The sequence below is a fragment of the Ceratotherium simum genome, chromosome 36 (genome assembly GCF_057802395.1).
Source record: "Ceratotherium simum simum isolate JZ-2026a chromosome 36, ASM5780239v1, whole genome shotgun sequence".
Taxonomy (NCBI): Eukaryota; Metazoa; Chordata; class Mammalia; order Perissodactyla; family Rhinocerotidae; genus Ceratotherium; species Ceratotherium simum.
This window is the reverse complement of record NC_141935.1, coordinates 523,774-666,697: the sequence shown is the minus strand read 5'-3', so window position 1 is coordinate 666,697 and position 142,924 is coordinate 523,774. Positions and strand designations below refer to the sequence as shown.

At 42.7% G+C, this 142,924-nt stretch overlaps 6 protein-coding genes and 1 pseudogene across 11 annotated transcripts; all 7 read right to left on the bottom strand.

The window, feature by feature from the left end:
• Positions 1-4,927: 4,927 nt before the first annotated feature.
• Positions 4,928-13,785, bottom strand: LOC101390521 (tubulin alpha-1C chain-like; annotated as a pseudogene). The gene is made up of 5 exons (XR_015549996.1): positions 13,767-13,785; positions 9,835-10,045; positions 8,844-8,996; positions 6,734-7,399; positions 4,928-5,222 (listed from the first exon to the last, which is right to left on the bottom strand). The product of XR_015549996.1 is annotated as a tubulin alpha-1C chain-like (transcript).
• Positions 13,786-16,264: 2,479 nt separating this feature from the next.
• On the bottom strand, positions 16,265-26,982 carry RABIF (RAB interacting factor). Of its 2 annotated transcripts, XR_015550008.1 has the most exons (3): positions 26,801-26,924; positions 26,062-26,246; positions 18,791-18,924 (listed from the first exon to the last, which is right to left on the bottom strand). XR_015550008.1 is itself a non-coding variant. In XM_014794142.2 (2 exons), exons 1-2 carry the CDS (start codon positions 26,924-26,926, stop codon positions 18,679-18,681), a joined length of 372 nt encoding a protein of 123 aa, XP_014649628.1. In that variant the 5' UTR covers positions 26,927-26,982; the 3' UTR covers positions 16,265-18,678. The 2 variants fall into 2 exon arrangements, 1 of the variants encoding a protein (XP_014649628.1); XM_014794142.2 differs by lacking the exon at positions 26,062-26,246 and having other exon boundaries at positions 16,265-18,924; positions 26,801-26,982.
• A 3,047-nt stretch (positions 26,983-30,029) lies between these two features.
• KLHL12 (kelch like family member 12) lies at positions 30,030-58,195 on the bottom strand. 3 transcript variants are annotated; one of them, XM_014794130.2, is made up of 12 exons: positions 58,048-58,195; positions 56,127-56,360; positions 52,490-52,643; positions 51,192-51,409; positions 46,239-46,388; positions 44,260-44,374; positions 34,888-34,994; positions 33,842-34,037; positions 33,203-33,361; positions 32,774-32,872; positions 31,794-31,980; positions 30,030-31,613 (listed from the first exon to the last, which is right to left on the bottom strand). In XM_014794130.2, the coding sequence occupies exons 2-12, from the start codon at positions 56,319-56,321 to the stop codon at positions 31,487-31,489; spliced, it is 1,707 nt and encodes a 568-aa protein (XP_014649616.1). In that variant the 5' UTR covers positions 56,322-56,360; positions 58,048-58,195; the 3' UTR covers positions 30,030-31,486. The 3 variants fall into 3 exon arrangements, with proteins under 3 accessions (XP_014649616.1, XP_087280383.1, XP_087280385.1); XM_087424257.1 differs by lacking the exon at positions 58,048-58,195 and adding an exon at positions 57,799-57,973; XM_087424259.1 differs by lacking the exons at positions 33,842-34,037; positions 34,888-34,994 and having other exon boundaries at positions 58,048-58,174.
• Positions 58,196-64,832: 6,637 nt separating this feature from the next.
• Positions 64,833-79,462, bottom strand: ADIPOR1 (adiponectin receptor 1). 2 transcript variants are annotated; one of them, XM_004438941.3, is made up of 8 exons: positions 79,344-79,462; positions 72,580-72,814; positions 70,712-70,828; positions 69,456-69,627; positions 68,790-68,976; positions 67,628-67,815; positions 66,263-66,456; positions 64,833-65,677 (listed from the first exon to the last, which is right to left on the bottom strand). In XM_004438941.3, exons 2-8 carry the CDS (start codon positions 72,718-72,720, stop codon positions 65,549-65,551), a joined length of 1,128 nt encoding a protein of 375 aa, XP_004438998.1. In that variant the 5' UTR covers positions 72,721-72,814; positions 79,344-79,462; the 3' UTR covers positions 64,833-65,548. The 2 variants fall into 2 exon arrangements, with proteins under 2 accessions (XP_004438998.1, XP_014649599.1); XM_014794113.2 differs by lacking the exon at positions 79,344-79,462 and adding an exon at positions 79,044-79,316.
• A 2,472-nt stretch (positions 79,463-81,934) lies between these two features.
• On the bottom strand, positions 81,935-87,452 carry CYB5R1 (cytochrome b5 reductase 1). Its single transcript, XM_004438940.3, has 9 exons — positions 87,391-87,452; positions 86,952-87,101; positions 86,735-86,807; positions 86,090-86,196; positions 85,731-85,860; positions 84,609-84,692; positions 83,610-83,695; positions 83,050-83,149; positions 81,935-82,746 (listed from the first exon to the last, which is right to left on the bottom strand). Exons 1-9 carry the CDS (start codon positions 87,403-87,405, stop codon positions 82,574-82,576), a joined length of 918 nt encoding a protein of 305 aa, XP_004438997.1. The 5' UTR covers positions 87,406-87,452; the 3' UTR covers positions 81,935-82,573.
• A 2,755-nt stretch (positions 87,453-90,207) lies between these two features.
• Positions 90,208-93,370, bottom strand: LOC106803245 (alpha-1,3-mannosyl-glycoprotein 4-beta-N-acetylglucosaminyltransferase-like protein MGAT4E). Its single transcript, XM_087424225.1, has 3 exons — positions 93,263-93,370; positions 92,093-92,249; positions 90,208-91,349 (listed from the first exon to the last, which is right to left on the bottom strand). The coding sequence occupies exons 1-3, from the start codon at positions 93,368-93,370 to the stop codon at positions 90,208-90,210; spliced, it is 1,407 nt and encodes a 468-aa protein (XP_087280351.1).
• Positions 93,371-106,827: 13,457 nt separating this feature from the next.
• LOC106803261 (alpha-1,3-mannosyl-glycoprotein 4-beta-N-acetylglucosaminyltransferase C-like) lies at positions 106,828-111,849 on the bottom strand. Its single transcript, XM_014794155.2, has 3 exons — positions 111,742-111,849; positions 110,761-110,917; positions 106,828-107,960 (listed from the first exon to the last, which is right to left on the bottom strand). The coding sequence occupies exons 1-3, from the start codon at positions 111,847-111,849 to the stop codon at positions 106,828-106,830; spliced, it is 1,398 nt and encodes a 465-aa protein (XP_014649641.1).
• Positions 111,850-142,924: the final 31,075 nt, after the last annotated feature.

Genomic DNA, 142,924 nt, shown 5'->3' with positions numbered 1-142,924 from the left:
TCAGCTCTAGTCACCCCTATGCACCAGTGACCCAAGTCCTGACTTCCTGGGTTCCAGAGCAGCAGCCCTGGGTGCCCGGGTGCTCTGGCAAGCCCCTAACCACCTCAAGCTCAATATACCCGTTAAGGGCTGAACTGTGCCCCCACAAAATTCATCTGTCAAAGTCCTAACCCCTAGTATCTCAGAATGTGACTGTATTTAGAGACCTTTAAAAGGACCTTTAAAAGGGTAATTAAGATAAAATAAGGTCATATGAGCAAGTCCTATATGACTGGTGTCCTTACAAGAAGAGAAAATGAGGACATGGGCAGGCACAGAGGAAAGACCATCTACACGCCATCCTGTGAAGACAGGAGACAACGGCCATCTGTAAGCAAGGAGAGAGGCTCAGAAGAAACCGACCCTGCTGACACCTTGATCTTGGACTTTCAGCCTCCAGAACTGTGAGAAAATTAATTTCTGTTGTTTAACAAAGTCTGTGGTACTTTGTTATGGCAGCCCTAGAAGACAGACACAATGTCTGAACAGCGAGGGAGGGCGAGCACCTCATCGAGTCCAAGGCAGAGATCCAAAGTCATCTGCAAGTCTCCCCTCCACAGGCCATGTCAGCTGGTCACTGAGTGCTGCCCTGCCCCCCACTGCTCTGGATGAAGCATCAGTCATCACCCTGGTCACGACCACCGCCCGTCCCTCTACTGCACTTGGAAACACTGTGCTTGGAGGTCTACCCTTCTCACAACTGCCAAGTGATCCTTCAAGGCATGGGTTTTTCAGTCTCAGCAATATTCACATTTTGGGGCGGGATACTTGTTGTGGAGTCTGTCTTGTGCTTTGTAGGATGTTGAACAGCATCCCTGGTCTCTTCCCATGACATGCCAGAACACCCCCCTCCAGTTGTAACTACCAAAATGTCTCACAACACTGCGCCAGGTTGAGAACTACTGCTGTAAGCACAGGTTATCCCTGGATGCCGGCACTTGCAAGCCACTGACGATTTTATACAGGAGAAAGTGCAAACTCCTCTGTTCCCCATTGGTTCCCTCTAACATCCAGAGTAACCCATGGCACACAATAGGTGCTCAACAAATATTTGAGAAAGAAATGCAAAACCATGGTCAGTCAGCTCTGCACCTTTTCTCTAGCTTCCCCTTCCTCCAACTCAAGTTCCAGCTACAAATGACTCAAAATCACCTAAATACCCTGTGTCCCTCTTTCCCATCCCTTTTCTTGTACCAGTCTCTGCCCTGAACACCCTGCCCTGTACTCCAGACCATCTTCAGTATTGGCTCAGATGCCATGTGTCCCAGAAGCCTCCCCTTGGCTGGGCTGGGGCTTCCTGTGTCCTCCAGGCACACCGTCAGCATTTCTTTTTTTTTTTTTTCTCAAAGATTTATTTATTTATTTATTTTTTTCCCCAAGCCCCAGTAGATAGTTGTATGTCATAGCTGCACATCCTTCTAGTTGCTGTATGTGGGACGCGGCCTCAGCATGGCTGGAGAAGCGGTGCGTCGGTGCGCGCCCGGGATCCGAACCCGGGCCGCCAGCAGTGGAGGTGCGCACTTAACCGCTAAGCCACCGGGCCGGCCCGTCCGTGAGCATTTCTCATCCCAGTCCCACTGAGCTGTAAGGAAGAGGGAAGACAGAGAGAGAGACTGCAGAAAGACTCCTTCCTCACTGTAGGCGGGAGGACTGGTGCACAACACCCACCGCCTACCTAAGAAGCAGGATGAATCCCATCACAGATTCCAAAAGGCTGAGGAAGTTCTGAAGGCAGGAATGCAGGGAAGAGGTGAGAATAGGAAGACTGGTTGAAAATCTTCACAAAGGAACAGTTAGACCCCAGGATCCCGTCTTTCACCTTATACAGGCAGCCACCTGTTAACACATCCAATGGAAAACAAGTCTACACCCAGGAGCAGTCAAATCTAAAAGGCTCTGGGCTCAGAGACCTCAGGCACAGATCCGGGTGCAGGAGAGGAAGCAGCCTGAAAACCAGGAGTTAGTGGGAATCTGCACCACAGAGAAAGAAAGAGTGAAGGCCTCCGGTCCCATCTGGACATTCTCAGAGGGCAGAAACCTTTTCTTGGTCAACTTCTAATACTCTGGAGGTGCTCCAGTCCTCCTTCCTTCCCTCTAGTCCTCTGTCCCGATCACCAGCAGGATGACCACCCAGCTCTCCAAGGACTCCACAGAAGCTTCCCCCAGGGCTCCTGGGTCAGCTACAAATGGAAGGTGGTGGTGCCTGCAGGGAGTCATATAGGTTTAGACCTTGCTCCAGCCAGGACCAGAGTCCATCTGCGGCAGCTCCAGTACAACATCTCTGAGTAAATCCCCGCCCAGCAGGGGGCACTCACTTTGTGCTCATGCTTAAGTAGAGTACTTGTTAAGACTCTAAATGTCTCATGTTTCAGACCACAGCTCCCAAGGCAAGAATTTCTCCTCTTCTCTGTCCTCACCCCACCAAGGGCTCCAGAGTTTGAAAGGCTCTCCCTGGGGACCCAGGGACTTGGTGCTGTCTGGGGCTTGGAGGTGGGTGTCGGGGGTGTTGAGTCCAGGCACAAATTTAACAAAGATCCTTCCTGCTTATTTCAAAAATACAAAAAAAAAAGGGATGAGAGGTGGGAAAAAAGAACATGACTCACACCTATTCCAGTTTGGGGCCATGAGAGAAGGTAATGGTAGCTGCGAGTTTATCCAAATAAATGATCCTGCTTGCTCCGCCCACTTATAACTGACTCACCCTACCTGGTCTCTAACCACAGCTGTCTAACCCTCAGTAGCCATTCTCCTTCCCGTCATCTGGGCACCTGTAGGGGAGGGGTGGTCTCTCTACTTGTGGCTGGGACTAACAGAAGAACTGCTAACATGCATGAATTCATGCGGCCAGTAAGGGAGAAAGCAGGGAGACGAAGAGAGGAAAGACAGCGTCAGCACTCGTTTCTGGGTGAAGATACCAGCAGAGCAGGCTGGATGTACTTGCTGAACACCGTCAGATCCGGATCCTTGAATAGGCACCGGGCAGGTTTTTCTAACCTCCTTTCCTTCCTACTCTGCTTTTACTGCACTCTAAACCGAGTCCTAGAGGAACCAGGAACAGCTTTGGAGAACAAGATTCTGAAGTAGCAAGTCAACAGCTGTAACAAGAGAAACTTCTGTTGCTTAAGATGGAAGAAAGGGGTACAGGTAAGGAAGACACACACCAGTGTTAGAACTGGACTTCTAAGGAATTAAGACAAACCAATAAAGTAGGCTGAGGGCCTTGTCTTCTTGGGACTATGAGGACTGAGGGAAGGGGAAGAAAGCCAAGCCGGACTGTCAGACCTCTCCACTCAGAACGGCAGTGGTAGAGGAAGACGGGCAAGCAGAGCGAGACCGGTCACCTGGGGACTGACACGGCATAGGCCCACAGCCCCTGTTAAATACAGGTAGCTCCATGGTGGGGCCAAAGTCTGTGGGCCTGGGCAGCGTGCTCATGGGCTCTAGGAGACCACGCTGTCAGCAAACCCCTCCCTGGGATCAGTCAAGCAGGGCTCACAGGGCAGGCCCAGTGGCGTAGAGGTTAAGTTCATGCGCTCCACTTCGGCGGCCGGGGTTCACAGGTTCGGATCCTGGGTGCAGACCCATGCACTGCTGATCAAGCCATGCTGTGGCAGCGTCCCACATATAAAGTAGAGGAAGATGGGCACAGATGTTAGCCCAGGCCCACTCTTCCTCAGCAAAAAGAGGAGGATTGGCATCGGACGTTAGCTCAGGGCTAATCTTCTTCACACACACACACAAAAAAAGCAGGGCTCACGGATGTTGGGGATCATTTCCCAGGTTTATGCTAATAACTAGTCCCCTAAACCCAAAGCAAGGCCACTGGTGACATTTCCAGACAGTCCCAAATCTCATCGTGCCTAAAAAGAGCAGAGGGCCTACCCTCTGGGAGGTGCTGGGCTGGGTTCTGCTCAAGGGTCTTGCCAGGGGCAGAGTGTGGCACTTGGAGCTCTCTCACCTCCTCAGAGAGCACAAGCCTGCCACTCCCACCTGGCTGAGGGGGCTTTTCAAGCACCTTGAAGAGGAGCCTCCTTGGACCGGGCGGTGCTGGAAGGGGCTATCCAGTTCAGCCCTTAGCTGCTGCCACGCCCTTTTACTGACTATTGCACTGATCTCAGACCGTGTGACCAGACCCTGGAAAACTAGTTCCTTTCTCAATAGGGATCCCTTTGAGAATAAAAGATATAGATCTTCTTGCCTAAAAGGCTCATAGGCACTTTAAAAATTATTTCAAATGTTCATAGCCCCAGGCTAAAGACCCTTGTCTTTTGGAATCCTAGTTCTTGGACCCTGTGCCTTTACAAGGCCTCAGGGTAGAGCCCTAAATTGTTAAGATGGCAGTGGCTGACTGGCTTGTGAATTCATGTGGATCCAACCCACACTGCCCTCTGTTGGCCGAGAGGAGGGGGGATAGGTAAAAATGCCTGATTCCTTCCTGGCCTTGAAATTGCGACAACCTGTATTCCCAGAACCCCAGGGACAGACAGACTTCCCGCAGCGTTGATGGAACCTCTAGAAGGCCCACCTTTCCTGGAGATGCGCTGGGGAAAAGGGGGTACATACGGAACTCCACAGGAATGCAAAGCCCCTCAGCCTGGGTCCTAAGTCCCTGAATATTTGTCAGGGTGGTCTGCTCACACAGGACAGTAGTGTCAATCCCCTCTCATCCCCTGCTGGAATCACTGGAGGCAGAGGCCACCCTACCCTTTAACTGAGAAGGACGACTGGGCAGCTGGCTGGGTTAGAGAAGGCCGGCTGGCTGGGCAGAGTTCTACGTCACAGACAGTAGAACTTGCGAAACGAACTGTATTTGCAGGGTTAGGGAAACAGTGGAATGAGAGATACAAAACTGAGGAGAGAGACTGGGCATTGCAGGGGCCAGGACCCCCTAGAACTCCTCACTCTCATCCTCGCTGTGTATATACTCTGCATCCACTTTTTCATAATCCTTTTCCAAAACAGCCAGGTCCTCTCGGGCCTTGGAGAACTCCGCCTCCCCCATGCTCTTGCCTACATACCAGTGCAAGAATGCCTGCTTGGTGTACATCAGGTCAAACTTGTGGTTGAGGCGGGTCCCGGCCTCAGCAACGGCCGTTGAGTTACTTACCATGCAGACTGCCTGCCGCACCTTGGCCAGGTCTCCCTCCGGACACCACTGTAGGGGGCTGGGAGTTGATGCCAACCTAAGAAGCAATGGCAAGTAGTATAAGCACATGGTTCTGTGTTCCCTGGAAGGATCTGTACAAGGCTTCCCATAACTGGGGAGGGGTGGTCACTTGTGTTTGGCATTTGCCAGTCTTCCAGAAACACAGAGATCAAGGAACAAGTTCACCACCACAAGGAAACAGACAAATTCAGAAGGTGGGACATTCAAGACAATGAGACCAGTCCCTTCAAAGTCACAATCCAACAAAAGGGTGGGTGAACTGTTTTACATTAAAAGATGTAAGAGACAAATATAATGCCTCGTCCTTGATTATATCCTGATTTTGAAAAACTGACTATAAAAACATTTGTGGCAACAGGAAAAGTTTGAATACTGATTAGGTATTCTTATTTTGGGGAAGTATTATTAATTTTCCTAGGCACAAAAAGGGATTTCCGTATTATATAATAGCTATAAGTGAGTTTAAATTGGTCAGCAAAGCAAAAATAAAGGAAACGTAGAGTTAGATGTTGACTCCGGGCAGTGGATTTATGGTGATAAATAATTGTACCGGTCTCTCCACTTTCCTGTAGTTTAGAAAATTAATAGTTTAAAAAATATAAAACCTTGTGAAGATCTCCAATTGCATCTAAACTTAACCTACTTCAAACATTGTTTTATTAAGAATATATAAATACATCTCATATTCAGTGTTTAAAAAAAAAAAAAAAGTCACCTTCCCCTTGATACTTCCTGAAGGCAGCCTACTCTTCCTTTGAGTAGCTGAAGCTTTCCTAACACGGAGCCTCCCAGACAGCCTACCCTTGTGTCTAGTTCTGGGCTACAGGATAACTCTCCACTACCAGCAAGTGGCTATTATCTTGTGACCAAGGGCCCTGCCTCCCCTCCCATTGTGGTCACGTCTGCAGCAGTGTAACAGGGCACGAAAGCTGTATCTACTTCTTTAAATGCCACAGCTGTCACCTTTAATCTTTCTAGTCTCACCCTGGAACAAAACCCATAAAACTTAATGGGTTTTAGGTCATCTGCCCAGTACCCTCTGGGAATGTGAACTGATAAGAGGAGGGGGCATGAAGAACTCTTCCTCAGTACTTCAAAAGGAAGAGACTGCATTCACAGGCCTTCTTTCTGAGCCATGTTTTGCCCATTATTTGAATGGTAGGCCTTTCTGTGCTTCCAAAAGCACTCCCTTCTGAGCAGGAGCCATACTAAGTGGGTTTGTCCCTGCACATGAGAATGATGAGGGCATTGCCCCCAAATGACTGCAAGCCAAGGGAATGCCTATGTGCCAGGCTAGGAGACAGGAAACATGCTTTTCCTTTCACAAAGGAAAGCTTTCCAATAGACTCAACCTTGGCTCACAAGCCAAAAGCCTGGGGTCTAGACAGGTTGAGACCTATTAAATATTATTGGCCCAATTCGCCCCATCCCTGGCACATTTGTTTATATGCCTGCAGCTCTACAGGAGTCTCTCCTCTCAGTGGGTACAGAGGCCACATGCTAATCCCCCCTCTATCCCCAACTTGCCTTGAAACCTGTGGGACACCAGTTAGCAAACTGGATGGTGCGCTTAGTCTTGATGGTAGCAATGGTGGCATTCACATCCTTGGGCACCACACCTCTGCGGTAGAGCATGCAGCAAGCCATATTTTCACCATAGCGAGGGTCACTCTTGACCATCTGATTGCAGGGGTCAAAGCAGGCAGTGGTGATCTCCGCCAGAGAGCTGCTCGCAGTAAGCCTTCTTGGCTGAGATGATCGGTGCGTAGGTCACCAGGGGAAAGTGAATACGAGTGAAGGGCACCAGATTGGTCTGGAACTCAGTGAGGTCCACATTGAGAGCACCATGAAAACGCAGGGAGGCAGTGACGGAGGACACAACCTGGCTGATAAGCCGGTTGAGGGTGGTGTAGGTTGGGCACACAATGTCCAGGTTGCGGCAGCAGATGTCACAGATGGCCTCATTGTCCACCATGAGGACAGTTAAGAGTGCTCCATGGTGGTGTGGGTGGTCAGGATGGAGTTGTAGGGTTCTACAACCACTGTGGACACTCAGGTAGATAGGAAACTGTAATTTGGACTTCTTGCCATATTCAACAGAAAGCTGCTCCATCAGCAGGCAGTTGAAGCCGGAGCCAGTGCCACCCCCAAAGCTGTTGAAGATCAGGAAACCCTGCAGCCCTGTGCACTGGTCTGTCCAGGGTAGGAGATGACACCGCTAAGGATGCAGATGGCATATCACCTGCTCAGCCCTCTTCTGACAGCCCTTTTCTGTCAAACAGCTACTGTGACCTAACTACAGCTGTATTCACTCCTGTATTTAAAAAAAACTTTGAAGCATAATGCATACTTAAGTGTATGTTTTATTGCATGTACAATGAATGATAAGTGTATGTACCTATATAGTCATCAAACCAATCAAGATACAGAAATTTCCATCACTCCAGAAAGTTCTCTCATGATCTTTTGCTTCACCTCTGTAGAGGTGAGAAGACCATACCTACAGGGGCTTGGAGTTCTTGGGAGACAGGTGACCTAGAAAGGCAGTGCTGAGTGTGTGAAGTGGTGGGGGAGGGGGACAGTGGAGATGAAGGTCAGGGGGGACATAGGATTAGTAGTCAGGGAGCTGGGCCCTCCCAGCTTTATAGCTTTGCCACCTAGTTGCAGGAGAGTGGGAGTGGGGGCGGCAGTGGTGGTAGTATCCTGTTGAACAGGCAGATTCCCAGGCCCACCCCAGACTGGAACCCAGGAACCTGCAGGTTTAACAAGTACCCTCAATGATTCTGATATAGCTGTTCCTTGAACTAGAAAAGCCTCAATCTATGCCAGATACATGGGTAGGGACAATATAAAAGCTTTCCACTTACTCGCTATATATATATATATATATATATATATATATATATATATATATATCGAATCATGTTGTACACCTGAAACTAATATGTTGTCTGTCAATTATATCTCAATAAAAATAAATTTTAAAAAAGAAAAGCAGGCTTTATGCAAATCGATAACTTAAAAAAACCCCAAAACCTCCTTTTAAGAAAGTCGAAGCCTAGGGGGGTGGTTTGTTTTATTGTCACACAGACTCCCCTTCCTCAGGTCACTCTCAAGTCCTCAGTTCCTATTGAGCAGAGAGAGGATGTCTGGACTGTCTCTCTAGGGGACCAGTGCCCGAGTACTGGCTCCTCATTGGCCTCCCTCCTGGTTCTCAGTGCCTTGGGCACGGGCTACAAGCTAAGCAGGAGCCTCTCCCAGAACAACATGGAGCCATGGAGGCTGCTTCCTTCTACCTGCTGAGGCTAGAGGTGGATCAAGTTCAGAGAAGGCTTGGATCAGACAACCAGGCCTGGCACAGGGAGGAACCAGCAGGGCGGAAGCCTGAGTCCACAAACTCTGGGCAAAGCCGGTTACTCCAGCTTCTAACCCCAGATCCACACCCAGGGCACACAGCTCCCCCTAGGGGAAGCCGAGTGGACAGACAGGCCAGAGGAACCAAGTGGACACCGCTAGCACCAGCAACAGCCACAGGCCTGTGGTTTCCCTTTCCTCCATGAAGGCCCAGCATCCCAGGCCAGGGAGGGAGGTTAAGGACGCACTGGTCTCCTGGAGGTGCGAAAGACACTTGGTCCGCTCCCTAGTTTTCAGATTCGCTCCAGCACCATATCGATGATCTCCTTCCCCACAGTGCAGTGGCCTTGGGCATAGTTGTTGGCAGCATCTTCCTTGCCAGATATCAGCTGCTCAGGGTGGAAGGGCCTCCTGTAAGTGCCAGTTCTTATGGCATCTTGAGGGGAATGAAGAGGGCAAAGGTGAGAGGCTGGTCTCATCCCCACAAGGACACAAGCAGTAGGATCTATGCTGCTAAGCTTCCCTGGTCTAAGTGCACACAGGGCAGGAGGGTGCATGGCATTCCAGAGGCCCCCTTCTAAAGCCCAGTCCTACCCTGGGCCCTGGGGTTGGGAAAGCCAGGGGCCCCTTTAGTGGTCCTGTCCTTTCCCTCTGATCGCAGACACTCCATTCTGCTTGGTGAGGAAGCAGAGAGGTGTCTAGGGGACTCACACTTGATTTTTGATTGAGCTTAGAACATACGTTAGCGCAGAAAACCCAGTCCATAGTTTAACCTCTACAACAATGTCTTCAGAAAGACTGGGGGAGGGGCAAAGTTTTCAGGGAGCAGGAAACTGAGGAGATTCAGAGCAGAAAGGGGGAAGCAGAGAGCCCCCTGGGAGCCAGCAACAGCCAGGCTGACCTAGATCTACATCCTATTAGGGGGCCCATCGCAGGTGAGGCTGAGCAGGGGGCCATCACAAATGTTCTTAGTGTCCAGTTCCTTAGGTAATGTTATCCTCAAGAGTCCGAGGGTAGGGAAAGGAAGCGTCAAATTTCTGCTTTTATATACATTCTTTTCTGCAGTCTTTCATTCTAGGTCTGAGCCCTAGAATCTGGCAGTTTCTGGGCAGAGTTGTTTGATCTCCCCCTCAGCACAGGAAGCCCTCAGGATCCCCTCTAAAGAGAGTCTAGACAAAAGCCACAGACTTCAGGGTTGTTCTTGTCAGGGGATTGCCCGCATTCCAAGAGCTCTTGCCCTAAGCAGAGCTTCCCACTGACTGCCACCTTCTCACCTAGGACAGTTGGCTCCAGGTCCACAGACAGTCCCGGAAACGCACTTGCCAGCTGGTGTTTCGCTAAAAAAGGTGCTGAAATTACCACCACTGCCCCCCGCCCCTGGCCGCCGAACACGGTGCCATCGGGCTGGATTCTGTGCTCCAGGCAGTAGAGCTGCCAGCGGGCACTGCATCTGCACCCCGGCCTGGCCCACGTGGATGAGACACACTCACGCTGTTGGGGGAAGCAGAGCAGGGACGTAGTGTGAGGCGGGAGGTGGGGCTCTTCAAGCCGATAAAGGTCTGGGAGCACCCCTTTGTCTTTCCTCCCTGGAGGCTGAAGCCTAGCAGTGCGCGACCTGGTCTGGAACCCAAAAGACTAGGTTCCGTTTCCAGGCTCCACACTTTAAGCCAAACTACCTCCAGGCTCTTGTTTTCATTTACTCAGGGCTTGAGAACAAAGGCGCTTAGTCTTCAGCGGCAGGAACTAGAGAAAGCCAACCACGTGGAGAAACTTGCCGGATTTCCTAACCATCCCAGGTGCGGCTTCCTTGGTCCCGGACCGCAGCGCCCTGCCCAGCTGGGCCGAGGCTCTGCCTCCCAGAACGTGCCCCACGCGCCTCTGCCCAGCGCGCCCCTCTGCCCTTCGCGCGGGACTAGGAGCTCGCAACTGTTCGAGCTCGCACTCGCCTCTCGCAGGGAAGGGGCGCAGAAAAGCCGTGCTTGGACTCCCCGGGCGCCCCAAGTGCCCTCCTCACCATGGCTGCTCCGACAGGTGGAAGGCCTTCGGCAACACCAGGCCTCCCCGGGCTAGTGGGAGCTCACATACACGGACAAGCTGCCGGCCACGGCTCCCAGCGGGCCCGGCCGCAGGGACCGCCCCCCGCGTCCTCCCACTGGCCCAGGCCCCCGAGCCCCGCCCCCTCCCTGAGCTTGGGCGGCCCGCTTGTGAAATGTCGCAGCCCGTCCCTGGGCAGTAAGTAAAGCCAGAAGAAGGGAAAGCCTCTGGGGCGCGGGTCCTCCCCGCCCGCCAGATCGTCTTCTGCTCTGTCGGGGCGCGTGGTGCGTCTGAGAGGCTGAAACTTTGGGGAGACACCGCCATTCCGTTTGCCTTAGGTCTTTACACCGCCGACACCGCGGACCTGGTTCGAAAGTGCGTAAACCTGGGAATGTGGCGCAGACGAGCTCGGCAACAACCTGAAAAGGAAGGATGCTATAAGGAGAGCCAGGTGCTGGGAGGAAAGGGGCGAGAGCGCTGCAGGTGCAGGTAATTGCAATCTACCTCCCCTTTGCCTGGGGGGGCACGTCCAGTTCAGGTGACCCGGATTCCCAGAAGAGCCTGGGTCCAGGCTGGCTAAGGCAGGCTGAAGAGGACTTGTGGGTGAGGACGGAGGCGCGGCGTGGGGCCTTGAATGCTACTCTGGAGAGTTTGCACATAATTCCACTGGCTATGGGTCGCCCTTGAGGGTTTTTGTTAGAGCAGTGATGTAATCAGAGCAGCAATTTAAGCAGTATGTAGATGTTACTTGTGTATTTTTTTTTTCCAGTGGTAGTTCATATTTTTCCATGCTAAAGGGCATACGCACATTCGCCCACTCCCCAAGCTGTTTGTTAGCTGTCTAAGATAAGGTTTTACTTTTTGTGTGTGTGTGAGGAAAGTTAGCCCTGGGCTAATATCTGTGCCCATCTTCCTCTACTTCATATGGGACGCTGCCACAGCATGGCTTGACAAGCGATGCGTCGGTCTGCGACCGGGATCTGAACCTGTGAACCCAAGGCCACCGAAGGGGAGGGGTCGAACTTAACCACTACGCCACCGCCGGCCCCAAGGTTTTACTTCTAAATACCTAAGCGTAACAAATTAGCCCATTTCCTAGTTTGGGACGGTTAATTGGTGTTTGGTTTAATCAAATGATTGCATACCCCACAAAGCTTACCCTTAATATTTGCTCGGCACATTCCAGAGGAACCTAAAGCGTCTATCATCGCTTCTCACTTCCCTGTGGAAAGGTAACTGCACCTAGTTTACCCCGGTCAGACTTGGAGGATTGAATTCTTGCCTTAGGAAAGTCTGCACCTGTAATGACTTTCTGCTGATAGAACCCAGGAAGACTCAAAGTTACTGTGTGACTTGCCAGTGTGACATCAGACCAGCTGCCCCCTGGATCCCTGTATCTGTTTTTCCACAAGACTCTAGACATGTTATTTCAAAGAATCCTGAAATATTTTGAAAATAAATGCTTGTTCAGGTGGCTTAGGTGGTTTAAGTCCAGGTTGCAAAGGTTAACTTCAAATTCTGAAAAGTGTTCTTTGGTCTCAACTCTTGGGTTTTATGAGGCTGCCAGCTTTAAAGTGGATGCCTCTGGTCAAGGGATAAGGTGAGAATGTGTGGGTGAACATTCAAATAAGCACTTTGAAAACTCTTGTCTATACAAAGCTAAGACGTGGTTATTCATTGTCACTGCCCCAAGCAAAACAATTGAAATGTTACATCCTACTGAAGGTGGGCATATCAGTGATTAAAATGAAGCTACGTGGCTGTAACCTCAAAAAGTCATCAATTCAACACCGTCATCTCTTCCTTGCCTCGCCCTTGTAGGCATTCATTCCACCTGCTGGTAGAGTCTGCCGGTTAGAAACGTCCTTCCGTCCTTCTGCTGAATAGAGTGGACTCTAACCTAGGGGCTATAAATACATTTGAAACAGAGACATCTTCAGTGTTATTTGTGGAAATTACACAAACCCCCCTCTCTTGAGAATATGCTTCTTTACATCACACCAATTAAAATTAGTCCTCTTACAAGGTATTTAGATTTATTTCTATTATCTAGCTTCCAAGTTTAGATTTTTATCTTTAACTTTTCCTCCTCCTTTTCTCTCGATCTGATCTCAACTTCAGTGCCATTGCAGACACACCATTTTCACACAGCTCTTCAGGAATTTAAAATATCCCCGAGTTCAGAGGGAAAGGCCCATGGGCAACTCTAGTTTTCAAGCAATCTAAAGAATCCTGATAAGCCTGCCTCCTTTCGTATATGTACTCTCCCCCCAGCCTCGACACCACACAGCAATTAAATGACACTGAATTTAATGACAACCACAGTGACTCTGGGCAAGGGAGGGACAAAAGGAGATGGAGAGGCTTTATGGGAACAAGAATATCCTGTTTATTGAGCAGTGAAGAACCAAAGTAAACAGGGAGACATCAGGGCCATGCCTCAGCTATCCATTCTTGAGCCAGTGCCAAGGCTGTCCAGGTGGCATCTGGCTTTCAATTGACTAAATTACTTACACCTGATGGTCACCTTAGTTTAGTTGCCCAAGTAGGGTGACTACGTGAGCTTACTTTCTTATTGTCTTATCTTGAAATTCACCTCTCCTTTGACTGGGGCAACTGCTCCCTAGGATGGAACCCCCATTTCCACCCAGTCCCTATTTCATGTCTCATACCAGAGCCCATTCAGGACAAAGTGGGGGATAAATGGACAAACCCCTGGGAGTTGATCACTCTTCCCTCACCTCCTTAGGGCCACAAGTCTCCCCTGCCCACCTTCTATCTCCTCACTCGTTCCCGCAGGTCGTGGTTCATCCTGGCCCCAATCTGAAATAGACTCTGTCTGGGGTCACCAGGTCTGGAGAGTGACCTTCCTCTAATTGTAGCAGAGGACTTGTTCCTGGCATCCAAAATTAGAATCATTTGTTATAATATTATGCTTTGGGTACACATAGTTTTGTGTCATAGGCTACAAGCTACTCATCATGGATCATTGTTTCTATGAGGCAAAATGCATTCTAAGTATCAATAGACTTGAAATGAATTTGGTAGACACTTCTGCCACTTAACCCTACATTCTGACATTCAGACACATATTCCAGGAATTCAGTTCTCCAAACACAAACCTTGGTCACAATTGAAAGCCTGGCACCACTATAGTTAACATCTTTCTTACCCTCTGAAGACTCAGCCATGGTAATGGCCACGTTGATGTACTCTCTGCATGATTCTGTACCACATCTGTTTTCATTGTCTTTGTCAAAAGGCATTGGAAAAAAGTGCCATACCTAATTTCTAACCCACTATTTCTGCATCAGAAATATAATTGACTCTAATCCCTAACTCCATGAAAAAAAACTGCATGAACTACTTTAAATTAGTCCCACTAAAATGATATAGCATTCAATGGAGTTTATTTTAAATTCCTTTAACAAGTATTTGTCAAACTATTAAAATGTGGCAGACACTGGGCCAAACACGAAGGGTATAATAGTAAACAGGATATTCTTGGTCCCTATGCTTCTGGAATTTACCTTCCTTGGAGGTGAGGAAGTAGTCAAGGGTTTAATTTTTAAATGAGATAATAGAAAAGAAATGTCATCCAACTGAAGGGAAGAACTGAGGTTTAATAAACTGGGCCTTGTATAGGACCATTGGTTACATTCTTTTAAAAACCTTTTTATTATGAAAATATATATTCAGATAAGTGCACAAAAGATGTACAGCTTAACAATTTATTACATAACCACTACCTAGATTTAAAAAAAATAGAACACTACCAGTATTGCAGAAGCCCTCCTTATGCTCCCTCCAAATCATTACCCTCACCTTTGTCATAAATCAAGTATCCATATGCATGGGTCTGTTTCTGAGCTATTTTGTTCTGTTTATTTGTCAATCCTTGTGACAAACTATAATGTCTATCCAATAGAGAAATTCTCTCATCTTGTTTTTCTCGATGACTGTCTTCACTATTCTCAGTCTTCTGCATTTTCATGTAAGTTTTAGCATCAGTTTGTTGAATTTCACAAACTGCTGGGTTTTTGATTGGGATGTTATTAAATTTATACACCTTTACCATGTTAGTCAGGAGTCGGCAAACTTTTTTCTTAAAGGGCCAGATAAATACTTGAGGCTTTGTGCGCTGAGGCAAAATTGAGGATATTAGGTAGATACTTATATAACCATTAAAAAAGGTAAAAACCATTCTTAGCTCACAGGCTTCTGAATCTAAATAAATTAGATGCTGGCTTGAATGGATTTGGCCTGTGAGCTGCAGGTTTCTGGCCCTATAAATCTGTTTCCTTTTAATTTCTCTCAGTAATGTTGTATGAGGTTTTGTGCTGTCTTGCAAATCTACTGTTCAAGTTATCCCTAGCTCCCAGTTATCTAGTTTTCTCTTTAGCTGTGCCTAATCTGCTGTTAAAACCTTCCCGGAATTCTTAATTTTGGTGATTGGATTTTTTTAAACTCTAGAATTCACTTGTTTTTTCACATGTCCAGGTAGCTGCTGCATTTCCTGAAACTTGTACCTCTCCTTGAACAGAGCAAGCAGTTATTTTACAGGTTCTGTCTGACAGCTCCTGTCTCCAGCCTCTCTGGGCTTGTTTCCATTGTCTGTTGTTTTACTGGTTTTCTTATTATCTTGTCTCATTTGCTTTGTTACATTTTATTGTATTCAGGATATTGTATTAGCAAAATTGCAGAAACAATTCGAAATTGAGGATGATGGTATCTTTCTCTAGAGAGGGTTTCTGTTTGCTTATGCCAAGGGTTTGGGGAAACTACCACTTTGGGATCACCTTCATCTAATTTCAAGGATTGAGAGCATTGGAAGCTGAGCTGCGATCTCCTGAGAGAGGCTTTCCTACCTTCCTACTTCCAGTTCATCCCTGTTCCTGGGGTGCAAAGGACTGAGGGCCGCAACCCAAAGTGAGGGACATTCATCAGGTCCACCATCCTTTGACAGGCCCTGTCCCCTACTTCTGGAAGGCTGTCAAAATCACTCATCAGCAGCATTCTGAACTGCCTCCTCCAAGTTTGGTAAATGCCCCCAGAAGAAGAGTGGCCCATAACACTAAGCCCATTTCCCAGGCCTCCATCTTCTCAGTGGTCCTGGTTCAGTAATTCTTCAAAGTCACATTAGCTCTCTGATGCCTTTGGATTTTTAAAATATTTTGTCTAGCCTTTCTATTTGCTGTCAGTGGGATGGTCAGTCCAAATTGGCTATCCTCCATTACCAGGAGCAGAAGTCCTCATTAGTTATATGTTACAGTTACTTGAGTAGTCTCATACCTAGCATGGTAACAATATGTCAAATGTCAGTACATCATTGTCCATCTTTGATTCTACACTAAAAAAGAATTTTGTAGAAACAGTTAGGCCTTGGAAAAATCAATTGCTCTCAACAGGAATTTCAGGTTTCTATACTCATAGCAGCAAGCATGGGTTACCTCTGTCTACCTGTAGCAGTTAAAATAGCAGTTAACTGCTTCACAAGTCTTTACTAAGAGCCTATTGTGTGAAGGGAACGAAGAGATGACATTATCCTATTATTTTATAGGAGACACTAAGTGATTAAGTAGTTGACAGACCTCAAGATTAACCCTAAGTTTCAGCTCTCCTCTGCTTGTTCAAATTATATATTCTTCTCAAGGACATACAGGAATCTAATTTCCACTGCTTAAATGCCTTTATTTCTTTCAGATCAAGCTGAAAAGGCAGAATAACAACTCGACATTTTTGGCTACCAAGGCAACAATGTTTGTCAATTCTCAAAAAAAGAAATACAAATAACCAATAAGTATATAAAAACTTCATTAGAAATAAAATAAATGCAAATTAAAACAGAGATACTATTTTTTCTATTGAAGTGGCAAAATGTTCTTTTAATGATAATAAATACCCAGTGTCAGAAAGGGTTCAGAGAAATGAGTGCTCTTTTACACTGCTGGAGGAGGGTAAATTAGCACAGGTGTTTTTGAGGCACAGGTCTTTTTGAGTGTGTTTGCTGTATTGTTTATGTGTCAATACAGCAAAGCCTTGAAAACATGCATCTTCTGCAATTCTACTTACAATAATGTATGCCAAGAAAATAATTAAGAATGCATATACAGATTTAACTATAAGGTTGCACATTATATCACAATGTTTATAAGAAACTGGAAACAATCTAATAGTGGACTGTTTAAATAAATTATTGTACAGAAATACAATACTAAAAACAATGGTGTACACAGATGGAAATCTACTGACATGAAAAGTCAGTATTTTGTTAAATGGAAAAAGCAAGTTATAAAAGAGTACAGTATGATCTCATATTTGTTTTAAAAAACCATACATGTTTATATACATATATATATAGAAAAACACTGAGAAAGATATACACCACTTTACCATTGGCAATCTCTGGATGGTGGAAATATGAGTGATTAAAAAATTTTTTATACTCATTTTTGTATTTGCAATGAATGGGTACTATTTCTGTGATTAAAAAAGGAAAGAAAAGTAAAAGCCTAATTTTAAAAAATGCTTTGCCTAGATTTTGGCTTATATGAGGGGCCATATGCCCCTAGAGGCATCTATTTGGTTTTGTTCCTTCTGACCTGAATGAATAAATCTCACAGATGTTTTTCTGCAAATGCCATAATCATAGCATTTGACCGTTTGTCTGGAAAACAGTTTTCTCATTTTCTACTATAACTCATTGAGGCTATGACTGAGGAAGGAAGCCACCTTTCTATGGGAGTAGGTTGGTTGCAAAATTGTGCCCAAGGTCTGCACTTTAGTTGGGGAGCCCTTAGAGTAAGTTCTGGGGAGAAGGAAGGAGGAAGCAACCAGAAAACAGATGCAAAAGAATGGGCTGCAGATTGTAGGGTCTCTATTTAGTCCTTATTTCAATTCTAGGTCTCCTGAACCTTAGAGGTAGGGATGATGGAAGGATACCTGAAACCTGGTTATACAGATTCCTTTTAAGATGGTAAGTCATTTCAGAAGAGAAATGACAGAACAACTCAAGATCATATTGAATGGTTAAACAAGTTGGCTAATATCAAACAGAGCAACCCCACAGCTGTAGAAATAGAGGCATCTGGGTGGAAAGTTTGTATTCTGGATTGGTATAGAGATTCCAGTGGAACCCAAACTCTGTGAAGACCATGCCCAGTAGGTTCAGTAAATGATGACACTATCCATTAAAGATTTCTTTCCTAAGAACAAAAGAAGAGTTATTTGTCCAAATGAGACAAACCTATAAACTCATGGATAATATGGCAAGGGCCTATCTCTCCTATATCCCACATCCTCCACTCTGATTCCAAGAGATCCTGGGAAAACGGCCAGGGCTGAGTTTTCCTTGGGGTGGCTGCCAGATGGGGATGAAAATCTGATTCTCAACTTAACAGGCAATAGCGGGGACTAATATGAAGAGAAAACACATCAAGATCTGAAGGGAAGAGGGGCCACGTTCATCTTTACAATAAAAAGTCACTATCAACCTGGAGTAGAGGCTCTCAAACATGGTATTAGAGGTGTGTCCAAAGTAATGTGTTTCTGATTCGTAGTTTAAATACTGAAGTTTGTAAATGCTTTACTTTTAAAAACAATAAATTACTGTAGATAAAATTAGCCATACAACAAAGTCACTCTCGGATACCTGTATGCTTTCTTGAATGAGAGAGAAAAAGGTGGTTTCAACTATCAGCACATGAGCATCATCTGTCACGTGTCATCATGGCTAAAAGGTTGAATATTGCTCTTCTAGAGCAAGAAACTAGGGAGCCCCTGGGTAAGAGAAAGCGCAGGCAGAATGCCAGGGAAAAGATCTGTGGAAGTATCCCAGTGTCCTAAAACTGGGGGAAAGGAGAGATTAGGAAATGTTGTGATGCCAAGTGAACTAAGCAAGAGGCATTCAGTTGAGGCTTTAAGGAAGTAAGGTTAGCTCTCTGCATGTTCAACTGGACATATTGATACTCAGTTTATATTGGTACAGAGAATGTGGCAGCAGAACAGTTATACCAGGTTAAATGCCAGTTCTTGTGGGGAGTAGCTTTTACAGTTGGGGTGCAGCTGAGTCCTCCTCCCCTCAATTACTCATGGGAAACCCGTTCCAAGGCCACATAGAAACTCTTCTTGTCATCTAGGCAATGCCAGCCAATTGGTCCAATTTCACAGTCTGCGCAGACCAGAAACTTGATGTTGCCCACATCCTTGGTGAAGCCCACGTTCTCAAAGATGAACATATCATCAACCAGCCAGTGCTCCTGGAGGAGATCACCATCAGGATTGCTGCCATCAGCCAGAGCTGGCTTCTTTCTCATGGAGGGAAGAAAAAGCTGTAGTGGCAGAGAACAGAAAGAATACAAAAGCTGAACTAGCTTGGTCAGATCATCACCCCTATTCTACATATACTTACACTGTGCCCTAGCAGTTTCTTGAAATGAAAACGAAATGAGGAGCCCTATTATTAAGTTACAGACTAGGATGCTGGGTGGCTCCTCTGTTGCCTCTGACCCATGTCCTGATTCTTAAGAGACGTGAAAGAAGAACTCTGGTTGCTGTGGTAACTTGACTTCATTGCTGTCCTTAGCATGGCCTATAAGGCCCTACCTGTTCCTAATCTCCCTCATTATGTTCCTGTTCCTACCTCATTATGCTCCTCCTTCAAACAGGGTAAGGCTACTCTGCCCTCAGATCCTGGCAAGGCAAGCTCCTTGATGTTCAGCTCAACTGTAACCTCCTCAGGAGGTCTTCTCTAACCAAACAATCTCAATTAGCTTCCCATAATGCCCATTGTATTTTTATTTTTAAAACGGCTTTACAGGGGCCGGCCCGGTGGCAAAGTGGTTAAGTTCTCGCGCTCTGCTTCGGCAGCCCAGGGTTCGCAAGGTTGGATCCCGGGCGTGGACCTGCACCCCGCTTATCAAGCCATGCTGTGGTGGGATCCAACATATAAAAAAAAAGTGGAGGAAGATGGGCACAGATGTTGGCCCAAGGCCTATCTTCCTCAGCAAGAGGAGGAGGATTGGCAACAGATGTTAGGTCAGGGCTAATCTTCCTCACCAAAAAAAAAAAAAAATTAAACCGGCTTTACTGAGGTATAACTGACACACCCACTGCACATATTTAAAGTGTACAATTTGATACATTTTGGCACATGTATGCACCGATGAACCACTACCATCATCAAGATAATGAGCATATCCATCACCCCCAGAAGTTCCCTTATGCCACTCCTTCTTTATGTTTACTTACCATTCTCTGAAATTATCTTAATTTATTGGCTTATTTACCATGGGTCTCCCTCTAATCGAATGTAAGCCCCTGGAAAGCAGGGAGCTTACCTTTCTTGTTCATTACTATATCCCCAGTGCCTAGAATAGTAACTGGTATAGAGCAGGAACTCAAATATTTGTTAAAAGAATAAATACAGAATATCTGGCTGTCCTCTATTCCACCATTGTTATGAATATGCTGGATTTATCTTATAAAAAGAACATTAAAAAGGAAAATCTAGTTCTAGAATTTGGAATATTATCCTTAGGATCCTTGTACCTGCTAATTAACATGCCTTCCCAGTCTTCAGGAGAACACCCCTGGCACTGGCACACTGCTGTGCAAGCACATACACACACACATTCTCCCTTTAATTTCTTCCATATGGCTAGTTTACACACCTAGACCTGCCCCCGACTACTAAAAAAATACAATGCCAGCAAAGCTTGTTACCCCTCTGCTGTTCATCATTATGACTGCTGCCAATACACTTATTTCCCACCCCACAATAGACGTTTAATGCATCCCCAAACTCTAACAAAATAGGATGGCCTCAGTGTGCTAGTCTGGGATTGGCAATCAGAATAAAAGCAAAAATTTTTTAAAAATTGGACTGACATTAGTCCAAAAAAGGTAAATGCTTTGGTGGGGATGAGTAAGCCTCTCCCTGAATGTTACAGTTAGGAAGTCCACAAGAGCTAATAGTGTGTATTAAATACCCTGGAGTTTACACTTCTGAACTCTAGGCCATACTGTAGCCAGTAGGGAGGGTATCCCTGATAGGGAGGAAGGAGCACTGATTCAGAACACTGATTCAGAACATTTCTACTCCCCATCCTCCAAGCACTTGGCTTATTAAAACAAATATCTATGCACTACCCTTTGCTGTGTCACCTGAGACATCATCTGAGGACATCACAAAATATGACAGTCTCTCCGGGTATACTGTCATTCCAGTCACTCTTTTTGCCTCATCTGATGTTTAAATGAGTCCCTAATGCTTGGTTTTACCCTAAGGGAAAATGAGAACAGGCAGAGGCAAATGAGTTAGGAATCAAAATTCAGGAACCAGGAAACCGGGATTCCTTTCCTAACTGTAACTTTCTGTGGGCCTAAATTTCTCTAAAACTCTTTCTGGCCTATCCCCTACGTTGTAGGGGTCAAGTCACATCTTAACTAAATGGAAGAGGAGAAAATCAAAGACTACTTAAGCATTAGCCTTCAGGAGGCATTCAACAAAGAAGCACCAGCTTCCCTCGCACTGTTCCCATTTACAGAGCAAAACGCCACCTCTGCAGTCTCGTTTGATTAATGATTTAAGGGAAATACTATTATTAACTATTCATTCAAGGAGTCATTCTGAGTCCTGTTCCCTCTATTCCTCAACAATCCCATTTTTATTTAAATCCTATAAGTCAGACCCACAAGACTATACCTACATTATGTATATGTATGTGTATCTGTGCATAGATCTCAACCTATTTACTGCCACGCTGGGGACAAGTGCCAGGGTCACGTTATGGGATGTAACATTGGGGCTACAATGAGGTATTCTGGACAGACTACTGGGATAGAAATCAAGAATTAACATCTAGGGGCCGGCCCCATGGCATAGCGGTTAAGTGCACACGCTCTGCTGCTGGCAGCCCGGGTTCGGTCGGGCGTGCACCAATGCACTGCTTGTCAGGCCATGCTGTGGCGGCGTCCCATATAAAGTGGAGGAAGATAGGCACAGACGTTAGCCCAGGGCCAGTCTTCCTCAGCAAAAAGAAGAGCATTGGCATCGGATGTTACCTCAGGGCTGATCTTCCTCACACACACACAAAAAAAGTATTAACATCTAGGGGCCAGCCTGGTGGCATAGTGGTTAAGTTTGCACATTCCGCTTTGGTGGCCCAGGGTTTGCCAGGTCGGATCCTGGGCACGGACCTACTCACCACTCATCAAGCCGCGCTGAGACAGCGTCCCATATAGAAGAACGAGTAGGACCTACAACTAGGATATACAACTATGTATTGGGGCTTTGGGGAGAAAAAAGAAAAAGAGGAAGACTGGCAACAGATGTTAGCTCAGGGCCAATCTGCCTCACACACACACACAAAAAAAACCCAAAAAGAATTAATATCTAATTTGAGGCAGCTAACTCAGTTGGTTGGGGGCCAAAGTTGCCAGTTAGATCCCGGACCAGGTGGGTTAACTTTGCTGTCAGGACCCCAGCCAGTACCCCTAATCCTGGACAGGCTCGTCAGAGATACGTAGAACACCACAACTCAGTGAGATTCTATTGATGTCTCAGTGAAACTCCTTTTCCTTTTTGAAGAGCTGTTAACAGTACCCTTTAAAAAAATAAATATTTTCTTTCTCTTTGTAAAAATACATTCTCATTATGGGAAACTTGGCAAGCATGCTACAATATAGATGAGAATAAAAAATGTCAGAATACAGAGTAAACTTGTTGACTTTTTCATAATTTTCCCCCTTCTGTGAGTACTTGTGGTGGTTTAAAACAGGTCCACAAATTCTTTGACAATTCTTCCATCAAGAGGTGGAGTCCAGGGGCCGGCCCGGTGGTGCAAGCAGTTAAGTGCGCGTGCTCTGCTGCCGGCGGCCCAGGGTTCGCCGGTTCGGATCCCAGGCACGCACCGACACACCATTTGGCAGGCCATGCTGTGGCAGCGTCCCACATAAAGTGGAGGAAGATGGGCACGGCTGTTAGCCCAGGGCCAGTCTTCCTCAGCAAAAAAAGAGGAGGATTGGCAGATGTTAGTGCAGGGCTGATCTTCCTCACACACACAAAAAAAGAGGTGGAGTCCATGCCTCTCCCCTAGAACCTGGGCAGGCCACTGTGTCTGCCTCGATGAATATAATGCTAAATAAGAAGTGACAGGCTAGGTTAGAAAAGACCATGCCACTTTTGCTAGTTTCTCTTGGAACACTTTGCTCTGGGAGCCTTCAGCTTCTATGTAAGAACCCCAGCTACCCTAAGGCCACCATGTAGACAGACCATGTGGAAAGATCCAGTGAAAGACGGAGATGCCTCCAAAGCCTGTTCCAGTGCTCAGGTGTTTGGGTCTTTCCAGTCCACAGGCAGACACATGAGTGAAAAAGCTTTTGAGATGAACCTTTTGACTGCTGTCATGAAAAAGACCCTGAATGAGAACTGCCTAACTATGTCCAGTCAACCCCCAAATTTGTGAGCAAAATAAATGTTAATGTTTTAAGTCACTGTTTTCGGGTGATTTTGTTATGTAGCAATAGATAACTGAACAATACTGTCTAACATAGCTGAGATGCATGTTCCATTTTGATCCCTGATTTTTTGTGATAAAACATACTTAACATACAATTTACCATTTAAGTCATTTTTAAGTGTACAATTTAGTAGTATTAAGTGCATTCACATTGTTGTGCAACCATCACCACCATTCATCTCCAGAACTACTTCATCTTCCCAAACTGAAACTCTATACCCATTAAATAAAAACTCCCCATTTCTCTGCCCCCCAGCCTCTGGCAACCACTATTCTAACTTTATGCCTCTATGAATTTGACTACTTTAGCTACCTCATGTAAGTGGAATTATAGAGTATTTGTCTTTTTGTGACTGGCTTACAGTCACGTGTCGCTTAACGATGGGGACAGGTTCTGGGAAATGCATCCTTAGGCGATTTTGTCATTGTGTGAATATCATAGAGTGTACTTATACAAACCTAGATGGTATAGCCTACTACACACCTAGGCTCTATGGTACTAATCTTATGGGACCACCATCATATATACCCTCTGTCGTTGACCAAACCATTGTTATGCAGCATGTGACTGTATTTCACTTAGCATAATATCTTGAGTTTTTAAATTAGTTTTAAAGTTTTATTGAGATAATTATATGTTCATACATAGTGAATAAATAATACAAAAATACAGATAAATGATAATTATTTCTATATTAAGAAATAATACAGAAATTCCACGTACTCTTTACCCAGTTTCCCCTAATGGTAACATGTTGCAAAACTATAGTACATCACAACCAGGATATCGACAATGATACAATCCACTGATTTTATTCAGGTTTTCCTAGTTTACTTGTACTCATTTGCATGTGTATGTAGTTCTAGACAGTTTTATCAATTTTATCCCGTGTAAGTTCATGAATCCAACACCACAGTCAACACACTGAACAGCTCCATCACCACAAGGATCCCTCATATTACCTTTTATAACCACACTCACCAATACCCCCAGCCCCCCTATTCCTATCCCCTGGCAATTACTAATTCATTTCTAAAATTTTGTTATTTCAAAAATATCGTATAAATGGAATCATACAGTAAACCTTTCAGGACTGGCATTTTTCACTCAGCATAATTCCCTGGAGATTCATCCAAGGTGAGTGTATCAATAGTTCATTCCATGGTATGGCTGTAGCACAGTTTGTTTAATCACTCATCTGGTGAAGGACAGCTGGGCTGTTTTCAGTTTTTGGCTATTACAAATAAAGGTGCAATGAACATTCGTGTACAGGTTTTTGTGTGAATATAAGCTTTCATTTCCTCCGGGATAAAGGTCCCAGAGTGCACTTGCTGGGTCCTATGTTAAATCATATTTAGTTTTATTTATTTTTTATTTTTTTAAAGATTTTATTTATTCATTTTTTTTTTCCCCCCAAAGCCCCAGCAGATAGTTGTATGTCATAGGTTCACATCCTTCTAGTTGCTGTACGTGGGACTCGGCCTCGCGCTGGACGGAGAAGTGGTGCCTTGGGGCGCGCCCGGGATCCGAACCCGGGCCGCCAGCATCAGAGCGCGCGCACTTAACCGCTAAGCCACGGAGCCGGCCCCATATTTAGTTTTAGAAGAAACTGTTCTTGGTTACTGCCTTCAGGTCCTTTGCTCTCCTATTCTTATCCAAACACTGCTCTGTACTTTCTCTCCCATGAGCCAATCCTCCACTGCCTCCAAAAAAGATAAAAAAGCAAACAACTCCCTTTATAACATCAACTCCCTTTTCCTGCCTTCACAAACTCTGGTGTTTCCTTTTTCTTTTCGTCTTCATGGAAATAAGACTCTTGCTAGGACAAAACCACAGGCTCCTCAGTGCTGCCCATTCTCTGACATTCCACATACTTCACGATCTGGAGATGGGAACCAGTGTTCTCCTTGCTCCCAATTATTACTCCTACACCCTCACATCAACACCTGTGCTCCTTTTAGGTTTCCGCGACCCCTCATGGTCATCTAAGGTGGCTCTGGTCACTGTACCCTATCTGGCTCAGTCTCTCTTTTGATCCCACTTCCCCATAGCTTTCTCACCTCCTCTATTCCAATCACCTTAACTTTGAGTGGCCTCATTTCTTGCCACTTTCATTACATTCTATGTTCTGGCCAAGCTGAACTTTTCAGTTCTTCAAACATACCATACCTACTCTCACAACTATGAAACATCACACTGCTATTCACCACACCTCTACTCAGCTTAATTTTAATTTCCTCTGCCACAAACTTTAGGTAAGATTTTGAGAAGTACCGAGTTCAAAGGTGTGAACATTTTATATGTGAAATCATTTATATGATTTAAAAAGAACACACATCATGTGCTGCACAAATAGTGGAGTAACAGTACTAACTACACATCCTGATCCATTCCATCCATGCTAACCCATTATTTACACTGGACCAATAGCTTTTATTCATTAATTTATTTCAATCCAAATATTTACTAAGTTCTTATTTATATGCACAGTCCAGGTGTAGTGTAGGAGATACAGAAGTGCATAGGACACAAGGCCTCATACTCCAGTGGTATAAACATCAAATACAAATAATTTCATAAGGTTTATGAGATTATAGATGTACAAGTGCTTTACAGTCTTTAGGCCACGGTTTCTCAGTCCTGGTACTACTGACATTTTGGGCTGGAGAATTCTTTGTTGTCACGGGCTGTCCTGTGCATTGTAGGATGCTTGGTAGCATCCCTGGCTTCCACCCACTAGATGCCAGTAGCACCCTGCCATAGACCTAATGTTTGTGCCCCCATCCCCCCAAGTTCTTATGTTGAAACCTAATTCCCAGTGTGAAGGTCAAGAGGGCGGAGCGCATTTTTAGAAATAATTTTTAGTGACAGGGTATGCACATGGTTGAAATGAGATTACACTTTGCACTTTCCTAGAGCATGTTACACTTCAATGAAAAGCTTACCAAAATAAATTTCTTTTTCAACTTTCTCACTTGTGGTGATGGTGGTATGAAGGGTATCAAAATTCCTAAGTTGAAGAAAATAAGAAGACTTCCTTCACAATTGATTTTCAGGACTGCAGGGAGCTGTCCCACTGGAAACAGGATTCCTTTGGGCAACTCTGGATTCCAGTACCTTGGTAAGGCATCTAGGATACAGGAGTTATTCTGTCACATCCCTGCACGGAAGGTGCTGCTGCTGGGGCTCCTTGTGGAGCGGACAGCGCCCGGCAGAAAGGACTAGGGCAACAAGGACTGGTGGGTGGGCTGACGCGGGACTGGAGCGGAGCTGACAGACCTGCCGGCTTCAAGAGCTGGCCCAGGAAGCCGGCGGGCTGGGGCGCAGGCCCAGCCGCGGACCCCTCAGGGACGCGGGCTCCTCACCGGCACAGACCCCTCACGGACCCGGCCCCATCATCCGGCGCCCTCACGGGCGCGGACCCCTCAGGGATCCCAGCCCCTCACAAGCGCGGACCCCTCAGGGACCTGGCCCCTCACGGATCCGGACCCATCACGGACGCGGACCCCTGAGGGACCGGGACACCTCACGGCCCCAGACACCTCCGGAGGGCGGGCCTCTCACGGGCGCCGGCAGCTCGGGCCACGGGAGCCCCGAGCGGCGCGGGCTCCGGAAACTGAGGTGCGGGTACTCGGCCCCTCGGGAAGGCGGGCGGGCCGTCACCCGGCCCCAACCTGCCCCTACCTGCCGGCGGGAGAAGAGAGCCGTCCCCGGCTGCAACACCCGGGAGCCACAACGCCGGCATAGCACCGCCTTACGGTTTCGGCCCTCGGCGGACACCAACTCGCTCAGCTGCTCCATAGGCTCCATGGCGGCCAGCGCCTCAGCCTCTTACGCCGCAGCCGCGCAGGCGCCCTCTCGCTCGGCCTTTCTGAACTGCGCAGGCGCTCCCCACCCCCCCAGACTCTACTGCGCAGGCGCCCTCATCCTCTGCCTAACCTTGGCGTAAGCGTGGCTTTGTGACAGGGTCACTTCCTGGGACGTGACAAATCCTCTCCGTACTCACCTGGTCACTGGGCTTCCCTTACTATTGACTAAAACGCAGACAAATAAGTCATTACAATCGACCCTAACTCTTCAGTTTCCTGAGATTTGAATTCAGTTCACGAAAGAACGGGGACATTCCTAGAGGCAACGTGAAGGGGACCTGGGTTGGACTCCCATCAGCAAGTTTTAGCCACATTAGCTTCTTCTACTTAGAGGGACATGCACCTTTTTGGTGTTGGAAAAAGATGCCTGGAAGCTTTAATTGCTGGTCTCTGTTCTAATCATAGTGATTACATATTAGGTGGAAAAACATTATATGGAACACTTTAGAAACGACCCTGTTGAATCATCACAATTTCCTTATGGTGCTGTCATTCGTTATCCCCAGTGCACAACGACGAAGTTAAAGTTTAGAAAGGTTCCTTTCCCAGGGTCCATAGATCCAGGCATGGCTCTAAAGACACCTTAAACTATACTTTCTGGGCCAGCCCAGTGGCTTAGCAGTTAAGTGCGCTCGCTCCGCTGCTGGCGGCCCGGGGTTCAAATCCCAGGCGTGCACCGACACACTGCTTCTCCGGCCATGCTGAGGCCGCGTCCCACATACAGCAACTAGAAGGATGTGCAGCTATGACATACAACTATCTACTGGGGCTTTGGGGGAAAAAAATAAAATAATTAAAAAAAAATTATCCTTTCTCATTCCATCTGATTAGTCTTTAGATCTCTAGCTTATTACTGCTAGTGCAACCGGCCATGGGTTTGCTGAAATGGCAGGGAAAGCAGAATATGAAGCAGAACTAAGCCACTCGATTAGGTAATGTCTAATCTACCCACCACCCCCATCTGCATTTTTTCTTCTTCCTCTTTGTCCTTCAATAATTAAACATTTAATGAGTAATTATATAACATGCTAAACCCTGAGGATACAACGATGATAGGCACGTTGTAGTTAAGAACACAGCCTAAACAGGACGACAAACCCAAAACCAACAACACGTGATAAAGAACCACAGGAACAAAGTAAATGGAAGCATGGGTTAGGGAGTAATTCTGTCCAGGGAGTCAGAAAAGGCTTTGACCCAGGTAACACCTGAATTAGGCATTAATGGTTATTAGGATTTTGTCAGGAGAGCAAGATTATTTTGGACAGAAGAGACAGAATAATACACAAACAAGGGTGAGAACCAATTTAGGAATGATTAGTAGACTACTGTGACTGAAACACATTATACCTGAGGGAAGTGAGAGTAGTAGAGGAAGGTAAGATCAGAAAGGCAGAGTGGGCCCAGATCACCATGGGTCTAATGTCATGCTAAGGAATTTGAACTTTATAATATGGGCAATGGGAATCTATGGAATTCTAGGCCAGAAATAACTGTTTGATACTTACTGAAAATTTGCTGTATGTTAGGTACTAGAATGATCCTATCCGTACTTTAGAAAAATAACTGATGACAAGTAATGGAACGGCTTGATGGAAGACAGGAAAAGAGCAGAAGTAAGGATATTAGGAGGCTATTACTCTGAGTGTGGGCAAGAGATAAAGGCCTGAACTATGTGGCAGCAGAGGGAATAAAAATATAGGAATGGATTTGTAACAAAGATAAAATCATGTAGAACCTAGAAACTAACTGGATGTCTCTCTTGTGATGGAGGTGACAAGATAAATGATAGCTTTCTGAGGTTGGATAATTAAGTGGCTGGCTGCCAGTTAAGGGAGCTAGAAAAACAGGAGGAACCATCAAATTAGGGGTACCTCTGTTTCCATGTGCATAAAGCATGTGAAAGTATACAAAACTGGGAGAAGAGTGGAAAGGGAGCAAAGAGCTTTATGTGTTTTTTGCAGAATATTCAGTTGTGGCTCCCTTATAAGAACTATTTGGGAATCTGGTCTGAAACTCAGAAAAGTCAGCAATGGGCTGGCCCTGTGGCTTAGCGGTTAAGTGCGCGCACTCCGCTGCTGGCGGCCCGGGGTTTGATCCCGGGCTCGCACTGACACACCGCTTGTCCGGCCATGCTGAGGCCGCGTCCCACACACAGCAACTAGAAGGATGTGCAGCTATGACCTACAACTATCTGCTGGGGCTTTGGAGGGGGGAAAAAAAAAAGTCAGCAATGAGGATATCCTAGGAGCCATCAGTTCTTTACCCCCACTTCTCTGCCTCCCCTCAACCTCCCCTGGATCTCTTCCTGAGATTGGATGAGTCACACGTTTCATAGCTGTGGGTTTTTTTTTTTTTTTTTTGTGAGGAGGATCAGCCCTGAGCTAACATCCAATGCCAATCCTCCTCTTTTTGCTGAGGAAGATTGGCCCTGGGCTAACATCCGTGCCCATCTTCCTCCACTTTATATGGGACACAGCCACAGCATGGCTTGACAAGCGGTACCTCGGCGTGCACCCCGGATCCGAACCTGCGAACCACAGGCTGCCGCAGCAGCGGCGTGCGCTCACCTAACCACTGCACCACCTGGCCGGCCCCCATAGCTGTGGTTTAATGAGCAGGCACAACTCCCTCTGCTAAAGAGAGGTTGGCAGGCTCCTTCAATGAAAATAACTTCCTCTTTGGCTCCCCCTTCCCTTTGCTCTGGGAATATCAGGACTTTTGCAGGTTTGCAGGCCTTCTGCATAGCTGTTTAGATCATGGGCCATAAATTGAAGCAAATAGGAAAAGAATGGGGTGACTAAAACCCTAAAATTCCAGTGGGTACTAAATGAGCTCAAGTAAACTCCAAGCGTGAGAGTCATCAATGAATATGGCAAATTCACATTAACATTTTACTGATGAGAATCTCCATAGTGGTACAGTGGCTACCTCTTATCTGTGTCTAACAGAGACATACTAGAGTTAGTTGGCAAATACACAAGGCGAACAGGTCCCCCAAACTGTCTGCAAGGCGGTGCTGGTTAGCCACAAACTCTCTTACAGGCATTTGAGACAGGTGATTTTTAATATTTTCTTAAAAAAATACAAAGAAGATGAACTCTTCAGGTCAACACAACTCAGGGGGAAAGAGGAAAAATGGAATTTCAGAGTAAAGGGAAAGTGCATTCTTATTTAAATGTCATGTTCCCACACTCCCAATACCCATAAGGCAAGAATTTCACTCCATAACACAGGGGAGCCTTGAGTGATATCTCAGAAATGGTGATAGCAGGTACTGGAACTAACAAAAGAATTCTGGTTGTTCTTGATTATTCTGTCCTCGGATGGATAAAATCCACTTTAAGGACAGAGAAGGGAACCTTATAGTAGGAAAAAGACTAAACGTACCAAACGCAGCAGTGAAAACCCCTCCTTAGCAGAAGTGTGCCCTTAAAAGAATGGGGCAGTAATCAGGTAGCTGAACTTCTAGGCTGCTGCCATCCCCACCCCATCCCCAAATAAATAGTTTGGAAGTATAACAGCATAGCCATATTTGATTCAACAGAGAAAGACAGTCTCTCACCCACTCGAGGCAAACCTCACCACGGACAGAGAAGCCCTGGCAGGGATTAAGACAACGTACAATCACGGAACTTCTGATTCGTCCCCAGGCACACTGAACTCCCACATTTACTTCATCTCCGCTCCTCCCAACGTTTGTTCACTCTGTTATTCTCAGTCTCCAGTGCCAAGGTGCACAACACTCTAGTTCAGAAAGACCATGGAGAAATAAAAAGATCCTTCAAATGATACACCCTTCTCGGTCTTCCAGGTTATACTTAAGTGGTTTTCTAGGTTCACTCATATCTCATCAAATTCAGTTTACCTCACTTACTCTAAACTCAGTCCTGATATACCAACCCTGTCCCCTTTAAGGGAGTGTCAGACAGATCTCTCCCCAGGCCCCTAAAGTTTGACAGGGATCTTTCATTGGTTTTCCTCCAGGATGGAACTGTGCTGCCCCTAGCTACCTATAAACTAGGAAAGATATTTATCCCTGGAAAACAAGACTTGGATTTTACCAAGCTTACTCGAGTTGGTATTCTTCCAACCATCTTAGCTGAATACTGCCCACATCTAGTAGGTCAAACTCACCTTCATTCTCTGCAACACATGAGGCACAACATATATATTCATATATATATGTACATATTCTCCCAAGCATGGTAAGTTAGAAATGACAAGAAAGTGCTCCCTAGACCAGAAGAAGAGGTGACCTGGCCTCTCACATCCATTCAGTGTGCATTCTTTTCCCCCGAGTGTCTGTTACCCACCCTCCTCAGAGACAACTACCAGCGCGAGGGAAAGGTGTGTCAAATAAGTACAACTGTCACTGCACCAGTGCTTGTAATCACCCTGTGCACACAGTGAGAAGCAGACATTCTGGAAAGGATCCTTGATTCTCCCGCAAACTGTCCTTTGGACTGGTCACTAGCTCTGGATGGTGCTCCAACAATGGTCACTTCTCTCGGAGAACACACACGCCAGCGTCACAGCGCTGGGTTCCCATGGATGTCACTACTTCCCAGCTGTCGATGATAGGGTCATAGCACTCGATGCTACTCAGCAGGGAATTCCCATCATATCTGAGTGGGGAAGAAGCAAGAGAAGGAAATGAGCTTTCTATTCTTTTCCATACAAGTCCTACACTAAGATTGCTACTGGAGATGTCTCCCCAACCCAAACCCCATCTCCATCCAAAAATGTGGACTGGATCACATGGTCCTGGATGCATGATGACTCTAGCCTGGTTTCTAAATCCTCACCCTGCAATCGCATAAAGTCTCCCCCGAAGCACTGTGGCCCCTACATAGCATCGTGGAGTGGTCATACTAGTGACAGTTGTCCAGGAATCGGTGCGAATGTTGTATGCTTCAACGGAAGAAAGGTGGGCTGTACCATCAAATCCCCCCACCACATAAATATGGTCATTCAGCAGAGCTACTCCTGCACCTGGGGGAAAAAGGCACAGCAAATGAATACTCTTAAATTAGGATCTGAGTTCTAGAAACAAAACATGGTCACTGATGGCCAGGTGAAGGATGTGGACCGGGGCCAGACGGGCCTAGAAGAACCTAGTCCAGCACAAGTCATCCCATCTGTAAACCCTTTGGCTGGGACTTGAAATGAGAAAAGAAAACTGAAACGGTTGTCATCTTCATTTTCATTAATTCAGAGCCCAACCCTCTTTACCAGGAGAAAAGAAGGAAGTAGACAAAGAAGGCACTGAAAGTAGAGGGAGGAAAGGAGTTGGAAGCGTGGTTCTGGAGCAGTTTGCACCCAAAAGAAGGCAACTGGAGCAGCTTAGTGTTTCTCCTTGCTTCCATCCCAGGCTGCTCCACCTCCAGCAGCTCAGCGAAGGTAAATCGCTACTCCTCTGTACCTGTGCATTAGAGATTTTATTCAACATTCACTCAATGTATACTACACACAGAAAACTGTGTAGATATTACACAGTGCGGGGAGGGAACCAAGACATAAAAAATGAATGAAACAAGAAGGCTTTTGCCCTCAAACTTATAATCTAGTTGCAAGTTTAAGTTGTCTTTATTCTCACTACATTTAGAGAAAACAGAGGCAAAGAGGAGAACAGAATCGGACTCATGTTTTACTTTATCTCTACAGTGAAGAAGGAAACACAACTTTGATTTACTGATGCCCTGTCCTGAGACTGCACCACAGCTGCAGAGGTCAAGATTCGACAGCACTGTCTATTGTCCCCTCCCTTAGATCCAACTGGTCTTACCAGAGCGCTTGGTGGCCATTGGTGTAACATTAGTCCAGTGTCCTGTATGGGGATCATATTTCTCAACTGAATTTAAGATATTCAAGCCATCATATCCTCCTGAAAGACAAAGTAGAGACCATTTCAGAAAGAAATGCCAAATTTTTACCCGTATTCCCCGTGTGCCTTTCTCTGAAGAGATTCAACTAATTCTTTTAGTTTCAGTTCTCCCTCATGACTTCCAATAATCCAAAGAGAAATCTGTTCGTACACTATTTTCTGCTTCCACAAAAGAGATTATCCTAGTTGACAGAAAATATACTGGGTTGGACTGGGATTTTAGTTGAAGGAAGCCTACGAACTTACTTCTGGTAAAATGCAAGCCCCACCACCCAGAGGCTGCCACCCTTAATTGAGTTCTCTCCCATCCCTGCATCTCAGACCCAATACCTAGACAGTAGATCACTCCGCTAGCCACTACCAGTCCAGCGCCTTCCCGGGCTGTCTGCATATCTCCCAGCATGCTCCACTGGTCAATGTTTGGGTCATATCGCTCCATACTGGTATGACGCCTGCTTCCATCAAAGCCTCCAGAGACATAGATCATATCTGCTCAGAATGAACAAAACACAGACAATTAGAGAATGAGAGATTTCTAATAACTCTTTTCTCTACAAATTCCCCACAAGTCCTTCAAATGTCTGGGAGCAAAAAGAAACTTATCCTGTTTTTTACGGGACAAGTCAATTAAGTCTTATAGATAAGGAAAACAGCACAGTCGAGACATCTAAAAAGAATGGGGTAAGACTGAATCCTCAAAAGCATTTGAAAACTACATGAAGTTTATAGAGATACAACTATTGTCAATTCTCCACTCAGCACATTGGAACTCCATTTGCTGACTGTGATCAGTGTTTAAACATCCATGAGTATTGAATAGCTATGTAACACTGATATTTCTGAAAGCAAAAAGGATATTTGACCGTACCAATATCTCCACATGTCATGCTCCTGCCAGACCACAGGAGAGGTATGAACACTGATCCAGCCACAACAAAATGGAAACACTGCCCTGCACACCAAGCCTACCTCCTAGGGTGGTGGCTCCAGCAAGGCCTCGTCGGACATTCATTGGGGCTACAGAATACCAGACCCCATCCTCATCTGCTGTGTAGTCTAGACACTCCACTGAACTGAGGCGGGAACGGCCATCATAGCCACCAATTACGTAGACCCGGTCGTGCAGGGACACTGAGGCCACATAACGTCTCTTACGAGTGATGCTCTGTGGATTTAGGAGAGAAGCGGTGCAGACCGTGTCAGTCACACGAGTCTTAGGCCTTACCTTTTGCTGTCCTTCCTGTTTCTAGCTACACACCTCTGCTTCTTCACTTGTTACCAGGAGCCCTTCTTCAGGCAGTGGTTCACCCTCACGTGGTCTCCAGTGGCCTGCCTACTGCATGAATACCCTCTTGCCTGTTGTGATGCTCCTAAAGATGTAAGCCTTCTGTACATTTGCCTCTTTCCAAGACTTCCAAAAGATTTAATATCTTTCCTTTATCCTGTATATGATTCCCTCCTATTCCATAAGGCACTGGACTTAAGAGACTTAGACCGATTTCCTTCCTTAACGTGGAAAAGTATCCCTGCACTGCTAATCCAAAGGCCAGGATTCAAAGACCCTAAAAGTTAGGAGGACTGATCAAAAGACTTCCATGCTTTCTCAGAATTATTATTGTTCTTTCAGCACCAAAACAGACACACCAAGGGAGAAAGATACAAACTTCTGAGTTCAATCCAACTAGTGTTCAGTTGAACACCATTTAACACTGAGTTCAGTTGAACAGCGCATGGCCAATGGAGCATGCCAGGAGTTACACACACAGCTCAGGAAGGCGCTGAAATAGTAGTGGCCAGCTAAGTTTAATGTGACACAGGGCCACTGATATTTCTGAAGTCTTATTTACTGTAAACAGTCAATAACTTCTTATTGAGTCCCTACTGTACATGACAGTTGTAAGGAACATTAGGCTGTTACTAGGCTTTTCTACTTTTAGGGCTGCATTATTGTGATCTAGAGTCAGGGACTGAGGACATTAAGCTCTTTTCCCATGACTGGTTCCACCATTACTTACTGGCAAAAAGCTCCACTCCTGAGTCTTAGGGTCATATTTCTCTACCACATCGATGGGAGATTGCTGGCTTCCGAAGCCGCCAACCACCAGGAGCACTTCATTGGCTCCTGAGGACAAAAGGAGAAAAGTTACTTCACTATCCCTGGCTGGGGAACTACTCACGGGGAAGTATAAGTAGAAACAGCTCTAGGACATCTTGTTTTATGTGGCTCAGAGAAGCAATCTGAATTAGGAGAATCATCCTAAGTCCTAACAGGAAAGTATTTCTTCCTGAGGCTCTAGCTCTTGAGGACCTGAATCTCTGAAATTTGAATTTCTGGACAACATTAAAACTCCAGAAGGCAAACTTGAACATACCACAACACCCCTTCAACCTATCTAGATGACTTTGGTTGACATGATAACTGAGGTTCTAAGTGCAGGTACGAAGAGGCTAAAGAAGCTCCCTGCCCTTCTCAGCCTGTAAAACTAGAAACGGGAGTTTTCTGTAATGGGAAAAGAACACGCTCCTAACCTGGTCTCAAAAAACGTTGAGAGTTGTGGTTTAGGACCCAAGTGATAGATTTTTTATTCTTCCAATTTAGCCAACTATATGACTATGTTCCCTGCCAATACATCAAAACTGCCAGGTATTCATAAGACCAGGCTTTACAGGGAGTCTTTTTTTCTCTACTATTTTCCCAAAGAAGATACATATATATATTTTTTTTGCTGAGGGAGGTTTGCCCTGAGCTAACATCTGTTGCCAATCTTCCTCTTTTGCTTGAGGAAGATTTGCCCTGAGCTAACATCTGTGCCTATCTTCCTCTATTTTGTATGTCGGTCACTGCCACAGCATGGCTGCTGACAAGTGGTGGAGGTCTGTACCCAGGAACCGAACCCGGGCCACCAAAGGGGAGTGTGCCGAACTTAACCACTAGGCCACAGGGCCGGCCCCCCCAAAGAAAGTATTTTGATGGCCTTTATATATTCCCCTTTCTCCTAAGGCTTTATTCTGATAAAATACTCCCTACCTTGTCTCCTCCCAAAGAGCAAAGTCTTTTGAGGAACTCCCTTGTGCATCTGCTCTATTAGAGCTCATGGATAGAAAGGTTAGCTGGAACATTTTGGACAAACGCAATCACTAGGAGGGCATTTAGGAGACCCAGATGCTCTTAGAAATAAACTGGACTTGAAAGTGTAAATGTAGTACCTTCAAACTGACAAGAAACACAGAGCCCTAATGTAGTATCTGACAGACATCATCAGTGGCTGCTACAATCATTACATGAAAGCTAATATACTGCTCAATAATGCTCAAAACAAGCACACCACCAACACCTATGAAGTGTTGATCAAAGATCAACAGGTCAAAAAATTGATCCTGAATCTTGAATCTTTTCAAGTCTCTAGTCTAACCACCTGTTTACAGGAAATATAGGGGACAGAAGAGCATGTTAAATGACACTACATGGATGTAAACAGCAAAATCTAGAAATGTGGGAAATTCTACAGGTCAAACAGCCTGGTTTCTTCAATAAACAAACTGCAAGGAAAAACCAAGGCAGGAGAGAAAAACCTATGGATTAAAAGAGACTAAAGAGAGATATGAACTCAATGCAGTGTGTAGACCTGGTCTGGGTCCTGACTGGAGCAACTTTAAGTGTTCAAAAACACAAAATTATAGGGAAATTGGGGAAACATGAACATGTACTTGATATCTGAGGATAAAGAATTGGTTGTGTGTTTTTTTCAAAGAATGTTAATGGCGGGCCAGCCCGGTGGCGTAGTGGCTAAGTTTGGCGCACTCCACTTTGGCGGCCTGGGGTTCGTGGGTTCGGATCCCAGGAGCGGACCAACACCACTCATCAAGCCATGCTGTGGCGGTGTCCCACATACAAAACAGAGGAAGATGGGCACAGGTATTAGCTCAGAGCCACTCTTCCTCAAGCAAAAAGAGGAAGATTGGCAACAGGTGTTAGCGCAGGGCCAATCTTCCTCACACACAAAATAAATAAATAAAGAATGTTAATGGCATTTCGGATACGTTACAAAAAGGTTCCTTATCTTTTAGAGATACACACAAAAGCATAATATACATGGATAGAATTATATCTTGCCTGGGATTTGCTTCAAAACAGGCCATGAGTTCCTAAATGTTGAAACTGGGTGATGGGTATGGTGGACAATCATATTACTCTGTTTTTACATATGTGTGAAATTTTTTTTTTTTCCCTGAGGAAGATTTGCCCTGAGCCAGCATCTGCTGCCAATCTTCCTTTTTTTTTTGCTGCTTGAGAAAGATTAGCCCTGAGCTAACATCTGTGCCAGTTTTCCTCCATTTTGTATGTGGGTTGCTGCCATAGCATGGCTGATGAGTGGTGTAGGCCCGTGCCTGGGATCCGAACCCATGAACCCGGGCCACCAAAGTGTGGCACGCCAAACTTAAGCACCATGCCACAGGGCCGGCCCCTGTGTGAAATTTTTCTTAATAACCTAGACAGAAACCACAGAGTTTAATCTCATCTTCTAAGAGGGCACCAATCTTGTGTACTTTCTCCAAAGTGAGCCAGGAAGTGGATCTCAGCAGCCAGCTCCTTTCAGAAAAGCAGACCATTTGCAGAAGGGCCCTTTCAAATTATGCTGATTTTATTTGTGCATTAAATTCTTTCAAGTAGGGAGAGGCCAGGACCACAGTTATTTGTTTCCTCCTTGGCACCACTATTCCCCACCTCTCTGCCCTTTCTTCCCCCACCTCTTCCCTCCCTCTGATGTGAATACAGAAAGTAAGAGCAGTCCTTCTATCCAAACACATTTCCCTCTGTGGATGAATATGATGCTAGTGGATATCTGTATGGGTAAGAGAATGAAAATACTCCACAACAACTAAGAGCTTCATTCTATGCTTCACGCATTTAAAAAAAATTTCCATTGATTTTCAGATGTAATTTCTGTTGCTTTAAGAAAAAAAAAAAGTAGGGAAAAAACCCTTCCTTTTTTTTTTCCCCTCTCCAAAGCCCCAGTACATAATTGTATAAATGTACATAGTTGTAGAGTTGCAGCTCTTCTATATGGGATGCCGCCTCAGCATGGCTTGATGAGCGGTGAGCAGGTCCGAGCCCAGGATCTGAACTGGCGAACCCCAGGCTGCTGAAGCAGAGCACATGAACTTAACCACTATGCCACCAGGCCAGCCCCCAACCTCTCGTTCTTGATAATATGATTTCATTCAGGCAGCTTTTGAAGGATAGGGACATAGAAGCAGATATGAAATATTTAATTATGCTACAAAACCCAGTGAACTGACAGCACTTCCTGTTCACTGAAAGTTTCTGAATAAACCTTCCAGTAACTACATGTCTACAGCGGAACTTGGACAGAGGTGTCAGTGTGAGTTGCTCAGGGACTTTATGGTTACAAGTGCCTGGGGCCCTAGACCACTGGTTCCCAAACTTCTCTGCCATGAAATACTCGTCATTCTTTTCTCCTGACCGATGCTGTGTTTTGAAAGACTATCTGCCAAGCTGCATTTAAGTAATTAACTTCCCCATTACCGCTGGCGTTATATATAAGTGCAACAGAGCTTCTGATAAGTTTAAGGGCACCACTGTTTTCACATTGAATAGATATAATTTTAGTCAATTCTGATGTCTTTGTTCAGCCTGGGTAGCTTTTTCTAGCACAAAAATGATTTTCTTGGGGCTGCCCCGGTAGCATAGTGGCTAAGTTTGCATGCTCTGCTTCAGCGGCCCAGGGTTCACAGGTTCGGATCCCAGGTACAGACCTATACACTGCTCATCAAGCCATGCTGTGGTGGCGTCCCATATACAAAATAGAGGAAGACTGGCAGAGATGTTAGCTCAGGGACAATCTTCCTCAAGCAAAAAGAGGAGGATTGGCAACAGGTGCTAGCTCAGGGCAAATCTTCCTCTCCAAAAAAAAAAAAGATTTATTGTAAGAAAACTTAAAAAATAACTCAAGGACTAGTATAATTGCCATCCTTACTCAAATATTACCCCTCCTTGGTTAAAAAGATTTAAAATTATATTTCTTGTGATTATAAAACATATAATATATAAAATACATTTTCACTGCTAGAAATCACTTGGAAAATAGACAAGTTTTACGAAAAAGATTTTACCCTTAATTCCATAATACAAAGACACCCAAATGTAACAGATTATTTCCTTCCAGCCTTGTTTCCAAATATTTATAAAACATAAATGGGACCATATTGTATCGCATCCTACTGTTTTTATTTCATTTTCCCAAGATATTAACAAAATCTTTTAATATATGTTTTTATATCAGGGGTTCGTAATTTTGGGTTATAAACAATCACGTATAATCCTGTGATAAATATCCTTGAATATGAAACTTTTCCCCATTATTTTCTTACCATAGAAATGGGAAGGTTGCTAGAGTAAAGAACACAAACATAAAAAAAAAATCTTTTCATATATATGATAAGATTATTTTCTGCGGCTGAACCAATTTATATTCCCACCAACACTATAATGGTGCCAATTCATTCTACTCTCTGTAGCAACGGATATATATATATTTTTTTTGGTGAGGAAGATCAGCCCTGAGCTCACATCCATGCCAATCCTCCTCTTTTTGCTGAGGAAGACTGGCCCTGGGCTAACATCTGTGCCCATCTTCCTCCACTTTATATGGGACGCCACCACAGCATGGCCTGACAAGCAGTGCATCAGTGTGCGCCCGGGACCCGAATCCGGGCCGCTGGCAGCAGAGCGCCCACACTTAACCGCCATGCCATGGGGCCAGCCCCTGGATATTGTTTTTTAATCTTTGATATTCTGGTAGGGAAAAAATTGTGTTTACTGCTTTAATCCTTATTTTATTACTAATAAGACTCTTACTAACTAGGTTGAATTTTGCCCCCTTATACTTAGTAGCCAACTGGACCTCTCCTTCTGTGAACTGTACACTCAGGTCTTTTCGTGTTTCTCTCATGCATTTTTATAAGCTCTCTAAACACAAATGACGTTAACTCTTTGTTGTGGTTGTAGCAAATCTACTTTCCTAATTTGTCCTATCGTGTTGTACGTGATTTCTTTTTTTTTTTGGTGAGGAAGATTAGCCCTGAGCTAACATCTGTTGCCAAGTGTCCTCTTTTTTGCTGAGGAAGATTGGTCCTGGGCTAACATCCGTGCCTATGTTCCTCCACTTTTTATGTGGGATGCCTGCCACAGCATGGCTTGATAGGCGGTGCGTAGGTCCACGCCTGGGATCCAAACCTGCGAAGCCCTGGGCTACCAAAGCAGAGTGCACAAATTTAACCACTACGCCACTGGGCTGGCGCCTGTACATGGTTTTTATTTAGTCAAATACACTGGTCTTTTCTTTTGTGATTTCTTCTATTGCTTTGTGCCTAGAAAGTCTTCTTCCACCGCAAGAATTCCTAAGGATTTTAATGTCTTTGGAACCTAATTTGGGGACCACTCCTCTAACAAGCTGACCAATGTGAAAAAAGCTAGTGAAAGGACTGACCAGAAAGAAGCCTGTTAGTTCTGTGCCAATGAATGGGGTACTTGTTAAGTTAGATTTTTATCTTTATGATGAGGAAAGCGTGTCTAAAACATCTGGCAAGGACAGCGTGAAAAAGCACATTACTAAAACTGAGGCATCTTGACAGTGCCATGGTCATTTTTTTGCGGGAGGGGTTGGGGCGGGTAGGAATGTGTGTCTACTGTGGTGTGTTAGAGGAATACAGCAGATAGAATGCAGGCCTGCTACAATAACAGGGTTCAGAGAACTATATTTCCATACACATTGATCTTCAGCTCAGAAAAGGACACAGTGACATATTAGGAATTTATCTTCTATGAGAGAGTAATGGGTACGGTTAATAACTAAAACAAAATCCCCACACGTTACTTGGCATTCTATTTTTACTTAGCTGTAAATTTAATTTCCTTGTGCTGTATGCAGAAGAGTTATTATCCTGGTAGCTGGTTTAGCAATTTCTATGAATAGAGATGGGTAGTGGACATGATGGTAGGAACAATTTACTTCTAAGGCACTGACGAGGAGATGCTAAATTAAGAATCTAGTTGGAAATAGCTCCAGAATTTCCTTTCTAGAACTTCTGAAAAATAACCTCAAAACTATGAGGGCACGTAAAATCATATTCTAATCTCTCAAGGTCAGGGCAATAAGCAAGTTCTCTGAGCAAGCAGGAGCTTTCTGCTGCCTGTTTAGAGAAACGCAGGAAATGTACCTTCAAAAGAATCTTCTGGGTTTGCTGGTTCGCAAAAATTTTCATTGGCTTTAGTTCAATTTAACAAGCAACTAGTGAGTGCTATCATGTACTCTCTGGGACACCTTTGGCTCTGCAAAAAAGAAATATATCTTCTGTATTGGAAAGAACCTTAGTGATTGACTTTAACTCCCTTAATACAGAGAAGAAGAAATGGTAATCCAGAAAGTTAAAGAACTTGTCCAAATTCAAACAGTACATTACTAGAGTAAGTGACAGAAACAGGAGTAGAAATCAAAGCGAGCAATATATCTTATTTCCTAGTGCCAGATTCTTTCCATTAAATCACTGGCTCACATGGTATTTAAAGACTACATATTTTTTATTATTTTTTGAATAACAAAAGTAAGCACATGCTTATGGTAATAACACAGACGTATATAAATAAAACAGTCCCACCTTGTTAAAGGTTCAGTATTTATCCTTGCATACATATCGTGTTTATGCTCAGGCAAACATACACATATAGAGGAGTTTTTGCCTTTTTTTCCCCCAATGAAAAAGTTTTTTCCCCTATTTAGTATACCCAATTAGTCTTTCTTGTCCACCCAGGTATGTATATTTGACTCAATGCTTTAATAGTTTCACAAAATTCCATGGTACAGTTGTACTATAATTCCGTCAACCATTCATTCCCCTCAGATGGAATTCAGGATGTATCCCTTTTTTTCTGGCAATATTAGCAATTTATGGTAAACATTCTTATGCATATATCTTATATATGCTTATTTCTATGGTAATATATTATTTCTATAGTAGAGATTATACTATAGTGCTTCTTTCTATAGCATAGATTCCCAGAGGTGGGACACAAAGAGGGTATGTACATTTTAAACTTTAATCTTCATTTCTAGACCTGCTAGGGAAGCATATTTTTTAACGTTCAGTGTTCACTTACATTTCCTCTTCTGTGTGCAATCTATATATCTCTCATGCAATCTTCTATTGGGCTATTGTTCTTTTTCTTGTTGATTTATATGAGTTCTTTTTATACTAAAAATATTAACCTTTTGTCATACATATTGAATATATTTTCTCCCAGTCCATGTCTTTTGCCATCAATTAAAAAAAAAATTTGATGCAGTCAAGTAACCTTGAAGGGTTCTAGGTTTTTCTGTTTTAGTTAAAAAGGTTCCTACCCAACAGGATGGGGGAATGGGGAGTACTGTCTAATGGGTAGAGTTTCGATTTTTTTTTTTTTTTTTTTTTTTTTGCTGAGGAAGATTCGCCCTGAGCTAACATCTTTTGCCAATCTTCTTCTTTTTTCGCTTGAGGAAGATTCGCCCTGAGCTAACATCTGTGCCAATCTTTCTCTATTTTATATGTGGGTCACCACCACAACATGGCTGACGAGTGGTGTAGGTCTATGCCCGGGATCAGAACCTGTGAACCTGGGCCGCCGAAGCAGAGTGCGCCGAACTTAACCACTATGCCATGGGCCCTGAGTTTCAGTTTTGTAAGATGAAAAGAATTATGGAGACTGGTTGTACAAGAATGTGAATATATTTAACACTATTGAACTGTACACATAAAAATGGTTAAGATGGTAAATTTTATGCTATGTATTTTTTACCACAATTAAAAATAGAAAAAAAGGCTCCCACCCAGAAGTTATACAAATATTTTCCTATAATTTCTTCTAGTATTTTTATGGTTTTTCACACTTAGTCCTTCAATCTAGCTTGTGTTGATTATATATCTTTGTATATAGTATGAGATATAGATCATATTTTGTCATCCTCCAGGAACTAACAGAACAGTATCATCTACTATTCCTTGTCCAAGAGTTTCCCTTAAAAAAAAAAAAGCACTATCGCTGGGTGGTGGGATTATGGATGACTTTTATTTCTTTACTTTGTGCTTCTCTGTATTTCTAAAATTTTTACATATTTGACATATAGTACTTATGCCATTAAAAAAATATAGGGGATAAATCATCATTCTACTTAAATCTATCAATGAACAGGTTAATTATCAATTAACACCTTAGCACATATGAGTCCACAGTGAGATAACAGCAAGAATAGGAAATAATAAAAACAAAATACCACTCCATATACAGAGTAATCTATAATTTACAAAATGCTTTTACACATACCGTCTAGGCTCTTGGGACAGTAAAATTGGGAGGGTAAGAAACAGAAGTGAAGTAAGATCTGAGCACCTATTACTGCCACCTACCATGTTAGGCATCTTACACGCATTATCTCCTTTAATCTCCACAACAACCCAGTGAGATAAGATATTAATTAGTATCCTCAATCTAGAGGTGGAAGCATAGGCTCAGATAAATTGATACCTTGCCCCAGGTCATACAACTAGTCATTGGAGGGGCTTGGATTTGAACCTAGGCCTGCTTGCTAAAATAATAGCTAACATACATAGCACTTACTATGTGCCAAGAACTGTTCTAATCCTTTTACGTAAATTACTTTATTTACTCTTCATAACAACCTTCGAGGTAGCAGCTATGATGAACTCCCTTCTACAGATGAGGCAACTGAAGCACAGAGAAGTCAAGTTTCCTGTCAAAGATAATACACCTCGTAGTTGGTACACTGGGATGTGCACCCACACAGTCGGCTCCAGAGTGCAGGCTCTTAACTACTGCGTGTCACTGCCAAAACTTCTGTGCTTGCAACTATCCTGAACTCCTGTACTTTACACCATAATGCTGCTTTTCCTTCCTCTTTTCATTCCAGAATGGAAAAAACACATATGGAGAAGGGGAGAGGTGGGTAGGAGCACACCACCTACTACATGGCATTTGAAATAATTTCTAGTTCACAGACTCCAAACATACTGAAATAAAATTATAACTTATATTGCATAATAGCTGACACTTTATAAAGCGCTTTCACACACTTTGTCTCATTTAATCCTCCATACAGTTATGTGAAATAGGGAAGATATCCTTGGTTTATATGAAACAAAGTTCAGGGTGATACAGTGACTTGTCTGAGATGACACAACTAATACAAGATTAAAAACAGGTTTAAATACAAAGTCTTTGTATTTCTTATAGAATGTTCTTTTCAACTACATCATGCCACTTGGCAAGAGATAACTGAAAAATATCCCCTCTTTTTGCTAAGATGCCAGCTTACCTAGACGAGCCCTTGTCCTGGGTCCCTGCATCTGACTTCGCAGTTCAGGCCTCAGATGAAACTTCTTTGCTTCATCTACTAGGTCCCTGCACTGTAAACTACAGCGGATGAAAGGCTGAAACACAGCAGATAGTAGCATGAGCCACAGAGGCCACCTCTAATATAAGAGTAGAAATGGCACATATAAAGAATTAACTTAACATAGAAAACCAGTTTCCAAAGCCCCGTGGTTCCAGGAGGGCTGCTGGTAATCACTATGCTGTGGGTTTCCAGGAACAATTAAAAAAAATTTTTTTTAATAGACAATATATATTACATGGTTCAAAAATCAAATGATATAAACAAGATGTATAGGCATACCTCGTTTTATTGTGCTTCGCTTTATTGCACTTCACAGATACTGCATTTTTTTACAAATTGAAGGTTTGTGGCAACCCTGTGTCAAGCAAGTCTATTGGCACCACTTTTCCAACAGCATTTGCTCACTTCATGTCTCTGTGTCACGTTTTGGTAATTCTCACAATATTTCACCATTGGGGCAAGACTCTCCACCAGCAAAAGGATTATGACTTGCTGAAGGCTCAGGTGAGTGTTAACATTTTTTAGCAATGAAGTATTTTTAAGTTAGGTATGTACATTGTTTCTTTAGACATAATGCTATTGCATACTTAATAACTGACTACAGTACAGCGTAAACATAACTTTTATATGCATTGGGAAACCAAAAAAATGTATGTGACTCGCATTACTGCAGTGGTCTGGGACCAAACGCACAATATCTCCGAGGCATGCCTGCCTCCTCGGCACTTACAGGTAACTACTTCTATTAATTTATTTGTACATCCCTCCGGTGATTGTGCAAATACAAGTACATAATGACTAATAAAAATTTTAAGGGAAAACCAAAAGCCTTCTGTTATTTTCTGGGACGACAGGAAGAAGTACATCTTGTCTGGAATAATTTCCCCAAGGCTCACAGCACTGTGATAACGCCTATGTTTATTGCTGACAGAGCTCTGTACTGGACAGTTCTCATGTGCCTCCCCACATTCACTCTGCATCCTCCTCCATCTGCTCTCTGGCTCAGAAGACTGGCCCATATGAACTATGTCATGGGGCTCCCATGCCCTCTGGCTTCCGGTTGGGCTCTGCCATTACGAAGCCCTAGCAGGAGCTCAGAAGGAAGAAGGAAAGTGAAGTCAGGCTCCCTCACTGCAAGGTAAGTGGTGACTTTGGGATTTCAGGCCCGAGTCTGGGCTCCTAACCATGATTTAAATAAATATACATGACGGGTACATGGATGGGTTATAAGAAAGGAATTATACATGGGAGAAAAAGAGTTTGACATGTGACGACGACCAGCCTGCAACTTTTCTAATGTGAATAACTGGAAAACTGTGTCTGCAGAGGAAGGAACATGTCCATTGACCTGGGCCTTACCTACATGTTAGAAATCAGTGTTCCTCCAAAAGACGGTCCAGGTAATACAGGTGATATATATGGTAAAAATCATGAAAACATACCACAAAGAACTTAAGGTGGAGAAACACTTTTATAAGTAAACATGGTATGAGCCAACTTGATATTAAAACGCATCAAACTACTTTCATGTGGGCTTCACCAGAGGTCAAAAACAGAGAGACTTGATAAGCAAAGCATCTTTTTTGGGGCAACTTGGAACAATTTATGTTGAATAGAGAAGGGACAAAATTCATCAAGTGTTGCTTATGTAAAACACTTAGGGGTATATAAAACAGACACTAAAACACAGAATTAATTAAACCACAGATTTTCATTTGTGTCAGGAGCCTGACTTGCCAAGCAATTGCCTGGAGACTACCTAGCGCCACTCTCTCTCGCATTCCTGCAGAGGCAAACCAGGATTATTTTAATTAGGTTAAAATAACCAATTTTGAGTACACAATACGAAGCTACAAGAGATACTCAAGGTTTTGGATCCGTGTGTCTGCATGACTTACCTCAGCATCTATTACATCAGTGATGTACCTGGGGGTCAGCAGGGGCATCCGGACATACTGTAGCAGGTCAGGCAAGGATTCTTCTCGTTCCTTCTTGGCATGCTTCACCCAGTTGATGACCGCCTCAAAGACTGGCTCTTCAGAATCCACCTATAAATGTACAATTACAAATCATGAATCTCTGCTTTTCCACTTATCTCACAATCTCATAAAGGAACCATGCTTACTTTCTCCTTTCTGTTCCCCACCCCCACCACCATTATTTCCCAACTTTCAGAAACAGCGAGGCTCTTGGGAAAACAACCTTTTCAGACACAATTCACTAAGACCAGAAAAAGCATTACAGTCAAATTGGGTAAAAAATCTAAGAAAGATAGTGCCTGACAAACCATCAGTCACAAGTTGGCTTTTCCCATTCCTGAATTTTTTTCCAGTCATTTGTGAAACTTTAAGGGGAGGAGGGAAAATCTGCTGCCCTATTCAAAACTGACTCATTTTAATTAAAATAACTTTTATTCATAAGGGTTGTCTAAGGACCTCCAGGCTTGCTCCCCAACTCCTCCATCCAAGCCTGTGAAGCAGGAACCTCTCTTACATGATATATGGAATGTTGCAGTTTTCAAAGCACTGTCCATTAGCATTGGAGCAGCTACTGTGTATTAGGCACTATGCTATTTGAGATGATATATATAATCAATCATTTGGGGAACTAAGGTCTAAGCTTACATACAACAAACATAAGACACACCCTAAAAAACCTACATTATACCCCTGGAAGAGCTCTAGGTATGATCACATCTAAGACTTCCCAAAGACAGACTCCTAAGCATAGGTCCTGTGTCCCCTTCACCAGCCCCTTGAGTGTATCTGTTCTGAGAGAGACCTTTCAGAGTGTGACAGTGCCTAGATAAAGAAACCATTCTGGGAACTTTTCCCAAGAACTGAAAATGTTTCAGAATGTTCATTCATTCGATGGATTTACCGAACACCTTCTAAGTGCCAGGCATTGTGCTGGAGGCTGGTTATATAATGGTGAACAAACCAGACATAAACCTTGCTCTTAAGTGGGAGACAATTGTTAAATTGGAAAAATGAACAATCTCATTCTGTCATCATGTACTATAAAGGAAAAGTACAGTGGACAGAATAACACGAGATTTCCTAATAAAGACTGATGGGTCAGGGAAGGCCTCCCTGCATGGGTAGCCGTTAGCAGGGAGAGTAAGAGAGACCTGGAGAGACTCCAAGGCAGACGGAAGAACACATGCAAAACCCTAGAGCTGCAACATCCAACACAGCTATTTAACATTTACATTGATTAAAATTAAGTTAGGGCGGGCCCGGTGGCTTAGCGGTTAAGTGCGTGCTCCGCTACTGGCAGTCCCGGTTCGGATCCCAGGCGCACACCGACGCACCGCTTCTCTGGCCACGCTGAGGCCATGTCACACAAACAGCAACTACAAGGATGTGCAACTATGACATACAACTGTCTACTGGGGCTTTGGGGAAGGGAAAAAAAGGAGGAGGATTGGCAATAGATGTTAGCTCAGAGCCGATCTTCCTCAGCAAAAAGAGGAGGATTAGCACGGATGTTAGCTCAGGGCTGATCTCCCTCACAAAAAAATAAAATAAAATAAAATTAAGTTAAATTAAAAATTCAGCTTCTCAGTCACACCAGTCACATTTCAAGTGCTCAACAGCCACTGAATAGTGGCTAGTGAATTGGACAGCACGGATATAGATCCTTTCCATCCTCACAGATTGTTCTATTGGACAGCAATGTCCTAGAGCAAAAAAGAACTGACCACTGGGCAACGACAGAGGCTGGTGCAGTAGAGAGAGCGAGGGAGAAGAACAGTGGAAGATGGAGCTGGAGAAGCCAGCATGGGCCAGACCTCAGAGAGCATCAGAACATTGGGTTTTACTGCACGAGCAACTAGAGACCATCACAAGATTTCCAGCAGGCTGGTGACAGGGTCACACTGATGCTGTCTGAAGATCACCCTGACACTCACAAGAGGACAGCGTAGAAGGGCTGAGAGCTGGGAGGCCAGCTAGAGGCTACTCTGTACATTAGGCAAAAGGTGACGGTGAAGACATTTGTGCACCAAATCTACGGGAGGTTAAACTAACTCGGCCTACTGATGGATTAGATGTAGGGGAGGCCGCGGAAGGGGGTCCATGACTTTTTAAAAAAATTTTTGTTAAAGACAAGACAGAGAGACTAATAGTTTTAAACAGCTGCATACTAGACTCTGACACATTCTAGGTTTAAATTAGATACATCCTTTTAAAATGAGGCTTTTCAGTCATGAGCAAAGATTCCTGATCCTACTGAAGACAGAATACACTAGAATTGCAGTGAAACAGCTAAAGTGGGAGGAAAAAAACACCAACATTAATGCTTCACTAAGGAGAAAAATTTCTCCATAAGAAATTTTCACAGTGAATTCTTTTATGTATCAGGCACTGGCATTCTTATTTAATGCTCAGAACAGCCCTACGTAGTAAGTATGACTATGATCAACGTTTTATAGAAGAGGAAACTGAAGATTAGTGGTTAGGTAACAACCCCAGTCTGATTCTAAAGCTCATGTTGTTTTAACCACTGTGACACACTGCTTCCCACTGTTTAAAGTACTACTGTTTTACATCATTGAGAGGAAGGGTTAGTTAGCAATGGGGAGTCAGATATCTGGTTCCTATTTCAGCCTAGTATACGGAAGATAAAAAAATGTCTTAGGCTGTCTTTCCAGAAAAAAAGCAGAGGCCAGTCCTGATAGACACTTAAGGAAGACCATACAAAAACTTCTCAAACTGTTTTCATCTCAGCTTCTGAATAAAAGGTTAGTTAATTTTCTCTCCCTGTTCCATCTAGTTTTATTCCAAAGTCTATATAGTTCTAAAATAAATGACTTCTGTGATTGCTTCCTGATTTGGTCAATTAGAAATGAACTAACTAGGTGACCAGCTCATAGTTGAGTGGTTAAGAGAACAGACGCTGGAGCCAGATTGCTCAGATATGAGTCCTGGCTCTGCCACCTACTAGCTGTGGTACAATGGCTACCCTCACAGACTCAGTTTCCTCCTCTGACAAATGGAGATAGTTTTGAGAAGTGTATAAGATAAAAAATACCAAGAATGGTGCCATTAGAATGGAAACTCCAGGGTAGAGGGATTTTTGTCTGTTTTGTTCACAGGTGGATGCCTGGTACTTGGAACTGTTCTGGGCACAAAGTAAGTGCTCAATGACTAACTGATAAATGAACCAACAGTAAATGCTGAGTAAGTGGCAGCCATTCTACTCTCATGTGCAGTGAACTTCAAGTCTGTACTACTCACTCTATCCACTGTATTTTCTAACGTATGGACAAATCAAGAAAAATCAAGATATTCTAGCAAACTCCAGTTTCCAAGTCTGAAGAATGTCATGTGGCTACACCTGGCATTTCAGTGCAAGGACACAACATCCCACACCATGAGGGTGAGAACAAATACTTGGCTCAGCAGCATTTCTAACAGCAGCTTCTCTGGGCTGATATGCAACAGCACGTCAAATGGGAAAATAATTTCTCTTTAGTTGGTAACAATGTCACCAACGTGCCCTAATCAATTTTCCCTCAGAAAAGTCACTAGGGAAAGGCGTAAAGAAAAGGTTGGCTAAAATTTGGTAAGAAATATATTTAAGACTTGTTATTATATTACATGAAAATCTAGCTTTAACAAAATAGATCAGGGAGTAATCATTTGGTTATAAAAGTCTACTGTAAGATTTCTTTAAGTAGCAAATTCCTCCTATAGCACTTAGAATATTAATAAAACTTTGCTTCTTTCCAATGTATCTCTTGTTTAAATTGAAGTGCCACTAACTTCTCAGAATCCCCCAATTTAAAATTCATTATTATTATCTGAGGAGAGTGAGAGGAGAAAAAATGAACTCTTAGCTTTCCTAGAGAATCAAATTTCTCCTAACTGGGGGAAACAAAACACAATAGGCAGACTTTCACCCTACCACTTGGCTCTGCTAGGTATTTTCTAGAAGCTATCGACTAAAGAGTTGGACCACTGGAGATTAATGCCACTGGCTTCAGAGACATCTAATAAATAGCCCTACAGTGGACTTCTCTCTCCAATTCTTAGCCCAACTACAGACCTATATGCAATAAAAACTCTGCAAAACTACTGGTACTATGATTCAGAATTAGGACTGACAAAGATTCTTCTTGCTGGGTTAAGTTGCTGAATGCTTGCCTGGGCACAAGCGGTTTCCCCTCTGCTAGGTGAAGCACTACTCCTTCAACATCCAGTTCTCATGTCCCTTCCTCCTGCTCCCTCGTACCTCCATATGGCATTTATGATCTGGCTCCTGCTTACCATCTCCTATCTTCTGTTCCTTCCTCTTTGATCTAATTTAAACCTAGAAGGTTTACTCTTCTTTCTTCTATGTAATTTCTTCACTTTGAATAGGCTCATTATTCTCATACACTATTATAATAATATTTGTCTTTTTGCCTGTCTCTACCACTATACCGTGAATCCTCTGAAAACAAAAACTGGATCTTATTCACTTTTGGATCCATAGCACCTGGCATAATGATTGCTATATAGTAGATATTCTCAATCAATGTTTGTAAATGAGTCACTGGGTAACAGAGAAGTGTTCTACAGAAATCTACTTTACTTCCAATTTCTACTTATTCCACACTCTGTTTAGTCTGTTTGACTCTTAACCACTGGCATCATATATTTCATTGAGAAAGGTGGCGAACTGTCTCCCACAAATTGCAAATAAATTTGGCACATAATTTCAGAGGCATTTAATGAAACCTTTGGAGCCAACATGGACACTTGAGTAAGAAGCCCTGCTACAGAAACACAGTAACTCCACCCTGCTTTCTGCAAGTTTTGTAGGCCCAGTCTCGAAGAAACCATAACACCAAGCCAAATCTATACCTGAATTTCATCACACTTGATTAGCTTTTCCACCTCTCCTTGACTTAGTAGAATGAATTCTTCATGCTGCACCACTTCAGGAAAATGCTTCTGGCTAAAAACTTCAGCTGCTTGCATCAGGTCAACACAATTGTGAGTTTCAGCAAAATCCCTGATACCCAGGCAATTAGAAGGGTCCAACTGACTTTCTAAGAACTCACAGCAGGCTTGCTTCACACCTAGGACAAACACAGACAGTGAATACTTCAGGATACTTAGCCGGGTGTGAATTGGTCTATATTCCCGGATTGTGACATCTCTACACAGTATCAGAGGAACCCCAGCTCGACACCTAAGAATCAGATTAGAAATTTTAAGCCTAAGGAATTCAAGTCCCATTTCTATCTTAGGTGCTGTGTGACCTTCAGCAATGCCTTTACAACAGTCTGTACTTCAGCTGTAAAACAAGTATAGCAAGATAAATTGCTTCTATGGGCACTGGCACAACCAGACACAAATGCCTATAAAACTCTTGGGAATCAAGCTATAAAACCAATTACAATTCAGCATAATGTACCTAATTTCTACTCTACATGAAAATGTACTAAAAGACTCCAGTGAAGGAAAAACAGAAGATACTAATAACATCTCATATTTCTATAATTGAAAAGTTCAGAGTATAAACTTAATTTTATAGCTGTGCACTAATGCAAAAGCTTCACAGTGTTTCAATCACGTATTAAAAACTGAAAATGTTCAATCGTGTACAGAAAAACGAAATAATAGAAACATCACTGGAGGTTAAGAAACACAGACTGGCAACTGGAAAGGGAGACCATCTCTAATCCTGTGAAAACTTTACACTCTCATTTATGTGTGTCAATTTAAATTTTTAATAGATAATTTATATGGTTCAAAAAATTAAAGGTACAGAAGGGTTTTACCATGAATAGTCCCCCTAGCCTCCCTATCCACCTGGCCATCTAGTTTCCTTCCATGTTGGCAATGAACCGATTCAGTTTCTTGTATTTCCTTGGAGGGCTACTGTGTACATAAATGGAAGGAAATGCCCCTGTTATCCTCTCCTCCATTTTTTTAAAAACAGAAAAGGTGTAAATGCTCTCTTCTAAAGAGCCAAATACTCACATTTGAAGAGGTTCCTTTATATTGTGATTGAAATGTGATCTTCTGTGCCATGGGCAGTAAACATGAATGCCCATAGTCTGTCTCCACGATTTTCACAATTAAGTTTACATCATTAATTTTAAACATTTCCCGGGCTACCTTGGCATGAACAATAGCAACTTGAACATCTATACCTTTCAGCTGAAGCAGACAGGCTGCAGGGAGCAGTTCTTGTACATTCTCCACCGTCACATGTACTGTTTCTGTATACACAAAGTCCAACAGGATTTCCATGGTAGAGGCAGTTAAACCTTGGATATCAACATAAGGTTTCCCCTTCTCTGAAAGCTGAAAATTCAAAGGGTACGACATAATGGTGATTATAATTCCACAAGATAAAGGCGGGATCTCATATCCAAGAGCTTGAAGAGATGTTAATAATATTAATTGCACATATATCTTTAAAAAAATTATGGTGTATTTTGTTTGATTTGTATAAAGCAATTACGGCATATATTTGTAGCTTTTCAAATTGGGGGGGAGCTGTATGTAACCCAAGAGCACACAGTGAGGTGATACCTTCCTGGAATATCAATTTTACTAGTGAATAACTTAAAACATTGCTTTCATATTAAAACAAACATAGATGTACTAAAGAACAGAATGCAAAAGTTCCATGAACATACCAGTAGTGTCTGTGAGCTTTTAAGATGAAACAAAATTTCAAGGAAATCTCATCCTTGTAGAGGACCCAACGGGTTATAGCTCCAGACCCTCCAGGACTACCCAGTCCTGTCTTATCTGTCCTTAGACCACATTTAGTAATGACGAAAAGGGACATGCAGGTCATCTTAAGGGGCCTTCCGCTGTAATGTTGTCTGAATACACCTGAGGGCCTTCCACTGTAACATTGAATACAACTGAACTGTTTGATACTTTTTCAAAATATTCAGTTAACTCTATTATGGGATTACTGAATTGTTGGTGTTGTATTTAATCTAGACTATATCCTTGGAGTTACGAGTATTTATTTATTTTTTGTGAGGAAGATCGGCCCTGAGCTAACATCCATGCCTGTCTTCCTCCACTTTATATGGGACACTGCCACAGCACGGCTTGCCAAGCGGTGCGTTGGTGCGCACCCGGGATCTGAACCGGCGAACCCCGGGCCGCCGCAGCGGAGCGCGTGCACTTAACCGCTTGCGCCACCAGGCTGGCCCCCTGGAGTTATGAGTATTGATGACGCCAGACAATCACAGAAAATTGTTTAGCTAAGTATGGAAATCTTCAATTTTACAGGATAGTAAACTATCTGTAATTGATTACCTTATAAAAATTTTACTAGATCTTAACCTTAGTTTAGAAATTCAAATTGCTCACAAAACTCCAGTGCACTTCCATTATGAACTAAATGTCTTTATCATCTTTGATTCCTCTATCAGCCCTGAATAATAATCAGAAACTATTCTCTACCAAAGCCAAGAACAAAATCGATCCCTAACATTAAAAAAAAGTCACTAGTACGTTGTTTTGGAAAAACATTTTACTAATATTTAACACAGTATAAGTATTTACAAACAGAAACATCTAAGTACATTTATTCCAGAAGTTTCTTATTTAGTAAACTATATTCCCATCAGCCCAAATAGCTTAAATATGGAAATGATTTCACTATGTAATAACTTAGCACAATTACAGTATCATTTCACATTTATATTTGCTTTACAATTTTTAAGAGCGTTTCTCATTTACTATATTTCATCTGATTTTCACAGCAACCCGGTAACGTAGTTAGGTCTCACATTATTGCCATATCAGACATAGAGGATCTAAGGTTCAAAGAAGTTATGTGACTTCACCAAGGTCTCTTAACTAGCAAAACACAGATGAAACTCAGGTCCTCTTGCCTCACTCCTATGATCTTTCAATTGGACCACATTTGAGGAGCACTTCCGGGCTGGAAGAGAACAATGAAACCATCTAGTTCAATCACTGTATTTTACAGATCAAACCAGTGAAGTTAGATGGTTGCAAGGGTTCACACAGAACTGCTAAGAGAATTGAGCCTAGAATCCAGGTCTCTGGACCCTCTCCTTTCCATCAGTTTCTCTTAAAAACAAAGACAAAACCATCTGGCATTTTCTTGCCTGAATCAGTTTTTAAAGAAAGACTATAATCACTGATGAGAAAAAAATGAAAGAATTCTCTTACAGAACTCCATACCAATTTCTGAATATGTAGAAAAAGAGTGAAGACAGATTAATTTTCTTCAAGCTGACAAGGAACAGGATGCACAACATATAATTAACAGTCAGTAGTCCTAGTCCATTAGTATTTCATGCTCAGCAGCTGCTGGGTGACACTCTCCTAACCCAGTTAAATGCCAACGGCTTCTGAGGCTCTTGGGTAGATACTGTGGAGGACAGTATAGGATAGGGATCTGTACTATTACACAAGATTATTTTAAAATTAGCCTGGATTAGTTGCAATGATCTGTCAGGTTTCCATGTTTTTCCTACCAGCCATGTGACTGAGCATTGGCTCACCGCATTATAAATTACTTAGGCTTTAAAATTAGATTATAGAATATAAAAATCCTTATTTCAGAGGCTGAGGAAGCACAGTAGTTAAAAACTGTTTGGGCTTTAGAGCCAGAAAATTTAGGATTAAGTCCCACCTCTACCATTTACAAGTCATGTGACTTTGGGCAAATCATTTAATGTCTGAGACCTTGTTTCCTTTATGTAAAAGGAAATGGTAACATCAACCCCTAGGGTGAATGGAATATAACAATCACCTAACACAGCATCTGGCCCAGAAGGGTGGTTATGTCATTATTACGACACTAGCTCTTCTATTCAAATCCAGCAGCAACATCTTCACTGAGGTGTTGGGACCAACTGAAGACCATATTGGTGGTTAAAAAGAAAAAAAGTGTTACCACAATGAAATATTTCAAGCATATGTATAAATGTAGATAAATGATCTAATAAACACTGGTGTACTCACAGCTCAAGCTTAAGAAAAAATCAAGATAATTTATTTAAAATTTAAAAATCAGACTTGAGATCTTGAAAAATAAAAAAGTTGCAGTCTTCTGCTCTGTTCAGCTTTCTAGGAGCAGCTCACAATGTATTCAACAGCTTTACTCTACATTTTAAATGTTCTGCCAATTACTAAGGCAGTCTTTCTTAACGCTTTGTGAGCACTACCTTTTTTCTTGTCAAGCCAGCCTTTTCCTAATTCCTTTTGTTAATTGTATATCCTCCAGAGTCAGCATCTCTTTCCAAGTTATCCTCCATATGCCGACACAGTCATTCATCAAGTCCTCCTCCTCTCATTCGAGATAACTCTAAAACCTACACTAGTAGAGTGAATACCGATTTTCTTCAATATCGTTAGGAGGAGTGGGAAGAGCACTGAATCCCTTCTGTTCCCTTCCCTCCTCTCTATTCCCCTGGTATTCACTTTAAAATATTAAACGTTAGAAGGAGCAAAACAAGAAAACAAAATTAAAAACAGTAACTAAAATCCAATAGCTGACATTTGTGTTTTACTACATTCTAGACACTGTTCTAAGCACTTTATATGTAATGTTCTCAAATAACCGTCACAATAACCACGTTATTGTGCATTCCTACTATCCTATGTAGAGATGAGGAAACTAAGGCATGGCCAAGTGGCAGATCTTATCCAGAGCCTGCCCATTTAACCACCATACTATAGAAATTCACTACTACATCAAACTTCTACCGTTTTATTCAGTAAAATGAGGCGATTACAAGGTTACATGTGTGACTGTCATTTGTGAGGGGATAACTTACCACTTACCTCACTGGTGAACATGGCACAGAAGTAGTCACTACAGGCAGCCAGCACAATCCGATGGGCAGGGAAGTCCTTCTGCTCTACTCTCAATGTCACATCACAGAGGGTATTGCTCTTCCTGAGGGAGTTCATTGAATTGAGGATGGATTTAGCATGAGTATTTGTCATTATGTCTTTGGGGGCCATAGTGCCTCCCATCAAGCAATATGGAGAAGGAATGAAAGGTGTCCTTGGATTCTGCGAGTACAAAAAAAAAAAAATGAGCATATCTGAAGGACTGGGGAAACTGAATATATTCAATTAGCTTTACAAATTAAGGAGGCTTCCTCAGGCCCAAACACCCACCAGTAGAGAACACTGCTATTCCTGGCATTACCGCCACAATCTAGCTACTAACTATCCCAAGTAAAAAGGATCTCTTCTTCTGAATTCTGCTATTATTGAGCACACCTACCACTTGACATTTATTATAATCAATACTCAACTGTATTGCAAACAGAAAGAAACTTGACATGTCCTGCATCTTTACAAGGCTGTTGTCTCAAATGATAAAATGATGAAAAAATAAAATTTCTTAAAGGTGTGATATCACTATTATTTAACATCCATCCATAAGATTAAGTACGTACGTACGTAGAGGATGGGGATCCCGTTTTACATATTTTTTCTACGCTAGCAGGTGTACAATGAATGTCTAGTAGTTCAATGCAAGAAAAAAATTGTGTATTCAACTACGAGCAATAAAAGGTCACTGAAAATGGACTTTTTTCTGATGAAGTAGGCAAGGAATTATTTAAGATGATTTCCAACTATATCTGGATTTCTTCTTAAAATGACACTTCAAATGAAGACCCGGTACCTACACTGAGTAATGGAAACCATGCAAGCTTATCCACAGACTTTCTCTCACATTATTGAAGCTCTGCTATAGAGGGGGTCTTCCTACTCTATCTTATTAGTAAATGTCCATCAACGTTAACAAATCAACAGCTGTAGTATTTCTTCTATACTGAAACAGAGGGCCTCATTAGGATAGAAACCTATCAAAACTCCACCACTGATTTTACTACCATAGCTGGTCACTTGCAAAGTTCACTTGTATGCATCAACTAAATGAACTCAGTAAGAGATCACATATCAAAAAACCAATGTAAGAAGTATTTTCTTGATTGTTGACAGGCTTTAGACACACTATTTTTTTCTTTTTTTGCGTCAAACACAATTTCTGGGGAGTAAAATACCGTGGTTACTAAGAGTCTATCTTATCTGGAATCCAAACTTTCTTCAATGATCTAAGGGAAAAAAAAAATCAAACTACGTTCTTCAAGAGTCCACAACCCACAACGGTAATTTTTGAATAGTAAAAACGAGACCCTAAATTCTCATCTACTCCTGTTTACAGTTAGCATATTATCCTACAAGCACTCCACGTAATCCCTCCAACAACTGTGCAAGATACATTTTACAGAAAAGGATGATTCATCAAAGCAGATGACGTTTTTCAAAAAGATTTTCCTTAAGCCTACTTAGTTTCAACTCTGGAAATGTAAGAAGGTCTAAGACACGCACACTGAGGCAGTGTGAGGACTTTCTGCGGGTTATGGCAGGGCTCAGCCTATGACCCGCCTTTGCAGCCTCCAGGCTCTCCTCCCCGGGGATTCCTGCCTCGCCTCACCTTCCCGAGGCGATCTATTCTAGAACTTGCGCGAACATCCGAGGGTTCCGCCCTAGGAGACTCGGGGAGGGGAGCGGTGTCGAGCTCAGGGAAGGCTCAACCCCAGGCAGGAGGGAGGGAAAGGCGGTCTCCGCCCCGACGCCCAGGCAGAGGCCCGGGGCGCATCTCTCCCGTTCCGAGCGAGGGCGGAGCACCCATGCTGGAGTCGAGGGACGGGAGGAGGCGGCGGCCCCGGCTCCGCGCACTCACCTCCGCTCCCGGCCCACCCCGCGCCGGCCGCGCCCCGTCCGTGGGAACAGGCTGGGGGCCAGCAGGGGGCCCAAGTGGAGCCCAAGCACCGCCGCCACCGCCACCCCGGGCCCAGGCTCCGGAGCCGTCACCAGGTCCCCGCGGCCGCGCAGCTTGATGACGTACGCAGCACGAGGTCCGCCCCTTCCGTTCCCTCTGCGTCACGTGAGGGGGGCGTCGCGGTACCCGCAGGCCCGGGCTTCCAGCCTCCTAGAGTTCGGGACGGGGAGCGAACGGCAGGTGGGCGGAGGGCGGCCCGCCCGCTTGGAGAGCGGCCGAGACTGAGGTACTCTTGGGGTCACGACGGAGGCCGCTTGAGAGGATCCCACAGATTTCTAGGCTGAGGAGTTCACTGCAGGGAGTCTGTGCTACCTGCCAGGTGTTCGGGAACCTTCTCACGTCGAGAAAACCCTCGGGTCTTCAGATTGCTTCAAGTCCGTGTCTGCGTTGCTCCTTTTCAGGCGACCACCGCTGCGGTGAGAATCCTCCGAGCCCTGCGCTCCGCTCACCTCAGCCTTCTCCACATCGCGAGGGGCCGGTCGTCACTCCTGAGGTCATGTCCTCTGCCTCTTGCACTCCCAGACAATTAAGTGGAAGGAACTCGTGGTCACCAGGGGTTAGACGTTGTGAGTCTTCTTAGAAGTCCCAGTAGTCCTCATCTTCCTCTTCTGCTGACTTTTCGCTAGCTCGTGGGTGCTGAGCGTTTTTGCTTCTAATCGATTTTGGCGCACTTTTCTTAGAGGCTCGGAAGGGAATGAGGTTCCTTGGTTCAACTGATGTAAACGTACAAACTAATCGTGTTTGATTATACTGTTTTCCTCTGTGACGCCTTTGATTCTTTAGCGATAATAAAACCATAGCCAAGTGGATAGCAATCTAATTTTACCTAGTGTTTCTAAATTTCCTATCCTCTCTCTCTGATCTAACATTATCTCTGATTTACACAGGGTGAGTGGGGAGTGCAGGATTGGTACAAATTCTATTGGGGGCATTTTGGTAAAGTTCACCAAAATTATGAATGCAGATATCCTTTGAGCGATTTTTATAATTTTATCCTTCATATATACTCGTGCATTCATAAAATAATGTGTGTGCAAGGTCGTTTGTAGATTAGATTAAAAACTACCTTAATGTCTATCAGTAGGGGACTGGATCAATAAAGTATGGTACATCCGTACAATCCGATACCGTGAGGTTGTAAACAGTGTGTATAGTTTGCCATTATTTGTGTAAAATGTTGGTAAAATATAAATATTCGTATTTGCTTGTATATGTATAAAATGCATTTGGAAAGATACAAAATAAAGTGGTAACACTGGTTTCTTCGGAGAGAGGAACTGGTTGGTGGGGAGACAGTGGGAAGGAGATTTTTCCCTCTATATCTTTTTGTGCCTTTTGAAGTTTTCATTATATGAATTAAAAATATGTGCAATTTAAATAGCCCTGGGGCTCTAGTGGTTAAGATTCTGCGCTCTCACCACTGCAGCCCTGTTTGTTTCCTGGTCAGGGAACCACACCACCTGTCTGTCGGTACTTTGGCAGCTAGGTGTTACTGTGATGCTGAAAGCTATGCTGCCCGTATTTCAAATACCAGCAGGGTCACCCATGGTGGACAGGTTTCTGCAGAGCTTCCAACCTAAGACAGACCAGGAAGAAGGACCTGGCCACCCACTCCCCCCAAAATTGGCCATGAAAACCATGAATAGCAGCAGAGCAGTGTCTGATATGGCGCCAGAAGGCGAGAGGATGGCTCAAAAAGTTCGGGCAGGGCTCCACTCTCCTATACAAAAGGTTGCTAGGACTCGGAATCGACTCAGTGGTACTAACAAGCAATTTAAATAAAAAGTAAAAATAAACCCTTGATTTGTGGATGCAAAATAGCACTTTAATGATATTGCCTAATTCCTGGCTGCTAAATTGGGAATTTTCCCAAATATGAGAGGGCATTTAATAAAAGAGGTTTTGTTTAGATTATGCCCACCTCTTTTCCAGATAATAAAAGATGGAGAAACTATTAGCAAGAAAGCCAAGACGCAGGCTGTTTCATGGTATAGTCCTGGCATATTTTGGGTCTTTAAGTCACGGGACACTATCCTTCCCACACAAGAATATTTTCATTCATTTGACTATCCGACCCAGTACTACAGCCCAAACTTAACTCTGAGTTTCTTAGGTCCATTCTGGAGGGCTGGGTCTGGATAAGGTGAGTTGGTCAGTTTCCATACATAATCCTGCTTTGATGGTTTGGACCTGGCACTCCAAATTCTGGGTGTTTATATCTTGTCAAGGGTTTTGGTAAAGGAAAACAGAACTTGCCCTGGCGCTCTAGATCATGTACATAGAGTATAGGTTGAATCTCTAAACCAGCTGGGCAGAATACGTTGCGTTTTTGCGCCACCAGAGTGTGGCAGACATGACAATACACCTCTTAATTACTGAATGTAATCAAGGCAGGGGCCCAGCTGCTGCTTTGAAAGTCATCACTCAATTTTGCACTCAGGCCCAGATCATGCCTCATATGGGCTGGCTTCTGCCCCCATGGGTCATAGCAGAGATACTAAGGTGGACCTTTTCTGAGATGGGACTCTTTTGTCAGCAGACTTTGGATCAAGGACTTCTCTCAAACAGAGTGCTTTGCTAAAACTTGCGTGGACTGCAAAGCAGTCTAGGACGCTTCTCCCGACCTTCTCTCCTTCTTTCCTTCATGGGGATCAGACTTGCATTGCAGTGTGATGGCTCTCCCAACCTTCTCTGGGTCCCTGCATATTTTCTTTGCATATAAGCATTTCCTCTAATAAAATCCTTGCATATTTAATGTCATCTTGGCGAATGCTTCCCCAAGGACCAGAGTAACAGAGCATTTAAGAATTTCTTTGGGGGCCGGCCCCGTGGCGTAGCAGTTAAGTGCGCGCGCTCTGCTACCGGCGGCCCGGGTTCGGATCCCGGGCGCACAGCGATGCACTGCTTCTCCGGCCATACTGAGGCCGCGTCCCACATACAGCAACTAGAAGGATGTGCAGCTATGACATACAACTATCTGCTGGGGCTTTGGGGGAAAAAATAAATTAAAAAAAATAAATTCTTTGGATCTTATCCATTTGTAATAACTTAAGAGTTTACTAAGGTTCCCAAAGTTCTCTTTTTATTTAATTGAAAATGGATGTTCTATAGATAGAGATGTTAGTCTCTCCCCTGATTTTTTATTTATTTATAGGAAGAGGGTAGAGTCAGATCCTTACCTTTTATTCTTGGCCTTTCTTTAATCACAGCTTACCGGTGTTTCTGTCGTCATTTACTTGTTCTCCTGTAGTGCCTAGCACACAGCAGATCCTCAAGTATTTAGGAAGTAAGTGAATGAACCATAAGTTTTGATAAATAAATGGCAAGCAATAGGATATATTGGAACATATGAGGAAGCCATTTGGTGTAAAACTGATTCGGCCTGACCTTGTTTTTCCAAAAGGGGCCTGTGGCCTCTGAACATTCATTGTATATCTGCTTTAAGCAATTAACATGTCCCAAAGGCAAGAATAAATGTCCTTAAGGTATGGATGCAACTTCCCCCACATCAGCATTTCCTTAAGGATAAGCATTTCTCCCTAGGCTAGGATTTGATTGCTGCTCTTATCCTGTGACCACCCAACTTGAGACAACAGACCTGGTACCTGCCACACCCATTGAGACAGCAGACTTGCTACCCGCTGTGTCCATCAATCTCTACGCTGACAGGGCAATCTGGCAGGGCGATCTTGTGACTATTGTAAAAGGGACATTGCAATCATGTGTGATACATGCTCTTTGACAGTATATAACCATTCTGTACACCCCACTTCTTTGGTGCCCTTCCTTCCTTGGGGAAGGAAGGCCCTGGGCTAATGGTCCTCAAATTTGGCTTATAATACTCACCCCAATTTTGATTTATAGACTGATTATGGATTATGTGCATCGACAGTATGCAGTTACAGAAAGAAGGTAATATTTACTTGCTGCTAGTTAGCAGTTCTGATAAAGACAAGGGAAGATACTGAAATCAAGAGCAAAAGGGATTTTTAAATGATCTGAGGCTTTAGAATATGGGGTCTAAATCACAATGATCTGGATTCAGATACTGGCTCTAATCCTGTCTCGTCTTGGAAAAAAGTCTTAAGTCTATTGGGACCTTAATTTTTTCATACATGGAATGGAATAATACTACCTATTTCACAGGATTAAAGATAAAAAGGTATAAAATGACATGTGAAAAGTACAAAGTAGATGCTCAGTAAATGTCCTCTCGGATCCTCTCGCTGGTCCTGTCTACTACTGAAAGATGGGAAAACGTGCACACTAGCCTCACCAATTGCTACAGATCTCCGTATTTCCTCACGTAGAAAATGCATGGAGTTGGATCAGATGTGTCTGTTTCCTTCCAGTTCTATACTAATGGTTGCAAACTCAGATGCCTACAGGGGCCAGGCAGGTGACTCCAATGAGTGAAGCAGACTAGGTAGGGACAATGATGCCCTGGAGAGCACAAGCCCTCTCTAAAGGACAGAGCTGCTGTTGAGCTGCAGTCAATTGTTGCCACCGTGCAGGCCAAACAAAACATTTGTGAACGTTTCTGGCCTGCAGGTCACCAGTTTGTGATTTCTGCTGTCAGCTCCTTAACTGTCTTTAAATTTAAAATTATTTTGTATTAAATATATACTTATTACATATATGCAAGAAAAAATAATCATGGTATAAAGAACACCTAAGTACTCACCACCTAGTTAAAAAGAAAGGATATAAGCTTTATTTTTGAAATATCTTGTGTTCCTCTCTTCTCATCTTGTTCTTACCCCTTCAGAGGTAACCACTTTTCTGAACTAATATTTCCTTTTTTAAGTTTTTACCATGTTTGTATCCTCAAACTATCATTAATTTAGCAAATTTCTGAACTTTACATAAATGCAATCATACTGGCTGTATTTTGTATTCTGTAAGTTACTTCCCTCTCTCCTCCTAATCTTGAGATTCAACCATGTTGCTTGTCACTGTAATATTCACTGCTAAATAGTGTTTCATTATATGAATAAACCAAGATTTTTCCATTCAACAGTTCTGGATACGTGGCTTGTTTGCAGTATGTTGCTACTACATACAGCTGCAATGAATCTTTTGGTACAAGCTAAGTTTCTCAAGAGTAGTGTTGTTCAAAGTGTGAGTTGTGACCCATTAATGAATTATGAAGCAATTTAGTAGGTCAGAACTAGCATTTTTTTTGTGTGTGTGAGGAAGCTTAACCCTGAGCTAACATCTGTGCCCATCTTCCTCTATATGTGGGACACTTGCCACAGCATGACTTGACAAGCAGTGCACAGGTCTGCACCCGGGATCCAAACCTGCGAACTCCAGGCTGCCAAAGCAGAGCATGCAAAGTTAACCACTACGCCCCCAGGCCAGCCCCAGAACCAGCATTTTTTTAAATGAAGTAACCTAGGATTAGATATCAGATGCGTCTCAATTATAAAGTGTTGTTTCATGAAATTTTTGAATGTTGTAACATGTATATACTCTATGCTTGTCCACACAAAGTGGTCCTACCAATGTAAAATTCCACTAGCAGCATCTGGTCTGCTCCACATCAGTACCAACACTCAATCTGAGGATTTTTAAGTTGTGTCCGTCTATGGGGCTGGCACCATGACCTACCGGTTAAGTTTGGCATGCTCTGCTTTGGTGGCCTGGGTTTGGTTCCTGGGCACAGACCTACACCACTCATCAGCGGCCACGTTGTAGCAGCAACCCACATACAAAATAGAGGAAGACTGGCAACTGATGTTAGCTCAGGGCAAATCTTCCTCAGCAAAAAAAAAGTTGTGTCAGTCTGGTAGAAGTAAAAGGGTTTATTACTTTGGTTTCAATTTACATTTCCCTGATTACCACGTGAAGCTGAGAAACTTTTCGTTTGTTGGCATGGTTTGATTATTTTTTAAAAGGATCATTTGTTCTCCCAGTTGTACAAACTTGACCCTTGAAGTGAACTCAACTTTTAACTCAAGATTTCCGTCTAACTGTTTATATTAGCTCAGAAGTGATAACTGTGGGCCTTATGCTATCCAATGAACAGAACTCATGCCAGGTCAAGTATAATTTGCAAAGGCACAGAAAGGCATGGAATAACCTCTTGATGAGACAACATTATGCAAGGCAGTTTTTGTTTTTTTTTTTTAATTTTTATTTATTTATTTTTCCCCCAAAGCCCCAGTAGATAGTTCTATGTCATAGCTGCACATCCTTCTAGTTGCTGTATGTGGGACACGGCCTCAGCATGGCCAGAGAAGCAGTGCGTCGGTGCACGTTCGGGATCTGAACCCGGGCCGCCAGTAGCGGAGCGCGCGCACTTAACCGCTAAGCCACGGGGCCGGCCCTGCAAGGCAGTTTTAAAAGAACTAAACTCCAAAGTAATAGGTAGTAGACCTCTGATATTCACAAAGGATATATCACAACACCGTTGAGAATCTTCCAGTTATTGAACACTACTATAGCATTCTAATTTCTCTAGTAAATGTCCATGCAATAAGCAGAGAACGATAAGGCCATATTGAGAAGCATGTGCCAGGAACTCAATTAGGTTCATTCACTGGCTTGCATATGCCAGTCTGTCAATACCTGCAATTCAAATTTGTGCCTTGGCAGAATCTGAAATTATTTTCCTGGTTTTAATCCTTTGGAGTTATGTGCAAATAGTCGAGACCACACATGTTAAATCTCTGAATGCCAAGTGTCTTCTGTACTTTCCTTTATTATCATCATAGTCTGCGTCAAGATACATAGCAATGATAGCAGGTTTCTTTTTAAAGCTTAGTATTAAATATTAAATATCTTTCCTCATTTTAATTTTACATTACTCTGCCAAGAAAAAAAAATTAACACTCAACTTATCTGAAGCCTGGACACATTTCCATGATTAGCCGGGCTATGTAAAAGTTGGGGGCTTTGTTCTTCCTGCTGTGTAAGCAGATCCAGGCCCTAGAAAGATGGGACCAGGTTGTAACTTTTTGAAAAGTGTGCTACAAAAATGAATGGCCTGTTATAAGCCAGGTTACAAAGTAAGGACAGGGGTAAGGGAGGGACATTTTCTTCCAGAAACAATTTCTGAAGAGTCCCAGTCCATCATTTTTCCCCAAAATGGTTGGCGGAGGGGTAAAATCTCAACATGAGCTTCAAAGTACTGTCTCTGGGAGGGAGAGGATGGGAGTTGCCTTGCCGAGGAGGGAGATGGCTAAGTGTGACCATCCCCACCTTTCTCAGCTAGGGAAATGGAAAGTTTATTGCCCAGTGGGTGTGAAAGTGGGCTGAAGCTTAGTTGGTACTGAATTCTCTAAGAGGTTTCTTCTAGAAACAGACAACTCAGACTTGTCCTCTCACTTCAGCAAAGAAGTTATTTTGAAAAGCACTTGGGAAGTTCCTCCTCCACCCCCCCGGCAGGTGGAAAGGCTCAGAGAAGGGAGTCATCAGTACAGCCACCTTCTAGGCCATAACGGAATTCCTGAAGGTTGGAGACCCCATAGAAGTGGACAAAGGCAGCTGCCACCACCAGGACATGGAAAATCTGATGAGACTGGAACTGCAGGAATAACAAGAGAAGAGCCTTTAGGATAATGCAAGGATGGATTAGAAATAAGTAGGAAAGCATTTGCCTCTTCTAGTTTCTCCTTAAAAAAAAGTTTTTTACATCATAAAAGTGATATATTTGGGGGGCCGGCTCGGTGGCGTAGCGGTTAAGTGTGTGCACTCCACTTCAGCGGCCCGGGGTTCCCAGATTTGGATCCCGGGTGCACACTGATGCACCACTTGTCAAGCCATGCTCTGGCGGCGTCCCATATAAAACAGAGAAAGATGGGCATGGATGTTACCCCAGGGCCAATCTTCCTCAGCAAAAAGAGGAGGATTGGCATCGGATGTTAGCTCAGCGCTAATCTTCCTCACAAAAAAAAAAAAAAAAGAAGAAAAGAAAAAAGTGATATATTTGTTGCAGAAAATAAAAAAAAAAGCCGTGTCAGAGGTACACCAAACTTGTTAATATTGGTTACTTCCCCCCCTTTTCCCCTATATATATATACACCCCCAAACGCTACATGATCACTCAGACCTTTAACTTTGGGCTGGTCATTCACCACCAGAGGGCCCTGCTGGAAGAGTCATTTCTTACCCATATGTCAAATTTTCCAGGAAAAAAGCGCTCAGGAATTCGAGCAGCATAAAGGCCAGCTCCGGTGATGTACATCACAGCCATGAGGAAGAACCAGCCCATCTGGCCCACTGTGGTGGCCTTGACAAAGCCCTCAGCGATAGTAAAGTGCATGGTTGGCACAACACCGCTCAAGCCAAGTCCCAGGAACACTCCTGAACAAAGCAGATGGAAGATTGTCAAGCAGGGAAACATTCACTACATGAAGGCACTGTTGTCTTACTCTTGAATTCAGATATTTAGGATAATTAGCAATTTTCTGGTGAACAATACACATTTAGCAAATGTAGCCACAAGATGGATAACAGTCAACAAATATTTCTTCAACATCCAGAATGGGAAGAAGGCTGTGCAAGTGCTGATGTAGCTGTCACCTTTTAAGGAGCACCAGGAACAAGCACCTCACATTCTTTATTATCTGATAAGAAGCCTAACCAAAAATGACATGTCACAACTCTCTGATGGCTGACTTGGGTACAGAACCTAGATGGCAAGGCCTCAGGTGGCTTGCAAGCCAGAAAAGTAGGACAGGTTTCCATTAAGATGAGAAAAGACTTAAGTAATCAGAACTCTGACTTCCTGAGTAAACAGACACACCAGATCAGACAGTCTGTGGCTTCTGGGACACAAGAGAAGGTAAGAGGGAGGGAAAAGTGAGCACTTGCTCACCACCACCACACTGTACATTAACTGGAGGGCAAGGACCACCTTCTCCATTTTTGTAGATACCCTTGTGAAAGCACAATGCCTGGCACATGGTTGATGCTTGATGAATATTTAGTTTTTTTAACTGAACGCTAAAACACAGCCGATATTAAGAAGTCTAAAGGGACCGAAGATTAGTGGTAACTGGTGTGTAGCTGCAAGTAATAAAAGCTTAAAATAAGAGACGAGATGAGACAACACAAAGATGATTGTGCTTGTAGCTATTACATTATAGTCATGCGTCGTTTAATGATGGGGACATGTTCTGAGAAATGCATCGTTAGGCGAGTTTGTCATTGTGCGAACATCATAGAATGTACTTATAGAAACCTAGATGATACAGCCTACACACACCTAGGCTCTGTGGTACTAATCTTACAAGACCACCATCATATGTGCAGTCCATCATTGACTGGAACGTTGTTATGCGGCGTGTGACTGTAGTATGAAACTTGAGGGAGAACTGACCTTTGAAAATTCATGCAGTGTTTTGAAAGTTCTAAACACAAATCAGGGTTTGGGTGGGGTCCCAAAACTGTAAACCTTAGGGCCCAGAGTTGAGCCTATTAGGCTCAAGGTCCAAATACCCAGGAGGTTTTTCCACTGTGTCTTCCTACCCACCTGCTCTTGTCTGTCGGTGCTTAGGAGTGGCAAACCGGTCCCACTGTGCCACGATGATGGCAGAAATGCCCAGGACACAGACAATGGAGAGGTAGATGAGCCGTGGCTGTGGGGAGCAGTAGAAGGAGTAATAGAGCCAGGGGACAAAGCTCCCCATGATCAGTAGAGCAATCCCTGAATAATCCAGTCTGAAAAAGAGCCACAAAAATGAAACCAGTCAGTGGGAGAAATGAAGAAATCCTGCAGCTCATTTAACTGGTTCTTTCTGTTCTCCACCTGCTCCCAGACTGGACCATCTCCAGTCTCCCCTCACTTCCCACACAATCCATCCTATATCCTGGATAAAAACTCCACAAGGTCAAGCACTTCTATTTTGCAGTGCAAAAGGTTCAAGGAATCCCTGATTATCCCTTTTCCCTAGTTGTAAACACTATATCCCTTCATGGATACTTAAATTCAGGAGTTCTGTCCCAGTCCAGCTGGTTCCCAGCTTTATACTTAGGAAGGGCTCTGAATATTCCCAATTCTGATAGGTTGAGTTCTAAAAACAAAACCCTTAAATTGGGAGTATTAAGGGGTAATGATAAAAATGTATTCTTGTTACTGGTGTTATTGGGAAAAACAAAATAACACACCACTCCCACCAAAACCAACAAAAACAAGCAAACAAACAGAACTCCAGGCTCAGAGTTGGGGAGTATGGAAAGCATTAGATGGCGGAAATCTGGGGCTTCCAGCAATGCATGGGCAGTAAAGATAGGCTTTACTTGACAGGTGGATAGGAGCTCCGGTAGAATGAAGCACAGACTACTTCACCACGCCCTGCTTTGGCTCGGGTGATAACAAGGCAAGACAGTACTGGGTACTTGGACGTGGAGAGCAGCCCAGTGGCACCCCAAGTTTCACATAGCATAGTAGTGCACAGGTAGAAAATATATTTCACAATTGGGTTCCGCCTGTTGAGACTGCAGTGAATTTTTCCATGAAGGATTTAAGAGAAAAGCTTCATCACCCTATTATACCCACAAAATAGAAAGCCCTTCCTCTGGCACATCAGGGAATCTTTAGGAGTCATTGGAGGTTCCAGTACCCAGTCAGCACTCAGATCACAGGATGTGACAACAGTGCGTGGTCTTTCCCTACTGACATTCTTTCCACTCACTTGGAAAAAGTCCGAGAGACTTTCTCTGAATGACAATAGACGGTGTGAAAGAGCCAGGAGAAGCTGAGGCAGAGCACTGCACCCAAAAAGAACATCCCAAAAACCACCTTCTCCTGTAGAGGGGCCATGAAGTACATATTTGGTCTGAGCATGGTCAAGATTCCCAAAAAGAGAAACAGCACGAAACCTACAGGAAGGGGAAAAAAAAAAAGCCTGAGGACAAAGGGAATGTGTGCACTCTGACAGTTTATGGTGTTAAATTACTACTAAAACTACAGGGTTTAGCTGCGGGAACTGCAGTCTAAATTTCAGGAGAAAATGGCACCCATCATATAAACCCAGACAAAAAGACCATTTCCTGAAATCTTGGCATTTTGTTTTGACAATGGGAATTTATGAAGAAGAAGGAACTGCCTCCATCTAGGACAGATCTGATCACAAGACAACATGTAGTTCTAATTTCTTCTCCTGTTTCTAGGCCTTCCTCCTCCAGTCTTAAAGACCAGTGATCAACAGTCAACCAAGCTCACTGGTAGTTTGAAGGCACACGCCAGCTATGAATCAATCAGAACACCTTTCTTCTTCCTTCCCAGGGACAAAGGATACATAATCCTGTGGCATTTAAGGAGACAAAAAATTGGATTTTTCACCATCCAAATCACTCACCAAGCAGATGGGTCCAGATGTTGCCAGTTTCAGTGTGGATGCGGAAGATGCTCTTGAAGCAGGCCCGAAAGGAGGGCATGGGGGGTCTATGGCCATGTAGCAGGTAGTCATTGTCCTTCAGCCAGTCAGGAAGCACATCATAGGGGATGACCCTCCAACGTCCCTCCCAGACCTAGAATATATACACTCTCTCTTAGTGGGGCCCTTGAGAATACTAGTTTTCTCAAGGACAAGAAGTGAAGGAGAGCTGGGCTAGGAGGACATCAGCCAGGCTTTGGATGGTCCTGGGTAACAGTGGGGAACCAGCCAGGGCCTGGCGACATCCAAGACACAGCATGAAAGAGGCCATCACGGGACTGACCATTTTTTTCAATGCTTTTGTTCTTGGGTCACGTTAGTTTATCTGGATATGCTTTAGATAAGCGTTTCTCAATCTTTAAAGAAAATACAGCAGGATCTCCTTTAAGCTACTCAAAATTTCAAAATTAAGTAAATATAGTGAATGAAAACAAAGACATAGAAATTATACATACGGTTTAAAAAATATACATTTTATCCCTCCTTTGCCCCTCTCCTCCAGGAGATACTCTATCTTTTGCCCCCTGCTCTATTCTTTCCCCCATCAGCTTTCCAGTTCTTACTACGTTGAGATTATAACTTTTTAGAGCAGGGCTTCTTAACTAAGGATACATGGACAATAGACAGAATTCAGGGAATGGATGGAAATCTGGATGGAAGAAAGTTATCTTTATTTTCATTCACCTCAAATTAAAATTTAACATTTCCTTCAATTATAAGTGCGAGCAACAAAGCACAGCAGTATTAGAACTTGTGACTGTCACCATCAGAAATCACAGATATTCTCACACGTCAGTTTTGCAGATATCAAAATATCGTTTCTACTCATCACTACTTAGAAATTATAAATTTTAATAAAACACGTTATAGCTTTTCATTAGTGCATATTTAATGTGTTATGAAGGAGTGCATATTACTATGTCACATTTTAATATTTTGATGACTGCCAAAGGGATTCACAGCAAAAACAGTATATTCTGTTTTAGAATATATTTTGAACAATGCCTAACACGTAGGCAATAAAAATTTAGCCAGCCTTTCCCGATTTACTTCACCTTAAGCAAAAACAAATGCATACACAGCAGTAAAAGCTCTTCAGCCCAACACATGCTTGCCAGCTGGGAACACCCTGGTAAGCTTCTACCCTCCCCTTCCAGGACAGAAGGTGTTAGGCGTACCTTATACACAAACTCCTCCATCTTCTCCATGGCGTGGTGGGCTTGCAGGGGGAGTGTCAGTACCCGTACCTCCTCCTCCTCCTCCTGGGGCACTGGGCATGCTTGCTCTTCTTCAGCCTGTATGGAAAAAAAAAACAACAAAAACCAATCCTAGGAGTCATCTCGTAAACTGTCCTACTCCAGATGAGAGAGATCCAGAGAAACCCACACTCAATGCTTTCTACCCAGCCTCTCTCCCACACATAGGGGCCTTGTCTCCAAAAGCATGACAGTTAATAAGTTTACAACACTGTAGTTCAAGATCTATTAATACTTTGTCAATGCTGGAGTGAAAACTCAATTCAGCATGCAGGAGACAGACATGGAGAATGGCAGTGGAGGGACACAGGACTGTCACACTGGTCCTAAATGTTCTTTAAGTCTGAATGGCCCATCCTTATCTCTAGGACAGTGGTTCTCAACTTTCCCCAATTCCCCAAATATTTCTCTCTTCCAGATCACTAAACTTTCAAAACAATGAAAAAGAGTCTCAGAGATTCCTTTAACAGTTTAAATCTGTGCATAGTTCTCTGTTCACGGACTCTGGGGATGCTATCATGACTGAAACTTCATATTCATAGCAGCTCTCAGGAGTATCAGGGCCTCAGAACTGGTTCCACAGAAAGCAGCAGCACTGACTCCTGTACCCAAAGGAGTCTCGACACAGTGTGCACACGGGAGAGCACTTGCCTACCAAGGAGAGACTCTGTCCCAAGGCTCCAAGCCATGGAGATGGAGAGCCTGGCAGTTCAACTCCTTCTCTGGGCTATTCTCTTTCTCTCTCCTGTTGATGGTCCCTGGTAAACAAATGGCCCCTCTTAGATTCTGTGATATAGATTCCCACTGGTCAACCCCAATATCCATTTTCTCTCTTCCTCAGTAACAGAGTCCTTGGTTCTTTTCAGGGTGGCAATGTTATTGTAATTTTACTCAGGCCCAATGAAAAAGACTACATTGTCTAGCCTCCACTGCAGCTGAATATAACTATGTAACTAAGTTCTGGCCTATGGGATGTAAACGGAAGTGTTGCAAGGTACTTCCAGAAAAGGCAGGCCCTTCTCCTTTCCCCTCCCTCCCTTGTGGTGGCTAGTACATGGGCGTGATGGGTAACACATTAAGGATGACCGAGGAGCAAGACAGGTGCCTGACAGTAGTGGAGCCTCCATATCAGCCTTGGATTGGTTACTTCTAGAATTCTTTTATGTGAGAGAGACTTCTATCTTGTCAAAACTATAGGGATTTTTGGGGCCGGCCCGGTGGCGCAAGCAGTTAAGTATGTGTGCGCCACTGCGGCGGCCTGGGGTTCACCGGTTCGGATCCCGGGCGCGCACTGATGCACGCTTGTCAGGCCATGCTGTGGCGGCGTCCCATATAAAGTGGAGGCAGATGGGCATGGATGTTAGCCCAGGGCCAGTCTTCCTCAGCAAAAAGAGGAGGATTGGCAGATGTTAGCTCAGGGCTGATCTTCCTCACACACACAAAAAAACAAAACTATAGAGACTTTTGTTTGTTATATGAAGCCAAACCTAATCCTAAATGACTGCTTCCTTCATTCAATCAGACATTTATTTACTAATTACTTACTGGATTTCAGGCCTTGTGCTAAACACTGGGGTTATAAAGATGAGTGAACTCACAAGAGCTTACAGTGGGAAAACCAGACAAATCAAAAGATATTTATAACACAGTATGATAAGGACTGGGACAGAGATATTCCCAGGGTGCTACAGTTCTTCCCTTGGGGTGGGAGTTGGGATCTTAAAAAAAGGAGATGGACAGAGTTCTCAGGAGATGGTGACCCAGGGAACGACTCCTGGAAGACAACTTACTTTGGTTGGGTTGGCAATTACCCGTTTGCCCTTCTCTTCTAGCAGGGGTCCCAGTTCAGCCAGCTCCACCGTGTCCGTTTCCCTGTTACTGGCAGGAGCCCCATTGCCCTGTGCCACCACAGATCCTTTGTGAGAAGACATCTGGCTGGTACCTCAAAACCCTGCAGCTTCAGCTTGGGGAAAGGTTGGGGTCTCTCAGCCCCAGGGGGCAGAGATCTCCCTGTGATGGTAGACACTAAAAGCAAACACAAACATGACAGGTGTTGACAATTTATTCCTCTTATAGTTTCATTTCTACAAGCCAATATTGAATAAGACAGCTAATCAACTGACACCGTCTCCAATTCTAAAGGCCAATTAATTGCTAAAATGAAATCTATTCCTTGATCTCCCTCCTTAATATCACTCTTTACTCAGAACCTCTCCAATCTTACAGATAAGGCTGAAAACATAACACCTGGTTGCTTGCCTTCAAAGGATCTGTGGTTATTGTACCAAACTGTCACCACAGAAAAACAGCTCCTCACCCTCAACTCCCTCCCAGAGGCATGGAGCCCATTAATCAGAAGAGTCTAGCCTACCATTCCCAAAGCTATTCTACCCAAGAAAGGCCTGCTTTTGAGATTGTGGAGCAATAACATGAAGCCAACAGCCAGCTGTAATTACTACAAGACCACCCAGGCTTAGAAATGAATTAAATGCCAAATGAACTAAGTTGGGCTTTGTCTACAAATGCTCAGACAAGTGTGCCTTGAATGCAAAAGACACCTGGCAGTGGGCTGGATGCCTGGTGGTTAATTTCTCTGCAAGGTCTACTAATTCTGTTATAGGATTACAGCCTGGGTTCAGTAATTGGCTAACAAGCTTTCATCACAATCTCTCCTTAAAGCAAGCAATAACTTACCTGGAAGCAGGAAAGTGAAGACAGGGAGGCAGCCCCAGCCTTGTTCCTTGCCACACACATACCAAACAACTGGCTCGGCAAGAGCTTGTTCCAACCACCACAGCTCATAACCTAAGCCCCACTCAAAATGGTTTTTCAGAAACTAGAGACAGGCACCAGATCCTTTAGGAAAACCAGAAAAACCCAGAACTCAGTTTTCTAGGAAAAGTCTCAAACACCTCAGGTTTTCCTGAGATGGACTTCAGCAGCAGTCTTTAATCAGGCCTCAGGGAGATGAAAATAACATTGAAAAGAGGGGGGAAGTGCCCAAAGATTTTCAATATCTTATAAATTACTAGTGTTTTTCCCCCCAGAAACAAAGCAGCTTATTACTCATAGCAATAGCAGTAGCCAGAATATTAACATTTTCCTGCACTGGTTACCCGAGCTCAACAACCAGTGGGCAATGCAAAGAGGACCAGGTAACACCTGCAAAAGGCAGGAGTTCCACTACAGGAGAGGAGACAGAATTGGGGAACCCAAATCTTTTATAATGGGCAGTAAGCTCGACTTTGTGCCCAAGGAGACACTATAGCTATCTTCCACAGCAGTGGACTATACAAACATCTTTGACATCTTGTACCAGTACTTTTTTTACCCAAGAGTAATCACAATTCCTTCTCAGGGACTCTAATTGGATATATGTAGTCAGGTGAGGGCAATCCTCAAATTCAGAACAGTCATGCTGGGCTCAGGTCACAAGCACAGCTGAAAGCAACAGCAAATCTAGTTGCAGAGAGCAAACAGTAACTCCCTGAACAGCAGACCTTTCTATGGTGAAACACATAGACAGTTCCTCTTCCTTCAAACGGCAAGACTCTGACAAGAGAGACGCCAGCCCACAGTCACAGCCAACAATTGAGCCCAAGGAGAACAAGAAACTAGAGGCCCCCAAAAACCTCAGGAGACAGGCAACCCATATGAGAACAAACATCGGGAAATCTTTTTCAACGGGCTCACCACAAAACATATTTCCTCAAAGTGAAGTGCTACCAAATAACCAGCTTTACTAAGAAATAATCTGTACTAGAGCAAAAGATGTAAATAGCTTTGGGCATCTTGAAAAGTCTGAAAAGGGAATACATTTAGCTTAGAATACTGCTGCCAGTACTTTAGAGGCAAGCCATGGGGAGGCGGGGAGGATTACTCTCAGGTTCTGGGATACAATACTACATGGATCATAAATTGATCCATATCCCTGATTTTGGTCAGCTTGTATTTCAAAATGAATGAATGAATGAATGGGGCAGCACTCCAGCCAACAAGCATATGACTTATCCACTTGTTCTTATGGTTGTAGGGCTTTCTCCTATCCCTTTCCCCAGAGTAAACCAATGCATTCACTGAATATTTAACAAATGTATTTAGTACTAGCACCCTAAGGCATTCTAAAGTACTGTGCAAAACACAAAGTTGAACAAGTTAAGTCATTGTTTTCAAAGAGCCTATAATCAGATGGCATAAGGTAATTTGTGATACGTATAAAACCAGTGATACAATTTCACTGTTCCAGGAGGGCAGTGGAGGGAGAGAACCCCTAAACTACAATGGCCACACACTAAGTTCAGTTATTTTGAATGCTGTGTAACTATTTTACTGGAGGCAATGAGAATAATATAAACAAACTTTAATTTGGGCAATTAGGCTCAGAGATCAGATGCAGAATCTAGCTTTGTATTCTTACCAATTTCCTCATTTGATCTTAAATTTTTTACGCCCTCAAGTCTAGTGTTCTCTTAGGATGATTTCAGTCTCTTGGCTATCAGCAAAGTCTTTTCTCCTTCAGTCCAAACCACTTCCTGTTAATTCTTCTGATTCCCTCCAGCTCCTCTTTCACTAGCTCCTACACCTTCCCTCAGCATTGTTGTCTAGACCCAGTCACTAAACCTAACAGACACTCCAGTTAACTCACAAACCAGCCATCAGCTACAATTCATCATACAAGGTACGTCATCACGCATTAATGTACATACAATGGAGGTCAATGGAGATCATGTCATCATAATGAGCAAAGTCCATTGTCCAGTTTGGTCTTCTAAACTGTAGCAACACAGAGACAGGAAAGGGAGAAAGGGAACGGAGGTCTGGCAAAAAAGAAGAGCAAATAACACCAGGACCTGAAAATCTAACTTCTGATAGGGTGGACCACTCAAAAACAACTGGGAATTATTACAAGCAAGTGTTTTAGTCTCTATCATATAAAATCAGCATAACCCCTAAGGTGTTAAGACTGATTCTAGGAGTACTCAAGAGAGCCAGATACACTTCAACTTTCTACCAGCTTTCTACATCCTCATGTATTTTAGAGTAAACATTTCCCCTCAAACTCACCACACCCAATATGGCAAATTATAATTCGGCCAAACTCTGCTGAGTGCATTTTTGATGGGATTTCTTCAATTCAAGCTAATAAATCTTTACCACTAAGCTTTCCAACTGGATAAACCTATGATATTAGAGAATAAAGCTGTGGAGGCAGGGAGGTGTTTGTGCTCCCATAAATAAGATAATTCTGTGCCAAACTTGGGACAGGACTGATTCTTAATCACCAGCCAGTTAGCTGAAGAGTTTATTTCCCCTCATAGTTCCTTGAGACATTTATTCTGTGAACCAGTTCCCAAGTTTTCCAGGCTATAGCACACTCCCTCCCTGGAGTCGAAGGCACATGGCTTCTTCTACGAGTTTTGAATCTCGGGTCCTGGACTCTTAGAGATTCCAAGGGTAGGCTCTATCAAGGCCTACCTGACCCTAATTGTTCTAAAGCAAGACTGGTCTAGCAGCAAAGACAGAACACAGCCTCTTCTCTATGTGCTCTATGTTAGGGAAGGTAGTTTCACAGCACTGTTGGGGAAAAACAAGTCGAGGCAAAGGCCCATGTGTGGAAATTACTAAGCTGCAGTAATTAGGCCTCAGCATTCCTACTTGATGCTGACTTACGAGTCACTGACTTAGGAGTCTGAAGTGGAAAATCACAATCTAATTTCCTTTGTAGCTCTTCTCCAGTTACAGTTATCCCAACAGAAGAGGTCTTTTTGATCTGGAACAGATAGGCAAGCTTTTCAAATGCCACAGCAACAACAACAACAAAACGTAAGGTACACAGGCATATGAAGGAGTTTCATGCCAGGCCCTATTTTTAACACCCGGTTTTCAAGTACATTTCTGGTATATGGTCAACACATTTACATACCATAGTGATCACTTTGTACTCTGCACCTCAGAAGCCCCAACAAAGACAAAAGCAAACTAGGTGCAGGTGCATGCCTAAAAGCCAATCACTTGGAACTAGTTTGGCTAGAGGGGACTTTCTTTTCTCTTTTGCAGGGGAAGATTCGCCCTAAGCTAACATCTGTTGCTAATCTTCCTCCTTTTTTCTTCTTTTGCGCCCCCCCTCCAAGACCCCAATACATAGTTGTGTATAGCTGTAAGTTCTTCTACGTGAGCTGCCACCAGAGCATGGCTACTGACAGATGAGTGGTGTGGTTCCACGCCCAGGGAACTGCACCTGGACTGCTGGAGTGCGCCAAACTTTAACTGCTAGGCCATCAGGGCTAGCTCTAGAGGGCACTTCCAAAGATCTTTTCAATCCAAGACAGCTACAAACTTCATAAACATTAATCATGCCCCAATATTTCTGAGCAGGAAAAAGGAATCAACTTTGAGCATAATGAGAGGAACAAAGTCCAGTGGGCAACATTAGGGACAAATGGACATTGAGGACAAAATGTAATGACTGATGAGTGCCAGCATGAGAAAAAACCCACCATAATAAAGCTTCTGGATTTAAAGATAACTGTTTAGTTCACCAGTGTGATCACAAGTAGATGGGACAGCATAATGCAGAGCAAGAGTGTTCAAGAGTTTCAGTTTGGCTTATATGACAGGAGTCAAGGGAAATTTCCTAGGGAAATAGAGAACAAGCTCGGTGGCCTAGAAAGAAGCACAAATTCTATCCTTTATCCATCTGAGAACACCTATTGATTATTTACAATACACATGGCACTGTGGCTACAGAGACGAGGCAAAGAGAGGAGTTAAGAGGCTTGACATGGTTGCTGGCCTTTATTTCAAGAGGCGGCAATAACTTTTGTTTTCTACTAACATCATTAAAAGGCAAAGCCATTGAGTGCTGGAGGAATTCAGAAGAAGAGCTCAATTTTAGTTGGAATGATCAGGAAAGGTTTTCTGGAAGATTTTAACAAAAGATCTTGATAAGTAAAGATGGGAGCAGGGCATTCTAGGAGGGGACCGTGGTATGAACCAAGGCAGCTTTGAAGGAACATAGCCCCCAGGGCAGTGAATAACCCACTTTTCCATAAAGGAGTCTTGGAAAGGTAAAATGAGGCCAGACTAAAGAAACCGAAGCCTACTTAAGATGGTGTACTTTACCCGTTGGCAATGGGGAGCCTAGAGGATTAATGTTGCTTCCTGATACTTGTTGAGATTCTCTCCTACTTGCAGACAAAGTGGTTGGTTATATTTCTTTTTTTTATCACTTGGGAATCATGTAATTTCTTGGCCACTTAGAACAGAATGATTTCAGATTCTACTCTGCAATTAGGTATGGTTTTGTGGAGGTCTATCCTAAGATTGATCTTCTCAGGTAAAACACCAGTTTTTAAGATGGATTCCCAAGTACCAACCACTATACGGGAACTTAGAAGTTACTCCTGGAATAAAGAAATCTAGTAGCTGCAAGCTGGGACCCGCTACCCTGGCATTGCAATCTGTTTAGCACCACCCAGTCTAAACTCCTGGCACTTACAGATACTATAAAAACATCAGGAACCGCAGTTGCACCATAACAGGTGATCCGACCCCTATCAAGAGAGAAAGGCAGTGAACAGATCCCACTACTACTTCATTTCAGAAAAGAACAGCCATTACGGTGTTCACTTGATTTAAGTCTCTAGCCTGTGTTCTAAATACTTGAGGCAAATACTACGGTGAATCTAATAAAGTACTATGTAGGCCTCCTATTGCTCCTCTGACACCTCAAAGCGTGTAAAGTGAAATTCGCCTCCTCAGTTTCCTATTCGCCTATGAAGCACCAGAAACTGAAGGAAAGCACAAATCTATATTATTTGCTTAAAAATCGAAGGCCTGAGGACCAAAAATCTCCAACATAAGATGGGATACATAAACTGGAGATTTCCGACGGAATGCAATTTCGTTTTTCCCCAAAGCAGTCTAGAGTCTACTCCCACTTCAGCTTTTAGGATGACCTTAAACAAAGGTAAACTGTTCACCAACCTCCCCTTCTCCCCCACCAAGGTGGGGGCAGTGTCACAGTTTGATCTGCAAAAGACTGTTGGTCGATCAAAGACTTAAGGCTTCCCAGGCCACCAAAGGCGGTGTTCCCCGCTGAGAGGCGGATCTGCGACGGGGGCCCGCACACCCACTCCGCATTTGCCTCGCGCGGCGGCCCTGGGACTAGGCTGAGCTCCGGCCTGGCCCGTCCCGAGCCGGAGCCTGATCCACACGTCTCAGGCCCAGCGGGCTGGGAAGACACAGCACTCACCAGGACTGCTGGCCGTCGGGGGAAGACGGGGCACGAGCAGCCCACGCACCGCGAAATTGCTTGGAGGCCGCCCCGGAGGCGGCGCGCAGTGAGAGTGGCCGGAAATGTTTACAACACCGCCCGCGGAGAGGCCCGGAGGCCCGGCCGGCGCCGCGGCGGGGGTCTCGAGACCCTCAGGACGTTCGGGCGGGTTGGCCCGCGGGCTGTCCTCGCCTCAGGCCTGGGCCGAGGCTCCCAGGGGACCCGCGCTCCGGCCGATCCCCGCCCACCCGCTCGCCGTGGCAGCCCGGGGACACTTACGGCCGGGCGGGCTCTACTGGGGCCGCGGTCCCGCGCTACATCCCGCGGCGCTGGAGGCGGCCTGCGGCCGAGCGGCCCGGATTCTCAGCCCCCTCCCCGCGCCGGAAGAGGCGCGCGCCTACAGGCGTCACTTCCGCGGTCGCGTCACCTCTTCCCGGCGCTCCCTCTCCTCGCACCAGGCGGTTCCCCCAGCCCCGCCCCCTGTCACGCCCTCGACCACGCCCCCCGGCCCCCGCCCCTTCGCTCCGCTCCCGCAGTGAACTCCCGCTCGCCAGAACTCGCGAGGGCCACACCCTCAAGTCGCAAACTGGAGCGCGTGATGGAAAAGGACTTTCGGGGAATTGGACCCAACCCTCCGAAGGAACCTACCTTACACCTTGTTCTCTAAGCTGGGAAATGCCCTACGTCTCATCTTTTACCAACGCCAGTCGTTTTATCTCCGAAACGCTTCCTAATCTCTCTTCTCCGACCTCGTGGTCCCTCCCTCCTTTACACAAATACTCGTCGGGCTCATATCACATGCAGGGCACAGGGCTGGTCTTGGCTCCCGTTATTTCTCATCAGAACAGCGGAATCGTTTCTACTAGCCTTGCTTGAGGACGCCCCGCTGCAGCGCGTGCTACCACACTGCAGCCAGAGTGGTGGCCCCGGACTGCATGTTGGGGAGGCTCCAGGGTGGTGGGTCCTCATCGGAACCACAGAACAGTTTTCTCAGTTCTTCCAGGGATGGTATGTAACTAGTGATATTCTGGACGCAGAGAGAAGGTAGTTTATCATAATCTTATATGGATGCCTCAGGGCAGTGGGATTAATGTTATTGGTGCTGGTTAAAAGCGTGGGCTGGCCAGCCTATGATCTACACCTTACTGAACCCTTCCAAATGATAATTACCTCATCTGAAAAATGGGAATAAAATAGTGCTATTTCACTGGGTCTTTGTCAGGATTAAGTGAGATAATTTACCCAGGCTGATGCTTGGCAAATGGTAAGTGCTTCACGAACGTTGGATGTGGTGTGTTGCCTGAACCCCCAGAAACGTCCACTGTCCACGGAGTTGAGTTGAAGTCTCTTCAGCATGGCATCTCAAGGCCTCATCTTCCTCCACCTTCCCTCTGGCATTTGGGCCTAAAGGGACTTTTCAAAGTTCTCCAAATATGAACTTCTCTTTCATTCCTCCGGGCTTTTGCCCATGCTGATCCTTCTGTTGGATTTCCCTTCGCCCATTCTCTGCTGAAATATCCAAGCAACTTACAATGCCCAGTTCTAGGCTCAGCTTTTGACTGAGACAATCTTAGGTTCACATTCAGGCTCTGCCAGCTACTGACCAGCTGTCTGACCTTTGGCAATCCTTAATCTTAGACTCACAGGGCTGTCATAAATTATATGATCTGTACTTAGCACAGTACCTGGTACGTGGCTGTTAATTCTTCTCTGAATCTTTCCCAGCCCCTCCCTATCTGCACCGTGTATGTATCTCTACTACAGTATTAATCACACCATGTTGTAATTGTTGATCACTTTTCTTTCTTACTCTAGACTATGAGTACTTTGGAGGTCTAAGACCAGTCTTGGTCACAATCATATCTTCAGGGCCCAGCACAGTGCTTGGCACATGGCAGGTCTTTAATACAGGTCTGTATGTCGAGTGGGTGAGGCAGAAACCCATGCAAGACAAGGAATGGTAAGCTTCCACGTGGGAAATTCTCTTTGCTGGGCTGCTTCACTATCTGAGCCCAACAATCCTAAGCAAGATTTTCCTTTTTGGAGGTCAAGTGGCCAAGTGTGTCTCACAGAGCACAGTGCCATACACATACTAGCTGATCAAGAAATATTTGATACAATACCAACAACAGAATTCACTAACGACTCTGCCCTCTGGAGGGGGATATTCTGAGGGTCCCACAAGGCTTTCTTTCAGGGGCCCCAGGGAAAGCAATACACAGTTCCATGCAGAAAGACAATGTCTACCCTCCTCCTGAGACTGATGCTTTGTGCTGTCCCATTGGGACTAACAAAGAAGATCTGAAAAAGCTGCCCTAGTCCAGTCCTGGGAGAAGGGAGTGGACTCAGTCATGCTCTCATAGCAGAGGAGACAGGCAGTCAGGACAGATGGGCCTGGGGGAAGCCAGCTCTGTCCAGGCACCAACAAGTCTGGCCAGGGCTGGTGATATCAGGTTCCTTTTTAAAGGAGAAGGCTTCTCTTCCAAACAGAAAGACAATACTCTGGTTTGTTTGCCTGGTACCCTGAAAGATAAATATGGTGAAGGAAGGGCCAAGAGAAAGAAGGGAAGGAGGGGCCAAACCAGGGGACCACTGTGACGGCTTCCTGGTTTCAAAAAGCATCCCCTCTAACTTGTGTTCTCTTTCCCCCCCGTTAAAAGCCTCCAGGGAGAAGTTGAGCTTCTGGCTCTGCTGAGACAGCTGCTAAGATGATCACCGAGTTTGGTGGCAGCTCACATTTCAGCACATGGTACAACTGCTCAACGGTTCTTTGGAAGAACTGGGAGAAATTCTGTGCTGGGAAACCCTTCCTCCCAAGATTCTCAGGCATGAAAAGCCTTGGACACAAGGACTCCAGACACAACAACCCCTTAGGTATAACACTGGGACCTTAGTCCCATTTATTTGCATAGCCAGAGGTTCCTGCCACAAGCAGCAGTCTTAGACTGCGGATGGCTATTTCCCTCCAGCCTGTGCAGGGACACAGAGAGACAGACACAAATCAATATTTCAGATTCCATTCTCTAAGGTCTGGAGAAACCATTTCCTTTTTTCCTGCGATCTCTGTAAGACTACCTCTGTAAGTCTGCTCAACTTGCACTCACTCACACATACAGAATCTGCTACGGGTTAAGCACTGAATATTAAGTAAAACCCATTGGATAGATTGTTCCTTTCATCACTGACACAAAGAAGAGTGTCATGCTATCAACGAACTAGCCAGTCTTGGAACAAATGTTCAGGCTTCCTTCTTTCTGACCCATGGAAGAGACTGTTCCATGGATCTGACCTGGACCTCTTATCACAGGAAGATTTAGGGGGCCTTCCAGGGAACAACTCAGCCTTGGCCCTCTTCCATGGCTACAAGGATGTTGTTCCTGCAGGTACCATGCAGATTTCAGCTCCAGAGTAAGACAAAAAGGCTGATCCTGTCAGGAAAGGAATCTAGGGCTTATGGCATTTATGTACTGACTGGGGACAACTGCAGGGACCAGGGAACTAGGGGATGCTCAGTAGGTGAATCGCATCTTCTGCGAGTAGCCCAGTTTGTCCAAGTTGGGATGGCAGGCCAGCTGTACCATCGGGGGAGGCCCACAGAGCAGCAGCAGCACGTCATCCCCTGGGGCGGGCAGGTGGTCCTGGATCATGTCAGCAGTCACAAAGCCCTTGCTGTAGGCCCACTCTGAAGGATGGGGGAGAGGAGAGAACTGACAGTCTAGACCCATGCTGCAAGGGGGTGTAGTGCCAGGAGATGGGGAGGGCCCAGAGAGGCTCCTGAGCAGGTATCCGGTATAGCAGCAGCTGGACGGGTAGTGGCAGAGCCATCCCTGCCACCCCATGGTGAACAGTAACTGGAAGGAAAGGGCCAGGAGACCCGTGTTCCCATGCACTTGGACTTGGGAATCTGGCAGTGACAGGGAGCGTTGGTTTCACGGAAACCAGAACTCAGAGGTGCAAGGCCCTGATTTTGGGAGGTCCAGAGTACCTTCTGGGGGGTGATCCAGAGTGAACCAGAGCTTAAAGCGATTGGGATATCGGGCCTGCAGTTCCTCCAAGTCCTCTCGTAAGATTATATCCTTTTCAGTCTGAAATGAAAAGGGGAAGCAGTCTTTAGGAAACTTCTCAGGCCCACATAAAAAATTGCTCTGCTATAATAGCTCTCCAACCAGGAGGGAAAGAGGAAACTCAAGTTCTAGGGAATAAGCAGAACTTTTAGGGAGTTAGGATGAGGGGAAGGAGAGGGGTACAGCCTCTATTTACACAGTATAAGGGAATAAAGATGGAACATTTAACCAAGGACAACCACATTTCTATGTCAGGACTAGATTCCTTACATGTTTTCTTTCCTTCTTTCCTTTGGGCAGGGAAGGAATCTGGCCCAGTGCTCTGTCCTCCTTATTGTAGGAGAGGGTCCTCTACCTTGTGGGGGCACCTTGGGCAGAGGCTAGCACAGGCACTGGACCAGTTCTGGCTGTCAGCACCACACCTCTTAGCCCTACCCACACAGTGACTTTGCAGTCCCAGGACTGAGAAAAGCAAACCAACCTGGTTGGCAAAAAGCAGAGAGCACTGGGTTGGATCTTCAGGGTCATTCAGGATGGCCCGGGTCAGCTGTAGCATTGGGGTGATTCCTGCATAAAGATACCCCAGAGTGAGATAGGGTGGCCACAGCCTCTCCCCTGACCCAGACCCTTAGGTGACCAACCCTTTCTCTTAATTCTCCTCATTCACCACTCCACTCCATTTTCCTTTAGTGCCCCAATCCTCTAATCTCCTCCTGTGTATCCTCCAGTACCTACATTTCTGGACAGATATGCCCTTTACCCCAGACTCACTAAAATTCCTATATGGTAGGTGAATTGTGGTCATGCTCAATACTAAATTCATACTGCTGAAATCCTTCTAAGGAGTCAATCTAAGACTCTTCCTCTGCAAGTCCCATGGAGGCTAGGACTCAAATGTCACAGATGACTACAAGTACCCACTGATTCAGTGATGTGGGTTCTGGAACACTGGACATGCAGGTCAAGTGCATGTGCTTTGGAATTCGGCAGAGTAGATACTAATCCTGCCTCTGGCCATTACCAATTAAACAACCCTATGGAAGCCATTTAACCTCTCTGAACCTCCAGTCTGTTGTCTGTAAAAGGGGAAGGCTAGTACCTACTTGGTAGATACATACATAAAGTGACTAGCATAATGTCTAATATAGAAGTATCCAATGTTAATTTTCTTTCTTGTTGACTATCCTTTTCCTAACTGATTCTCTCTATTCTCATCTAAAACTTATTAGATGCATTCAATTTGAGGTCTTGGGAGAGCCCACCTGATTTACTTCTCTCATTCTATCAGTTAAAAAAAAATCTTTTTTGGTTTCTACCTGATTATGATTTTGTTTATCAGATACTGGGGAGCTCTAGGCACCGCTGGGAATCCTGATTAACAGCTTGTCTATGATTACCAAACTTTCTGAGGGTCACTTGGGAGTTTTCATGGCAACAGTCAATAATGGTGGGAGAGAATGACCCCTCAAGTGACATACACCTGTTCCGCCGGCAATCATTCCCAGTTTCTTTGCCACTCGGGGTTCTGGTGGAGATTTTTTGTTGGGCTGAATGCTAAAATTCCCTGAGAAGTGAAGAGAAGGGTGGGAGAATGAAGTCAATATAGAGAACTAAGAAAACAAATGCAGATTTCGAAACGTGTGCCAGGTGAGTGTAGCAGCTGCTATGAAACCTGATCCTGGAGCTTAGATGGGGGTTTGAGTCGAGCCAGCTCTGACAATAATACACTTGAGGGACAATGGGGCCAGGACTATCTGTCCCATATTTTTTTTTTTTCCCATAACCAGAGAAAACCATCCAACTTTTTTTTTTTTTTTGTGAGGAAGATCAGCCCTGAGCTAACATCCATGCTAATCCTCCTCTTTTTGCTGAGGAAGACCAGCTCTGAGCTAACATCTATTGCCAATCCTCCTCCTTTTTTTTTCCCCCCAAAGCCCCAGTAGATAGTTGTAGGTCATAGTTGCACATCCTTCTAGTTGCTGGATGTGGGACGAGGCCTCAGCATGGCTGGAGAAGCGGTACGTCGGTGCGCGCCGGGCATCCGAACCTGGGCCACCAGTAGCGGAGCGAGAGCACTTAACCGATAAGCCACAGGGCCAGCCCCTGTCCCATATTATTAACTACCAGTCAGTTCAGGGCCACACAGTGAGTCATCAGCTGCCTCTGGCAGAGGGTCACTCCCTGGTGAGGGCAACAGGCATGGAGCCAGGTGTGACTCTACTTTCCCAAGTGGCACAGAGCAACTCCAGAGGCTTGCTAATGCACCCAGCTGTTCCCATGAGAGGGGCTGAAAGCTATCTCTGGCTCTCTGAATAGTTCAGCCTGAGGGGTGAATCTATGAGGGAGGCAAAGAGAGGCGGTGTTTATTTAGTCATTTCCACAGCTGTCATGGCTGCTCAATTCAAATGGACAGGGAACTGATCCCTGTGGCAAATGGGGCTGAGAAATATGCCTTTCCATAATAGCAGTGCTGTATTTAAAGGAAGGGCAGCTCTGTTCCTTACACATGTACACACATGTGAACACACAGCCACATTGTGCCAAGAGGACTGTGGGCACTGGAGAAGTGGGAGAAAGGCTCAAGGAGATGAGAGGCTGTTACCTTTTCCATTGTAAGTGAGCAACCCACTTGGCCCTCGAAACTCCACCACATCCCCAATCTTCAGACTATTCAGGTACTGAGACATCTTCCCTCCCTCAGGAAATTTAGGGTGCACACCCTTCAAGTAGACCTGATAAGAGAGAATGGAAAATACTTTATTTGGAATGCCACTGGTTTCTGAGCCCCCTGTTGACTGACCCTCCCTGAAGCTGGAGCAGGGATTACACATGTGCCATCTTTTCCCAGTCCACCTACTTTCTTGATATCCACAAAGGACACGCATCTCCTGCTATCAAACAAATCTTGGAAGTTTCTACAAATCCCAGAAAAAGTAGGATAAGGAGCTCCTACCCCCTTACCTTGATAACAAGATCCACATAACCTTGGTCTTCATCACTGGTGACAGGAGTGTATGGCCTGATGACCAGGCTGCCATCGATTCGGGCAGAGAGGTAGACATGTTTGCCTGGGGACCATGTGGAGAGCTACATAAGGGCTGCTTGCGGACGTGCTGCACTCCAGTTACCTTTCAAAATACTCAGGGAGATTTGAGAGAAAAAGGACGTCTTGCTTCCTACTGTGGTCCCAATGAGCTACCAGGCAGGGAGGATTCACCCCTTTGAATACCCCTTTGAACACCCAGCTGGATCCTTCATAAGTCCCCCAATGGAGAAACTCTTACCAATTACTGTCAGGACCTTACACAGCAGTGAGTAGAGGGTCTGGGCAATGGGGAAAAAAATGAGTGTGTGCTCAAGGGCAGGTATGAGCAAATCCTGCAGGAAGGAAGGAGGACTGTTGAGTGTTCAAGATATCTGGGGCACAGATGCCATACCCTACAGTGGCCTAGTAGCACCTCACAGCCTGGAGGATCCAGTGCCAGGTGGGGGAGGGGAAATGAGGTGGGGAGGCAATAGATTGAAGCAGCGTGTTTCAAGAGACCCCAGAAGGGGAATCACCCTCTTAGGATACCAGGGAAAGAGCCCACTCCACACTTTCCTTACCCACAGGCAGCCCCAGAATGTGGTGGGTGGTGGGCAGGGCAAAGCGGAACCTCTTGGTGTTGTGGCTCACAGTCTGGAGGATGGATGACACGAGTGTTACACCAGGCAGGTCTGGTGCTGCCTGGGGGCATCGCAACCACAGTGGATGCTGTCCGTTTCATACCAGGAGGGAACTCGGGTCCCCTCCTCTACCCTGGCCCCTTCCTCCACAACTTACCGTCTTGTCTAGCAGTCGCAGCAGGTACTTCTCATTGGGGTCCAGGAGAGTGACCAGCGGCCGGCGGGACCTCCGAACCAAGTAGGAGCCCAGAGCCAGGCCGAGCAGAGTCAGCAGCCCCACCCCCAGGGAGGCCAGCAGGACTGGGCTCTGCGGGTAGAGGAGGCCGCGTGACTGCCACGCTGGGGAAGCGCCCGGGGAGTGGGTGGTGACCGTCCCCTATGCCCAGCCGCTCCAGCGGTGGGGACCCGGCGCTCCAGCGGGGGAGCAGGCCGTGGCCGGAGGGGGAACCTGGGCAGGGTCCCGAGCCCGCACGTGCGGTACCGGGACCCCAGCATCCAGGGCGGGGTCGGCGGAGAAGAACCCTGGTCCGGAGCTGAGTGCCCAGAACCAGGTGACGCGGAGTCCCCTGGCGCAGCATATGGAGCGAGAGGCTCACCGGCTGGAAGGCCATGACCGCGAACCACGTCCGCCACCGCCCGCCCGCGGACAGATCCCACAATGCGCCGCGGGGCAGGCAGGAGGCGGGGCCCAAAGGGGGCGGGGCGGGAAGCGGGTGGGGCCGGAGGGCGGAGTCGCTCTGAGCCCCACCCCTTCCCTACTAGACTTGCTGGCCGCTGGGCCCAGGAGCCCGGTACTTACCCGAGACCTCTTAAGACCGCAGCTCCAGCCCCTCATCCCCAGCCTTCTATCCCTGCCACTTAGACCCGTTTAGCGCCGCTTAGTCCCAAACAGGGTGGGAGTCCTGTCAAATGTAGAGCCACACCAAGTTGGGCGACTGGAAATCTGAGTCTGCGAATGCTAAGCATACAAGTGCCTGGCGTTGAGCCAGAGACAGGCTCAAAGTGGAGTAGGAGGGACTGAAATTAATCCTTGTGTAGTCACCCTAGTTTTTCAACAGGCAAATTGCAACAACAGAATTGACCAGCTTGGCGGAGTCTCCTTCAGGCGTGAACAGGGCATAGCAACTTCATTTCCTGGTCCCACTTGACAGGTTTTGCTCACAGTGCCAGGACATCAGGCCATCGGGATCACTCAGGAGCTTCCTTTGGGTCCAGTCAAGCTCCTTGTCCAGATCTGGGTTCTCCTGCTCTCGGGGTCAAAGACCTGGGCTTTGGTGGCAGACTGTACTGAATAAGAATCTCACGTCCAGCGCTTACTGGCTGTGAACTTGGACAACTTACTCAATTTCTCTGTGATTCCTCATCTATACAGATGGTTACGTACTATCATCTATGTAGTTCATAGGGTTATTGTGAGACTTAAATGAGATATGTAACATGCTTAGTGTACTGACTGTCGAAGAGCAAAATACTCAACAGATGTCAGCCTCTATAATGACCCAGAAGACAGCACGGATGCTCACTTAGGGTTTTAGAGCTGACCTCTGTTGGCAGCAGAAGCATGAGACAGGAGGGGTAAGAAACAGACACTGGGAGCCCACTGGAGCTACCAATTTGCCAAGATGGTGTTCTTTCTCATACATAGTTTCCCAACCAGATTGACATTTGCTTTTGATTTCTTCTAAGACCTCTCTCCTTGACTTGTAAGTGGCCATCTTCTCCCTTCATATGATCTTCCCTTTGTGTGTGTCTGTGTCTTAATTTCCTCTTCTTATAAGGATACATCATGGGCCGGCCCCGTGGCTTGGTGGTTAAGTGAGCGCGCTCCACTGCTGGCGACCTGAGTTCGGATCCCGGGCTCGCACCGGCGCGCTGCTTCTCCGGCCATGCTGAGGCCGCGTCCCACATACAGCAACTAGAAGGATGTGCAGCTGTGACACGCAACTATCTACTGGGGCTTTGGGGGGAAAAAATAAATAAATAAAATCTTTAAAAAAAAAAAAAAGGATACATCATATGGATTAGGGTCCACCCTATTGACCTCAGTTTACCTCTTTAAAGACTCTGTCTCTAAATACAGTTGCATTCTGAGGTACTAGGGGCTAGGATTTCAATATATGAATTTGAGGGGGACACAATTCAGGCCATAACAGGAGGATGCTATTTTAAATGTTATTGCTTTATAAAATTTTGATTTCCAATTGTATATTATTAGTATATAGCAATATGATTGATTTTTGTGTGTTGACCTTGTATTCTGTGAATTTGCTAAAATAATTAGTTCTAAGAGGTTTTTTTTTTTAATAGATTTCAATGGAAATAGAAAAATTTATTGTAAATAACATTGTTTCTTCTCTCAAGAAGGTTAAAACTGCTGGTTTAGCTCTTCTTAACTTTTTAGGAGTAGATATGAAACATTTCAATGCTCTGATGAAAGTATTCTCTTCTTAGGAAAATGCACATATGAATTCATACCAAATTTTGCACACAATTCTAGGGGATTCATAGATACTTAAAATGTCCATTCTCCAATGCCAGCTAAGCAAACGTTGCTCCAGCAAGGTCTCAACATTGGCGCATTGGAGGTTTGGGTCTTGCTATGGTTTGAATGTGTCTCCCCCGAATTTGTATTGAAATCCTAACCCCCAAGGTGATGGCCTTGGGGAGATGATTAGGCCTTGAGGGCAGAGCCTTCATGAGTGGGATTAGTGCCTTTATAAAAGAAGCCTGAGAATTCCCTTACCACCTTCTGCCATATGAGAACACAGCAAAAAGACGGCCATCTATAAATCAGGAAGTAGGCTCTCACCAGACACAGAATCTGCCAGCACCTTGATCTTAAACTTCCCAGCCTCCAAAACTGTAAGAAATAAATTCTTGTTGTTTATAAGCCACCCAGGCTATGGTATTCTGTTATAGCAGCCCAAACAGACTAAGACAGGTGTACAGATGTGAGCCAAAGTGGGTTCCACCTCCATGATCATGGTACTATCAAGACTGTTGCAACTCCAGATAGGGCAGTAACTCCTTCACAGAAAGGTCTTAGGGTGTTATACTTGTGTGTGGATAAAAACCAAGGCAGTTTGTGGTGACTCTTTCCCTTTCTCTGGCCCTTGGAAGCCAGAAGGGTATTGTCTTGTCTCTGCCCTATCTCTTGTAAGTAGCCCACAAAAATCAGAAATAGGATGACATACATCTGAGCCTGCTGGGACAGTCCTGATTTACATCCGCTGTTCTAGTGTACTTTTTCACAGTGCTTCCTTTCACTCTCAAAAGTGTCCCAGTTTGGACAACAAGTCACATGGTCACCCTACTCAGAATGAGCAGGCTTCAATCAGTTTCTAGCTTTATTTCTTGTCAACCATGTGATTCCATTCCCAAACCCTGTCCTTCCAGAATTCCCAGTGTGTCCTCTAACTCTCCTTCTCCTTGTGCTGAGTCCAGGCTTTGATCTGCCTGATCAGGAGCCAAGACTCTTGAGACGCTAGCACCAGCAGTCGTATACAATGCAACTCCTCCACAGAATCTTCTTCATAAAATACCCTCTGGTCCAAATTTCCTTCCACCAGTGGCCCTAGCAGGGAATAGCGAGCACAGCCGTTGGAATTCTCTAAGAGATCATAGCCCAGTTCTACCTGCCCTTGCTGTAGCCGGTACAGCCCTTGTTTGTCAGAACCTGTCAGCACCTCTATCCGGATGACTTTTTGTGGCCTCTCCATAATCACTGTCAGGTAGTTGCCTCTTATAGGATCAAGGGTAGAATAGAACTCCTTGTTCAGAGTATAAGCGTATTGTGGAATAATATTTGATGTTGTCATCATGTCAGTGAGGACACTGGCAATGGGGTTGTCTGGTTCACCAAGGATCTTTTCCTTCTCCACAGGAAAGCATGTGTCCTCCAACACAGAATAATTGTCCATATGGTAGAAGACTGAGGAACTGAAACGAATTGGAGTGTTTTGAGCCAAGAGAAGACGGAATTCAGAGAGAAGCAAGTGAGTAAGAGTGTCCTTATGGAAGAGGAGGAAGAAAGAAGTCAGGCGGGAGAGGTCACTGGTATGGAAAACTTTCCCGGAGAAGCTCGGGCTGGAGAACTCCGGGATCACCCAAGGTAATTCTTTCCAGGCTGATAATGCCCAGTAGATGGTAGAAATAAATTTTGGGGTGCAGTGAACATTATCTTCTAGCATCAGAAAGTATTCAGAGAGGTTGATAGCAAAGTTCATGAGGAGGGCATAATCAACTTTCTGCCTGGAATAACGTGCTTCGCAGGGTGAGGAATGATTAACGTTATTCAGATCTCTTGGGAAAGGAGAGCCACTGAGACAACTATGGATCACGAGCAGCTTCTGGGCCTCAATGTGTGGTTTGAAGAGGCCTGAAATATTGGCAACTGCTTGGCTGAGCCATTCAGGGTCAGGATCTGACAGGTGGACCAGCACGACGATACAATTCAGCTCGGGTTCTGCGGAAGCCTGAAACAGGGACTGCAGGGTATCCAAGAGGGAGCTCCCGTGAGGATTCCGCACTGAGGAAATCCCCACTGTCAACAGTTCTAGGGGTGGGAGAGAAAAGGGAGCCTTTAGGTCTTCAGGAGGGTGAAAGTTCGTGGGTCTCTCCTCCCAGGTCTTCCCCTTAATGCCAATACCTGTGACAAATTCACATTTCTTTTCCCTGGGAGAGTGTGGTCTGGATAAGAGGTTAAACTCTGGCCAGAAGTTGTGAAGTGGTTTTATTTCATCTCTACTTTGAAAGGGTACTTGGGGAATCTTTATGAAGGAAAAGGCTCTCTCTGATAGAGAAGGCTGCCCCATACCAAAGGTAAATTTGCTGGCATGGCAAATTAGCCTAGTCTTGACCTCAGAGTTATCGCAGCTCCCGTTGATCAACCAGATCTGCACTCGAGGATCTCCAGGGCCCTGTGTAAACACTGGGGCTCTGGCAGTCTACTGTACAGTGCGTCAACATCCATTCACCCTCTTCTGCCTCTACCCAGGCTGTTTCCCATGGCTCCCTCTGGGTCCCTTCCCATCCTGTCTTCCCCTCCCTGCCATGAGTGAGCTTCACTATTGGACGGCTCCTTGATGGGTCACCATGGACTTCTCATCCTGTTGGTCAGTCAAGGGGGCGGCAGGTGGGAAGAAAATGCACTCAGGATTATCCTTGCACCAAATTCCATAGTGTGGTCCTCCCTCCGAGCACCCTCCTTTCCTCACCACATGCCAGCTCATTCCCCGTTTCTCCACCTTCCTCTTTCTTATTGGAACCTGGTCTGACCACTCCCTCCCACATACTTACTCTTTTCCTGGGGAGGGGCTCCAGCCAGGAATTTGTAGTTGGCATGATGGAGTAAGGGGGAGTTTCCCTGCATCTCCTTGAAGGTGTCCAGATGGTTTTTGCTTTCAAAGCTGATTCGCTCCTGGTCTAGCTGCCACAGTATTTTCTTCTTTTCCTCCTCCTGGGAATAGGATAAGCATTAGCCTTGAGGTTCATCCCTACATCCCTGGAGACAATTGAGGGGCAGATCCCCCTTTTAGGACAGGCTAGGCAAGTCCCAGGATGCAGTCACCAGGGAGCCCAAGTATCAGGGCTCAGCTAACTGCTATCCCTGCCTCATCAGGGGAACACACAGTGCTTTCCAGAAGGGGTGAGTCCTGGCATCAGGGAAGGGGGGTTCCCCAGTTCTGTGTGGAATGCCTGTAGGAAGGTCCTAGGGTACAGTAGAGTAAGAACTTGCCTGCCCCCCCATACCCCACATCTAATCTCTCCTACTGTTATCAGGCTGGCAAAAGTCATCTAATTTGGCTTAGACTGTGCTAGGTTCTGTGACAGATGCTGAAGACCAATACTGATCCTGTCCTTGAAGAAGTTACACACAGTGCCTCAATTCTACAGTCCTTTCTTTTGCTCAATTCTGAGCACACACATTTCTGAACCACTTCCCCACACCCACGTTATGCTTTGCTTTAGCTGTTGGTCTAGCTGGTCTGAGGCATTCAGGAAAAATGTGGACTCTAAACATGAGCATGACCTGTGTCAGATGTGGCTTTCTCCACTTGCAGATGTTGAACACTTGGGAGATGTTATTTTAAGGCTCTGAGTCTCAATCCCTTTGTGTGAGAAATGGGAAGAATAACATCTCTTATGCTAGGCCCTGGTGAGGAAAGTGGCCAGAACCCAGGCAGTCATCATCATATGCTGGTCCTGCCAGTCTCATGGTCTTTTAGAAGTGTCTGTGCATTTCTCTCTCCACACTTAAAATGCCCTCTCTTCCTCCCTGCCTTTATTCAAATCTTATACATATTTCAAGGCTGGTTCAGTATTTATCTTTTCTCTGACACTATGCTGATTCTTCAAGTGCTCTCTTCTTAGAACTTCTATGGTAATACTAGAGTGTTTGCATAACTGAAGAATTTCCCTCCTACTGAAGAATTGGCAAGTAGTCCAACCTCAATCTCTGGTACTTACCAATGATAAACTGTACTCAAGATGCTCTTCATTATTCTCCTGGAGGAAGAAGCTTAGGAAGATGAAGGACAGAGCAACTATGATATATTTCCACAGGCAATGATGCATGGTGCTGGGGCCTGGAGCAGCTCTGTAAAGAAATGTGAGCAGAATATGGGTCCTGAGTGCCTCTTGCTCAGAGACGCATAGAGGTGTCCTCCTCTTGCTTGGGAGCCTCCCGCTTCCTTTCCCCCATCCTTCCTCCTAGACACAACTGCCATATTATTTCCTAAGCCTTTTCCCACCCACTTCGACCCTTCCCCCCTACTCGTAGCCATCTAAGGAGAGACAAAGGTCAAGGAGTTTGATTCTGTTTAACCTCTACATTCTTCACCTCTTGTCTGGGTTTCCAGGTGAAACTGGAGTAGCTTCTTTCGTTTATCCACTCTTGGAGTAGAGACCCAATCAGAGAGGATGTGTTGACAAGAAGAGGAAATCAAAGGTTAGGTATTAATCATACCCTTCTCTAAGCTTTCAGCTCAAGCCAGAGTCTCCACTTGGGTGTTGTTGATCAGCAAATTGGGTCTCATCTATTAGCTTCCCACTTACTTTTGTGTCTGATCCTTCCCAGGATTATGTTAAGCAGATTATGAGGTTTTGAATCAAGTCAGAGGGACCAAGGGAAACTTGTGTTAGTCTATCTTCCCCATCCTGGACTGGTAAGAAGGATGGAAACCTAAAAGTGACCAGAAATTTCTAATCATATGAAAGTTTTTACCATGTTTAGAGTGCTATATCTGTTGGAGTCTTTTTCTCTAAAAGAAAATGTGACTTGAGGGTTTATCAGAGAGCAAAGATTTCTCAGAAATCAAGGAGAAAGAACTCTAATGTTGCAGGATGGGGTCCCAGAGTGGCTCCTCTGAGGTAGCTGAAACTTGTCACCTCTCCCAGGCGACCCTGCTTGACAACCATTGTTCACCCTGAATGGGGAGCTGCTCACTACTCCAGCCTTACATCAAGCACCTGTTTCTGGATAAAGTGGGAGGCAAGTTTTAAAGCCAACTTTCCAGTCTTTTATCTCAAACCCAGAAGTTTATAAATTAACTATCAGTTTGAATCAAATTGACAAAGATGGATATTGAATGGATATCTAAAAGGCCCTTCCCCTATTAGAGGGCCCCCATAGATGCTTCCTGGAGGAGTCACTGCTCCCATTCTGTGCCCCCCTCTCCCCCAGGCTCAGGCTGCTGTCATGCTGTGGGTGGGTGCCTGGTGGGTCTCTTAGTTACCACATATTGGTCCTTAAATCTCCAATTCTTTCTTGGGCCCAGAACTGCCTAGTGAGCCCCTGAAGTTTCTTTTCTTCTCTTTATCTGTTTATTTTTTGGTTACTAAGAATGTATTTCCAGTTCTTCCTTGCTCTCCCCACTCTTCCCCTCAATGCTTGACTGGGCATTAGGCAAAATGTGGATTTGGCCTTTTACTAAGAAAAGAAGATAATCAAATGACATTATCTCTTGATGTGTTTAGTTTTGTTAATTCAACTTTTTAGATATGAAAAACAGAACCTGCATTTAGGATAAGATTTTACTTATAGTTGTTTTTTTCTGTCAGTTTTATTGAGATATAATTGACATACAGAACTGTATAAGTTTAAGGTGTAGAGCATGTCAACTTTAAAAGCAAATTTGCCTGTTATTTTATCTCAACATAAGTTTATTTGGGAATAGCCAAAAGAATTACAATTCAGGATGTGCATGCTATGGCAAACCATAGGCAAATCCAGAAAACAAAGGAGGGGAGCTACTTTTATAGAGAAAAAGAGGGAGAGGGAGGGACTGTTCTGAAGGAAAGTCCAGTGGGGGAAAGTAGCAATTCAGGGTGGCAACAACTTCTCATTGGCTGAGTTGTGATGTTTCTCATTGGCTGACCTGTTGCTGGGTGGGGAGAGAAGTCTTCCTTCGATAGTAAAGTGGTTTCACTTCCTGTCAAGATGCAAGTGCACTCTTCCTGTTTGGTGTAATTGATGATGTGTGATAGGGTGTGAGAGCGCCCCCTACAGGCCTCCCTGACTTCAGTTTAGTTAAGGTTTCTTTTATTAATTTCCACAAGCATAATGACTTTGTTTACATATATTGCAAAATGATTACCACCATAAGTTTAGTTAATGTCCATCAACTCGTATAGATACAAACAAGAAAAAAAAGAAAAGAAGAAAAAAATTTTTTCCTCAAGATGAGAACTTTTAGGGTTTCCTCTCTCAGCAACTTTCAAATATACCACACAGCAGAGTTAACTATAGTCACCATGCTGTACATTATATCCCCAGAACCTATTTATCTTATAACTGGAAGTTTGTGTATTTGACCTCCTTCATCAAGTTCCCTCATTCCCTAGACCCCCCACCCCCGCCCCACTTCTGGTAACCACAAATCAGTTCTCTTTTTCTCTGAGTTTATTTTTTCAGATTCACCTATAAGTGAGATCATACAGAATTTATCTTTCTCTGTCTGACTTATCTCACTTAGCTTAAGGCCCTGAAGGCCCATCCATGTTGTTGTAAATGGCAGGATTTCTTCTTTTTATGGCTGAATAGTATTCCATTGTGTATATGTATACACATACACCACATTTTCTTTAACCATAATAGTGTTGTTTTGACAAGGCCATGTATTTAAAAACTACGGTCTTCTACCAGGGCATAGCTTCTTTGAACTAAAACCCTTCTCCCCTCTTTCCCTTCTTTGAATCCTCTTCTTCCAATTTTTCTTCTTTTACCCCCTCTTTCTCCTCTAGAAACCAAAAAACGAAGAAGCAAATAAAAAAAACTACTAAAAGCTTTATATTGAAGTTAAGATGGTTAGAGAAGATCTAGAACAATTTTTTTTGCATTAAAAGTTATGTATAATTTTGATGTTCAATGTATTATTTTTTTCTTTTGTGGTCAGTGATTTTTTGTCCTGCTTAAGAAATACTGGGGGCTAGCCCCGTGGTGTAGCAGTTAAGTTCGCATGCTCCGCTTTGGCGGCCCGGGGTTCACCGGTTTGGATCCTGGGTGTAGATTCCAGACATACTGAGGTGGCATCCCACATAGAGCAACTAGAAGGATGTACAGTTATGACATACAACTATCTGCTGGGGCTTTGGGGAGAAAAAAGGAAAAAAGGAGGAAGATTGGCAACAGATGTTAGCTCAGGGCCAATCTTCCTCAAAAAAACTCCACCAAAAACAAAAACAAAAATTAAAAGAAATATCGTATACTCCAAGGTTGCAAAGATATTCTCTTATGTTTCTTTCTAGAAGCTTTATAGTGTTAGTGTTTTTCCACAGATTTATTGAGGTGTGATTGACAAATAAAAATTATATATATTTATCATTTTTTAAAATAATTTTATTTATTTATTATTTCCCCCAAAGCCCCAGTAGATAGTTGTATGTCATAGCTGCACATCCTTCTAGTTGCTGTATGTGGGATGCGGCCTCAGCATGGCCGGAGAAGCGGTGCGTCGGTGTGCGCCCGGGATCGAACCCGGGCCGCCAGCAGCTGAGCGTGCGCACTTAACCGCCAAGCCACGGGGCCGGCCCAAAATTGTACATATTTAAAGTGTACAACTTGAGGGCCGGCTCCGTGGCTTGGCGGTTGAGTGCGCGCGCTCTGATGCTGGCGGCCCGGGTTCGGATCCCGGGCGCGCCCCGAGGCACCACATCTCCGTCCAACCCGAGGCCGAGTCCCGCGTACAGCAACTAGAAGGATGTGAACCTACGACATACAACTGTCTACTGGGGCTTTGGGGGGAAAAAATGAATAAAAAAAAAAAATAAAAAAAATAAAGTGTACAACTTGATATGTTAATATACATTTACATTGTGAAATAATCAGCACAATCAAGCTAAATAACATATCTATCACCTGACCTAGTTACCATTTTCTTTCTTTCCTTTTTTTTGTGAAGGCCCTTAAGATCTACCCTCTTAGCAAATTTTGTGTATCCAATGCAGTATTTTTAACTATAGTCACATTGCTGTACATTAGATCCCCAGAGATTATTTATTTTGCATAACAGAAACTTTGTACCCTTTCACTAAGATCTCCCCATTTGTGCCTTGCCCTAGCCCCTGGAAACTACCATTCTACTCTCTGCTTCTATGATTTTGACTATTTTAGATTCCACATATAAATGAGATAACGCAGTATTCGTCTTTCTATGTCTGGCTTATTTCACTTAGTATAATGTCCTCCAAGTTCATCCATGTTGTCGCAAAGGGCAGAGTTTTCTCCTTTTTAAAGGCTGAATAATATACCACTGTGTATATATATGCACACACACACCACATTTTCTTTATCCATTCATCTGGCAACAGACATTTAGGTTGTTTCTATATCTTGTCTATTGTGAATAATGCTGCAATAAACATGGGAGTGCAGATATCTTTTTGAGATACTGATTTCATTTCTTTTGGATAAATACCCAGCAGTGGGATTGCTGGATCATAAGTTAGTTCTATTTTTAATTGTTTGAGGAACTTCCATACTATTCTCCATAGTGGCTGTATCAATTTATGTTCCCACCAACAGTGTACAAGGGTTCACTTTTCTCTACATCCTCAAACTTATCTTTTTTTTTTTTGTAATAGTCATTCTGACAGGTGTGAGTTGGTATCTCATTATGATTTTGATTTGCATTTCCCTGATGATTAGTGATGTTGAGCACCTTTTCATATACCTTCTGGCCATTTGTATGTCTTCTTTTGAGAAATGTCTGTAAAGGTCCTCTGCCCATTTTTTAACAGGGTTGTTTTCTTTGCTGTTGAGTTGTATGAATTCCTCACATATTTTGGATATTAATCCCTTACCAGATATATGGTTTGCAAATATTTTCTCCCATTACATAGGATGATGTTTTCATTTTGTTGGTTGTTTCCTTTGCTGTGCAGAATATAGTGTTAGTTTTTAACTTCAGGTCTATGATTCATCTCAAATTAATATTTGTGTATGGAATGAGGTAGGGGTTGAGGTTCATTTATTTGCACTGACATTCAGTTGTCCCAGCATCATTTGTGGAAAAGACTTTCCCTTACCCTCTGAATTACTTTGTTACCTTGTCGGAATCAGTTAACGGTATAAGCATGAGACTGTTTTTACTCTATGGAGTTCCACTGATCTGTTTGACTGTCTTTACTATTGTAAATAGTGTCACATTGTCTCTCCTCTCCCCGGTCCCAACTCTGAGATCACAATGATGGTCTCCTATGTATTCTTTTTGAAGTTATGTAGGATGGATTTTTAGGTAGAATGTGCGTTAGGGTTCCAATCATATTATTTTTCTCATGTGGATGACCATGCTTCCTCGCACTGTTTATTAAAATGAACGTTCTTTCCCCACTCATTTGCAGTGTCATCTCTACTATAAATTGGGTTTCTCTGTACCCCTATTTCTTGGGGTGCTTTTCTACTCTTGTGCTTAAATGATGCCATTTTAATTAGAATAATTTATTCTATTTTTTAGCTTTTAAGCCAGCTTTATTTATGTAGCATTTACAAATCATTTTAAGTGTACAGTTCATTGAATTTTGGCAAATGTATACAGTTATGGACCCACCATCAAGATATAGGACAGTTCTGTCACTCTAAAAAGTTCCTTTGTGGTCCTTCACAGTCACTGTCTCCCTCCCTGCCCTCCTCCACTCCACCTCTGGTCCCAGGAAACCACTGATATGCTTTCTGCCACTACAGTTTGATTTTCTAGAATTTAAAGTAAATGGAATCACCCAGTATGTCGTCTCCCATGTCTGGTCTCTTTCGCTTAGCACAATGCTCTGAGATTCAATCATGTTATTGCATGTCAGCACCTTGTTCTCTTTTTGTGACTGAGTCACGTTCCATTGTGTGGATGGACCCCAAGTTGTTCATCGATTCGTGACTTTTGATGAACATGAGAGGTTTTTCAGCTTTTGACTGTAATGAATAAAGCTGCTACTAAAGTTCATGTGTGAGTCTTTGTGTGGACATATGCTTTCATTTCTCTTGGGTAAATATCTAAGAGTGGAATGGCTGGTTTGTGTGCTAGGTGTAGATTTAACTGTATAAGAGACTGCCCAACTGTTTACCAAAGTGGCTGTCTGATTTTGCACTCCCACCAGCAATGTATGAGAATTCAATTCGTCCGTATCCTTGGCAACACTTGGTATTGTCAATCCTTTCAGTTTTAACCATTCTGGTAGGTGTGTGCTGGTATCCCACTGTGGTTTTTTTTCTTTTGTAAATTAAGATATGGTTTATATATAGTAATATTACGATTTTTAGTGTAGAGTTCTGTGAGTTTTGACATACATATACAGTCAATTACATATACAGGTAATTACAGTGTAATTACCACCATAATCAAGTTATGGAACAATGCCATCACCTCCCCAAATTCCTCATGCCTCTTTGTAGTCAATACCCCCCTCACTTCCAGCCTCTGGCAACTCTTCACCTGTTTTCTGTCTCCATGATTTTGCCTTTTCCAGAATGTCATGTCAGTGGGATCATACAATATGCAGTCTTCTGAGTCTGGCTCTTCTCAGTTAGCATGCTGCATTTGAGATGCACCCATGTGTTTGTGTATATTACTAGCTCATTCCTTTCCACTGCTGAGTAGTATTCAACTGCATGGATAGACCACAGCTTTTTTATTCATTCATGATTTGATGGATATTTGGGTTGTTTCCAGGTTTGGGCAATTACAGATAAAACCACTACAAATATTCCCTTTCAGGTTTTTGTGTAACATAAATTTTCATTTCTCTCAGATAAATACCCAGGAGTGCAATTGCTGAGTTATATGATAAGTGTATGTCTACTTTATAAGAAACTGCTAAACTTTTTTCTAAAGTGGTGTATCATTTTGAATATCCACTGGCAAAGTATGAGAGTTCCAGGTGCTCCTCATCAATACTTGCATTTTTTAAAAAATTGTAACCCTTTTAATAGGTATATGGTAATATCTCATTGTGTTTTTAATTTGCATTTTCCTAATGGTTAATGATATTGATCATCTCCCCCCAAAACAAGCCTTTGAAGCTATATACTTTATTCTAAGGACTGTTTTAGTTGCATCACATAAATTTAGATGTCGTATTCATCATTATACAGTTCAAAATAATTTCTAATTTCCTTCGTGATTTTTTTTGACCCATGAGCTATTTAGAAAATTGCTTAATTTCTAAATGTTTGGGGATTTTCTAGATATATGATTGTTACTGTTTTCTACTTTTATTCCTTTGTGGTCAGAGAGTGTACCAGGATAACCCTCTAATGCCCTACACAGTCATTACACAGTATTTGGCAAAATCTTCTTGCCTCTCTTTGCTTTTGGTTTCCTACCTCACACTGATCCTGACTTTTTGGCTTCCCTTCCAGTCCCATACCTGACAACTCCTTGAAACTGAAGCAGATCTCGCTTCTCCAGCCTGTGTGTCAGTCCTCTCTTTGGCACTATTTTGTCACCCTCTGGCTTCCTCCATTTCTGGCTGGGCTTGTCACCATCTGGCCTATACAAGTTCTGGCCTGCAGCCTGACCTTGACCAGCCCTCTTGGCCCAGGCACCTATGACAGGAAATAACCAATTTTTCTCATAAACCCACAATGCTCAAGGGATTACAGTGAGATTAAGGAAGCCCTGGTCAGTAAATTTTGTTTCACCCGGTCAGAATCCAGGTGAAGATGCTCAGAGCAGAAAGGGGAGTGGCCCTCAGAGGCCGAGTGACGATGGTAAGAGTGGAGTGTATTTCCCGCATTCGCAGACTTAGCCAGTCCTGCTGTCTCTGACTAGTTCCACTGATGCTTTTGGGACAGTTCCATGGGTCTGTAGCCCAACCTCCCACCAACATGATGCAGCTCCTACCAGACTTCAAGACCTATGCCTGTGCGCTTTGTGGGTGTGCTGAAAACGTGGAATTTTCCTTGACCCTCTTAACAGGGATTTGAAAGGATAGGTCATCCCAGATAATCAGTCCCCAGTGAGTAGCCCAGGAAGAACATGGGAGCATTCCTGGCTGCCCTTCATGATGCTCCACCCAAAGCTACCTGACCACTCCACTGTTTCTTGTCTCTGTCATAAAAGGAATGATGCTGTTTTTTTAAAATGTAATTTCAAGAAAAGCTTTCAGCGACAATGCTATAGGGGCTGGGCTGATTTATTGAACCAGAGAGCCCGGCAGAGCTGACAGCTGCCTTGTCGGGTTTTGAACACTGCTTGCCACCTGTTCTCATTTGCTTGGCCCAGCCCAGGGCAGGCTTCTGTGTAGAACAGGGAACTGATGCAGGCAGGGTAAGAGGATCAAGGCAGCAAACAGTGCCGTGGCTGGGTCCGCCTGGGTGGATAAGACAGGACCTGACTGGCAGTCAAGGAGCCTCAGGAAGTGTTCAGGGGTTGGCGCAGGGCCAGCTTGTAGCTGCTCTGTTGGTACTAGAGCCCCAGCTGATATTATTTCTGAAGGTGGAGCTCACCAGCCCTTTCTCCTTCTCCTTTGTGCCCTTCTGATGCAAGCAAGGACTAGAAATGGAACAAAGGGGCAATAATAGATGTCCTCTTTTCCTTAAGGGGTCAGGAATACGTCTCTGGGTGATATCCAGTTCACCAGGCCTCTGCTGTACTCAGGGATGGTACTTTCTAGACTGATAAACTCAAATGTTCTTCAGAGGGAAAGGGAAGAACATCCAGAAGATGCTCTTCATCATGTTTCAGCCATAGACCTCTTTGGACCTTCTTAGAAAAATGCATAAAAAGTACCCAGCACCTACTTACATGAACCCCCACAACCCCCCAACCACCCGTACGTACACTGATTCACTCCCCACACCCTTGCGTATATATCCACTCCCACAAGTCCGTACACACCAACCTTCCACACGCCAACCCCACACACTTACAGATACATCCACTCGCACACAAAGTTCATACTTCTCACTTACACATCTACCCCCTCACCCACCACCCACCTGTATATTCCATACATGCCCACACGAACCCACACGGATACCCACTTCTAAAAACCACACATACACACATCTCACACACACTTTTATATTTAACTTCAGGTTAACTCCAGGCTAAAAACTCTCCATTATTGGGTGTCTTTTCACAAAAGTCCCCCATTCACAGAATTCTGCAGCTGACAGCCTAGAATTTAGGAACCTGTGGAGTCTCTTGGAAGAAACCATTCATGCTTCGGAGAGTGTGGGTTGGGGCCTCTCCTCTGTGCCATTCTCACTTTCTACCCAGCATTTCTCATGATACGAGGATGTGCTGTTCTAGTTTGTTACTAGTCTGTAAACATCGTGAGGCCAGGGACTGTGCCCTCAGTCTTTGAATCTCCATGCTTGGCACTATGCTTGGCAAAGAGAGGGGACACAGTTAATTTTGAGAGAATGGTTGACTTACTTTCTGACTGACTGAAAATAATCCACCTATTCAACAAATATATGTTGAGTTTCTCCTGGTTGCCAGGCACTGTGCTAGTCTTGTAGGAGATCAAAAGAAGAACAAGACCTTGCCCAGTGGCTTCTGGAGATCTAGTTGAATGTGGGACGTAGGTGGGCAGAAAATGACGATACCAGTAGGGTATTTCCTTGCTCAGTTCTTACGACATGGAAGGCACTTACTAGATTTCTTGATTGAAAGAAGTGCTAAAAGAGTTCAGCATAAAATATTATGAAAGTAGCAGAAAGGCGTTATTAACTCTGTCTCTGAGTAATTAGGGAAGGCTTCACAGAGAAGATAACAATTAAGCTAGAATCTGAGGGCTGGTTAGGAATTTGCCAGTAAGTAAATCTAAGGAAAAGTGCATATTAGACCATCTGAATTGTGTGTGGGGTGGGAGGCAGTAGGATATGAGTCCGAGAAGTTTGATCCAGATTGTGAAGACTCTTATGAGTAACGTAGGGTTGATGTTCACCCAGTTAGTAACCAGTTGTTAGTAAACACCTGCCCTTGGGTGTGCCCCAATGGCCTAGCCATGTCTGCCCCTTCCCTGAGGCTCTCCAGACCTCCCATGACCCGGCAACGAAAGAGTTAAGACCTGGCCCTGCAGGGGGCTTCTAGGACCCACCCTATTGCTGAGTCCAGTGCTTGTTTTGATTGAAGGGTGCTTGTTAAGTTCAAGTTTTCAAATTTTCAAGTACCACCTCTGATAAATGTGAAGAAAAATGGAGCCAAGAGAGCTAATATTTACTGAGCTACTTATGTGCCAGACATGGTAGTGACAGCGATTCTCCCACTGGGGCTTGTCATAAACCCTACGCTGCATCTTTTCCCATCAGTATAGCCTCTGATACCATAGGGCCTGCTAGATTGTATGGCTCAAGTGGCAAGGCTTCCTGCCTTGTAACCTGGACCTGCTGCAAAGTCCTTTCTTGCTCCAAAACCCACTCAAAGTTGGCGGCTTTCAGTGTCACCCAGTAAATAAGCTAAAGCAGTATTCCTAGATGTGGAAACTGTTGCCTCCAGAACCCAAAGAGGCCTGCCAGGCATCATGCCTCCTTTCTCGTGGTAGAGGATGCAAATGCAGTAATTGTTCCTTCACTTTGGAGGGAATATTCTGGCACTCCCTTGACCAGTGGACTCCAAAATACTTCACTCAAGTGGCAAGTTCCTGAACCTCACCCTCTTACTAAGACCTCCAGCATCCAGCCACTTCTTGCTTGTCCTGCCCAATCAGCATGTACTGGGTCAGCGTGATGGTCCATGGGGTGTCCAGGCAGTCCACATCTCCTTGGACTATATTATGACAGAGGGCAGGAGAGTCAACGTAGTTCTGGGGCAAAAATGTGAACGAATATTGTCCATCTCATATGAATGTGAACTGTTTCTGATCTTCTTTTCTAATCAGAATTGAAAAGAATGCATTTGCCACATGAATGGCTGCATAGCATGTACCCGAGGGCGCATTAATCTGCTCTAGAAATGATAGCATATCTGGCACAGCAGCTACAATCAGGGCCACTAAATGGATGAGCTTGTGGTAGTCTATGGTCATGTTTCAGGCTCCATCCAGTTTCTGCAGGGGCAGACTAGTGATTAAACAGAGATATGACAGGGACTCCTCCATTTCATACTTTAGGTCTCTGATAGTGACACTAATCTCTGCCATCCTCCCCCACCTGGGATATAAGAGTTTTTGATTTACTATCTTGGCCAGGCGTAGGGCAATTTCAAGGTTTCCACTTGGTCCTTCACACTGTGATATCTTTTATCCCATAGGCCAAGGATTGAATATGGGGTTACTCCAGCCAGCAAATATATCAATTCCAATTATACACTTAGGGACTGGGAGAATGACCATTGGATGGCTCTGTGGACACAGTGGTCCCACGCTAAGCATGACTTTGGCAAGGGCTCCATTTATATCCTGGCCCCCTTAGGTTCCCACTGTAACAGAAGGCTATGATTGTGCTTTGAATCTCTGGATATCAATATCAGCTGAGATCTCGTGTCTAATAGTTGTGAAAATGTCTGGGGATTTCCCTTTCCCCAGTTGTAAAATTACCCAAGTAAATGACTGTAGGTCCCTTTGGGGGAAAAACTGGAGAATAATTCCAGGATATATCTGTTGCAGGGTCCTTCCTTCTAGGGATATGGCCACCTCTTCTGTCAATGCACATGGATCTAAAAATCGGCTCAGGTCCAGGAACTAAGCAAGGATTATGACTTTTTATTGAGGTGACTGTCCTCAACCTCCTGCTCCTCCATTTTTGCCTTTTCTTGGTTGTAGATGTTAAGTAGCAGCCTTATTATTTTCCCATAGTGATGACATGTTTCACTGACCTATTTTAGCCTCTATTTCCACAACTTCCTCAGTGTTGTAAGCCAGTTCCAAATCCTCAACTTACTATCCATTTTCTCAGAATACTCTTGGTACCCCTTGTGTTAGTTCATACCCGCCAAGAGACTGACGTGAAAATGGGATTAGACATCCAAGAGATTTATTAGTGGAGGGAGAAGGAGAAAGCAGAGAGAGGTTCAGATGGTAGTGAAGGTCTGACAACTGTGGAAGGTGACAGAAAAGGCAGGATTGGCTAAGAAGAGCCTACGACTGCAGTGTGGTTCCAAGAAAGTTTCAAACAGGCTGATGGGGAGCCCTTGAGCTAATATCACCTGTTGGAGGAGTCCCCCATCTTGCCAGAATGGGCCTTTCTGGTACCCCTGCTGTGGCCAGTCATTGGCTGGGAGCCTTCTGTGGGAAGCGTGGCCTTGGCACCAACACAGAGGGCAGCAGTGGAGCTGCCGGTCAATCATGTGCCCTGTAGCAGGCGATTTGAACAGTGCATTCTCATGGCTACAATATACTCTTGCTGCAGTCCCCTGTATCAGATACTCCCAAAGCTTCTACCTCTCATCCTTGTTTGTTTCCTCCACATCACTCTCCTTGTTTCCATCCCATCATCCTGTTCCCAAATTCTCCAGCTCTTTCTAACTGTTTTGATTACAACTCATTTAGACACACTGTCTGGCTTTGATTTCAGTTCTTCCCAAATATTTCTCTCAAAGTGGTCCTTCCCTTTTCCTTTCTCCCTGCCATCATGGGTTATAGTCTCAAGCTAGTGAAAACCAGACACTGTACATTAGCTGAGTTCAGGGCTCAGAGCTCAGATTTTTCTTGGAACAAAGATCTCATAGCCAAACTGAACTAAAAAAAGTTAGTAAAATACCCAAAGTCTTTCCTTTCAGAAACATCCAAGTTACCTTATAATCCCAGAGATACTTCTATGCTGGAGACAGGAGCTACCAGAAATCAGGGAAAATTGTTTTTAATAATTTTGATGCTATTTAAAAAAGAATACCCTGGCGTGTTGGATGATCACGTAGAAGAGGACTCAGCCTAACCATAAAAGGTACTCAATGAATGTTTATCGAATGAATGACTACCTTGTAATGGAAAAATGAGATCACAGAGAAAACAGTCATGTTCCTCTCCTGACCAGTCTACTTTTTTCTGTCACATGGAAAGTTGAGCCTATAATGAATCCATTTCTTGGCTGGTGGAAATATCCTCTATCTTCTCTCATGCGCTGCTAGAGTCTTGTGATACGAGCGTCAGTCAGTCCTACCCAGATGTTCTTGTTGTTTATAGCAAGTGTTCTTGCCCCAAGGAAAGAATTTTGGATGGTAGATATTTTGGATATAAAACCAGGGAGGGGTTTAACAAGCTTACCTCTTCCACTAGTGGCCCCCTGGGACCAAGAGGATGTTACCTTCACTCCGCCTTTCAACACACTGTGTCTTCTGTATTAAGAATCCTGAGGGGCTGGCCCGGTGGCGCAAGCGGTTAAGTACGTGCGCTGTGCTGCGGTGGCCTAGGGTTCGCAGGTTCGGATCCTGGGTGGGCCCTGATGCACCGCTTGTTAAGCCATGCTGTGGCAACGTCCCATATAAAGTAGAGGAAGATGGCCAATCTTCCTCAAGAAAAAAAAGAATCCTGAAAGGACCCAAAAATGGGATATCCCTGACCAACTTCAAGACTTTATTTTTTACCTGTGTAGATTCTAACCTCCAACTTGACCCCTCTCAGAACTCCCAATGGCTTCTCCATATATTACTTAAACTTCACTCAGTCCAGAGGTTGATATGCCTGACTATTATTCCAGAGGGTGAAGTGGCTGTCACAAGCAATCTCACACATTTCACCTTCTTCCCAGACTTGTTTGATAATACCTGCTTATTCAGGATGCCATTTACCAGTAGCCCCAGCAGAATATAGTCATCACAGTCATTGACCCTGTTAGTAGAATCATAGCCCAGTTCTAGTTGTCCCTCTTTCAGCTGATTCTTGTCTTTTAGGTCAGAGCCAGTCAGCACTTGAACTTGGAACACTTTGGCAGATATATCCAAAACCACAGTTAGATGACTGCCAGCCTCAGCTGACTTGGCGTAAAAGAAATTCTCATCCAAGCTATAGGAATTCATGAGAACAGAGTCATTAGCAACCTTCAGGCTAGTGTAGATGGAGGCAGCAGGGTTGCTGGGAGAGCCAACGTCATTTTCCTTAAACTCTTTATCTTTGAGACTATTGAATTTGCCCTCAAAGGAGGAGTAATTACCCATGTGCTGGAAGAGGGAAGGGAGGAACTGGATTGGCGTTTGTTGCATGAGGTCATGAAAATGCGAGAGGAGGCAGTCACAGGGCATTTCTTGGTGGAAGAGGAGAAGGAAATGAACAAAGCGAGGGAGGTCTCTAGTATGGAAGAGTTTTCCAATGAAGCCCAGCTGAGAGAATTCCAGAGTCACCCAGTGTTTGTTTTCCCAGGCAGACACTGTAGTAGCTATCTGGGTGACAAATCCAGGGGCACATTTCACATCATCTGCGATCATCAGGAAATAGTCAGAGTGGTTGGTAGCAAAGTTCATGAGGAAGGCATAATCCATGCTCTGCTTAGAGCGGAAAGCTACATAGGCTGGGGTGTCCTTGAGGTTTTTCTTAAGGTCCTTCAAGGAAAGATAGCTTTTAATAGGAGTATTGATCACTACTAGCTGTCTGGCGTGGATATATGGCTTAAAGAGGGTTGAGATGTTGGCACTCATTTGATCAAGCCACTTGGGGTCAGGATCTGCCAGGTGTACCAGAACAATGAAGTGTTTCTGCTCAGATGAGGAGGAAGCAAAGAAGAGAGACTGCAGAGTGTCCAAGAGGTAGCTCCCTCGGGGACGCGGCACTGAGGACATCCCTATGGTCAGTAGTTCTAGGATTGGGGAGAAAAAGGACCTTTATCAACTTAGGGAAGTGAGGAAAATAGTTGCTATGGGTCAAGTTATAATACTCTCTTAGGTCTTTCCACATGCTAACTTCATGTGTTCCTGTGGTTATTTTACATTTTCTCTCCCACAGGCCTGAGTATGGACCATTTTAGGAGTTAATATCTGGTCACAAATTGTGAGTTTTAAAAAAATCATTACCATTGAAAAACGATTGTGAGAGAGATAGATAAAGATGATAAACTAAAAACATTTGCATCTATATCTCCTCCCACCCAAAATCCCACTGAAAAACCAGAAAGTTTGCCATGAGAGAACCACAATATTTGAAGAATTCCTGGAAGTCATAGTCCAAAAGACACACAAAGAAAACAACACATAGATGCATCTTTATACCAAAAGCCTGCAAGCAATTCTAAGTTCGAGCCATCAAATTCAAAGGTACAGGCCCTGGGATGGTCATCTGGATAATTAATTATAGAACCACTGGACCAGTGACCACCAAGGGGTTGGTGATAGCAACGTCCATCCCCAGGCTAAAGTCCTAGGATTTCTCTCTAAATGAAGTGGAAGGTCTGCAGCGGGGAGCCCACAATGTGAGTCCTGGGGCTGGAGAGAACGTCAGAATTAAAGCCAAGAGCTCTAGGCGACAGGGGGAAGAGGAAATAACATAGCTGACTATGGTGTTTGCCTCTAGGATAAAGCTCTGTGTATGGTTCCCTGAAGCAGACATTCAGAAATGTAGAGGTTGCCAGAGTATGTCTAAGCAGATAAATGGGGAAATGCCCCAGATGACTTAGGGCTTTGCTAGAAGAGAGGGAGGATATGTCACCCAGAAGATCAGCTACCCACATTCCTTACTTCCTCCATGTGTCACTGGTTCCCTACAATCTAATGAGGCAGGCTTCCATAAGCACAACCCACTTTTACAGAGAGGCAAACAGCGATGGTTACTGAGAGAGAAGTACACTGTTCATTCTAGATCCTTGAATATAAATCTGAAACAAGAATCACTAAACATTTTAATATAAATATGAAATAAGAATCACCAACATATTGGAAGAAAAGCAACAACTCAACCAGAAAGAGAACTCCAAAAATAGAAGTCAACAGAGAAAACAGTGAATTGAAGAAAATTTCAAACATATTAAATCAGTCCTCAGAGAGATTAGAGAGGAAATCATATTCTTTGGCAAAAGAACAGGCTTGTATGAATCAGAAAGAGGTTGTAGAAAATACGGATATGGGGACTTGATCAAGTTCAGGTTAGATTTTCTGGCAATAATATTTCCTGGGTTGGGGCTGTGTTCCTCCATCAGAAGGCACATAATGCCGGTTGTTTTTGTTTCGAGGCTGTCAGCAGCCTTTGATGCCCAGTGCCCAGATCCCTCAATACTCTACGGGTTGCAATATGGTGATATTCTAAGTCAAACATTCCTTCTTCATTTATTATCTGGAGTGCTTATATAAAATTCCCCTCCTTTTTGGTTACCCAGTGGTATAGTTCATATAGGCAAGGGAGATAAATATTTGATTCTTTCCCTTTATTTACCAGCTTTCAAAATAATGGATTGGTTCCCTAGCATTCTCCAATGGTGATACAATTTATCAGGTTTTGTTTTGGTATCTGGATGAACTCATGGATTTTATGTGTTTCAAACCATTGAAATTTTATCTTTGTTGATGCTCAAATTGCCCTGTCTTTGGCAAGTAGCCTCTTGAAGTTGGATCGTGAGCCCTTTTGATACAACTTGAATCATTTTCAAAAGCTTCCTTGCTATCTGGTATGACACTTCCTGCCTTGCACCTGGAATCAGCCATTTTTTCCAAGGAACCCTGGTTCTTTTTAGTGGAAAACAGTGTTTATATAACGGTTGCTCATTGCTAGTGGGTCTTTTCTAGGCCCCGGTGGGTAGAGCTAAAACATTTTTTTAAAAAAAAGATAAAACACATCATGAGTTCATACTGATATTTCAAAATGCATTCAATTAAAAAACGTGTTTAAACTTAAAGAAAAAAGTAGATTTTCCTTATTGAGAGTTCTTTGTATTATTAAGGCCAAAAACTTAAGCCCTCTTGAATTTAATCTTATTTTATTGACATAATAAATAGCTTAGCCCTGTCCTTTGAATTCTTAAAGTATTTGAGTCAGAAAAAGCTTATTCTGTTTCAAGGTTTATTTTTTTCTTATCAAATACCATTGCTGCTTATGGGGATCAAACAAGTGTCATAGCCAGACCTTAGGAGGGTACACAGTGCCAAAGTGAAGCTGGTTCAGCAAAGAGAATCAAGAAGTCATGACTGAGATGACAGAGAAAAGGCTACATATTGTCTAGCCATAGACTGCAGTAACAGATGCCAGCATGGTTACCAGTGACAGGGGAAAAAGGGATACCACTGTTGCAGAGGTCAATGAGGACCACAGGTGCATCTAGGCTGGAGCTGTAATTTTGAGAGTAATTAGCATATAGATGGTACTTAATGCTGTGAAACTGGATGAAGTCACCAAGACTAGACAAGTCTAGACAAGGATGACCTCTGGGGAACATCAACATTTAGACTTTGGAGAGAGAAGAGAAACCAGCAAAAGGTACTGAAGATGTACCAGTGAAGCTGGAGGAAAACCAGAAGAGTTTGGGATCCTGGAAGCAACTGAAGAGAGTGATGAAAGAAGAGAGGGACCTCCCATGTCAAATGGTGTCATAGGCCCTTTTCCTTTCCACCTGCCTGCCCTCTCTACTTTTGCCTTCCTGTCCCTGCACAGTCTATACCCCGGTGCACACTTACTTTTTTCCACAGGAGGGGCTCCAATCACGATATGGGAGTTTGCGTTTTTGAGTGGTCCTGAGTTTTTCTGCATATGTTTGAAGGTTTTCAGGTGGTTTGTTCTACCTGAGTTGATCTGCATCCAGGCTCTCTGCCAAGCTACCATCTCCTTTTCCTCCTGAGAAAAGGGTAAGTTTCAGCTCTGTGACTCATGCCCTTTAGGAATAATGGCTGGGTGGACTCCCCTTTGCATAACAGAATGAAATATCTCCAGGATACAGGGCAGGTTGCTCAGGGGTCAATCCAGTCTCTTTCTTATCATCTGAAAAAATTCTGCACAAGGAGTTCTTGTATAGTTTATGGGTCCAAGAATGAAGGCAGTTAGGATTTCTCTAGCTCTCCTGGGTGATACGGAGGGAATGAGATGATGTCAGTCTATGTCATGCTTCACCCACACTCATCCCTGTGACTACAGTCTGATGTAGGTCACTTAATCCCATGAAGGACAAAGCATGTGTAGATGTGAGAGATACAGGAGACAAGGTGATACCACTCGCTGCCCCAGTCTAAACTCTTTCCCATGGTGGCATTTCCCCCTTCATAATCCATTCACCACTCTCCCTTTTCTTCTTTGCCTTTTCTTGGTTCTGGCGGAATTTTCTCAACTCTTTAGAATTTTTCTTGGCTTGGAGAAATGACTTACCTTCTCTGACATTCAGGATCCTATGGTATAAAATGGGGGGAAAATGTGTAACTTTGAAACCATGGGAAATTTTAAATAAGTGTCTTTCTTCCCAGCCCTGAAATCTCTCTTCCAGAATGCTACGTCCCTTATTGTCTCCATCAAAGAAAAATGATATGTTGAGTCCTCAAGCTTTATTATCTTTCTTCTTTTTTGAATGTCGACACTGTTACTGACAATTTCACACAAAAAGACACTTAGATAATGTCTCCTTTTTCCAGTCCAGGGATTTCATTTTGCCCATAGTTTCTGGTACTCACCAAAGACAGGAAACTTGTAGTATCAAAGGGGATTTCTTTAATGAAAAAGAAGATCCAGAACACCCCTGCTGTTGCAATAATGATGAGTCTCCATAGGAGATCTTTCATGTTGCTGGGATTGGGGGTTTGTAGAGCTGTTTCTCAAACTGTGATCCTTGGATGTGTACTCAAATGTCTGCAATTTATACACTATTGAGAAAAGTTTTCATTTGACAGTAATATTCTTTTTCATGAATCAAGAAAGTACAGTTTACTTGTAAAAATAACGTTCTTTTTTTAGACTATTTTTTAGAGCAGTTTTAGGTTCACAGCAAAATTGAGAGGCAGGTACAGAGATTTTCCATTTACCCCCTGCCCCTACACATGCATAGCCTCCCCTATTATCGACATCACTCATGAGTGGTGCATGTGTTACTATCGATGAACCTACATAGACACGTCATCACCACCCAGAGCCCATAGTTTACATTAGGGTTCACTCTTGGTGTTGTACATTCTGTGGGTTTGGACATACATATAAGTGATGTGTAGCCATCATTATAATATCATACAGAGTATTTTCACTGCCCTAAAATCCTCTGTGCTCTGCCTACTCATCCCTCCTACTGCCCAATCCCTGGCCACCACTGATCTTTTTACTGTCTCTGTGGTTTTGCCTTTTACAGAATGTCATATAATTGGAATCATGCAGTATGTAGCCTTTTCAGATTGGCTTCTTTCACTTAGTAATATGCATTTAAGGTAACTCTATGTCTTTTCATGGCTTAATAGCTTATTTCTTTTTAGTGCTGAATAATATTCCATTATCTGGATGTACCACAGTTCATTTACCCATTTACTTACTGAAGGACATCTTGGTTGCTTCCAAGGTTGGGCAATTATGAATAAAGCTGCTGTAAATATCTGTGTGCAGGTTTTTGTGTGCACCAAAGTTTTCAACTCCTTCGGATAAATACCACCGAGTGCAATTGCTGGATGATATGGTAAGAGCATGTTTAGTTGTGTAAGAAACTGCCAAACTGTCTTTCAAAGTGGCTGCACCATTTTGCATTCCCACCAGCAATGTATGAGGGTTCCTGTTGCTCCACATCCTTGCCAGCATTTGGTGTTGTCAGTGTTCTGGATTTTGGCCATTCTAATAGATGTGTAGTGGTATCTTTCATTGTTGTTTTAATTTGCATTTCCTTGATGACATATGATGTGGAGCACCTTTTCATATGCTTATTTGCCATCTGTATATCTTTTTTGGTTAGATATCTGCTAAGGTCTTAGGCTCATTTTTTAACTGGGCTGTTTGCTTTCTTATCGCGTTTTAAGAGTTCTTTGTGTATTTTGGATAATAGTCCTTTAACAGATGTGTCTTTTGAAATATTTTCTCCCAATCTGTGGCTTGTCTTCCAAGTCTCTTGACATTGCCTTTTGTAGAGCAGAAGTTTTAAATTTTAGTGCAGTCTAGCTTATCAATTATTTCTTTCATAGACCATGCCTTTGGTGTTGTATCTAAAAAGTGATCACCAAATCCAAGGTCATCTAGGTATTCTCTTATGTTATCTTCTAGAAGTTTTATAGTTTTACATTTAGGTCTATGATACATTTTGAATTAATTTTTGTGATGGATGTAAAGTCTGTGTCTAGATTCATTTTTTTTTTGCATGTGGATGTCCAGTTGTTCCAGCACCATTTGTTGAAGAAATATATTTGCTTCATTGTATTGCCTTTGCTCCTTTGTCAAAGAACAGTTGACTATATTTATAGGGGTCTATTTCTGAGCTCTCTATTCTGTTCCATTGATCTGTTTGTCTATTCCTTCACCAATACCACACTGTCTTGATTACTGTAGATTTATAGTAAATCTTGAATTATCAATTATTTCTTTCATAGACCATGCCTTTGGTGTTGTATCTAAAAAATCATCACCATAGCCAAGGTCATCTACGTATTCTCCTATGTTATCTTCAGTACTCCAACTTTGTTCTTCTCCTTTAAAATTGTGTTGGATATTCTGAGTCTTTTGCCTCTCCATATTTGGAATAGATTTAGAATCAGTTTGTCAATATCTGTAAAATAACTTGGTGAGATTTTGACTGGGATTGTGTTAAATTGATAGATCAAGTTGGAAAAACTGTCATGTTGACAACATTGAGTCTTCCCATCCATGAACATGAAATATCCCTCCATTTATTTAATTCTTCTTTGATTTTGTTCATCAGAGTTTGTTGCTTTCCTCATATAGATCTTGCACATATTTTGTTAGATTTATATCTAAGTATTTCATTTTTGGGAGTGCAAATGTAAATAGTATTGTGTTTTTAATTTAAAGTTCCAATTGTTCGTTGCTGGTATATAGGAAAGCAATAGACTTTTGTATATTAACCTTGTATCCTGCAACCTTGCTATAATTGCTTACTAATTCCAGGAGTTTTTTTGTTCATTCTTTTAGATTTTCTACATAAATGATCATGTCATTTGCGAACAAAGACAGTTTTATTTCTTCCTCCTTAATCTATATACCTTTATTTTCCTTTTCTTACCTTATTGCATTAGCAAGGACTTCCAGCACAATGTTGAAAAGGAGTGGTAAAAAGAGACATCTTTGCCCTGTACCTGATCTTAGTGGGAAAACTTTGAGTTTCTCACCATTAACTATGATGTTAACTGTAGGTTTTTTGTAGATAGTCTTTATTCAGTTGAGAAAGTTCCCTTATATTCTTAGTTTATTGAAAGATTTTATCATAAATGGATGTTGAATTTTGTCAAGTGCTTTTTACTGCATCTATTGATATAATCATGCAGTTTTTCTTTTTTGGTCTGTTGATGTGATGGATTCATTAATGCTTTTATTTATTTATTTTTTTGTGAGGAAGATCATCCCTGAGCTAACATCCGTGCTAATACTCCTCCTTTTTTTTCCCCAAAGCCCCAGTAGATAGTTGTGTGTCATGGTTGCACATCCTTCTAGTTGCTGTATGTGAGACGCGGCCTCAGCATGGCCGGAGAAGCGGTGCATCGGTGCGCACCCAGGATCCGAACCCAGGCCGCCAGTAGCAGAGCGTGCACACTTAACTGCTAAGCCATGGGGCCGGCCCCATTAACTGCTTTTAGAATGTTAAACCAGCTTTGCTTGCGTGGGATAAATCCTACTTGGTCATGGTGTATAATTCTTTTTTACATTTTTGGATTCAATTTGTTAATATTTTGTTGAGGATTTTTGCATCTAAGTTCATGAGAGATATTGAACTGTAGTTTTCTTTTTCTGTATTGTCTTTGTCTGATTTTGGTGTCAGGGTAGTATTAGCCTCATAAAATGAATTGGGAAATGTTCCCTCCTCTTCTATTTTCTAGAAGAGGTTGTGTGAAATTGGTCATAATTACTTAAATGTTAGATAGAATTATCTGGTAAACCCACCTGGGCCTGATGCTTTTTGTTTTGGAAGTTTATTAATTATTAATTCAACTTCTTTAATAGATATAGGCCTATTCAGATCATATATTTCTTCTTGTGTGAGTTTTGGCAGATTGTGTCTTTTTTTTTTTATTTCATTGCAGCACATTGGTTTATAACATTGTATAAATTTCAGGTGTACATCATTATACTTCTATTTCTGCATAGATTACATCATGTTCACCACCCAAAGACTAATTACAAGGAATTGGTCTATTTCATCTAGGTTATCAAATTTGTGGGCATAGAGATATTCATAGTATGCTTTTATTATCCTTTTAATTTCCGTGGGATTTGTAGTGATGACCCCTCTCACATTTATGATATTAGTAATTTGTGTCTTTTATCTTTTTTTCTTAGTTAGCCTGGCTAGAGGCTTATTGATTTTACTGATCTTTCCAGAGAACCAGATTTTGGTTCATTGATTTTCTCTAATGATTCCCTGTTTTCAGTTTCATTGATTTCTGCTCTAATTCTTATTATTTCTTTTCTTCTGCTTACTTTGGATTTAATTTGACCTTCTTTTTCTTGTTTCCTAAGGTGGAAACTTAGATTATTGATTTTAGATCTTTCTTCTTTTCTAATACATGCATTCAATGCTATAAGTTTCCCTCTAGGCACTGCTTTAGCTGCATCCCACAAATTATGATAAGTTGTGTTCCATTTTCATTTAGTTCAAAATATCTTTAAATTTCTCTTGTGATTTTTCTTTGACTCGTGTTATTCAGAAGCTTTTTTTGTTTGTTTAATATCCATGTATTTGGGTATTTTCCAGTTATCTTTCTGTTGTTGATTTCTAGTTTAATTCCATTGTGGTCTGAGAGCAGACATTGTGTGATTTCTATTCTTTTACATTTGTTAAGATGTGTCTTATGGCCCAGAATGTGGTCAATCATGGTGAATGTTCCATGTGAACTTGAGAAGAATATGTATTCTGCAGTTGTTAGATGAAGTAGTCTATAGAAGTCAATTATGTACAGTTGATTGATAGTGTTGTTGAGTTCAGCTAAATCCTTACTGATTTTCTGCCTACCAGATCTGTCCATTTCTGATAGAGGGATGTTGAGGTCTCCAACTATGATAGTGGATTCATCTATTTCTCCTTGCAGTTCTGTCAGTTTTTGCCTCATTTAGTTTGATGCTATTTTTAGTTCCATACACATTAAGGATTGTTATGTCTTCCTGGAGAATTGACCCCTTTATCATTATGTAATGCCCTTTTTTATCCCTGATAACTCTTCTTGCTTTGAAGTCTGCTATGCCTGAAATTAATATAGCTACACATGCTTTCTTTCTCTTTTTAACCATCTTAACCATTTTTAAGTGTACAGTTCAGTGGTATTAAATACATTCACGTCGTTGTGCGACCATCCCCACCATCCATCCCATAACTCTTTTCATCTTGTAAAATTGAAACTCTATACCCATTAAACAATAACTCCCCAATCTCCCTTCCCTAGAGCTCTTGGCAACCACCATTATACTTTCTGTCTTTATGATTTTGATTACTCTTAGTATGTTGTATAAGTGGACTCATAAGTATTTGTCTTTTGTGACTGGCTTATTTCACTTAGCATGATGTCCTCAAGGTTCATCCATCTTGTAGCATATTGCAGAATTTCCTTCCTTTTTAAGGCTACATAATATTCCATTGTATGTATATACCACATTTTGCTTCTCCATTCATCCATTGATGGGCAGTTGGGTTGCTTCCATGTTTTAGCTACTGTGAATAGTGCTGCTATAAACATGGGTGCACAAATATCTCTTTGAGACATTGCTTTTAATTCTTTTGAGTATATACTGAGAAGTGGAATTGCTGGATCATATGGTAATTCTATTTTTAATTTTTTGAAGGACTTCTGTCCTGTTTTCCACAGTGGCTGTACCGTTTTACATTCCCACCAACGGTGCACAAGGATTCTAATTTCTCCGCTTCCTTGCCAATGCTTATTTTCTGTTTTTTTTTTTTTTTTTTGATAATAGCCATCCAAATGGGTGTGAGATGGTATCTCATTGCAGTTTTGATTTGCATTTCCCTAGTTATTAGTGATGTCGAGCTTCTTTTCGTGTGCTTATTGGCCATTCTTATATCTTCTTTAGAGAAATGTCTATTCAAGTCCTTTGCCCATTTCTGAATCAGGATTTTTTGTTGTTGTTGTTGAGTTTTAAGAGTTCTCTATGTATTCTGGATTTTAATGCCTTATCAGATATATGACTTCCAAATATTTTCTCCCATCCTGTGGGTTGCTTTTTCACTCTGTTGATAGTGTTTTTTGATGCACAAAAATTTCAAATTTTCATGAAGTCCAATTTGTCCATTTTTTCTTTTGTTACCTGTGCCTTTGGTGTCTCATCCAGAAAATCATTGCCAAATCCAATGTCATAAAGCTTTTGTCCTATGTTTTCTTCAAAGAGTTTTATTGTTTTAGATCTTACATTTAAGTCCTTGATCCATTTTGAGTTAATATTTATATATGGTGCAAAGTAAACGTCTGATTTCATTCTTCTTCATGTGGATATCAAGTTTTCCCAGCACCATTTGTTTAAAAGACTATTCTTTCCTCCACTAAACAGTCTTGGCACTCTTGTCAAAAATCATTTGATCATATATGGGTGTGTCTATTTCTGGGTGCTCTATTCTATTCCATTTTGTCTTTATGCCAATACCACACTGTTTTGATTACTGTAGCTTTGTAGTAAGTTTTGAAATCAGTAAGTGTGTGAGTCCTCCAGTTTTGTTTTTATTTTTCAAGATTTCTTTTGTCTATTCAGGGTCCCTTGAGATTCCACATTAATTTTAGGATGGGTTTTTCTTTTTCTGCAAAAAATGTCATTGGGATTTTGGTAAAGATTTCATTGAATCTGTAAACTGATTTGGGCAATATTGACATTGTAAAAATATTATGTCTTCCAATCCATGAATATGGGATGTATTTCCATTTATTTATGTCTTTTTAAATTTCTTTCAGAAATGTTTTGTAGTTTTCATTGTACAAGTCTTTCACCTGCTTGGTTAAGTTAATTCCTAAGTATTTTATTCTTTTTGATGCTATTGTAAATAGAATTGTTTTTGTAATTTCCATTTCATATTATTCATTGTTCATGTGTAAAAATGCAATTGATTTTTGTGCGTTGACTTTGTATCCTGCTTCTTTGCTGAATTCATTTATTAGTTCTAACAGATCTTTTGGTGGAATCTTTAGGGTTTTCTACGTGTAAGATCATATCATCTGCAAACAGAGAAAATTTTACTTCTTTCTTCCCAGTTTGGGTGCTTTTGTTTCTTTTTCTTGCCTAATTGCTCTTGCTAGAATTTCCAATACTATATTGAATAGAAGTAGTGAGGGCAGGCATCCTTGTCTTATTCCTGATCTCAGAGGGAAAGCTTTCAGTCTTTCACCACTGACTATAATGTTCACTGTGGGTTTTCTATATATGGATTTTATCATGTTGAGGTAGTTTCCTTTTATTCCTAGTTTGTTGAGTGTTTTTTTTTTTTTATCAGGAAAGTGTGTTGAATTTTGTCTAGTGCCATTTCTGCATCAATTGAGATGATCTTGTGGGTTTTTTTCCTTCATTCTGTTGATATGGCATATCACATTGATTGATTTTTGTATGTTAAACCATCCTTGCATTCCAGGAATAAACCCCATTTGGTCATGGTGCATAATCCTTTTAATATGCTGCTGAATTCCATTTGCTAGTATTTTATTGAGGGTTATTGCATGAATGTTCATAAGGGATATTGGGCTGTAGTTTTCTTGTAGTGTCTTTGTCTGGCTTTGGTATTGGGGTAATGTTGGCCTCATAGAGTGAGTCAGGAAGTGTTCACTTCTCTTCAATTTTTGGAAAAAGTTTGAGAAGGATTGGTATTAGTTCTTTAAATGTTTGGTATAATTCACCAGTAAATCCATAAGGTGCAGGTTTTTTTTTTTTTTGCAGAAGGGGGTTGATTTTTGATTTCTGATTCAATCTCTTTACTAGTTATAGATCTATTCAGATTTTCTATTTCTTCATGATTTATTCTTGACAGGTTTTGTATTTCTAGGAATTGGCCATTTCATCTAGCTTATTCAGTTACTTGGCGTACAGTTTTTTATAGTACTCTCTTATAATCCTTTTTATTTCTGTAGAACCAGTAGTAATGTGCCACATTCTTTTTTGTTTTTGGTGAGAGAGATTGGCCATGAGCTAACATCCATTGCCAATTTTCCTCTTTTTGCTGAGGAAGATTGGCCCTGTGCTAACATCTGTGCCCATCTTCCTCTATTTTATGTATGGGATACTGCCACACCATGGCCTGATGAGCAGTGTGTAGGTTGGCACCCGGGATCTGAACCTGTGAATCCCGGGCCACTGAAGTGGAGTGCGTGAACTTAACCACTGTTACACTCTGCCGGCCCCTCATTTCTGATTTTAGTAATTTGAGTCTTCTCTCTTTTTTACTTAGTCCATCTAGATAAATGTTTGTCCATTTTGTTGATCTTTTTAAAGAATCAACTTTTGGTTTCATTGGTTTTCTCTATTTTTCTATTCTTTATTTCATTTATCTCTGCTCTAATCTTTATTATTTCCTTTCTTCTGCTATCTTTGCATTTAGTTTGTTCTGATTTTTTTAGTTCCCTAAGTTGTAAATTTAGGTTGTTGATTTGAGATTTTTCTTGTTTTTTAGTGTAAGCATTTATACCTGTAAATTTCCCCTTAGCACCACTTTCACTGTGTCCCCTAAGTTTTGGTATGTTGTGTTTTTATTTGCATTCATTTTAAGTATTTTCTAATTTCCCTTATGATTTCTCGTTTGATCTATTGGTTGTTTAACAGTGTGTTGTTTAATTTCCATAATTTCATAAGATTTCTGGTTTTCCTTTTGTCATTGATCTAACTTGACTCTGTTTTGGTCAGAGAAGATACTTTGTATTATATCTATTTTTAAAAATGTACTCAGACTTAATTTGTGGCCTAACACATGGTCTATCCTGGAAAATGTCCCATGTGCACTTGAGAAGACTGTGTATTCTGTTGTTGTTGGGTAGAGTGCTCTGTATATGTCTGTTTGATCTAGTTGGTTTATCGTGTTGTTCAAGCTCTCTAATTCCTTACTTATTTCCTGTCTGGTTGTTCTACCCATTATTGTGTGTGGGGCATTGAAGTCTTCAACTATTATTGTAGAATTCTCTATTTCTCCCTTCAATTCTGTTAGTTTTGCTTCATATATTTTGATGATGTTATTAGGTGTGTAAATGTTTATAATTATATCTTCTTGCTGTTTTGAACATTTATTAATATATAATGTCCTTTTTTGTCTCTTGTAAACTTTTTCGATTTAAAGTCTATTTGTTTGATATTGGTATAGCCACCCTACCTCTCTTTTGGTTACTATTTGCATGGAATATCTTTTTCTGTTTTTTCACTTGCAACCTGTTTGTGTCTCTGGATCTAAAGTGAGTCTCTTGTAGACAGCACATAGTTGGATCATTTTTTTAAAATCCATTTTGCCAATCTCTATCTTTTGATTGGAAAGTTTAATCCATTTACATTTAAGGTAGTTGCTGGTAAGGAGAGACTTACTTTTGTCATTTTGCTATGTGTTTTCTAAATGCCTTCTAGCTCTTTTTTTGCTGGGGAAGATTTGCCCTGCACTAACATCCATGCCAATCTTCCTCTATTATTTAGTATATGGGCTGCCAGCACAGTATGGCTGCTAACAGAGTGGTGTAGGTCTGTGGCTGGGAGCCAAATCTGGGTCACTGAAGCAGAGCATGCCAAACTTTACCACTAGGCCACTAGTGCTGGCCCACCTTATAGTTCTTTGTCTCTCATTTCCTGCATTACTGTCTACTTTTGTGTTTAGTTGTTGTTTTTTTTTTTTGGTGGGGAAGATTGGCCCTGAGCTAACAGACATTGCCAATCTTCTTGCTTGAGGAAGATTGTTGCTGAGCTAACATCTGTTCCAGTCTTCCTGTATTTTGTATGTGGGACACTGCCACCATGGCTTGATGAGTGGTGTGTAGGTCCATACCCGGGATCTGAATCCATGAACCCCAGGCCGCCGAAGCAGAGTGCACGAAGTTAACCACTATCCCACTGGGCTGGCCCCTTTAGTTGATTTTTCACAGTGAAATGTTTTAATTCTCTTCTCATTTCCTTTTGTGTATATTCCATAGCTATTTTATTTGTGATTACCATGGGAATTACATTTAACATCCTAAAGTTGTAACACTTGAATTTGAATTTATATCAGGTTAACTTCAATACAAAAACTCTCCTGCTTTATAGCTCCATCTCCACCCCTTTTGGTTGTTGATGTCACAAAATTAAATCTTTATACATTGTGTGCCCCAAAGCATAAACTTTTAATTCTTTTAAATGCATTACTCTCCTAAATTATGTAGAAAATAAGATTTGGAGTTACAAACCAAATTTAAAGTAATACTAGCTTTTACACTATTAATTTTTTTCTTTAAATATATTAGTGTCTTAAATCATGTAGAAAACAAAAAGTGCAGTAACAAACCATTGTCACAATAATACCAGCTTTTATAATTGCCTATATATTTACCTTTATTGAGATCTTTATTTGTTCATATGGCTTCAGGTTACTGTCCAGTGTCCTTTCATTTCACCACAGGATTCTCTTGAGCGTTTCTTGCAGGGCAGGTCTAGTGGTCACAGACTCCTTTGGCTTTTGTTTATCTGGGAATATCTTAATTTCTTCCTCATTTTTGAAGGACTGTTTTTCCGGATAATGGATTCTTGATTGACAGTTCTTTTCTTTTAGTGCTTTAAATATATTGGCCCACTGTTTTCCTGTCTCTAAAGTTTCTGATGAGAAATTTGTTGATAATCTTATTGAGGATTGCTTATATGTGATAATTTGCTTTTCTCTTGCTGGTTTCAAGGTTCTCTCATTGTTTTTGGCTTTTGAAATTTTGATTATAATGCATCTCAATCTGGGTCTCTTTGAGTTCATCTTAGAACTTGTTGAGTTTCTTGGATGTTTATATTCATCAAATTTGGGAAGATTTCAGCCATTATTTCTTCAAATATTCTCTTTGCCCTTTTCTCTCTCTTTCCTCCTTCTGGGACTCCCACAATGCTTATCTTGATCTACTCTCTGCTTGAGCTGGGATATCCATCTTATTCTGCCCTCAGACACTGGCACTCCTGGTTCTCAGGACTTCAGGTTTGGACTGGAACTACACCACCAGCTTTCTTGGCCTTCTGGCTTGTAGGCAGCAAATTGTGGGACTTAGCCTCTATAATCATGTGAGCCAATCCCTCATAATAAATATCTTTTTATATATATTCTATTGATTTTGTTTCTCTGGAGAACCTTGACTAATGCAGGCACTTATTTAGGATGTAAGGTAGGTTATGAATGGGGTCAAGTCAGTGATTCAAGAGACAATCTCTCTTTCTGACACAAACCTTCCATTCCCCTAGGACTTTTGAGGAGGCAGTAAGGAAATTAAAAAAAAAAATATATATATATTTATAACTATTTTTAAAATTTCAACTATAACACATGAAATTCCTCACCTTGACTGGAGCTATAGTTCCATGTGAGATTTTTTTTCTGGGTGCATAGGAACTCAGCTGCACACCTCTTGAGTGTTCAAGACTTTTCCCAAAGTCAAGAAGAAGAAAATATAATGTTTCGGGGGCTGGGTTGGGGCCAGAATATGCATCCTCTGAGGCAAGACAATGCTGGTCACTGCTCTCAGATGACACCCCCTGACAACCATTGTTCTTCCTGAATGGGGCCTGTTTACAACTCTAGCCTACACCAAGCATCAGCTCCTTGGTGAGGGCCCCCAGGGAAATGGTGAGGAAATTCTGATATCAGCTTCCTGGGATTCTGACCTTGACCCAGGACCGTGGACAGTAACTGGGCAACATTTTTCTCCAATAAAAATAGTTTTATTGGTATTTTTCCCAATTATAAATACAATACATGTTTAATGTAAAACATTGAATCAATCACAAAAAAAAAAAAAATTACTCAAAATCCCAGTGGCCAGAGATAATCTTTGGTTAACATCTGGCAAACATCTTGCATCAAAATGAGAAGAGTGGATTGAAATCTGGCTTTAGAGAAAGAGGTAGAGTCACTCAAAATCTCCCCAAGAAAGTCATTTGGCCACAACAGAAGGACACACGTAGCCCACATAGGGGTCACCCCTGGAACATTGAGAACTGAGGGAAGCACACGGCAGGCCTCCTAAGCCATCACTTACATAAGGTCACCTATCCAAGAGCAGGAGACGTAGCTGACCTACTTAATACATAGACACAAGCACAGGGAAAGAGGCAAAATGAGGTGGCAAAGGAATACATTCCGAGTAAGGGAACAGGACAAAACCCCAGAAAAGGAACTAAGTGAAACAGAAATGAGCAACCTACCCGACAGAGAGTTCAAACTAAGAGTGTTAAGGATGCTCACTGATCTTGGGAGAAGAATAGATGAACTCAGTGGGAATGTCAACAAAGAAATGGAAGATATAAAAAAGAACCAATCAGAAATGAAGAATACAATACTGGAAATGAAAAATTCACTAGAGGGACTCAAAAGCAGAGTAGAAGATACAGAAGAACGGATCTGTGAGCTGGACGAAAGACTAGAAGAAATTACCCAAGCTGAACAGATAAAAGAGAAAAGAATTAAAAAGAGTGAGGACAGTCTAAGGGACCTCTGGGACAACATCAAGCACACTAACATCCGTGTTATTGGTGTCCCGGAAGGAGAAGAGTGAGACAAAGGGGCAGAGAATCTATTTCAAGAAATAATAGATGAAGACTTCCCTAACCTAAGGAAGGAAACAGACATCCAGGTACAGGAATCACAGAGAGCCCCAAACAAGATAAACCCAAAGAGGCCCACACCAAGACACATCATAATCAAAATGTCCAGAATTAAAGATAAAGAGAGAATCCTAAAAGCCGCAAGAGAAATTCAAGTTACATACAAAGGAAACCCCATAAGGCTATCAGCTGACTTCTCAGCAGAAACCTTACAGGCTAGAAGAGAATGGCATGATATATTTAAAGTGCTAAAAGTAAAAAACTTACAGCCAAGAATATTCTACCCAGCAAGGTTATCATTCAAAATGGAAGGAGAGATCAAAAATTTCCCAGACAAGCAAAAATTAAAGGAGTTTGTCACCAAGAAACCAGTGCTACAAGAAATGTTAAAGGGACTGATTTAAGGGGAAAAGAGAAGACCACAAATAGGAAAGATTATCTATTTCCATGATAAGAGGGTAATGGATACAAATGCACAAAAAAGAGGTTAGATATGATATCAAAAACATAAAAGGAGGGAGGAGGGGAGTTAAAGAGTAGAGCTTTCAGACAGGGGTCAAACTAAAGAGACCATCAATTCTGTAGAAGAAGAAAGGAACAGAGAAGGACTACTAAAACACTGAGGAAAAAAAAGTTAAAAAATGGCAGTAAATACATACTTATCAATAGCTACTTTAAACGTCAATGTACTAAATGCTCCAAGTAAAAGGCATAGGGTGGCTGATTGGATAAAAAAACAAGACCCATATATATGCTGCATACAAGAGACACACTTCAGACCTAAAGACACTCACAAACTGAAAGTGAAGGGATGGAAAAAGATAATCCATGCAAATGGCAATGAAAAGAAAGCTGGGGTGGCAGTACTCATATCAGACAAAATAGACTTTAAAACAAAAACTGTAACAAGAGACAAAGAAGGGCATTACATAATGATCAGGGGAACAATCAAACAAGAGGATACAACACTTGTAAATATCTACACACCCAATGTAGGTGCACCTAAATATATAAAGCAATTATTAACAGACATAAAAGGAGAAATAGACAGTAACACAATAATAGTAGGGGACTTGAACACTCCACTTACACCAATGGGTAGATCATCCAAACAGAAGATCAATAAGGAAACACTGGCCTTAAATGATACACTAGAACAGATGGACCTAGTAGATATATACAGAGCATTCCATCCAAAAACCGAACAATACACGTTCTTTTCAAATGCACATGGAACATTCTCCAGGATTGACCACATATTGGGCCACAAAACAAGTCTCCATAAATTTAAGATTGAAATAATACCAAGCATCTTTTCTGACCACAACGGTATGAAACTAGAAATCAACTATAGGAAGAAAATCAGAAAAGCCACAAATACATGGAGATTAAACAAAATGCTACTGAACAACGACTGGGTCAACGAAGAAATGAAAGAAGAAATAAAAAAATACCTGGAGACAAATGAAAATGAAAATACGACATACCAGAATTTATGGGATACAGCAAAAGCGGTTCTAAGAGGGAAGTTTATAGCAATACAGGCCTATCTCAAGAAACAAGAAAAATCTCAAATAAACAATCTAACAATGCACCTGAAGGAACTGGAAAAAGAAGAACAAACCAAGCCCAAAATCAGTAGAAGAAGGGAAATAATAAAAATCAGAGCAAAAATAAATGAAATAGAGACCAAAAAAACAATAGAAAAAATTAATAAAACCAAGAGCTGGTTTTTTGAAAAGATCAACAAAATTGACAAACCTTTAGCTAGACTCACCAAGAAAAAAAGAGAGAAGGCACAAATAAGTAAAATCAGAAATGAAAGAGGAGAAATTACAACAGACACCTCAGAAATACAAAAGATTATAAGAGAATACTATGAAAAGCTATATGCCAACCAATTTGACAATCTGGAAGAAATGGATAAATTCATAGAATCATACAACCTTCCCAAACTGGATCAAGAAGAAGTAGAGAATCTGAATAGACCAATCACCAGTAAGGAGATTGAAACAGTAATCAAAAACCTGCCCCAAAATAAAAATCCAGGACCAGATGGCTTCCCTGGTGAATTCTACCAAACATTCAAAGAAGACTTAATACCTATCCTTCTCAAACTCTTCCAAAAAATTGAGGAGGGGGGACGCTCCCTAACTCACTCTACGAAGCCGACATTACCCTGATACCAAAACCAGACAAGGACAACACAAAAAAAGAAAATTACAGGCCAATATCACTGATGGACATTGATGCAAAAATCCTCACCAAAATACTAGCAAATCGCATACAACAATACGTTAAAAAGATTATACACCGTGATCAAGTGGGATTTATTCCAGGTATGCAGGCATGGTTCAACATTCGCAAATCAATCAACGTAATACACATTAATAAGATGAAGAATAAAAATCACATGATCATCTCAATAGATGCAGAGAAAGCATTTGACAAGATACAGCATCCATTTATGATAAAAACTCTGAATAAAATGGGTATAGAAGGAAAGTACCTCAACATAATAAAGACCATATATGAGAAACCCACAGTTAATATCATTGTCAATGGTGAAAAACTGAAAGCTATCTCTCTAAGAACAGGAACCAGACAAGGATGCCCACTGTCACCACTCCTATTTAACATAGTACTGGAAGTCCCAGCCAGAGCAATCAGGCAAGAGAAAGAAATAAAAGGGATCCAAATTGGAAAGGAAGAAGTGAAACTCTCACTATTTGCAGATGACATGATTTTATATACAGAAAACCCTAAAGAATCCACCAGAAAACTTTTAGAAGTAATAAACAAATATGGTAAAGTTGCAGGATACAAAATCAACATACAAAAATCAGTTGCATTTCTATACACCAACAACGAAGTAGCAGAAAGAGAAATTAAGAATACCATCCCATTTACAATTGCAACAAAAAGAATAAAATACCTAGGAATAAACTTAACCAAAGAGGTGAAAGAGCTGTACATGGAAAACTATAAAACATTGCTGAAAGAAATTGAAGAAGACACAAAGAAATGGAAAGATATTCTGTGCTCTTGGATTGGAAGAATTAACATAGTTAAGATGTCCATACTTCCTAAAGCCATCTATAGATTCAATGCAATCCCTATCAAAGTTCCAACAACATTTTTCACAAAAATAGAACAAAGAATCCTAAAATTTATATGGAACAAGAAAAGACCCCGAATAGCTAAAGGAATACTGAGAAAAAAGAATAAAGCTGGAGGTATCACACTCCCTGATTTCAAAATATACTACTAAGCTATAGTAACCAAAACAGCATGGTACTGGCACAAAAACAGACACACAGATCAATGGAATAGAATCAAAAGCCCAGAAATAAACCCACACATCTATGGACAGCTGATCTTCAACAAAGGAGCCAAGAACATACAATGGAGAAAAGAAAGTCTCTTCAACAAATGGTGTTGGGAAAACTGGATAGCCACATGCAAAAAAATAAAAGTAGACCCTTACCTTACACCATACACAAAAATTAACTCCAAATGGATTCAAGACTTGAATGTAAGACCTGAAACTATGAAACTTCTAGAAGAAAACATAGGCAGTACGCTCTTCGACATCAGTCTTAGCAACATCTTTTCAAGCACGATGTCTGACCGGGCAACAGAAACAATAGAAAAAATAGACAAATGGGACTACATCAAACTAAAAAGCTTTTGCATAGCAAAGGAGACCATCAACAAAACGAAAAGACAACCTAACAATTGGGAGAAGATATTTGCAAACCGTACATCTGATAAGGGGTTAATCTCCAAAATATATAAAGAACTCATGCATCTCAACAACAAAAAAACTACCAACCCAGTTAAAAAATGGGCAAAAGACCCGAACAGACATTTCCTCAAAGAAGATATACAGATGGCCAACAGACACATGAAAAGAAGTTCAAAATAATTAACTATCAGGGAAATGCAAATTAAAACTACAATGAGATATCACCTAACGCCCATCAGAATGGCTATAATTAACAAGACGGGAAACAACATGTGTTGGAGAGGATGTGGAGAGAAGGGAACTCTCATACACTGCTGGTGGGAGTGCAAACTGGTGCAGCCACTATGGAAAACAGTATGGAGAGTCCTCAAAAAATCAAGGCTAGAACTACCATATGATCCAGCTATTCCACTGCTGGGTATTTATTCAAAGAACTTGAAAACACCAATGCATAAAGATACATGCACCCCTGTGTTCATTGCAGCGTTATTCACAATAGCCAAGACTTGGAAGCAACCTAAGTGCCCATCAAGGGACGAATGGATAAAGAAGATGTGGTATATATACACAATGGAATACTACTCAGCCATAAGAAACGATGAAATCCAGCCATTTGTGACAACATGGATGGACATTGAGGGTATTATGCAAAGTGAAATAAGTCAGAGGGAGAAGGTCAAATACCGTATGATTTCCTTCATTAAGTAGTAGATAATAACAACAATAAACAAACACATAGAGACAGAGATTGGATTGGTGGTTACCAGAGGGGAAGGGGGGAGGGAGGAGGGCGAAAGGGATAATTCGGCACATGTGTGTGGTGATGGGTTGTAGTTAGTATTTGGGTGGTGAACATGATGTAATCTATGCAGAAATAGAAGTATAATTATGTACACCTGAAACTTATACAATGTTATAAACCAATGTTACTGCAATAAACAAAAAATTAAAAAAAAAAAAAAGAAAGTCATTTGGGCAACAGAACTTACCAAGTGTGGCAATCTCTGAGAGAGTTTAGGGAAGAGGTAAGTCTATCTCCACAAATTTACCATTTTCTGTTTCCTTGGACAACTTCCAATTCCCATTTATCTCAGACATGCTGTCATTTTCCCTAAAAATCTCCCTCCTCCTTATCTTGTCATCTTTTTTGTCATCCTTAATAATGTCCTAAGTCTGTCTTTCTGGCCCCCATCTCCATCCCACCATTCTTGGACTGCTCTGGATAAAATATACATTTAGTCACTATCTAAGGACACATGATGGCAATAGAATACTATCACTTTTATAAGTCCAGGATTGCAGTGTCCACTTTTAAGAATATCTCTGCAAAGAACTAGATCCGCAGTAAGAACCAGCTTTTATTTGGTGATGTTGTTGCTTTGATGAAGGCATTTGCTCAGAATACAATTATTCTTTTGTTCCTTTCCCTCTTCCTCTTTACTGATTCAGTTTCCCTCTCCTTCCTCTTATCTTCTTGATCCTTGTTATTTCCTTTATATGCTTCTGCTGCTTCTCCTTGTAACCTAAGATTACTCTGAAAGAATTATGTTGAGAGTAATGGACATAAGGAACCCCGCGTGGGTGCATAGCCTCAGTGGGTGGAGGCTTCATTTGGGGCCTAGTGCTCCTGACTCATGAGTGGTAACCATGAGGCCTCCACATCCATGTGCCCTTGATGCTCGTTAGGGCTCTCTGGAGCAGACCAAAGCTGGGCTTGGGCCAGGGGCAGGGTAGGAGGCCAACTGGTACCACTGTCTTTCTCGGAGGAAGAGAAACATACTGTCCATCTGCTCCACCTCTGGTGCAGAATTGATGCTATGGTTGGATATTTAGAGGACATTATCGTGGATGAAGAGTTCCAGGTCTTACAGAGAAATTTCATGGACAGATGCTACCAGGAATTTGAAGAAATGGAGGAGAATAAAATCACCTACGTTGCCTATTTTTTTATTCTTTTTGTCATGATTATAAATGGGATTGTATTCTTTCTTTTTTAATTGATGTCTTAATAGTTTATAACATTGTGAAATTTTAGTTGTACATTATTGTTTGTCAGTCACCATATAAATGCCTCCCTTCATCCCTTGTGCCCACCCCCCTACCCCTTGCCCCTGGTAACCACCAAACAGTTCACTCTGTCAGTGTGTTAGTTTATCTTCCACATATGAGTGAAACCATGCAGTGTTTGTGTTTCTCTCCCTGGCTCATTTTGCTTAACACAATACCCTCCAGGTCCACGCATGTTGTTGCAAATGGGACAATCTTGCCTTTTTCATGGCTGAGTAGTATTCCATTGTAATATATATACCACATCTTCTTTGTCCAATCATCAGTCAAGGGACACTGGGGTTGCTTCCACTTCTTGGTTATAGTGAATAATGCTGCAGTGATCACAGGGGTGCATAAGCCTCTTTGGATTGTTGATTTCGTGTTCATTGGATAGATAAATGGTAGTGGGATAGCTGGATCATAAGGTATTTCTATTTTTAATTTTTTGAGGAATCTTCATACTGTTTCCACAGAGGCTGTACCAGTTTGCATTCCCACCAGCAGTGAATTAGGGTTCCCATTTCTCCACAACGTCTCCAACATTTGTTGTTTTTTGTCTTGGTGATTATAGCCATTCTAACGGGTGTGAGGTGATATCTTAGTGTAATTTTAATTTGCATTTCCTTGATGATTAGTGACGCTGAACATCTTTTCATGTGCCTATTGGCCATCTGTATATCTTCCTTGGGAAAGTATCTGTTCATATCCTCCGCCCATTTTTTGATCAGGTTATTTGTTTTTTTTGTTGTTCAGTTGTGTGAGTTCTTTATATATTATGGACATTAACCCCTTGTCGTATATATGATTTGCAAATATTTTCTCCCAGCTGGTGGCTTGTCTATTCATTTTGATCCTGGTTTCGTTTGCCTTGCAGAAGCTCTTTAATCTGATGAAGTCCTACTCGTTTATTTTTTCTTTTGTTTCCCTTGTCCAAGTAGATATGAAATGTGAAAAGATTCCTTTATGACCAATGTCAAATAGTCTACTGCCTGTATTTTCTTCCAGGAGTTTTGTAGTTTCAGGTATCACCTTCAGGTCTTTGGTCCATTTTGAGTTAATTTTTGTGTATAGTGAAAGAAGATGGTCTACATTCTTTTGCCTGTGGCTGTCCAGTTTTCCCAACACTATTTATTGAAGAGACTTTCCTTTCTCCATTGTATGTTCTTAGCTCCTTTGTCGAAGATCTGCTGTCCATATATGTGTGGTTTTATTTCTGTGCTTTCAATTCTGTTCCATTGATCTGTGTGTCTGTTTTTGTACCAGTACCATGCTATTTTATTATAGCTTTGTAGTATATTTTGATAGCTGTCAGGGATTGTGATGCCTCCAGCTTCCTTCTTTTTTCTCAGGATTGCTCTAGCTATTTGGGGTCTTTTCTTGCCCCATGTGATTTTTAGGATTCTTTGTTCTATTTCGGTGAAGAATGTCATTGGGATTCTGATTGGGATTGTGTTGAATCTGTAGATTGCTTTAGGTAGTAGGGACATTTTAACTATATTTATTCTTCCAATCCATGTGCATGGGATGTCTTTCCATTTCTTTATGTCATCATCGATTTCTTGCAATAATGTCTTATAGTTTTCATTGTATAGGTCTTTCACCTCCTTGGTTAACTTTATTCCTAGATATTTTATTCTTTTTGTTGCGATTGTAAATGGCATTGTATTCTTGAGTTCTCTTTCTGCTAGTTTGTTATTAGTATATAGAAATGCAACTGATTTTTGTAAGTTGATTTTGTACTCTGCAATTTTGGTATAGTTGTTGATTATTTCTAATATCTTTCTGGTGGATTCTTTAGGGTTTTCTACATATAAAATCATGTCATCTGCAAACAGTGAGAGTTTCACTACTTCATTGCCTTTTTGGATTTCTTTTATTCCTTTTTCTTGCCTAATTGCTCTGGCCCAAACCTCCAGTACTATGTTGAATAAGATTGGTGAGAGTGGGCATCCTTATCTTGTTCCTGTTTTCAGAGGAATGGCTTTCAGTTTTTCCCTATTGAGTATGATGTTGGCTGTGGGTTTGTCATATATGGCCTTTATTATGTTGAGGTACTTTCCTTCTATACCAATTTTGTTGAGAGTTTGTATCATAAATTGATGTTGGATCTTGTCAAGTGCCTTCTCTGCATCTATTGAGATGATTGTGTGGTTTTTATTCCTCATTTTGTTAATGTGGTGTATCACATTGATTGATTTGTGGATGTTGAACCACACCTGTGTCCCTGGTATAAATCCCACTTGATCATGATGTATGGTCTTTTTAACATATTGCTGTATTCGGTTTGCCAATATTTTGTTGAGGATTTTTGCATCTATGTTCATCAGCGATATTGGCCTGTAATTTTCCTTCTTTGTATTGTCTTTGTCTGGCTTTGGTATCAGGGTGATGTTGGCCTCGTAGAATGAGTTAGGAAGTGTTCCATCTTCCTCTATTTTTTGGAATAGTTTGAGAAGGATAGGTATTAAATCTTCTTTGAATGTTTGGTAAAATTCTCTGGAGAAGCCATCTGGTCCTGGACTTTTGTTTTTCGAGAGGATTTTGGGTTTCTTTTGGATATTGATTCCTTGATCTTTTTTTTTTTTTTTTTACTGCAGTAACATTGGTTTATAACATTGTATAAATTTCAGGTGTACATCATTATATTTCTATTTCTGCACAGATTACATCATGTTCTGATGTTCACCACTCAAGCACTAATTACAATCCATCACCACACACATGTGCCTAATCATCCCTTTCGCCCACCTCCCTCCCCTCTTCTTCTCTGGTAACCACCAGTCCAATCTCTGTCTCTATGTGTTTGTTGTTGTTTTTATCTACTACTTATGAGTGAGATCATACAGTATTTGACCTTCTCCCTCTGACTTATTTCACTTAGCATAATACCCTCAATGTCCATCCATGTTGTCACAAATGGCTGGATTTCATCGTTTCTTATGGCTGAGTAGTATTCCATTGTGTATATATACCACATTTTTTTTTATCCATTCATCCCTTGATGGGTTGAATTCCATCCAGGTTGCTTCCAAGTCTTGGCTATTGTGAATAATGCTGCAATGAACACAAGGGTGCATGTATCTTTTCGCATTGGTGTTTTCATGTTCTTTGGATAAATACCCAGCAGTGGAATAGCTGGATCATATGGTAGTTCTATCCTTAAGTTTTTGAGGAATCTCCATACTGTTTTCCATAGTGGCTGCACCAGTTTGCACTCCCACCAGCAGTGTATGAGAGTTCCCTTCTCTCCACATCCTCTCCAACACTTGTTGTTTCCTGTGTTGTTAATTATAGCCCTTCTGACAGGCGTGAGGTGATATCCCATTGTAGTTTTGATTTGTATTTCCCTGATAGTTAATGATGTTGAACATCTTTTCATGTGCCTGTTGGCCATCCGTATATCTTCTTTGGAGAAATGTCTGTTTAGGTCTTTTGCCCATTTTTTAATTGGGTGGTTAGTTTTTTTGTTGTTCAGTTCAGTTCAGTCTCCCCTGTATGGGAATTTCCCACAGGCTGTGTAAGAACTTGGAGAACAATGGTTTTCTCGCAGAGGGTCGCCCTTCCCCCTTCTGTCTCTGGGAACCATGCAGACCTGGAGTAGCCGATCTAATGGGGAGGGGGAGGATTTCTCCTTACCTCTCCTGACTTCCTCCAGGGGTTCCAGCACGTCTGCCTTGCAATGTACTGCTGCCTGGGTCTCTCAGACATCTTTTGTGTTGTGTGAGTGTCCTTTGTTGGTATGCGAATGTCCTTTTTGTTGTACCTTGGGGGAGAGAATCTAAAGGGGAAAACTCACTCTGCCACGATACTGATGTCACTCTCTATGTTGCCTATTTTTAATGAGTATATTTCCTTGGTAGAAAAATGTATGAAGGAGCAGCTACTGGAGGCTTCCTGGATTTAACTTGGTGGATTTCCAACAACATTACAGCCCCATAAAGGTGGCTGGTGACATACTTGACAGGCTGCTCTCATTTTGGATTTTCTGTCTTTCAAAGACATGTTTCTGGACTACAGAGCACAAAAGGGAGGTGAGGTACTGGACTTAAGCAGTAATTTAGTGGCTACTTCATTGTGGAAATAATCTTCCCAGAACAGTTTGCAACACTAGCTCTCTTTACCCATTGGGTAAAGCCAACGGGGTTGTTTTGGACATCTGTAGCCCAACAGGTTGTTAGAGGCTTAGACTAATGACGACAGAAGAGTAGGTCTTGGAGAGACTGAATTAGTTTGTGGCTTTTCATTAATGTTAAGTATTGAGTCAAAAATAAAATTAGAAGGTTTAGTATTGTTAAGATGACAATACTCCCCAAATTGATATACAGATTTAATAAAATCCCTTTCAAAATTCTAAAAGAAAACAGTTCTGTTTATCCTTCTAGTATACTCACAACACTTTACTTCTGATGCCTGATATATGGGTTTTTCCACACCAAAAAATTTAACTCAATTCTGGCACTATCTACCTGGAGTTAGCATCAGATCCCCTAGGTTAAGGGGTCAGTCCCACAAGACCACTCCCACTTCAGATGCCAATTGCAAGTCTGGGCCTCTGGTACTTCTGACCAACTGACTATAAATCGAGAGTTCCCACAACCCTCTCCTCGGGTTCAATAATTCACTAGAATGGCTCACAGAACTTAGGGAAACACTTACATTTCCCAGTTTATTATACAATAAAGGATACAGATGAATAGCTAGATGATGAGGTACATAGGGCAATATCTGGAAGGGTCCCAAGGGGAGGAGCTTCTGTCTCTGTGGAGTTGGGGCATGCCACCCTCCTGGTATGCGGATGTGTCCACTAACCCAGAAGCTGTCCACACCCCCTACTTTAGGGATTTTTATGGAGGCTTCATCATGGAGGCATGATTAACTCCTCTCCCCTCCCTGGAGGATAGGGAGGGTGTGGGCCTGAAAGTGCCAACCTTCTAATGATGGTTGGGTCTTTCTGGTGACCATCCAGGAGCCCACCCAGAGTCACCTCATTAGAACAAAAGACAATTTCTATCACTCAGGAGAGTACAGGGGCTTGAGGAACTCTGTGTCAGGAACAAGGGGCAGAGACCAATATATACATTTTTTATTATTTCACAATTCCAACTGCCTTTTTTTCCCTAAAACTGATAAGCTGATCCTAAAATTTATATGGAAATGTAAGGGACCCAAAAATTGCCAAAGCAATCTGGAAGAAAACCAACAACAAATAAAACAAAGTTAGAAAACTTATGCTTCCTGATTTCAAAACTTACTACAAAGCTACAGTAATCAAGACAGTGTGGTACTGGCATAAGGACAGACAGATAGACCAATGGAATAGAAGAGAGTTCAGAAATTTCTAAGACAACAAAATGGGTAAAGAATAGTCTTTTCAACAAATGGTGTTGGAACAACTTGCATATCCACATGCAAAAGAATGAAGTTAGACCCCTGCCTTACACCACATACAAAAATTGACTCAAAATAGATCAAAGAACTAAATCTGTAAACCTCTTGGAAGAAAACTTAGATGTAAATCTTCATGACATTGGGTTAGGCAATGGCATCTTAGATAGGACACTGAAAGCACAAGCAACCAAAGAAAAATAAATAAATTGGGCTTCCTCAAAATTAAAAACCTTTGTGCTTCAAAGGATGCTATAAAGATAGTGAAAAAGACAACCCACAAAATGGGAGAAAAGATTTGCAGATTGTATATCCGGTAAGGGACTAGTATTTGGACTATATAAAGAATTCTTGCAATAAAATGACAACCCATGAAGAATAGGCAAAGCATTTGAATAGATATTTCTCTAAAGAAGATACACAAATGGCTAATAAGCACATGAAAATATGCTCAACATCATTGGTCATTAGGGAAATGCAAATCAAAACCACAATGAGACACTACCTCATACGCACTAGAATGGCCATGATGATGAAGATGGACAATAACAAGTGTTGGCGAGGATGTGGAGCAGTGGAAACTTGCACACATTGCTGATGGGAATGTGAAGTGGTATAGCTGCTTAGGAAAACAGTTTGACAGTTCCTCAAAAAGTTAAACAGACTTACCATATGACCCAGCAATTGCACTCCTAAGTAGATACCTAAGGGAAAGGAAAATATATGTGCACACAAAAATTTGCACATGGATGTTCATAGCAGCATTATTCAAAATAGCCAAAAGAGGAAGCAATGCACATGTCCATCAATTGATAAATACATAAACAAAATATGATATTCCATACAATGGAATATTATTCAGCCATAAAAAAGAATGAAGTGCCTATATATGCTATGACATGGATGAACCTTGGAAACATTATGCTAAGTGAAATAAGCCAGACCCAAAAGGCCACATATTGTTTATATGAAGTGTCCAGAATAGCAAATCTATAGAGACGGGAAGTAGATTAATGGTTGCTAGAGACTTGGGAGGGGGGAATGGGGAAAAATTGATGATTGATATAGAGTTTCTTTTTGGCGTGATAAAATGTTCTGGAATTAGGTACTGGTGATGGTTGTACAACTTTGTGAATATGCTAAAAACAGCAACACTGAATTTTACACTTTAAAAGGGTGATTATTATGGTGTGTGAATTATTTCTCAATTAAATAAAACCTTTTAGGGCCTGAAAAAAAAAAAAAAAGAAATTCCCCTGACTCTCCTGGGATTGCTGTTTTCTAAAACACCTTCTTGTCCTCAGTAACCCTGGTCCTTCTCCTGGAGGACACGTCTGTCCCAGGTGCTTCTGTCAGACTGCTCCAGAATAAGCGATGTTGGACTCTCCGCCTGGGGAGTCCCTTCCTCAAAGACATGTTGACGTGTCAACAACATCGAGTAACTTAACACCACAAACCCTCTCTCCCAAATACACAGACAGGATTTGCACAAACCTCTGTGTGTTCACAGCTCTTTCCCTTGGGCAAGAGTTTCAGTTTTTCAGCCCCAGTGGCCCAGCTGTGTAGTGTTTCTGTCTGGGAGTGTTTGTCTAGGGTGTTACTCAAACCAGCTGCCCCTTAAGTTTTCTGAAGCTCCTATTTTCTGTCCACCATTCTAGGAAAATCATGGCTAGTTTTGGCTGTGGGAATCAACAGAAAGAAATAGAATAGACTTGTGCATGTTTGGAAACTAGAGACAGCATTTGATAGGTAGGAATATATGTTAATTTCTATAATTCCTGATGTGTTTAGTTTTGCAGTCAATTTTCAAGTTTTATTAGTCCCTAAAATCTTGATCCTGTAATGAGGGTATACTGCCCCCATGTGGTGTAGGCGGACAAGGCATTTCATTCTAACCCAGGAGTCAACAGACTTGCTGTCAAGGGCCATGTAGTAAGTATTTTAGACTTTGAGAGTCATACGGTCTTTGTCACAATCACTCAACTGCCCTCGTAGAGTGAAAGTAGCCACGGATAATATGTCAACAAATAGGTGTCGCTGTGTTCCAATAAAACTTTATTTTAAAAAATAGGCATGGGTCAGATTTGTCCTGTAGCCCCCAGTTTCTTGGTCCCCAGTCTAAACTTGTGGTGCTCAACACAGTCATATATCACTTATTGATGGGATACATTCTGAGAAATGCATCGTTAGGCAATTTTGTCATTGTGTGAACATCATAGAGTGTACTTACACAAACCTAGATGGTACAGCCTACTACACACCTGGTATACGGTATAGCCTGTTGCTCCTAGGCTGCAAACCTGTACCACTATACCGAATACTTCAGGCAATTGTAACACAATGGTATTTGTGTATCTAAACATAGAAAAGGTACAGTAAAAATATGGTATAAGAGATAAAAAATATATAGGGCACTTACCATGAATGGAGCTTGCAGGACTGGAAGTTGCTCTGGGTGAGTCAGTGAGTGGTGAGTGAATGTGAAGGCCTAGGACATTACTGTATACTACTGTAGACTTTATAAACACTGTACACTTAGGCTACACTGAATTTATAAAAAAATATTTTTCTTCCTTCAATAATAAATTAACCTTAGCTTACTGTAATTTTTTACTTGGTAAACTTTTTGACTCTTTTGTAATAATACATAGCTTAAAATACAAACATTGTACAGCTGTACAAAAATATTTTCTTTCTTGGGGCCAGCCCAGTGGTGTAGCGGTTAAGTTCACACGCTCCGCTTCGGCGGCCTGGGGTCTGCAGGTTCAGATCCTGGGCGCGGACCAATGCGCCACTTGTCAGGCCATGCTGTGGTGGCGTCCCATATAAAGTAGGGGAAGATGTTAGCCCAGAGCCAGTCTTCCTCAGCAAAAAGAGGAGGATTGGCATTGGATGTTAGCTCAGGGCTAATCTTCCTCACAAAAAAAAATAGAAAAAAGCTTGTAGAATAAGGATGTAAAGAAAGAAAATATTTATTTTATTTATTTTTAAAATTTTTTATTTTTTTTTACTTTTTAATTTTTTTTGTTAAACTGAAGACACAAACACACACATTAGCCTAGGACTATACGAGGTCAGGATCATCAATACCACTGTCTTCTACCCCCATGTCTTGTCCCACTGGAAGGTCTTCAGGGGCAATAACACACATGGAGCTGTCATCTCCTATGATAACAATGCCTTCTTCTGGAATACCTCCCAAAGGACCTGCCTGAGGCTCTTCTTGAGGAAGTATCACTCTTTTCAGAAATATGTCCACAGTGGTTTGCTTTTTTCATCACAGATTTGCTTATAAGCAGATAATGCACCATGAACATTCCTCTCTATTAATGAAAACCTTTTCGTGTTGGGGTCTATGTTTTCAAACTTTTTAAGGAGCTTGTGGAGGTCTGCAAAAGCTTCTGCTAAACCCTTCACTGTGCATTTTCTTGGGGGTTCTTCTTTTTCTTCTCCTGCAGTTTCCTTTTCTCTTGCCTCTTCTTCAGCTATGTGTTCCTGTTCCAGTTCCAACAACTCCTCACTAGTCAGTTCCTCAGGAACCACTGGCAAATCCCCTGAAGTCATAGAAAAACCTTTTAAGTGTCTTCTTCCAGATGCCATTCATACACTCCTTGGTGACATCACTCCAAGCCCAAGCAGGTTCTTGATGCATCATAGATGTTGTAATCCTTCCAGAATTGCTTCAGTGTCTTCTCAGTGTCTTCCTCAGTTGTAGCAATAGCCTGGGCAAATGTCCTCCTCAGGTAGGAGGCCTTAAAAGCTGCTATAACTCCTTGATCCACTGGTTGGATCAAAGAGGTCGTGTTTGGAGGAAGAAATACAGTTTTGATATTGGGATGAAGATGACTAATAAAAGGAGGATGACTGGGAGCATTATCAACAATAAAAAAAGTCTTGAAAGGTGTGTTATTCTCCAAACAGTACTTCTCCATTTCACCGGCACAGCAATTCAGGAGGGCATCTTGGAAGAGGAGCTGGGCCATCCGCGACTTCTTATTGCTCCTGTAGACACTGGCAGTGTGTGCTTAACTGAAATGCTTGAAGGCCCTGGGGTTGTCACTGTGCCAGATCACAAAGGGTTTCAACTTGTCACCTGCAACATTGCCTCCAAGCAAGACTGTTATCCTGTCCTTAAAAGCCTTGAAACCTGGCATTGACTTGGCCTCCTTATGGAAGAATGTCTTTTCAGGCATCCATTTCCATGATAGGGAGTTTTCATTCATATTGAATATTTGCTCTGGCAAGTAACTTTCTCCACCATCAGCTTATCTAGAGTTTCCAAAAATTCTTCAGCTGCCTTCACATCGGCACTTGCAGACTCATCCCTCACTTTCACATTATGTAATGAATAACAACTCTTGAATCATTTAAACCACCCAAAGCTAGCAGTAAATTCAACATCATAGTCAGGTCCAGTCTTTTCTTTCAACATTGCAAGTAAAATTTTTGCTTTGGCTACTATCATCATGGTGCTGAGAGGGATACGCTTGTGTTTCTGGTCTTCAATCCAGGTCATTAGAAGTTTCTGCATGTCGGATACAGGCCCTTTTTGAATTTTTGTTAGTCTTGTTGCCTTCAATGAAGCAGATCCTTTAAGAGCTTCCATCACTTTGTTCTTGTTCTTCAAGTTCGTAGCTATGGTAGAATGGGACATGCCTGACTAGTGAGCAATAACCTTCTCTGATTTTCCACCTTGTAGTCTATAACCACGTTTAATTTCATTTCTAAGTCAGTCACTCAATGTGGCCTCTTACTGGCAACATTAACATTGGATTTTATATGCTTAGAGACCATGATGAACAAAACAACATGAAAATAAATCAAGCACAAGAGAAAATGATGCAATCAAGAGATGCAATAAACATGAGATGTGTGAGGCTGCTTCTGGCGTAACACAGTATACCAGTTTACAGTGAACTTTTTTTTAATAACTAGAAAGAGTACGGTCTAAAATAATGATAAAAAGTATTGTATAGTAAATACACAAACCTGTAACATAGTCACTTAGTATGATTGCCAAGTTTCTATACTGTACATCATTGTGTGTGCTGTACTTCTATACCCCTGGCGGCGCAGTAGCTTTGTTTACACAGCATTACCACACACGTCAGTAATGTGTTGTGCTACGATGTTACAATGGCTACAGTGTCACTAGGTGATGGGAATTTTTCAGCTCCCTTATAATCTTTTGGGACCACTGCCACATATGCAATCCGTCTTTGACTGAAACATCGTTATGTGGCACATGAATGTATTTGGGCTGAAGATAAAGTTATCTGGGGATTAAAAAAAAAATGTGGGTGCCCAGGCCCTATCTCAAACCTATTGAATAAGAACCTTTGAGTGTGGGGGTAGGCCACTGGTACTTTATAAAATCCCACCAGGGAGTCTATTATGCAGCCAAAGTTGAGAATTACTGATTCAAACCAATACATTTCTAGTGTAACTGCAGCAAATAATAATAGCTAATGTTTATTTAGTGCTAATTATGTACGAGGTGTTGAGCAAAGAGCTTTCCATATATTATCTCATTTAATTCTCACAACAGCTCTATGAATCAGGTACCATTATTTAGCCCACTTTGTAGATAAGGAAACTGAATTTTGTGAGATTAAGTAATTTGCTCGCAGTTGAAGGAGATTAGAATGTGCCACCCCAAAATACGTCACTTTGGTATAAAGATTATTTTAAGCTAAGACATTTGAGATTCAACAGATGCAGGGGAAAAAAAAAAGCCTTCTCGAAGCTTCCTTTATCTGACTAAAAGCAGCAGCTTCTGAGAAATAAGGCTACCATAAATTCCTCTTCAGGGTGAATCTACACCCAGAAGGGAGAATGCAAATAAAACCTACTCCAAATCCCTTATTTAGGGAAATTTTATGGCCTAGAAGGAGACAAAGGGACCACTCATACCAAGATACAAAAACATTGTTACAAACTTTCTTATCTCCTGTTTGCTCTCCTTAAAACCCATTTATCTTTCCAAAAAGTCATTTGTTTTCCCATAAATGCCTTTCTTCTCCTCTCCTTCACCTATTAAGATGGTACATAAACCCCCAATTCTAGTCACCTCTTTGAGTTACTCATCACTGAGGCCTCCTGAGTGTATGCATGTTGCACACATAAACTGGTTTTTTCCCCCTCCTGTTAATCTGTCTTTTGTTAGTTTAATTTGCTGGGCTCCAGACACAGAACCTAAGAGGGTAGAGGAAAAAGGTTTTTTTCCCTCACTTACAACGTCATGTAGCTATTAAGAGGAGGAACAGGGATTTAAACCCAGACGTCTGCTTCTAGAATCTGAGCTCTCTGTTTCTACACTACTCTATTTGTTGTTATTATTTTTAACTGAAAGACACCCAGCCTCTATCTGAACTTAACTGGATAACTATTTTACCATATACTATATTTTATAAGGTATAAAAAAAGTTGGTCACAAACAGTTTTCTCTAGATTTAATTAACGTACTTTTCATAGTGCCACTGAATATTATTTTGAATCAGATTCTTCTCAGACCTTCTCCACAGCTTTGGCACATCATGGAAATTCATTGTTTAAGTACCTTTTCAGTTTGTTTTCTATCTTACAAATTTTCTCCATCTTAGCCATTGTTTGACTCCACATGTGTTTAGGCTATTAATATCATTCAAAAGCAAAGCTTTAGTATGATTTTCTTCATTTTAGAGGTAGTATGCTTCAGTGATTTTATATATGGGCTCTGAAGCCAGATAGTCCTCAGTTTGAATTCTGGCTCTGCCACTTGCATGACAAGTACTCAATAAATATCAACTGTTCTTCTAGCATTTTAATCCACTAGAGTGGGATGTCTTGCTTCTGATTTCCCTGTGCTTTCTCTCTTCATGCAGTAGCAGCAAAGAGGAATTATTCACCTAAGGTATCTTTAAATAGCAAGAACCACCACAATTTTAACTACCACCACCACCACAATAATAATAGCTAACATTTATTGTGTGATTACTATCTGTTATTTTAAACACTTGTCACGGATTAATTAATTTATTTCACTAACCCTATGAAGCAGGTGTTATTACTATCTTTAATTTATAGACAAGGAAACTGAGGCCCAGGAAAATTAAGTACTTTTCCAAGGTTATGTAGATATTAAGTGGCAGAGATACTTTTTGAACTCTGACAAGCCTGGCTTCAAAATTCACGCTCTTTATTACTTTTCTATATTGCTTTATTATACCAAACAGCCTCTAATAGGAAATTCTACTGTCATGTATTTCTTCAAATCAGAAGGAATAATTTCCAAATGCCTCTAAAGCAACAGTTCCTAGGCTTTAGGATTTCACAGGCCATTAAAATTCAAAAGAAGATTCTGGCAAACAATGCAGATTTGCCACCTTTAGGTTTTGACAAGAAAGAACTTTAAAAAGCAAACACCACCACCACCACCATTTACCATTAGCACAAAATAAAGGACATTTAATACCAAAAAAGTAGGATGGATATAATCTAGAAAAATAGCATCCTAATGCTATATGTATTCATGAATTGTCCTCAAATTTTCCACTTTGTTGAGCACAAAGATTCTACAACATTCTCCTTCCACCTTGTTCCTAATAGCTAGGCTAATAACTAGATTCCACTTGCATTTAAATATAACAGCGCTTTTAGTAACTTTCACAACTTATCTTTCTAGAAAGCACTTGTATCTTTGGGTCTGAAAGCTAACAGTGCCATAAATGAAAAGTTGTTGCTTTGAAATAAAAGGTGGAATCAGAGATCTATGC

Bases quoted from the DNA above. Each gene is read 5' to 3' on its own strand.
- RABIF (XM_014794142.2), bottom strand. From the start codon at position 26,926: ATGGAGCCTATGGAGCAGCTGAGCGAGTTGGTGTCCGCCGAGGGCCGA. The intron at 18,925-26,800 runs GTAGGGGCAGGT...CTGCCACTACAG, and splicing joins CTCTCTTCTCCCGCCGGCAG to CTTTTTCTTCCCTCCATGAG.
- KLHL12 (XM_014794130.2), bottom strand. From the start codon at position 56,321: ATGGGAGGCACTATGGCCCCCAAAGACATAATGACAAATACTCATGCT. The intron at 51,410-52,489 runs GTATAGATGTTC...TGTTTGTCCTAG, and splicing joins CTGTCTGCTTCAGCTGAAAG to GTGTGAAGCAAGCCTGCTGT. The intron at 44,375-46,238 runs GTAAGTCATGCA...GCTGTGTTTCAG, and splicing joins CTGATGTAATAGATGCTGAG to CCTTTCATCCGCTGTAGTTT.
- ADIPOR1 (XM_004438941.3), bottom strand. From the start codon at position 72,720: ATGTCTTCTCACAAAGGATCTGTGGTGGCACAGGGCAATGGGGCTCCT. The intron at 66,457-67,627 runs GTGGGTAGGAAG...TGCTTTGTTCAG, and splicing joins GCACCGACAGACAAGAGCAG to GAGTGTTCCTGGGACTTGGC. The intron at 65,678-66,262 runs GTAAGAAATGAC...TTATTCCTGCAG, and splicing joins CTGGAAAATTTGACATATGG to TTCCAGTCTCATCAGATTTT.
- CYB5R1 (XM_004438940.3), bottom strand. The intron at 85,861-86,089 runs GTAAGGGGGTAG...CTCTCTTATCAG, and splicing joins ATGTGGATCTTGTTATCAAG to GTCTACTTGAAGGGTGTGCA. The intron at 83,150-83,609 runs GTTGGTTTGCTT...TTTTCATTTCAG, and splicing joins CTCTGCTTTTTGCCAACCAG to ACTGAAAAGGATATAATCTT.
- LOC106803245 (XM_087424225.1), bottom strand. From the start codon at position 93,370: ATGCATCATTGCCTGTGGAAATATATCATAGTTGCTCTGTCCTTCATC. The intron at 92,250-93,262 runs GTAAGTACCAGA...TATTCCCAGGAG, and splicing joins TTGAGTACAGTTTATCATTG to GAGGAAAAGAAGAAAATACT. The intron at 91,350-92,092 runs GTAAGTATGTGG...TCCCACCCCTAG, and splicing joins AGCCCCTCCCCAGGAAAAGA to AACTGTTGACAGTGGGGATT.
- LOC106803261 (XM_014794155.2), bottom strand. From the start codon at position 111,849: ATGAAAGATCTCCTATGGAGACTCATCATTATTGCAACAGCAGGGGTG. The intron at 110,918-111,741 runs GTGAGTACCAGA...CCCTTTTCTCAG, and splicing joins CTACAAGTTTCCTGTCTTTG to GAGGAAAAGGAGATGGTAGC. The intron at 107,961-110,760 runs GTAAGTGTGCAC...CCCCAATCCTAG, and splicing joins AGCCCCTCCTGTGGAAAAAA to AACTACTGACCATAGGGATG.